Source organism: Mollisia scopiformis (assembly GCF_001500285.1).
Source record: "Mollisia scopiformis unplaced genomic scaffold LY89scaffold_18, whole genome shotgun sequence".
Lineage (NCBI taxonomy): Eukaryota > Fungi > Ascomycota > Leotiomycetes > Helotiales > Mollisiaceae > Mollisia > Mollisia scopiformis.
Window position 1 is genome coordinate 1 of NW_017263598.1, and position 127349 is coordinate 127349.

The 127349-nt window shown below is 47.6% G+C and overlaps 52 protein-coding genes across 52 annotated transcripts in view; 27 read left to right on the forward strand and 25 right to left on the reverse strand.

The window, feature by feature from the left end:
- On the reverse strand, positions 1 to 355 carry LY89DRAFT_144126 (uncharacterized protein; the record flags this gene model as incomplete). The annotated part of the gene is made up of 1 exon (XM_018205336.1): positions 1 to 355. A coding segment is annotated over exon 1 (158 nt), but the record flags the coding sequence as incomplete, so codon positions are not given.
- Positions 356 to 4512: 4157 nt separating this feature from the next.
- On the forward strand, positions 4513 to 9254 carry LY89DRAFT_720882 (uncharacterized protein; the record flags this gene model as incomplete). Its single annotated transcript, XM_018218598.1, has 5 exons — positions 4513 to 4577; positions 4739 to 5168; positions 5233 to 6192; positions 6225 to 7537; positions 7757 to 9254. 5 exons carry the CDS (start codon positions 4513 to 4515, stop codon positions 9201 to 9203), a joined length of 4215 nt encoding a protein of 1404 aa, XP_018067990.1. The 3' UTR covers positions 9204 to 9254.
- Positions 9255 to 9677: 423 nt separating this feature from the next.
- On the forward strand, positions 9678 to 10333 carry LY89DRAFT_720883 (uncharacterized protein; the record flags this gene model as incomplete). Its single annotated transcript, XM_018218599.1, has 3 exons — positions 9678 to 9990; positions 10117 to 10230; positions 10285 to 10333. Coding segments are annotated over 3 exons (474 nt in total), but the record flags the coding sequence as incomplete, so codon positions are not given.
- A 677-nt stretch (positions 10334 to 11010) lies between these two features.
- On the reverse strand, positions 11011 to 11873 carry LY89DRAFT_144301 (uncharacterized protein). Its single transcript, XM_018205339.1, has one exon. The coding sequence runs from the start codon at positions 11596 to 11598 to the stop codon at positions 11116 to 11118; it is 483 nt and encodes a 160-aa protein (XP_018067992.1). The 5' UTR covers positions 11599 to 11873; the 3' UTR covers positions 11011 to 11115.
- Position 11874: 1 nt separating this feature from the next.
- LY89DRAFT_621190 (alkanesulfonate monooxygenase) lies at positions 11875 to 13194 on the reverse strand (the record flags this gene model as incomplete). Its single annotated transcript, XM_018210940.2, has 1 exon — positions 11875 to 13194. Exon 1 carries the CDS (start codon positions 13159 to 13161, stop codon positions 11875 to 11877), a length of 1287 nt encoding a protein of 428 aa, XP_018067993.1. The 5' UTR covers positions 13162 to 13194.
- A 369-nt stretch (positions 13195 to 13563) lies between these two features.
- On the reverse strand, positions 13564 to 14911 carry LY89DRAFT_590826 (uncharacterized protein; the record flags this gene model as incomplete). Its single annotated transcript, XM_018209618.1, has 4 exons — positions 13564 to 14009; positions 14053 to 14183; positions 14226 to 14640; positions 14701 to 14911. The coding sequence occupies 4 exons, from the start codon at positions 14909 to 14911 to the stop codon at positions 13564 to 13566; spliced, it is 1203 nt and encodes a 400-aa protein (XP_018067994.1).
- Positions 14912 to 15038: 127 nt separating this feature from the next.
- LY89DRAFT_144360 (short chain dehydrogenase/reductase-like protein) lies at positions 15039 to 16542 on the reverse strand. Its single transcript, XM_018205340.1, has 5 exons — positions 15786 to 16542; positions 15693 to 15738; positions 15382 to 15642; positions 15183 to 15331; positions 15039 to 15135 (listed from the first exon to the last, which is right to left on the reverse strand). The coding sequence occupies exons 1-4, from the start codon at positions 16443 to 16445 to the stop codon at positions 15213 to 15215; spliced, it is 1086 nt and encodes a 361-aa protein (XP_018067995.1). The 5' UTR covers positions 16446 to 16542; the 3' UTR covers positions 15039 to 15135; positions 15183 to 15212.
- Positions 16543 to 16570: 28 nt separating this feature from the next.
- On the reverse strand, positions 16571 to 17080 carry LY89DRAFT_687049 (uncharacterized protein). The gene has a single exon (XM_018215413.1). The coding sequence runs from the start codon at positions 16899 to 16901 to the stop codon at positions 16641 to 16643; it is 261 nt and encodes an 86-aa protein (XP_018067996.1). The 5' UTR covers positions 16902 to 17080; the 3' UTR covers positions 16571 to 16640.
- Positions 17081 to 17911: 831 nt separating this feature from the next.
- On the forward strand, positions 17912 to 19174 carry LY89DRAFT_590713 (peroxisomal putative 3-ketoacyl-CoA thiolase 1; the record flags this gene model as incomplete). The annotated part of the gene is made up of 2 exons (XM_018209608.1): positions 17912 to 18731; positions 18768 to 19174. 2 exons carry the CDS (start codon positions 17912 to 17914, stop codon positions 19172 to 19174), a joined length of 1227 nt encoding a protein of 408 aa, XP_018067997.1.
- A 119-nt stretch (positions 19175 to 19293) lies between these two features.
- On the reverse strand, positions 19294 to 20428 carry LY89DRAFT_144148 (C-8 sterol isomerase). Its single transcript, XM_018205337.1, has 3 exons — positions 19925 to 20428; positions 19802 to 19828; positions 19294 to 19751 (listed from the first exon to the last, which is right to left on the reverse strand). The coding sequence occupies exons 1-3, from the start codon at positions 20256 to 20258 to the stop codon at positions 19414 to 19416; spliced, it is 699 nt and encodes a 232-aa protein (XP_018067998.1). The 5' UTR covers positions 20259 to 20428; the 3' UTR covers positions 19294 to 19413.
- Positions 20429 to 20463: 35 nt separating this feature from the next.
- LY89DRAFT_687051 (putative 37S ribosomal protein MRP2, mitochondrial) lies at positions 20464 to 21542 on the forward strand. The gene is made up of 4 exons (XM_018215414.1): positions 20464 to 20525; positions 20592 to 20793; positions 20909 to 21080; positions 21138 to 21542. The coding sequence occupies exons 2-4, from the start codon at positions 20687 to 20689 to the stop codon at positions 21198 to 21200; spliced, it is 342 nt and encodes a 113-aa protein (XP_018067999.1). The 5' UTR covers positions 20464 to 20525; positions 20592 to 20686; the 3' UTR covers positions 21201 to 21542.
- Positions 21543 to 21560: 18 nt separating this feature from the next.
- LY89DRAFT_144664 (uncharacterized protein) lies at positions 21561 to 23581 on the forward strand. Its single transcript, XM_018205343.1, has 4 exons — positions 21561 to 22074; positions 22119 to 22234; positions 22283 to 22956; positions 23008 to 23581. The coding sequence occupies exons 1-4, from the start codon at positions 22007 to 22009 to the stop codon at positions 23338 to 23340; spliced, it is 1191 nt and encodes a 396-aa protein (XP_018068000.1). The 5' UTR covers positions 21561 to 22006; the 3' UTR covers positions 23341 to 23581.
- Positions 23582 to 23630: 49 nt separating this feature from the next.
- On the reverse strand, positions 23631 to 26100 carry LY89DRAFT_687053 (uncharacterized protein). The gene has a single exon (XM_018215415.1). The coding sequence runs from the start codon at positions 25696 to 25698 to the stop codon at positions 24055 to 24057; it is 1644 nt and encodes a 547-aa protein (XP_018068001.1). The 5' UTR covers positions 25699 to 26100; the 3' UTR covers positions 23631 to 24054.
- Positions 26101 to 27002: 902 nt separating this feature from the next.
- Positions 27003 to 27506, forward strand: LY89DRAFT_590951 (uncharacterized protein; the record flags this gene model as incomplete). The annotated part of the gene is made up of 1 exon (XM_018209628.1): positions 27003 to 27506. One exon carries the CDS (start codon positions 27003 to 27005, stop codon positions 27504 to 27506), a length of 504 nt encoding a protein of 167 aa, XP_018068002.1.
- A 3497-nt stretch (positions 27507 to 31003) lies between these two features.
- LY89DRAFT_144489 (uncharacterized protein) lies at positions 31004 to 32413 on the reverse strand. Its single transcript, XM_018205342.1, has 3 exons — positions 31895 to 32413; positions 31761 to 31846; positions 31004 to 31712 (listed from the first exon to the last, which is right to left on the reverse strand). The coding sequence occupies exons 1-3, from the start codon at positions 32257 to 32259 to the stop codon at positions 31153 to 31155; spliced, it is 1011 nt and encodes a 336-aa protein (XP_018068003.1). The 5' UTR covers positions 32260 to 32413; the 3' UTR covers positions 31004 to 31152.
- Positions 32414 to 33630: 1217 nt separating this feature from the next.
- LY89DRAFT_144487 (uncharacterized protein) lies at positions 33631 to 34747 on the reverse strand. The gene is made up of 2 exons (XM_018205341.1): positions 34225 to 34747; positions 33631 to 34171 (listed from the first exon to the last, which is right to left on the reverse strand). Exons 1-2 carry the CDS (start codon positions 34618 to 34620, stop codon positions 33857 to 33859), a joined length of 711 nt encoding a protein of 236 aa, XP_018068004.1. The 5' UTR covers positions 34621 to 34747; the 3' UTR covers positions 33631 to 33856.
- Positions 34748 to 35217: 470 nt separating this feature from the next.
- Positions 35218 to 35835, forward strand: LY89DRAFT_144256 (uncharacterized protein). Its single transcript, XM_018205338.1, has 2 exons — positions 35218 to 35580; positions 35809 to 35835. The coding sequence occupies exon 1, from the start codon at positions 35279 to 35281 to the stop codon at positions 35519 to 35521; it is 243 nt and encodes an 80-aa protein (XP_018068005.1). The 5' UTR covers positions 35218 to 35278; the 3' UTR covers positions 35522 to 35580; positions 35809 to 35835.
- A 2250-nt stretch (positions 35836 to 38085) lies between these two features.
- On the forward strand, positions 38086 to 39188 carry LY89DRAFT_784538 (uncharacterized protein; the record flags this gene model as incomplete). The annotated part of the gene is made up of 2 exons (XM_018222796.1): positions 38086 to 38526; positions 38589 to 39188. The coding sequence occupies 2 exons, from the start codon at positions 38086 to 38088 to the stop codon at positions 39186 to 39188; spliced, it is 1041 nt and encodes a 346-aa protein (XP_018068006.1).
- Positions 39189 to 40017: 829 nt separating this feature from the next.
- LY89DRAFT_621222 (uncharacterized protein) lies at positions 40018 to 42867 on the forward strand. The gene is made up of 5 exons (XM_018210941.1): positions 40018 to 40240; positions 40290 to 40603; positions 40655 to 40878; positions 40928 to 41259; positions 41306 to 42867. Exons 2-5 carry the CDS (start codon positions 40300 to 40302, stop codon positions 42708 to 42710), a joined length of 2265 nt encoding a protein of 754 aa, XP_018068007.1. The 5' UTR covers positions 40018 to 40240; positions 40290 to 40299; the 3' UTR covers positions 42711 to 42867.
- Positions 42558 to 43417, reverse strand: LY89DRAFT_687061 (uncharacterized protein). Its single transcript, XM_018215416.1, has one exon. The coding sequence runs from the start codon at positions 43345 to 43347 to the stop codon at positions 42718 to 42720; it is 630 nt and encodes a 209-aa protein (XP_018068008.1). The 5' UTR covers positions 43348 to 43417; the 3' UTR covers positions 42558 to 42717.
- Positions 43418 to 44146: 729 nt separating this feature from the next.
- LY89DRAFT_590324 (S-adenosyl-L-methionine-dependent methyltransferase) lies at positions 44147 to 45376 on the forward strand (the record flags this gene model as incomplete). The annotated part of the gene is made up of 7 exons (XM_018209584.1): positions 44147 to 44187; positions 44240 to 44322; positions 44369 to 44409; positions 44496 to 44577; positions 44629 to 44689; positions 44739 to 45293; positions 45343 to 45376. Coding segments are annotated over 7 exons (897 nt in total), but the record flags the coding sequence as incomplete, so codon positions are not given.
- A 609-nt stretch (positions 45377 to 45985) lies between these two features.
- Positions 45986 to 46842, reverse strand: LY89DRAFT_784541 (uncharacterized protein). Its single transcript, XM_018222797.1, has one exon. It carries the CDS (start codon positions 46811 to 46813, stop codon positions 46100 to 46102), a length of 714 nt encoding a protein of 237 aa, XP_018068010.1. The 5' UTR covers positions 46814 to 46842; the 3' UTR covers positions 45986 to 46099.
- Positions 46843 to 47045: 203 nt separating this feature from the next.
- On the reverse strand, positions 47046 to 48347 carry LY89DRAFT_687062 (uncharacterized protein). The gene is made up of 2 exons (XM_018215417.1): positions 47800 to 48347; positions 47046 to 47747 (listed from the first exon to the last, which is right to left on the reverse strand). Exons 1-2 carry the CDS (start codon positions 48165 to 48167, stop codon positions 47369 to 47371), a joined length of 747 nt encoding a protein of 248 aa, XP_018068011.1. The 5' UTR covers positions 48168 to 48347; the 3' UTR covers positions 47046 to 47368.
- Positions 48348 to 48868: 521 nt separating this feature from the next.
- Positions 48869 to 51113, reverse strand: LY89DRAFT_671955 (uncharacterized protein; the record flags this gene model as incomplete). Its single annotated transcript, XM_018213248.1, has 3 exons — positions 48869 to 50113; positions 50158 to 50430; positions 50481 to 51113. 3 exons carry the CDS (start codon positions 51111 to 51113, stop codon positions 48869 to 48871), a joined length of 2151 nt encoding a protein of 716 aa, XP_018068012.1.
- A 1284-nt stretch (positions 51114 to 52397) lies between these two features.
- LY89DRAFT_144851 (WD repeat protein-like protein) lies at positions 52398 to 54029 on the forward strand. The gene is made up of 2 exons (XM_018205344.1): positions 52398 to 52889; positions 52943 to 54029. Exons 1-2 carry the CDS (start codon positions 52551 to 52553, stop codon positions 53933 to 53935), a joined length of 1332 nt encoding a protein of 443 aa, XP_018068013.1. The 5' UTR covers positions 52398 to 52550; the 3' UTR covers positions 53936 to 54029.
- Positions 54030 to 55158: 1129 nt separating this feature from the next.
- On the forward strand, positions 55159 to 57334 carry LY89DRAFT_698854 (Pro-kumamolisin; the record flags this gene model as incomplete). The annotated part of the gene is made up of 2 exons (XM_018217011.1): positions 55159 to 56477; positions 57316 to 57334. 2 exons carry the CDS (start codon positions 55159 to 55161, stop codon positions 57332 to 57334), a joined length of 1338 nt encoding a protein of 445 aa, XP_018068014.1.
- Positions 57335 to 57346: 12 nt separating this feature from the next.
- LY89DRAFT_558874 (thioesterase superfamily protein) lies at positions 57347 to 57904 on the reverse strand (the record flags this gene model as incomplete). The annotated part of the gene is made up of 1 exon (XM_018208429.1): positions 57347 to 57904. A coding segment is annotated over one exon (558 nt), but the record flags the coding sequence as incomplete, so codon positions are not given.
- A 284-nt stretch (positions 57905 to 58188) lies between these two features.
- Positions 58189 to 62542, forward strand: LY89DRAFT_671959 (uncharacterized protein; the record flags this gene model as incomplete). Its single annotated transcript, XM_018213249.1, has 2 exons — positions 58189 to 61449; positions 61502 to 62542. 2 exons carry the CDS (start codon positions 58189 to 58191, stop codon positions 62540 to 62542), a joined length of 4302 nt encoding a protein of 1433 aa, XP_018068016.1.
- A 103-nt stretch (positions 62543 to 62645) lies between these two features.
- Positions 62646 to 64112, reverse strand: LY89DRAFT_687066 (zinc-binding dehydrogenase). The gene is made up of 3 exons (XM_018215418.1): positions 63921 to 64112; positions 62873 to 63862; positions 62646 to 62783 (listed from the first exon to the last, which is right to left on the reverse strand). The coding sequence occupies exons 1-3, from the start codon at positions 63957 to 63959 to the stop codon at positions 62733 to 62735; spliced, it is 1080 nt and encodes a 359-aa protein (XP_018068017.1). The 5' UTR covers positions 63960 to 64112; the 3' UTR covers positions 62646 to 62732.
- Positions 64113 to 64583: 471 nt separating this feature from the next.
- LY89DRAFT_720905 (aldehyde dehydrogenase) lies at positions 64584 to 66204 on the forward strand (the record flags this gene model as incomplete). Its single annotated transcript, XM_018218600.1, has 4 exons — positions 64584 to 64901; positions 64950 to 65004; positions 65053 to 65847; positions 65896 to 66204. 4 exons carry the CDS (start codon positions 64584 to 64586, stop codon positions 66195 to 66197), a joined length of 1470 nt encoding a protein of 489 aa, XP_018068018.1. The 3' UTR covers positions 66198 to 66204.
- A 98-nt stretch (positions 66205 to 66302) lies between these two features.
- Positions 66303 to 67753, reverse strand: LY89DRAFT_720906 (uncharacterized protein; the record flags this gene model as incomplete). Its single annotated transcript, XM_018218601.1, has 1 exon — positions 66303 to 67753. The coding sequence occupies one exon, from the start codon at positions 67751 to 67753 to the stop codon at positions 66509 to 66511; it is 1245 nt and encodes a 414-aa protein (XP_018068019.1). The 3' UTR covers positions 66303 to 66508.
- A 36-nt stretch (positions 67754 to 67789) lies between these two features.
- LY89DRAFT_650588 (acetolactate synthase I/II/III large subunit) lies at positions 67790 to 69874 on the reverse strand (the record flags this gene model as incomplete). The annotated part of the gene is made up of 3 exons (XM_018212113.1): positions 67790 to 69285; positions 69332 to 69564; positions 69615 to 69874. 3 exons carry the CDS (start codon positions 69872 to 69874, stop codon positions 67997 to 67999), a joined length of 1782 nt encoding a protein of 593 aa, XP_018068020.1. The 3' UTR covers positions 67790 to 67996.
- Positions 69875 to 71683: 1809 nt separating this feature from the next.
- LY89DRAFT_650591 (family 7 putative glycoside hydrolase) lies at positions 71684 to 73456 on the reverse strand. Its single transcript, XM_018212114.1, has 2 exons — positions 72665 to 73456; positions 71684 to 72616 (listed from the first exon to the last, which is right to left on the reverse strand). The coding sequence occupies exons 1-2, from the start codon at positions 73283 to 73285 to the stop codon at positions 71876 to 71878; spliced, it is 1362 nt and encodes a 453-aa protein (XP_018068021.1). The 5' UTR covers positions 73286 to 73456; the 3' UTR covers positions 71684 to 71875.
- A 4034-nt stretch (positions 73457 to 77490) lies between these two features.
- Positions 77491 to 79304, reverse strand: LY89DRAFT_736671 (putative ribosome-associated complex subunit SSZ1; the record flags this gene model as incomplete). Its single annotated transcript, XM_018220158.1, has 3 exons — positions 77491 to 78934; positions 78983 to 79109; positions 79166 to 79304. The coding sequence occupies 3 exons, from the start codon at positions 79302 to 79304 to the stop codon at positions 77491 to 77493; spliced, it is 1710 nt and encodes a 569-aa protein (XP_018068022.1).
- A 225-nt stretch (positions 79305 to 79529) lies between these two features.
- Positions 79530 to 80314, forward strand: LY89DRAFT_698861 (uncharacterized protein; the record flags this gene model as incomplete). The annotated part of the gene is made up of 2 exons (XM_018217012.1): positions 79530 to 79724; positions 79769 to 80314. The coding sequence occupies 2 exons, from the start codon at positions 79530 to 79532 to the stop codon at positions 80312 to 80314; spliced, it is 741 nt and encodes a 246-aa protein (XP_018068023.1).
- A 312-nt stretch (positions 80315 to 80626) lies between these two features.
- On the reverse strand, positions 80627 to 81234 carry LY89DRAFT_590988 (uncharacterized protein; the record flags this gene model as incomplete). The annotated part of the gene is made up of 2 exons (XM_018209631.1): positions 80627 to 80912; positions 80978 to 81234. 2 exons carry the CDS (start codon positions 81232 to 81234, stop codon positions 80627 to 80629), a joined length of 543 nt encoding a protein of 180 aa, XP_018068024.1.
- A 3783-nt stretch (positions 81235 to 85017) lies between these two features.
- LY89DRAFT_687073 (mitochondrial F1F0 ATP synthase-like protein subunit Atp18) lies at positions 85018 to 85869 on the reverse strand. Its single transcript, XM_018215419.1, has 4 exons — positions 85797 to 85869; positions 85706 to 85735; positions 85561 to 85611; positions 85018 to 85505 (listed from the first exon to the last, which is right to left on the reverse strand). The coding sequence occupies exons 1-4, from the start codon at positions 85831 to 85833 to the stop codon at positions 85438 to 85440; spliced, it is 186 nt and encodes a 61-aa protein (XP_018068025.1). The 5' UTR covers positions 85834 to 85869; the 3' UTR covers positions 85018 to 85437.
- A 1123-nt stretch (positions 85870 to 86992) lies between these two features.
- On the forward strand, positions 86993 to 88501 carry LY89DRAFT_590793 (mmge/prpd family protein-like protein; the record flags this gene model as incomplete). Its single annotated transcript, XM_018209615.1, has 3 exons — positions 86993 to 87139; positions 87187 to 87494; positions 87559 to 88501. 3 exons carry the CDS (start codon positions 86993 to 86995, stop codon positions 88499 to 88501), a joined length of 1398 nt encoding a protein of 465 aa, XP_018068026.1.
- A 2069-nt stretch (positions 88502 to 90570) lies between these two features.
- Positions 90571 to 91722, forward strand: LY89DRAFT_590404 (terpenoid synthase; the record flags this gene model as incomplete). The annotated part of the gene is made up of 5 exons (XM_018209594.1): positions 90571 to 90696; positions 90774 to 90933; positions 90985 to 91086; positions 91169 to 91350; positions 91399 to 91722. Coding segments are annotated over 5 exons (894 nt in total), but the record flags the coding sequence as incomplete, so codon positions are not given.
- A 1128-nt stretch (positions 91723 to 92850) lies between these two features.
- LY89DRAFT_736677 (uncharacterized protein) lies at positions 92851 to 93984 on the forward strand (the record flags this gene model as incomplete). The annotated part of the gene is made up of 1 exon (XM_018220159.1): positions 92851 to 93984. One exon carries the CDS (start codon positions 92851 to 92853, stop codon positions 93982 to 93984), a length of 1134 nt encoding a protein of 377 aa, XP_018068028.1.
- Positions 93985 to 94110: 126 nt separating this feature from the next.
- Positions 94111 to 95562, forward strand: LY89DRAFT_736678 (uncharacterized protein; the record flags this gene model as incomplete). The annotated part of the gene is made up of 1 exon (XM_018220160.1): positions 94111 to 95562. The coding sequence occupies one exon, from the start codon at positions 94111 to 94113 to the stop codon at positions 95560 to 95562; it is 1452 nt and encodes a 483-aa protein (XP_018068029.1).
- A 627-nt stretch (positions 95563 to 96189) lies between these two features.
- On the forward strand, positions 96190 to 97437 carry LY89DRAFT_752783 (uncharacterized protein; the record flags this gene model as incomplete). Its single annotated transcript, XM_018221257.1, has 5 exons — positions 96190 to 96507; positions 96682 to 96763; positions 96803 to 96931; positions 96985 to 97298; positions 97330 to 97437. 5 exons carry the CDS (start codon positions 96190 to 96192, stop codon positions 97435 to 97437), a joined length of 951 nt encoding a protein of 316 aa, XP_018068030.1.
- A 1463-nt stretch (positions 97438 to 98900) lies between these two features.
- On the forward strand, positions 98901 to 100513 carry LY89DRAFT_145329 (uncharacterized protein). The gene is made up of 2 exons (XM_018205346.1): positions 98901 to 99300; positions 99350 to 100513. Exons 1-2 carry the CDS (start codon positions 99024 to 99026, stop codon positions 100225 to 100227), a joined length of 1155 nt encoding a protein of 384 aa, XP_018068031.1. The 5' UTR covers positions 98901 to 99023; the 3' UTR covers positions 100228 to 100513.
- A 459-nt stretch (positions 100514 to 100972) lies between these two features.
- Positions 100973 to 101813, reverse strand: LY89DRAFT_145134 (uncharacterized protein). The gene is made up of 2 exons (XM_018205345.1): positions 101602 to 101813; positions 100973 to 101548 (listed from the first exon to the last, which is right to left on the reverse strand). Exons 1-2 carry the CDS (start codon positions 101666 to 101668, stop codon positions 101079 to 101081), a joined length of 537 nt encoding a protein of 178 aa, XP_018068032.1. The 5' UTR covers positions 101669 to 101813; the 3' UTR covers positions 100973 to 101078.
- A 22-nt stretch (positions 101814 to 101835) lies between these two features.
- On the forward strand, positions 101836 to 102970 carry LY89DRAFT_736683 (uncharacterized protein; the record flags this gene model as incomplete). The annotated part of the gene is made up of 3 exons (XM_018220161.1): positions 101836 to 101901; positions 101973 to 102158; positions 102248 to 102970. 3 exons carry the CDS (start codon positions 101836 to 101838, stop codon positions 102968 to 102970), a joined length of 975 nt encoding a protein of 324 aa, XP_018068033.1.
- Positions 102971 to 103040: 70 nt separating this feature from the next.
- LY89DRAFT_752796 (NIPSNAP-domain-containing protein) lies at positions 103041 to 104580 on the reverse strand (the record flags this gene model as incomplete). Its single annotated transcript, XM_018221258.1, has 3 exons — positions 103041 to 103903; positions 103947 to 104293; positions 104372 to 104580. 3 exons carry the CDS (start codon positions 104578 to 104580, stop codon positions 103419 to 103421), a joined length of 1041 nt encoding a protein of 346 aa, XP_018068034.1. The 3' UTR covers positions 103041 to 103418.
- Positions 104581 to 105163: 583 nt separating this feature from the next.
- LY89DRAFT_736685 (uncharacterized protein) lies at positions 105164 to 106581 on the reverse strand (the record flags this gene model as incomplete). Its single annotated transcript, XM_018220162.1, has 2 exons — positions 105164 to 106316; positions 106373 to 106581. 2 exons carry the CDS (start codon positions 106579 to 106581, stop codon positions 105164 to 105166), a joined length of 1362 nt encoding a protein of 453 aa, XP_018068035.1.
- Positions 106582 to 107589: 1008 nt separating this feature from the next.
- On the forward strand, positions 107590 to 108134 carry LY89DRAFT_687078 (uncharacterized protein). The gene has a single exon (XM_018215420.1). The coding sequence runs from the start codon at positions 107870 to 107872 to the stop codon at positions 108089 to 108091; it is 222 nt and encodes a 73-aa protein (XP_018068036.1). The 5' UTR covers positions 107590 to 107869; the 3' UTR covers positions 108092 to 108134.
- A 227-nt stretch (positions 108135 to 108361) lies between these two features.
- LY89DRAFT_621274 (retrograde regulation protein 2) lies at positions 108362 to 110321 on the forward strand. The gene is made up of 3 exons (XM_018210942.1): positions 108362 to 108983; positions 109032 to 109379; positions 109429 to 110321. The coding sequence occupies exons 1-3, from the start codon at positions 108635 to 108637 to the stop codon at positions 110256 to 110258; spliced, it is 1527 nt and encodes a 508-aa protein (XP_018068037.1). The 5' UTR covers positions 108362 to 108634; the 3' UTR covers positions 110259 to 110321.
- A 59-nt stretch (positions 110322 to 110380) lies between these two features.
- On the forward strand, positions 110381 to 112463 carry LY89DRAFT_784564 (alpha/beta-hydrolase). Its single transcript, XM_018222798.1, has 3 exons — positions 110381 to 110963; positions 111019 to 112181; positions 112230 to 112463. The coding sequence occupies exons 1-3, from the start codon at positions 110762 to 110764 to the stop codon at positions 112386 to 112388; spliced, it is 1524 nt and encodes a 507-aa protein (XP_018068038.1). The 5' UTR covers positions 110381 to 110761; the 3' UTR covers positions 112389 to 112463.
- Positions 112464 to 113150: 687 nt separating this feature from the next.
- On the forward strand, positions 113151 to 114328 carry LY89DRAFT_145362 (uncharacterized protein). Its single transcript, XM_018205347.1, has 4 exons — positions 113151 to 113475; positions 113549 to 113793; positions 113886 to 113934; positions 113995 to 114328. Exons 2-4 carry the CDS (start codon positions 113600 to 113602, stop codon positions 114262 to 114264), a joined length of 513 nt encoding a protein of 170 aa, XP_018068039.1. The 5' UTR covers positions 113151 to 113475; positions 113549 to 113599; the 3' UTR covers positions 114265 to 114328.
- An 11302-nt stretch (positions 114329 to 125630) lies between these two features.
- LY89DRAFT_736690 (uncharacterized protein) overlaps positions 125631 to 127349 on the forward strand; it is a gene marked incomplete at both ends in the record, with an annotated part of 2786 nt that continues 1067 nt past the window's right edge. Inside the window, 2 exons of the mRNA XM_018220163.1 lie at positions 125631 to 127203; positions 127251 to 127349. The exon at positions 127251 to 127349 is cut by the window's right edge and continues 1067 nt beyond it. Coding sequence (XP_018068040.1) covers positions 125631 to 127203; positions 127251 to 127349 — 1672 coding nt within the window. The remainder of the gene's footprint in view (positions 127204 to 127250) is intronic.

Consider the following 127349-nt stretch of genomic DNA (forward strand, 5'->3'; position numbering starts at 1 on the left):
GTGAACTGGTCTGTGCCCTCCCCCTGATCCAGGGTCATTTCGCCTACGGATTCTGGATTTACGCCGCAAATCCGCCCATTTCTAGAGGTAGGATGAGAGAGCCACAAGCCACCAAAATCTTCCAGATCTAGATCGTCCTTTAGCCTCCACGATTCCATAGGAGTCAGGTCCTTTGCTTGGAACAATAGCTTATTATATAGTAAGGCATAGGCTTATTAATATTCAGAAACCACTAAGTCGGAGATCTGCGACATTTGTAATTCCACCCCGCGATATTCCACTGTTTGCCCGTCTAAGAACTACCGAGCTTAGTGTTTTGCAATTATAGCCTTTCTAACCTTAAACAAGTATAGTCTCTACTATAGAATATGCCCAAATAGCGTCTTAGCCAACTACTAGAAGAACTTCTTATAGATTTTGGTGAAAAAGACGGGGATTTGATCTTCGTCGTCTTGCTCCTAGAAACAAGCATAGTCAAAGAGCACAAGCTAAGCAGTCCAAGTCAGAGCTAATAAGTGGCTATTGAAATTCCCCGGCTCCTCCCACAATCCTCGGCCCTTCCCACGGACCTTCCTACTAAGCATAGCGCAGAAACTTAAGACTAGTGACTTGAATAGCACGCTGCTAATAGTCTGGCAGATCAGGGCTAAGTACAATCGCCGAATAGCATGCTTAAGAGCTAGCATAGCCTCTTCCTCATCCTCGAGAGCTAAGGCCTCTATGATCTCGCCTATAGCTTGGATTTGTGAAGCAATTGAAACTTTGTGTTTTTAAGTAGTCTAGCGAATTATATATTATAAATTATATACATTTCTAACAACCCTACAAGTCTATACTCAAGAACGGCGGCGTTTAAACACAAGACCTTTTTTGGAGTCTAATATAACGTCTAGTTCGTCTCTAAAACGTACTAGTTTCTGAGAGTACTAGCGTAAAGACTCCCTTTTTTGCATGTCTTGTAAATAGATATTAAATTTATTGCTTTTAGTTATTTGACTTTGAATTGGCAATTCACCGAGGACTTTGCGTTTGAGTAGCGCCTGATGATTAACCAAGGATTTAGTGGGCTATCTAAGGTCGGATGTCTGTGAAACCGTGGGTTGTATCTGAGCTAGCCTCTAAAAGCCAGAAAACCCTAGGTATGTATGCTACTCTCTGCTAATCTGCCGGTACTCTGCACGTGCAGAGGCAACGTGACTAGGTGCTTCTTCAATCCTTCTAGCATAGATTATACTAGCTATATTAGCCGCATATGCAGCCTGTGTGTTATTCTAGGTTCCGGGAGCGTCTGCTCTATAGTCCTTCCGAAACTTAGCTTGCTATAGATGCCGGCGAGAGATAGCAATCGTTGCGTGCCGCCAAAGAAGGATATTTGCATCGGTATTAAGATGTTGCTTGAACTACTATGCGAGGACGTTCGTTAGGCGACTACTTAGCCACAGCTCGCTATGAGTTCCCTTCTTAATCGCCTAGAGGAAAGTTAGTGTGCTAGGGCTTTCGTTTAGAGCAAGCATGCATAGCTACTCGCAGAATGGCTAGACGATCCAGGCGTAGTAGACTAAGAGCTTACTTATTGCCTCGGGCAGATACTAGTGGATGATTTTAGTTGACCCCGAGACGCTATAGCCCTTGTGGTAGAAGGTAACAAAGCCAACAAGGCCATTCTCTATAAAGATATTCCGCTGTGGCCTATGGACAGTATTATGTAGCTACAGGCTAAGAAGCTTAGTTCCCTGTGCAAGTTAGCCCCCCAGGATGTGGATAAGGAGGAGTAATAGCTTAAGGAAAGTGCTGGCTTGCTTTAGGTATTGCTTAGTAGCCTTACGCCGCCACACGGCCTTTGTACCCTTGATCAGGAACTCTTGCTGTAGCCAACTCTCGTCTAGCACACGATTAAACAGCCATCGATCATATCCTTAGAGGTGGTCATTCCGCGGGTCGTCCAGGAAGCACCAGCCGGGCTTGCTATTAGCCGGATCGTCCTTAAGTCGGAAAAGATTAACTAGTAGAACAACCTCGTCTCGCTCTTCGTCTGGATGTACACGTAGCAGCTCCTCTAGGAGCGACTGTGCAACGGCTGTCTAGGTCGCCAGGAACTTCTTTAAGTCGGTCATCCCTAGCTCCAGGCCCTTATAGCTAAAGTGCTCGCCGTCGTCGCTCCAGGAGATATATCCTAGAGAGGTAGTGATCTCATTAATCTGTTTTCCAAAGCTACGTAGCTTTTGTGCCTAGTTCACAGGGGAATGCGTGCTATATACCATAAAGCGCTCTTGCATAACATTTAATATATTAGCTACATGTGGAACCTCACTTCGATCTACTACAAGCACTACCCTTTGAATAACAAGGAGCTAGGCTATCTTGATAAAGGCAGAGAGGTATGGGGTATAATGTAGAGAATCACTAAATGTGATACTCTAATTGACTAATAATCTAGGATCTCTGATGCCGAGAACCGCCATAAAGACGACGACGATACTGTCGTAAATTGTGTCGAACAAAGCATAGTCTAGCAATGAGATACATAGTTGGATTGTAGTATAATCGAGACTTTGCTAAAGCTATACTACCGCTAGACTAGTGCTTCGCTGTTCCTAGGCAAGCTCGGCCGTAGCTTGCATTACTCGGTCGAGGGCTATTACCTGACCATCGGTTAGACGATATGAGAGCTCAGGGCCTTGGTTCCGCCAAACGCGCCGATAAACGAAGCTCAGCAGTTGCTTCCACACCTTTTTGTACGTAGTATAGGTGCCCTCTTAAAGCTTGTGTACTAATGAGAAGTTAGTAGTCCGGCGGGTAAGGAAGCTACTAACACGTTACTAATCAAAGATGTTAATCCGGTCGGTTTGGAGTAATTCACGGGCTTGTTCAATAAGACGGTCAAAGGATTCAAGTACGAGGACGAGGTGATCATCTGGCTAATCGGGGTCGAATAGGGGGTGAGGCGATGGTAGATTAAGGAGGCGTGCGATGCAACTCAAGTTATAACCCTAGAAGTACCGCTCCTATTACGTTAGGTCGAGCTATGGAGAGACCTTAGTCTTGTGGCGCAAGGTGATATCAGGCTTAGGTGCTTGGAGCTTCTGAGCAAGGGTCTGCTCCACTTGTTCTCGGAGGCTAAGGGGTGGTTTCTCGAGAGCTTCGACAAGCTATGCTGGTGCTGGATTAGAGCCAGGCTTGCTATTATTAACGAGAAAGTAGCGAGTATAGCTTGTTATGTAGAAAGTCTAGCAGACAACGGGGAAATAAGCAGCTATACTAAGTGGGAAGCGTGATTTGGATGGCCGGTCTGCAAAACCTTTACTTAGACTCTATTAATGGGCCTCTTTCAAGTAGTTGATCAGAATCTGCTCGCCCCGGATTACATACGGCTAATTAGTAGGGCAGAACTTACAGCAATAAGCGTCGTTATAGATCTGTAAATGTGGGATAGGCGGGGTGTTAGTCGGGATATGGAGCCGCTTTACTTCCCGAGCAGGGAGGAGAGAGTCCGGGGTAAAGAGACGGGCGTATTCCTGGACCTTGCCGAGAGGGATAGTAGCCTTGTGATAGTCGTACAAGTGGCCTGGAACGGCTCTAGACTAGATTGCATATTTGTAGCTCGTACAAATCAAGACGTTATAGGTTGGATTAAAAGAGAGAAGATCCATTATTATAAATTAAAAATTCTATGCAAATTAGACGAGAGGCGCCGTCAGGTCTAGCACGACTTATTATTAAAGGATCGATACAAAAGCAAGCAGGCAAGGAGGAGTAAGACGCGTCGACGTCCCTGTGCGCGTACACGGTGGTCCGTGTAGCCAGTTCTACCCCCCCTGCATCCCCAATTAGGTGAGGATGAAGTCGGCAGAAAGTCGTCGCGACCGCCTTCCATGTCGGGCCTAGCCCCCTTTTGGGTCGAAGTGAGATGTGGTATATACCCTCGGATATAGAAAAGGAGATCGCCAAGGTCAAGGCCGACGGCAAAGTATCCAGAAAGTCGGTTGCCTCCACAAATACCTTTCATGTCCGTACTGACGGTTCTCTAGCATTCTCAATCGTAGCTCCGTCACCCACACAAGCCTTCATCCCGTTCAAACCCATGCAGAGAGAGTCAATCACATCCTCGGATTGGACAAGGCACCAGGTCGAGCAGGCGGGGAACAAAACAATGCCAGCATGGCAAAGCGTATTCTGGGTGAGGTGTCTGCGAACACCACCATCAGAGACTGCTCTGAAACTCTGGAACATACGCTGGGCTTCCGCTGATATGTTCAGTGGGTATCTACCAGAATATCGCTGATGGTAACATGGTCATATTGCTCTTTTTGGAAGCCGTAGGTGTAACCATGACGGTGCATTTTCATCGATGCTAGCTATGTGACGGACAAACTGGGTGGCGGTGGGTGCAGAGCAGATTGCAATCAATAGCTATATTGAGGTACATAATAACACATCCCCGTCAAGACAATAACGATGTGTTCTAGTACATACGTGAACACCTGCTATTTATGAACTGGCCCCCCGCCATTCATGAATGGCGAAGTGTTTATACAGCACTCCAGTATCTCAGCACCTCAATACACCAACAAGGCATAGTACGTATGATGAGGTGGTGGAGTGCAGTAGTGCTGGAGTGCTGAAGTGCAGAGGCGGTGTAATCAAGGCCTTATTCTCGTCCTGTTTATCAGTGGCGCTGTACTACTGAATTTGCCTTATTGTGGATAATCTACAGCTGAATGCCCAACATTCACTGAAGTGGTAGGATTCCGTTTTGGGAAGCTGCGCTGGCAGAGGCGCGACTTCCTCGTCAGGTCACTCTCGCAACATATATTTCTCTGAGCTATCTCGACTTCCAACTATTTACAACAAACTTTTCCAAGATCGCACCGAGGTTTGCAGACGCACCGAAGATCTCAGACACATCGAAGTCTGAACATTCCGACAAGATGGGGAAAGATGTGGATGCTTTGATCCGCGAGCGCATGAAGCAATGCAAGGTAGTGTATCGAGGGCCCAAGGGCGACACCTCTGCCCCAACATCGCCTTCCCTTAAGGACATCGAAGTCCTCATCGCTAAAGTCGTCGATAAAACATGCGATAAGATCACAGAAACCTGCGGTGGACTTCCCAGCCAGGTGAAGGAGTTGGAAGTGCAAGTGGCCGAAGCAAACAGGAACATTACTGCGGTGCGTACATGTAACGCGGAAAGCGGCTTAGTGATGTCCAGTACTGACTCTCCCGCCCAAATAGCTTACCGCACGCATCAATCAACTGGAATTAATCGCGATCAACGAGCGGAAGCTTGCGGATGCACTCAAAACAGAACGAGACGCTCTGTGGAAAGATACCAAGGCAATCGTGTCTTCCAAGAAGGATTTCCAGGACCTGGACCAATTTCTGAAGGCCTGGAAGAAGGACATCCCATCCAGGAAAGATATAGACGATATCAAAAGATTGCTAGAGGAATTGAAGGATGCGAACTTGAGTCAAGACGTTGAAGACGTCAAGCAGTCATTCCAACTCTGGGAGATGCAGATGCCATCGAAGGATGACATGCAGGAGCTCAAGGACCTTCTTGAGCAACTCAGAGACAATCAGTTGTCGAAAGCGGATCTCGCAGATATCATCACAATCGTCCAAGAAGATTTGGTCACATTCAAGAAAGACATGGAGCAGACCACGTCAAGCAAGGATGAGTCAATACCCTTGCTAGATCAAATGAAGAGTTGTTTTGCATCGAAGGAGGATGTGGCTGCATCACTTCAGAGTGTGAAAGAATCGATGTTGGTCAAAAGCGATATCTCAGGTTTGGTTGAAGCTGCTCTGAGCACAACACTCTCCAAGAACGAGGCCGCAGGTATGTTTGCGACCTCCAAGTTAAACCTGGACACAGCAGCTACGAATATCATCTCCTCTATGCTCTCTAAAGCGGACATCGAGACGGTGGTCAAAGACTCCACCAACTCCATGGTATCAAAGGTAGACAAGCTTTCCACGCTATCAAAAGCAGACATCGTCACTGCCATTCAAGGGTCCAAGTTCTCGACAGTGACGAGAGCAGACATCGACACTGCCATCCAGCAAGCCAAGCTTTCAACGCTGTCAAAATCAGATGTTGAGACTGTGGTCAAGGAGTCTGCTAGCATTATGCTCTCCAAGACAGATGTTGAGACTGTAGTCAGGGACTCTGCTCGCGCGATGCTCTCGAAGGTGGATGTGGATACCGCAATTGAAGAGGCCAGTCTCTCAACGCTATCAAGGGCGATGTTGAGACTGTGGTCAAGAGCTCTGTCACAACCATGCCCTCGAAGGCAGACATTGATACGGCGATTCAGAACGCCAATCTTTCAAAGCTGTCTAAGACAGATCTCAATGCGGTAATCCAGGAAGCAAAGGTCTTCACGCTATCGAAGACCGATATCGTAAGCGCTTTTGAGCATGCGAGGCTATCCACCTTGACCGAAACCGATGTCGCAGCGGTATTGTTAGCCTCCAACATCTCAACGGTATCAAGGGCAGACATCAGCGCAGTGGTGGAGGAGAACAACCAGCGTCTCCTGTCGAAGGTAGATATGCAGTCTGTACTCGACAATGGAAATACCTCTTTAGTATCTCGTATCGGAAGTGCTCTCGAAAAATACATTGGCAATTTCGCAACCAAGGCCGATAGTTCCATGCTCCAAGACGAGGTCAAAGCCGCTGTAGGGAGGATCAACATGTTATCTCACGCAGTGACAAGTGCCAGTGATGAGACCTTGGCAGTAGGTTGGAACGTTAGACTTGTTCTCAGCAATGTCTCCAGGATCTTGCCTCGGACCAGAAACATCGAAAAGGATATCACACTCCAACGGAATATCTGCAACGCCATTTCTGTATCCCTTGGTAAGCATGAAACAAGTCTCTTGGCCTTGAGGCGTCACGCAAATGCACATTCCAAACAGCTCAATGGTTCACTCTGCCTCTCCATGATGGCTTCTGCTGTATACACGTCCCTGACCAAGAGTTTGGAAGACTTGAAGCAGCAGATCGGTGATGTCTGTGAGTCGGAATTGGCTTGGAGACAGCATTGCGAGATCGAGAACACCACTGGTGCTGAAGAATCTCTCGGTGTACAGCTCTGGAAGAAGCCGTCACTCGCACATCATTTGTGTGGGATGACCATGCGCCTATCCAACATGACCCTCTCCACCCCCACTCCAATGGGTTTGAGGATCGATATGATGGGAGAGACCTTGACACGGATGCATGAATCTATTGGGCAATTGGTAACATCATCACAAAACATCCATGGGAAGCTTGATGTTGTGTCGAAGCAGAATGAGGATGGGTTCAATGACCTCATACCAAGTGTGGGCCGTGTCAGTGGTGACCTGATTGTGGTTCGGGAAAGAGTCCGCCAGGTAGTTGAGAAGAGTGAGGAGACGAAGTCTTCAGTAGCGGGAATCAAATCCTCCTGTAACAGCATTGGCACATCACTACACGATGTCGAGGCCAAAGTTACCAGCACACATTCCCACCTCAAAGACCTCGATGTTGCCGGGTTCAACGAGACATTGTATGAACATCGTCATAATCCTGATCAGGATCCGCTTGGCACGTTGAAAACAGCCCTCATCTCCGAAATTGCGAGTATGTTGGATTCCAAGCTAAAGTTCGGTAATGATAAGCTCAAGAATCTACATCAGAGTTTCTCCGAGCTGCCTACCAAGGCGTGCCTTCGGGAGACAGTATAAGATGGAGTCGACGTGATCAGTGGAACTATTGATCAACATAGTACTCGAGACGCTGTCGAGGAAATGTGTAAGGCGATGACGCATACCGTCGAGCAGAGACAAGGCTTCTTGGCATCTAGGAGTGGCCAGGTCAACTCGACGAGTCGACCTGCATCTCCTTCTAAGGATGCTGGAAGGGAACGTCGATCTCCAAGTATTGCCAAATCGTCTCAACCAGGCTCGACCATTGGGGAGCCAGCCAGTGCCATGGATATCATCATGAGCTTTGTGGAGAGTCGTGGAGACCCTGCCATCACCATGGAAGAATTTACCAGAGCATTAAAGGTTTGCGTTGGTGAAGATGTGCCCACGTCGACCCTTCAGAGGCTCCAATCTGAACTCCACATTACACATGAGCACCTTGAGCGATATCAAAAATTCCCATCGGCAGATTTGATCATCAAGGCAGCCAAAGTGCTTGGGGATGCGGTCAAGGCACATGGAGAGAGACTCCTGCAAGATAGACCTGCTCTTAATTCACCTGTAATTCTCGATGAAAACTCCGACATCTCGCCTGTGGGAGGAGTGCTCAAATCCGGCATTCTCCCTTCCAGACAGAGTGTCACCACCGCATGTGACGAGTCAGTCGGCAGCAGTATGCCTCCTCGTCCCCAGGTCATCGATGAGAATCAGAGCACCGATTCGCAGGGCAATGTGATGAAAGGAGCTGAGAGTCGTCAAAGTCATGTCACACCGACTCGTACTCGACGCACGCCTGGCCCTCTACCTACCCATACCAAAACACAGCTTCGAGGGAATGAGCAATCTGCAACAACTCTCGATCTCGAGTCTACAAAGAGACCCCTATCCAGTGGCAACGATTCTTCAGTCCGGAAGAAAGCCAAGATATATGGTTCCAATCCATCAACGGGAGACTACAGCGAGCGTACGTCACATAGTGATGGCTCTGACAGTGAGCAGGACATACTGGCATCCCAAGGTGACTTGGATACCAGCGGAACGTCCTATTCTACTGCCTTCCCGACGCCTTCTACGCAACATACATCCTCTCCTTCACAACATAGAGATGAAGGTTCTACTTATGCGAAGGGTGGCCAAAAATGGGTGGAGATTGACATTGGAGCTCCCGCTAGGCTCGGCAAGGGTATGGATGCCAAGTTGAAGAACGCCAGCCTATCGGAGCCCCTGAAGCAGATGATACATGGCACGGATAAGAAGAAGAAGGGTTGGAGAGAAAAACTCTCGGTCGGTAATCAAGACATAGTGAGACTTTGCGTCTTGTCCAGCATCGACCCCGATAAAGAGTGGTTGGAATCAGTGGGACTAGAACCTGCAACGGGTATGACAGGCTTGCATACGTGGTTCGAAAAGAATTGGACGAATCAGGACGAGCCATGTCCACAATGCCTACACAGAATTGACGCCGGTGGAGTCAGGATTGTCTGTATGTACTTCATAGACAAGGAGCGTATCATGGCCTGTATCTAGTGTTTTATTCGGGCGTATATTTTCAGCTTTAGGTGCAGGATTTTGGCCGCTGTCGGAAGGAGAAATTTGTAGCATAGCAACAATCAAGGCTCTGGTAGATTCACTGATTAAAGTGGCTTTCAACTTCCCAAATCGGTCTAGCGTCTCCTTGTCGTCTATAAAATATCCCAGAGGTTACGGCTCTGAGGAACTTTTCGTTCTTCCTTTCCATACTCCCCTACCGAGGTTTCTCACCATCCTCCAACCGAACTTTGCAACCTACTGCACCCTGTCATTTCCTTCAACTTCATCACCATACTGAAGCACAATCTGTCATTGAGACAATGGTAACGTTGATCCCCTTTCTGAAGGCGAATAATGCTGACTTGTGTAGGCGGGTGTGTTTGGTATTGACAGGGCAAAAGCCGTCGCCAAGCGTGTGGTCAAGCGCAAATGGGATTTCGGTGCAGATACCTAGGTAGGAGTTGACAAGAGATGAGTAACTTCATTCATCATGTGGTTTCCAGCCACTCGGGTGTATCCACCAACCAATCACCACCGGTCAATTGGGCCCATGACGACCTGACCTCGAGATTCAATCTCGTTATCGGAGAAGTGGAGAAGATTTATGGTGATGACTTCCCAAGACAACGCAGAGATGACATGCTGTTTTGGAATGTACTGGGAGCCATTGAAATCGAGGAGCGCAAAGCTCGTGTCGATGCAAATCTCCGCGGAACAGCCTCTACGGGCATCAAGGTCGAGTCTACGGGCATCAAGACCGAAGCCGAAGAAGTCTCAACATCAGGTCGGTAGAAAGCTGCTGCAGCAGTTGGAGGCGTCAGAGGGACCATTGGCAATTCAGCCGGAAGAAGTGTCGCAGGTGAGTACATGCTACCCAACAATTAAAGATTGGATACTGACTTTGCTAAAGGGCCATCGAACACTCGAAGAGTCAAGATCGATGAAGAAGAGCGCAAATACCAGCCAGTCAGCATTTCACCTCCCGCTCAAAATTCCACACGCAGAGAGCATGCAAGTGGTCGAGGTGAGCTTTCACCCTTGTGGGGTCTTTGTGTGATCTGTATTAATTCGAAGACAGGTATGCCTGCCGCTGCCCACTCTGCAGGTAGAGGTCGTTTGTCACAAGCTGGCATCGGAGCTTCTGCTGCCCATATGCGCAGTCGATCTTCGATCTTTTAAATAGCTGCTACAGGCCTTAAATTCGCTGGTCCCTAGCCAACTAAGCCTTCTTCAGTCTTTTTGCCCCTTTTTTTCGTTCTCTTTAGTCCTTCTCCAAATCCCTTACAGCTCATCTAATAAATCATACTCCTTCGTCGGCTTCTCATGTTTAGATTTGCTATTACGCAAGCAGCTTGGGCCTCCGACAATGCTAGTGGGTTAGAGCGATTGCTTCGTGAACCGAGAACTTTGTTGATTCGCTATCAAACCGTTTCGCCGACGTAAACATAAAGAGGTGGGATTTGATAATTCTGCCTTCGAAATCGTCGGCACGATGCACCAAAATTAAAACTTTGATCAAAGGCTAGGTACGAGATTGTTCCAAAAAAAAAAAAAAATTTCATTTATTAAAGCTGTCTCGACTGTACAAGGGGAACTATGCCATACTCTGGAAACGAGGGCGTCAACTTGACGCTGAGAGGGCGACTCATGGCGGCGATACCCAGATATAAGATCGGCTTTCAACATTTTAGGGTCTGAGCATTGCAAGTGGTGTTGATGTTTCGGACAGTTACTCTCTTTATAATTGTCCTTCGATCGAGTGTCCATGCCACTATTCAGGCACACCATACAGGTCCACCTAAGTCCGGGATCTCTTGCCACAGCCTTATTTTTTGGTTTGGGTGATACGTTGTGAAGGGCAAGGCTCCAAGAAAGCACCGAATTGGCTGCCAGACTTTTAAAGGCTGCTTCAATGTACTACTACCTTGCTAGACAGTGTCACCACCGGCTTATCAACTGACCAATGCGATTCCTGCGCTTCCATTAGAGCCAAGATCCCTTCCCTATTTCTCTTCTTCTCCTCGAGTCGTTCAAGTTCAGTCCGATTCTCTTGCAACCTCCGTAACAACTTGCTTTTACTACGCCTGTGGTCTTCTAAAGCGGACAATACCTTCGCCCGCCCTTTGATATGATCACAAATCTCCTTCCTTGATCTATCGTAGCCATCGTCCGAACCCACCTCAATTTGCTCGCCTCTCTCCTTCCGCTGTTCTATTGTTTCCTGCGCAATATCTAGCTGGGGCCCTACTGTCTTCAATTGTTGGCATGCCGCTTCAAGCTCTGTAATTTGCGCCTTCATACGACCATCCTCACACCGATTATGAGCTGGCTTTTGCTCCGAGGGCTCTAGCTCCTCTGCATGCTTGGTGGCTTCGATAATTCTCAATTGCATCTCTCGGTTGAAACGATACTATAGACATTCAATCGCTGCCTTTCCTCTATAACTATTTCTTACGGTGTAATCATCCAGAGGAATGGAACAAAGAATATTAAGAACGTGTAGAATTTCTTTTTCACGAATCGATATTTTTGCTTTTATCAAAGCTAGTTCTATGACTTGTATCACATTCGCAAAAGAGACTTACTTCATCCAACAACCCCATTTTGACAAGCATGATTGATTTCCGGTCTATAATGTACCCCGATCCCAAGGTCACATTTGCCCCTATCAGAAGAATTGGTTCTTCGGCCTTGGAAGCCCCAAATGTTCCCTCAACGTACTCCCCTCATACTCCTCTCGAAAGATTCCCCGCTTCTGCAGCTCTGGCACCAACCTCTCCGTCACATCGTCCAATCCCTGAGGAAGGAACGGCAGAGCGATCGTAAAACCATCACACGCCTCTTCACTCAACCACTTCTCCATATCATCAGCAATACTTTCCGGAGTCCCCACGAATGCCAGGCCAGCATAGCCACCGTAGCGCTGAGCAAGCTGTCTGACCGTCAGTCCTTCCTCTGTCAGCCTTAAAACTGCCGCACGACTAGTCTTGCTTGCATTCGTTTCCGGTAGGTCTTTTGGTAATGGCCCATCTGGCTCAAATCCAGATGCATCAGTACCGAGCGCTATAGACAACGACGAGATGGCACTATCATAGTGCACCAAACTGTCAAGCTGAAGGCGTTTATTCACCGCTTCTTCAATCGAGTCACCTATGACAATGAACGCTGCTGGTAGAATCTTCAGATGATTCCGATCTCTACCAGCAGTCTCTGCACGCCCTTTGATATCTGCATACAGTGCTTTTGCTGATTCCAAATCTTTTGGTGAGCAGAATACAGCCTCTGCTGTTTCCGCTGCCAGCTGTCTCCCAGGATCTGACTGACCAGCTTGAACGATAACCGGCCAACCCTGAACTGGTCGAGCAATATTCAGCGGCCCCTTCACCTGCAACTCATCGCCCTTGTGGTTCAGGACATGCATCTTCACTGGATCCAAGAAAGTGCCACTCTTCTGGTCTCGAACAAAAGCATCATCAGCGAAGCTATCCCACAACCCAGTTACCACATCGTAAAACTCGCGAGCACGCTTGTAACGGTCACCATGCTGCATATGCTCATCCTGACCGAAATTCTTGGCCGATTCTGGGTTTCCTGTAGTGACAATATTCCAAGCTGCTCTGCCATTACTCAGGTGGTCCAGAGAGGCAAAACGGCGTGCAATATGGTATGGCTCATCATAAGTGGTTGATGCTGTCGCTGCAAGTCCGATCTTCTCTGTGACTTGTGAAAGAGCCGAGAGCAACGTGAATGGCTCGAAAGAAGTTACAGTATGACTGCGCTTCAGTGCTTCAACAGGCATGTTGAGCACAGCGAGGTGATCGGCCATAAAGAATGCATCGAATTTGGCTGCTTCAAGCTTCTTGATAAAGGACTTGAGGTGAGCAAGATTGAAATTCGCATCAGGATAAGAGCCGGGATACCGCCAAGCACCGGTGTGTAGAGAGACTGGTCTCATGAATGCCGTGAGATGTAATTTCTTGGATGGGAAATCAGTCGTAGTTCCGTCCGTCCTGCTCTTTTTCGCTCCGTTCGTTCCATTCGTAGCATTGCTGCTGTCGCCATCATGCTGTCGCTTGGTCATTTTCGATGAGTTGAATGATAAGATATCGAAAGCTGAAGACGAGAGGCATTGAAAAGTATGAGAAATGTCGATCACTAATATAATGGTTGTGATGACAAATACGTCAATCACGACATCGATGGCGCGCGGCTAATAGCATGTGAACGAAGGCTTACAGACTTGTCCATTGTTCGGGGTGGAAACACAATATTGTCTGAGTATAATGCTGATGGGGTTGAAATTTACTGTCGTATCTCAATTCTACCTCTTTGCTCGAGGTTACATCTCTGCCCCCATCTACTCAATCAGGTTCAACCAATTCAAGACCATCATTGCCTTGACCAGATTTCCCCTCATATCCAGATGGACACCATCATACTTATTACTCTGAATACTCATGTTCCAAGTCCCCAAATGCTCGATCCCTCTCTTTGCCGCTTCGATTCCTACGGCCTCCTCAAACAACATCAGCGCCTTGTTCCCCTGTGTCACAATCCACTCATCTGGCTTCTCCTTCCCAGAAGCATTGGGAGTGATGAATAATCCATGCCACTCTCTCCCGATCGTCCCGGATACGACACGCAACACAGCGTCCAACCAATTTACAGTTTTCTGTAAGTCGAGATTGCTCCACAAGCCATGACCAAACAGGAACACAATTTCCTTTTCTCCTTGATCACCGATGCTGTCCTCCAACTGTTTAATCTCATGCTCTGGTACCGGGAATCTCACGATCTCTTCCACTGCATTCGATTAGCTCGGCTCCACCAATGGCGAATGACTTACTGATGACATTAATTGGGTCATTACATGCCAGGCTCTCTGGATCATGAGTCAACACGTCTGCCGTCTTGTAGATTCCTTGAACGGAACATGCTTTGACATTGAATTGTTCATTGCAGAAACACTCCTTCCTACTCATGATTAGAGAATGAAAGCAAGTAAGCTCGATGCCATACCTTTCTTGCAAGGAGAAGTTCCAATCTGTGACAGCACCATAACCAAGGTCTTTCCGGATCAAGATGTTGAGGCTCCCAATTATGTGTCTCAGCATGGAATCACCCACCAACACAACCTTATCAAACCTTCCCAGTATCTCGCAAATCTCGTCGGTGGTGAACCATCGCATATCACATTCCCGAGGCATATATGGAGCATCGTGGCCAATCCTCCCACCGGAAGACATTGCAGCCAGCATGGAGCTTCGGTCCTTGCAAAGCGGACTGAACGGAGCATGAAGATCCAGAGACGAAACATTGCATGTATTCCGGAATTTGTATGATTGGAAGGTATCGATTAGATCAGGGGCGCGATATCTTCCCGCTTCAGGTGGCTGGAAAGCAGCTTGAGGAACAACGGTTACATTGGAGATGTCTTGATCGACGTGAATGGGCTGTCTGTGTCAGTACTGAGCCCAATGGGTGCCTTCTGAACTCACTAATCCTCCAGACCTTGGAATCCAGTCACGCACGAGAATGAAGCTTCCAAAAACCACAAGCGCTATGCCGATCCTGAAAGGTGAGAATCGCAGACCAGAGAACCGAGCTGGACGAGAGACTCTAGCCCATTTGAAGTTCGTACTTGGCGGGGTTTCTGGACTCGGAGTTGTAAAAGGATCGTCAAGCAATCGAGGTCTTTCCCACATTGTGACAGGAAGGCAAGTGCTCGAACGGGAAAGAAATCGATGGCAACCGGAGGGTAGGCACTTATAAACGAGTGGTAGACGTTCGGAATAGGTGGCAGAAAAAAGGAGAATTCTGGAGAGAGAAGCAGTTGAAGATTTGGTGACGATGCAAAGACCAGAAACGGGAAGTGGTCTCAAACGAGAAGGAGCGACCGACAGCGTGTCTTCAACAAGAATACGATTTCCTCCTAGATTAAGAACACTGCTGAAAATCTATCGGCACTCTACTTACACCAAACTCCATGATACGCGATAGACCAATTCACTTCAGCAGGCCCAGTGGATATAAAGCCGCCTTCGCAACATCGATCGCCCATCCAATCCAGCCCCTGGTTCGCTCAACAGAATTCAGCATACCCACAAATCGCCGGGTGAATGCATCTGTTGTTTGAGTCAGAGAAGAAACTTGATGCGGACGGGACATCACTCACCAACTTCGACAAAGTCATCAGCATACGCTTCCCACACCGCAACCTCCTTTCCGCCCTTCGTGTTCTGTGGGACCAGCTGCCATTCATCATCAATCATGACTTTTGGTCCAATGGCCAATGCACGGCCAGCAATTCGAGAATCAGCCATCAATCGAGTCCCTGCATCAACAACATCTTCAGGCTTGCCCATTGCCCCACCTGCCAACAATAGTCGTCCAGCAGCTGGGATAATTGGAGTATCGATGAAATATGGGCACAACACTAGATCAATGTTAACATTGATACATGCCAGAGTAGCAGGGAATACATACAGTTGACTCGAACACCATGAATGAAAGAGGAACTTCGAAGTGATCTCTGGAAATCAGTCAGCGTAAGTAAAACGACAATGTGAGTCCACATACAAACAATCCAAGCACAGCATGTTTGCTCGTCCCATACTGTATTTGGTGAGGAATAGGACAAAGAGATGCAATCGATCCAATCAACAGAATATGTCTGTCCCGAGTATATGGCCCAGGTGGGAGCTTGGAAGGGCTTGGCTTTGTCGATTTATCGTTTCGAGGAAGCCAGAACATAGCCAGATGGGTAGTGTATAGGACGCCAATGATATTCACATCAATCGTTTTGAAGACTGGCTCCGGTGGTTCCTTTACATCCAGCCCTTTCGGATCATCGACAGTTGATCCAACATCTGTTATGCCGGCATTGGCCACCACAGCATCAATCCCACCATGAGGACTGAGCTTGATGGCAGTACGGAAGAGATCCACCTGCGATTGCCAATTCGTCACATCACAGTAGACGAAGTGATGGTGTTCGCTGCCGGACTCCTTTCGCATCTCCTCCACCAATTCCTTCCCCTTTTCTCTGTTCACATCAGCAACAAACACATTTGCTCCATTGAGTGCCCATTTCTTGGCGAATCCAGCTCCAAAGCCCGAGGCTCCTCCTGTAATTATGATTGTCTTTCCTGCAACCCATGCCGGATCGTACGGCTCGGTGGTGTCAACTGGAGGAGATTGTCTAACCATCTCCACGACATTGTTGTGGTCCTTAGCCATTTCGGTTGATGGAGGATTGGTGGAAGGTTGGGAGAAGGCAGAATCTGCGAGAGAAATTAGTGATCACTGACAGAAAACGTTGTAGATTTTGATTACTATGTCTGCAGAAGATTTCAGGATTAGTCGCAAAGAGTCCAAGCTGAAGCACAGACAGCCTCGTCAGTGTGAATCACGGAAAAGATCAAAAGCTGTAGATTAGAGTTGGAGGGCGATGGGAGCCATATTTACTCTGTTCGACAAACTAGCCCACCGGTAGTTGGAATTGCCAATGGGAAGTTGTGGTTGGGAGCTCTGTCGGTGGGAGTGGAAGCTGTTGAGGGTTCGCCGAGGCTGAAAATATCGGGCCCTGAAAATACGGGGATGCGCTAGTCTAAGTGGGGAGAGCGAAAGTGGGGCCGAGGATGAAAAGGGGAAAAGAAGCAAGCGAGAACAAGAGCTTGTGACAAGGTTCGACATTCAGAATTGATGCTGTAAAACGATAACAAGTCATATCATCCTTGGTAATAGTTCCACGTCGTCAGTCTGGAAGGACTGGGAAAATGCAGAGAGCTATGCTTTTATCATGAGAATCAACATACTTGGGTGGTGATTTCATGGTGGAGTGATAACTGGCACTTGCTCTCGCTCTCGGTATCCACACTCTCCATTGCCTGTCCCATTCAGCAGCATCTTCCCCAAAAGCTAATATCGAGGTCCCCTGATGTGCTGCCGAGGTTCAAGTAAGCAGCCAGTCTTGAGACGTTGAAGCTCGTTCGAGGATGTGGAATGACCATGGCGTGATGCTAGCGGCTGGGACAACAGCTTGCTTTCTCATATTAAAACTAGCATACTCCTTCTGATCTCAAGGATTTCGGCTTCGTTCATACACTCAGAAGATTATACATCATTCTGAGCCATAAGCGCTAAAACTCTGTCAACATGCAAAGCAAACACAAGCACAGCATATTTCGCAGATCTTGGTGGACCCAGATTCCCTCAGAGGAGATACTACCTCTATGTACCTGAGCCAAGATGTTTGCACCAGAGCGTATACATCCACCTTGACCAATCATTCTGCTACAGGCAATGAAAGTACCTTTGCTTGACACATGGGCAATTAGCCACTTGTCAGATGATCTCTCTTCACTTCTCCGGATGTTAGATTGCTCCTACAATCCTGGGCCTCAGAGACACCAAAGACTCACAAAGACTCAGAGTGTCAGCAAAAGTTGGACACCTGTGTTGCACGTGCTTCCGGGAAAGAGTTTATCCCCAGTTGCCGATTTTGCCCCACCGAAGCTCTCTGCCGATCGTCTGAACTACAAAGTTCCACCAGATCTTAAATGTTGCAAGGACAATTGCTACAATCTGCGGTATCCCTTTTCTCTCTTCCACTGTTTCCCTCGTTTCTCTGTATATTCTCTCGTCACAGAAGCCTTCCTTTAAGCTGCTCCTCTACCTAATCTCCCAGATTTCCACCAGCAGCAATGTCAGGACCAATTCGCAAAGGACTCACGAACATCCTCAAGAAAGAACCTACCGATATCGTCATCCTCTCCTCTCTCCGAACGCCAATCACACGATCCTACAAAGGTCATCTCAAAGATGCCTACCCTGAAGAGCTTCTCGCGACTGTTCTGAAAGCCACCCTCGCAGCGAACCCCAACCTCGATCCCGCGTTAATACAAGATGTAGGCGTTGGAGTTGTTCTCTCTGAACTTGGCGGATCGAAAGCGGGTCGAATGGCAATGAATCATATAGGCATACCTACAACGACATCTTTCTACACCGTCAATCGAGCCTGCAGTTCCGGCTTGAGTGCCATCACGAACGTCTCGCACCAAATCGCAACAGGCATGATCGACATAGGCATTGGAGGAGGTATGGAGAGCATGACACGGAATTACGGATCGAGGGCAATCCCAACAGTCCTGTGGCCAGAATTGAAAGAAAGTGAAGTCCGTGATGCGAGGGATTGCATTATGCCCATGGGATTGACCAGCGAAAATGTCGCGGAAAGGTACGGTGTCAGTAGAGCTGACCAGGACGCATTCGCAGTAATGTCGCATCAACGAGCTGCCAAAGCTCAAGCGGAAGGACTCTTCGACATGGAAATTGTACCTGTGCATACGAGATACCAAGAAGTTGACAAGAAGGGAGAGAAGGTAGGAGGAGAGAAGGAGGTCACAGTCACAAAAGATGATGGTATCAGAACGAATGCCAGTTTGGAAGGAATGCAGAAACTAAAGCCGGCTTTCAAGGAGAATGGAACGTCAACAGCAGGAAACTCGTCTCAAATTTCTGATGGTGCCGCTGCTACCCTTCTGATGCGACGAAGCACAGCAACGGAACTCGGATTGACGTCCTCAATTATTGGGAAATGGGCAGGGACCCAAGTTGCTGGCTGTAGGCCAGATGAGATGGGAATTGGCCCCGCTATTGCTATCCCGAAACTTTTGGAGTATACTGGCTTGAAGACGGAAGATGTTGGATTATGGGAGATCAATGAAGCATTTGCAAGTCAAGCCATCTATTGTTTGAGACAGCTGGGTCTTGAGAAGCAGCTCGAGGAGGCAAGAGTCAATCCCAAAGGTGGTGCCATTGCATTGGGTCACCCATTGGGAGCAACTGGTGCGAGGATGTTGGCTGGTCTTTTGCCCGAGATGGAAAGGCAAGGTTTGCAGACCGGAGTTGTGTCAATGTGCATTGGTACTGGAATGGGCATGGCTGGTTTGTTTGTACGAGAATAAAAGCAATTGAGACTTCTGTATTTCACAATTTAGAGATTGAAGACGTGAGAAGTGCTTGTGCGCAATTTATGCTCCGTACTGCGTTGATGTTCAGCCCGTGAGCATCTCGGCCCCCGACCCCATTTCTGAATACACCACTTGCAAAGGCACCATCCCATACAATTACATCCTCGGATCTATTACATTACAGCCCCGTCGTCACAGGACTTTCTCGTCCAACCACTTCAGGCCATGCTCATCTAGAGCTTTCCTCTCAACAAATTCGAGATCATTTCTCTCCCAGTAACCCAAGTCGTCCTCCACAAGGTAGGAATATCCAGGGTACTGGTAAGACCGTCTGCAAATCCGAAGAACAACATGGGTGGGATCCATCCTCTAGCATACTCAAGGGCAAAGCAGGCTTCGTCCATTTTATACTGTTTGACGGTACCGCGACGAAGATGGTGGACACTTCCTTGGGGATAGATTTCTGGCTCGAAGTCTCCTGGCGTGTAAGCGAGCTGAGTGCCACGGATGATGTGGAAGTAATCATCTGCAGTGTGGCGACCGCTGTGTCCTTCCGTGCCAACGGTGGTTCCTATCAACATGTCAGAAAAATACCATGTAGATGGAAAGGATTGTACGAACCAAAGATTATCAAGTACTCGGTAATGCCTGAGGTCAGGTTAGTGAGAAGATTCGGGGAAGGGAGAGGGGGTAATCATGTGACATGAATTTCACTTGGAGATGCACCGGCGGGAGTGAACTTACTTGCATGAATGATATACATGGCACCCATGGCTCCTCCAGCATTGTTGAAGATCCATTCCTGGTCCAAATTGATGTACCCTCCAGGAAACTTGCCATGAAGTTCATCTGCGATGTAGGTGACTACTGAACGAGTATCGTTTCCATGAGCTGCGATAGCACGCAAGGACAGATCGTGTAATTCAGGAGGTGAGAGGATGTAAAACCAGTCAAGATGTGAGTCTAGATAATAGTAGACAACTGAAAGCAGCGCAACGACAACGGCAAGGATTGAAAGGCTCTGTGACCAGGTACGACCGTCTGTGGGAGGGGCTTTAGAAGCCTTGCCAGGCGCCATTGTAAATCGGGATCAAAAGAAAAGAAAATCGAGGTCGTTCAAGGAGTGTGGTTTGAGGCGCTGGAACAATAGGGGGGACTTTGAGCTTAAAAACATTTTGGTTGTATCGGCAACTCAGAGCTGTGCTTCCGGCGCTAGCCTTCTCGTACGATTATTGCACGTGATACTCGCTGCATTGAGCCCGTACTTCCAAAGTTTAATTGTGAATTGCTTGGAGAGAGATGATAGATAGCTGTCCGTTTCTCTATCGGCCAGATGCTTGTGTAGGGGAATCAGTTTTATATACTCAACCGTTGTTCTGGGACAGGGCTGACAAGGCTGATAAACCCAGGTCACCGTAGCTAGCGTATAGAAGTTCGAGATCTTCGACCAACGACAACTTTTCCAATACTTCTTCTCATTCCACGATTCAGACCACAGTCGCCAATATGTCCATGTTCCGGGCGAAAAAGCTGGACCTTGGCTGTTTTGTCAACATCAAGGTCATCAGAGACCATACGAAGAGAAAAGTTTTCGCAGAGCACGAGACAGAAAGGTGTGTCTTCTAACAAGTCCAGCTCCCGAGCATCTGCGAATGGACATGGCAGTCCAATTGTGCTGCTTAAGGCAGATCTGGATCCATTTGAATCGTACTGACTGCTTGGAAATAGACAGGCTCTGCGATACATAATTCGAAATCTCAGTCTCCCCGCTCGAACACGCGCCCAGGCTGCGTTGCAGTTGACGTCGATGCATTGCTATACTCGACCAACACAGATTCGAAATCGTTGCATTGAGGGTGGGAAAGGCCGAGGTGTGCTGAGGGATTTTAAGATGACAAGGGTAGGTTGGATTGCAGACAATAGAAATTGGGCTCTAGCTAATGAGGCTTTCTCACAGTACAACTTCCGAATGAACGCCCTTGCGGGCTCCCTACCTGGTGTCAAGAAAGCCAGTTGGTAATGGGAGATACTTTGTTTGGGATAATGGTGGATTGTGTACGATAAGATGTCCAGGCCTGAGGGTGGTTTCTTAGGGTTTCGCCCCCGATGACCATCAGGCAGAGCTTCATGAGCTCCTGCGGAGCACACAAGATGAAGGAACGTGTAGAATACAAGGTCGAAAAAATGGCGTTACGAGGTATTATGAACACAGGTCGTCGGAGCTCGGTGACGCATAATTTGAGCCCCACTTCCTGAAGCAGCCAAAGTATCAATGATTATAGCAAGTTTGTACACTTTCTAGCGTGATTCTGGAACTCCAAGTCTTGATCCGAATCTGTTTGTCTGTTTAATTCTACTTGTCATTGAAGCCATGCAACTATCCGAGTGCAAATACCTCAGCTTCTCGTCCTCTCCGCTTGCTTTCGCTGATGAGATTGGAATCTGCTGTCGTTCCTCTTTACTTGTGAAGCCTCATTTTCGTTCTTTTCTGCCAAGAAACGTCGTTCAATGATTGATGCTCCCGTTCTTCATCGAGTTCAGAATTGCCCAAATGATACCCGTTTGCACGCACAGTCTCTAAGCTCAAGCAATTAGTCACTTCAATTGTATCCTCGCAAGCTTCCTACACTTCTGTCCCCATATCGGGAAAGAACCGCTCCATTCACCTCCAATCAAGTCGCTTGCCGAGGATAAATAAGCCATCTCGAGCTCGTCAAATTTCTCCCAGCTGCAACCACAAAAGATCTGCTTCGTCACAAAACGCAAACAGAACGTTCAGTACGACAACACTTCCTTAATTCCCACCTACTCTCACACATCGTCACCATGTTCCGCCGTCTCTCTTCAGGCCTCCCCAAAAATCCGATCTTCCCTCATGATCTCAAGGGCCTGGGGTAAGCTCACCTTCATCTTGAGCGAATCATATTAACTCTCCTAGATACTTCGTCAACAAGAACGACGAGATTCGAAGCATTGAAGATCCAAAGGCCTACTTCAAGTTCTTCATTACCAGAAATGATCGCCACAACTGCGTCCAGCGCGAGGCAATGAATGGTGAGCACAATCTAGAACTTCTCGGACACGCTGATACTAGAATAGAAGCTATTCGAAACCTCATTGCTGATCGTCTTCAAAAGCTCGGCCTCGAAAAGATCCGACTTCCTCTTGGTGCCGAAGCCAATGAGCCAAACCTCCCAATCTTCATATCTTCCAACATCCAAGACAAGAAGCGAGTTATCATCGTCTTCAATGAGAGTTCCCAGGACCTCGGCGTCTTTGCTCATCGTATCATTGGTGGCAAAGGAGGTGTTTCTGAAGGCTCGGCACTCAATCTTGTCAAGTACATCCAGTCCCAAGCTACCTCGCCAGACAACAATGACCCTCCGGGAATCATCCTTGCGAATATGGGTCAATTGAGATGGTGGCGTCGTGGAAAGAAGGCTGTCACCCTGACTTCCTGGAATGCGTTACCTCAGGACAGTGCAGTTGAGCAGGCTTTCCGCTTCGATGAGGTCAAGAACACTATTCCCTTTAACCGAACAACCTACGAGCATGTTGAATATGTGTTCAACGAGGTTGTCGAGAAGCTTGTTGCTGCCGATGCTCAACTGAATGTCATTGGAGTGTCCGAAGGAGCCGTCCAGGTTGAGACTTTCTTGGAAAAGCCAAAAAACTTCAACAAGTGGGGAAAGAGAGTTTCTGCACTCGCTGTCATCGCTACCTACTTCCTCGGCCATGAGATCCAAAACCAAGAATTTGCGAAGTGGTTTATCAACGTAAGCTCCACATATACTGTCCATAGAGATGATGCTGATCTGAAACTTTAGCATGGACGTGGCTACCTTGTCTCCAACGAACCAGGTGGTGTCTTCCTTGCAGACTACAATGGTCGAAAGCGTATTCCAGCTTACGGATGTCCGGTCTTCAGTCTCGGTGAGCCTTACTATGCAGAGACTCTGCTTCCCAAAGGCTACAAGACCGTCGTAGATTGGTTCCAAGAAGTGGCTTCTGATCGTGACTACGCCAATCCCAAGTTCGACCGTTACGATTTTGGTGGAAGTGACAATGAAGAGGAAGCTGGGGAGGACGATGCTGCATGGAATACGCAGGAAAAGCTCGGTACTATCAAGGATGAAGAGAGGATCGTTGAGGTCGAGTAGGGTGGTAGCAAGGAGACTGCGAAGTAGATCTGAGCACATGATGCGAAAGACTTAAGTTGCTACCGAGACCGACACAGGATTAGAAGATGATAACAGCAATGGTATCATAAGCTTATGGCTCCATGCACGTCCTCTCGTTTTCTCTCCAGCATAGTCCCCAGTCTGTTTACAAGTACATTGCGCTATTTCACTACTACCAATGTCCTTAGTGAATGAATATGTTTTTAATTGAGACGAACATTTACCAAGCACCGTCTCTGAAATCTTGCCTAAATCACCAAAAGGCACTCTTTCTCTCCACGCCTAAGTTGCTTCAACTTTCAATCAGAGTTTTACCAATTTTACCATAGAAAAGGCTGGAATAGACTGGGACAGTTGCAAGGTCTGAAATACTCAAGTTCTTGGGGATGAATTAATGCGAAGTCTTGTTATGATCTAAAAGCTTATAGATTCACAGGCGTCTATCGTTCCTGTATTATGGATCGCGAATATTGCTTTGATGAGAGATAGAGAGCTGCAGCGCCTGCATGAAAGGTGGGTTTTACCGTCCGCAGAGTCATGAGCGCTGGTGTGAGGTCGAACAAGGGAATGCAATGAAGTACAGGGAGAGAGCTTTGATCATCATGCATTCTGATCAAGATGAATCTAGACGAGAGTTTTGGCATGAGTTGTGACTTATATTGCACCAGTTAACAGCGCCCGATAACAGCCAAATCATACAGTCAAGAAATTGCTGCTTCCAGCAGACTTCCCAGGAGTAGCAAGAATCTCTGCAGACCTCCGCATTCGCTCCTTGATAACTTGTTCCTCGCTCTCCCACCTTCCAATGCCATCCTTCTGTTCAATTCCAAATGCAAGCCAGCTTCCCGCATTCGCTGCTTGCTTTTCCTTTTCTTCCTTAGCCATCTTTGTAACCATTGTCATCCAATTACCCAATCCCACTGCGAGACATTGCTTGCAAGTAATCTTTGCATCCTTTCCAATTCCTTTCCGTCGCAATTCTTCTTCCGCAATATCTACAGCTTCTCGTGTCCACGCCAGTCCATCTTCTCTGCTTGTACGGCTTTGCTTCGAAGCATACAAAATCTCCCCAATGTAGGTCATGATCCCAGCTTCCTCGCAGCGTTCTTTGGGTCCCCGCAGAGGTGCTGCGGTTCCATCATCAGGAGGCGGAGGATATGCAGGTGCCACGATTGCTGAGCGAACGAGCGAAGTTGCGGCCTTCCATATCCCATCATTCTCCTCATCGGGTATCAAAGTCGATCGCATGGTTGCTGGTACGTCTTGTAGAGTTCTTCGAGCTCGAAGGACGGAGATAAATATCGGGAGTGCCTCCGATAGACGCTTATTCAGAGCATGGTGAACAGCTAGGGCCGTGGTAGCTGAGAGTATGTTGGCACTCGGATTTCGAATTTCGGGGTGTAGAATGGCGGTGGAATCGACGACATCGGCACTGCTTGAAGTTGCAATGTCCAATGCCCATTGGTATATCTGCGAAGCGGCTTCGGGCGTTTGCTTGTAATCCAGCCATGATCCACATGCCAATGCTGCATCTACCCTCTGCTTCTCAGTGAAGCCATGTGTTGTCAAGATTTTCATATAATAGGTATCTGGTGATTCAAATGCGGGTTCGCAATCTTCTTCTCTGGGTGGTGATTTTGCACCTGGAGGAACAGGTCTGGGATTCGGATTCGAGGGCCCAATAACAACACTCGCTGGGAAGGCGACATTCCGAGTCCTGTCCCTAACCCAACCATCCAAATGCTCAGCTGCTCGTGCAGCTCCCATCATAATTTCGTAGTATCCCCGTCTCCATGATTCGGGCTTCATCGAGATATCATAGCCAGTCTTTCCTACACCAGCGACCAAAATACCGCCCTCAACCACATCATCCAATCCAGCTCCGTCAATGTTTGGATCTTCCAACCTCTTCAGCAACCGCCGGTATGCTTCTCCAGTTCGAGCCCAATCGACCAGATTATTGCCATCATCATCATGGTCTTCGTTCCATCTCGCACTTCTGTAATCTTTCCTTGTCACCCATGACCATTCGTGTGGTGACGGGAATTTCCTTTCCAACCACTCTTGCTGCACCCCGAAAGCAATCACCAGAAGGAGAAATGACCCTGTCCATATCACCGCTGTATATTTGCCCGCTTTCCGTACTTCATCTTTGATCCATTGTTTTCGTTCCGTGGTCAGGAACCGGGCGATGGGGCGTCGGTTTGGAGAGGAAAGGAATGGGAGCTGTGGTCGAGATTTAGATATGAGGGTATTCTGTGTGAAGGGGCGCAATGAGTTTGGAGGTCGAAAAGGTCGTAAGAATAGTATCCTCCGGATGGGGAGTCTAGGGCGCATTTTAGACAATGATTGGGAGATCTGGTGGATGTTGACTCGAGAGCTCACTCTGTCGAAAGGTTCAAGCTCGTTGATGTCTGAGGCAGCCACATGTATTCAGGCATCAATCTCTGAAATCACGCCGCAACATGGATTGCTTCCTGCAATGTTCAAGATATTTCTTCAATTTTGCAAGATATGTTTACTTTGGATTGGCGATATCGAGGTGCGAGTAGCAACAAGCGGGAACACTCACATAGTCACTTAGCTCAATGAGCCGCAAACGCCGCCTGGCTCTACCTAAGTGCCGCGAACATTAATGCCAGCACAGTAAGAGAGAGTTCAAACTGGGCGCCACGGAATATGTAATCTCCAATGTGCTTCATTGGATATCTATCAATTTTCACTGGCAATGTGCCCAAAGTTGTCATTAGCAAAATGAACAATAAGAGAGAGAGAGAGAGAGCAAAGTAGTCCCAAAAAGTGCGTGGGTCCAGATGAGCTGGGTCAGCTACTGTTGCACATCATGGAAGACGGAAGAGTTCTCCCTCAGGTCCAACATAGAGGTCGACTATGTCAAAGCCCATGCTACTAACAAACATCAGTCACGAGCTCCGTGGGAGATGCGACACAGTACACAGTTACTCTACGTATTCTATAGATGGAGTAGGACAAGCTCCCATAGTACTGTACATGTCTTCTCAGTAGCAGCAGTGAGCAGTGGAGGTGTGGAGAATCCACGGCTTCGACCGACCTGTCTTTCGAAGCCATTAAGCTATATCCCGGTTCATTCAAGGAAGGCGGTCTAGTGCTTGGTCGAGTAAGAGAGACACGCTCGAGTAAGAGAAGCTGGCATGCGTTGATTCGTGATAATAAGTTGGTAACTTCGCATCTGGGGAGACGTGCTTCCAACGCGAAGTCAGTGACAGCGATTTTAGTGATGTTAGTGGTGCTATCTTAGGGGTCTAAGCGGCTTCTTCGGCTGAAGCTCGGGCTAAGCTAATCTGACCCAATGTCTGTCAGCGACTTCTTCTCTTTGGCGTCAGAGATCAGAGCCTGATACCGCATAATACAAGCTACTTGCAAACGCCATCCAGAGAGTCCCTGTGATGTCCCGTCAGTATCGGATTGGGCCCGGCTGAGCATTCCGGTGATCGTCGGGCGCTTGAGCAACCTTGTAACAGCATTCGACCTCGATGCAACTTGTTCTCCTTACACGAACACTTTCTTGTCGTACGAAGGCAAACCTCTTCGCTTCGATACATTGTCCTCAGAATATAGCACCCAAAGCTACCACCCAGAAGCATCTGCGAATCTCTTACGCCATGTCTGAGCCGCACTCAAAGTTCAAGCTGATCCGCGCGCCTCAGCCTTACCCCACCACGCAACCGATTGTCTTCCTCTCAGGGACAATACATTACAGCTCTGCCACTGACTGGCGAGGCCATGTCTCTTCCTCTCTATCGCACCTCCCGATTACGGTCCTGAACCCTCACCGGGCAGATTGGGACTCAAGCTGGAAGGAGGATATCAAGTTCCAGCCTTTCAAAGATCAAGTCAACTGGGAATTGGCGGGCATGGAAGCCGCAGATATGTTGGCGGTATATTTCGGGACGAATACCGAAGCTCCCATCACGCTGATGGAGCTGGGCCTCGCTGCAAGAGAGAAAGGAAAGAAGTGTGTGGTTGCATGTGTTGATGGCTACAAGAAGAAGGGGAACGTCCAAGTGGTTTGCGAGAGATATGCCATTGAAGTGGTTAGCAACGAAGAGGAGTTGGGTAAAGCAGTCCTGGTGAAACTCAAGGAGCTAGGTGTCGAAGGAGCTTGAGTGTGGGAAACCCCTTCCAAAGTCAGTCTCCTCGCTCAGCAAAGTCTATTCAAGTCGTTATAGTTCGCTCAATCATCAATTTCGTCACCAACAAACGGCTCGGCAGAATCTCTGGTTCCCAGTGGCTCTTATGCAGGTCCCATCAAGGTCAAGCCATCGAGATTAGAATATTATCTTATGTTCGGATTTTTCTAGTACGTCCTGCTATCTGCTCAACTTCGGACCGCCACTCCAACGGCCTTTCTTCATCTTGCAATAAAAGACTTGAATAGGAAGCGTTGATATTTCCTTCGCCACAGGTATTGTTTCTTTGGGCTTCTGAAGGAGCTACCTTTCAAGCGATTCAGAAACGATCTCGAGAGCCTGCTTCGGCCGACATATCTACTAGCGAAACAACCTATCGCAGATTTTCACATGTGTTTGACTGGCGTGTTGAGAAGAAACACCGGAACGTTTGAGTGTAATTCGTCCTCAAATCTGTACACGTATTGAATGCTTCTTTGCCTCCTTCGTGTCCCTTGCCATAGCCGAAGCTTTCCGGCTGGCATCCGACTTTTCTTTTGTCTCTAGAAGCTCTTCGATGTATGGCCAACATGGATCTTTGTTTGCCAAAATTGAACCGGCAAGAAAGCAGGATTTTCAGTCGTACGTGCCAGCATCTTGAAAGCAACGAGTGAAACTTTTCACTTCGAGCAAAAAGAGAACTGGAATCTCAAAGCCATTAGAGCGAGGCTTTGCAACAAACAAAATATCTCCATGCTTATTGCTTCTTGATCCAGCAATTGTTCAAAGCCTGCTTTCTTCTTCCCATCAGAAGTAAATTCTAGCCTTGGATTTCGAGCAATTCAGATTTGAGAATTCACAATGCTGAGAAAATCAGAAACAAAGATCGAGCACCATCGATCTAGGCGTCCGAGTGGAAGCCACATCCTAGCTCCGTGCATTCCCTCCTGCAAGCCACACTCCATTCACATGCATTGTGCCAAAATATGACTTGTCGAGAACGACAAGTCGAACTCCCTATATTGGCATATGCTTAAGCTTACTCTTTTCTCGAGAAGCAATTATTTATTACCCCTCGGCACTGCAACATCATCAGCGAATTCCCATCATTTACAGCAGGAATAGAAACTCAATATTCCTCTATTCCTTTAATGCGATGGCAAGATTTCTAATGCTAGCAAACCAGGCTTATGCAGTGAAATCCGAACCAGTGAAGCTCCTGCGGGGCGGGTATTGCGGGGTATCCTTACTTTCTTTTTGTTGGTGCAAGGAAGAATTGTTTGTCGTTGCCCGCCATGGCGTTTTTGTGAACGCGGTAATCTGGTGAGTGAGCCGAGAAATGGACGGCGATGAATCTGACCTATCGACTCTCGTTTCACAAAGAATTGTCTCTATTCCTCACATCCAGAACAATCAACCTCATTCGGTTTGGTTCAGCAGGGCTTCGAAACCCTGGAGTTTGTTTTCCAGAACTTTTCACATTCCTTTCTTTCGAGTTCTCCTTGACTTCTTCAAATTCTACTTCATCAATCGAAGACCCGCGATCGTGGTACTGATATGGCAAGCGTAGCTCACTCATTGGGGCACCTACGCCCGTCCTCGAGTGGGTGGAATGCCATCAATCACATTTCGGCTCCCTCGAATAGTGTGAGTTTATCCCCCGATCGAGTTGGCCTGGGCACCCAATCATCAGAGAGTCCTTTCTGGGAGACTCCCCAAGCTACAACACCAATTTCTCCGGCTTCAGAAGGCATCAAGCGAGCGGGGACATGGCTCGAAAGCATGGCAAAGCGGCGAGAAGCTGCTCAAGCAACGGTGAAGAGATCCAGCAAGAGCGTGGAGCCCCGTTCGGCGAGGAAATCGCCTTCAAGAGGTTTTGCAATTAACACAATCACACAGCAGCCATGAGCAAATCCCACAGACGATACTGGAAACAAGAATTATCCCCAACACTCCTTCTTCCAAAAGAACACTCACCACTACGTCTCGGACGATAGTGACTCCTCGGAGTAATGCCCGAGCAGTGATCTCGAACAACCGCAGGCGCGACTCGTCAAGTCCATCTCCTACTGGGCTGAGTGCAAGAGGCGTCTCAAACCCCTTTCAGATATTGTCCCCGGCATCGACAGTCGAGTCACCACCAAGCTCTGAAGAGATCGAAATCGAAGACAGCTGTGCTTCAAGCACGGAAGATCTTTCGCCCGACGAGGGCGAAGTGTACGAAGTCGCACGCATATTAGAGGAGAGAACACGTCGCGGTATGCAGGAGTTCCTGGTGGAATGGGTGAATTACGAGGAGTTCAATTGGATCCCTCAGCAGGATTGCTTTTGCGAAGATCTTATTGAAAATTTCAGGGCAACTCAACGGATAAGAATGGCAGAAAGATCGCACAGCTCACGATATTCGGAGCCCGATTCGAGTCAGCAGAGACAGTTGAGAGCCCAGCGTAGGGCAGAGAAGATCCCCCAAGTCGAGACGAAGGAAGCTTTCATCCGACGGGTCTATGCTGGAAGAGATCCCAGAACTGGACAATTCCGGAAGAAACAAGCTGCAAATCGTATGTCGTCTGAGAGATCTGAAATGGACCAAGGGAGGCCATTGGCAGCACAATTGAACAGCACTATACCTTCTGCGTCAGGAAACACTGCACGCTTCTCGACGAGGCCTACTACACCAACGCCAGCTGCAGTGGTGGTATCTACTCAACGTGATGCGACAACTGGAGAGATTGTTTGGCTGCGATCCACAGCGGAAGATGATCCTTCGCCGGTGTCGATGATCTCCAATCGAAGTTCTACAAGGAGACTTGCGGATATACCTTGCAGCAAAAAGAGGATCATGGAAGGAGGAAGAAGACTTCAAGTGGCAGGAGGCAGAGGGCAAGAGGGAAGAATGCAGAAGAGGAAGAAGGTCTCTGGCGGCTCACAACAGAGAGACCGGCAGCCAGGTTGCTGCTCGATGGAGCCATTCAAGTCTGCATTGGCAGATGAGAGGATGAGGGGTGCAGTGTCAGAAGCTCCGAAGCAGAATCGTAGACCGATTCACATTCGTTTTGACGACGACGCCTTGCCGATTCTTCCACTACCACCACCTCCTTCTCAGTCATCCCAGCCCAGTCACGATTACACACCGAATATTTCTTGCGGCGAGGCTCTGAGAAGAGCAAGGACCGAAGAGAAGAAAGCAGTTGTGCCGAGCTTGTTGAGGCACGAATTTAGTGGCAGTATGAGCTACAAACACGCCGAGGCGCTGATCAACCAGACTCGGCGGTCACCTGAACGTGCTTTTGGATTCTCTCTGCCTTCCAACAGCGTTCTTCTTTCCATCGAAAGAGACGATGACTGATTCGGGACCGGGCTCATTACTTGGCTGACCTTGACGGTATGATCGGCTCATCCCGAAACACTCGCCAAGTTCTCGGCATCGTCACTTTGGATGCAGACACTCACAACTTCACAAGTGGTCGTAACCTTGGAAATTCGGTTGGATTGAATTACAATGGAATGTTCAATAGCAAGTGTCATTATTCTAAGAATTTACAGCAGTCACCGAAACCGTTGTCTGCCACCACCCCATAACAACACCGGATCTTTCGCCGAGAGACGGGAATGAGCTCAACCCATCGATGCCTACACTTAAGATCTATTCGATGAATCTTCGGCTCTTGGCCTTGCCACCAGTCTTAGCATTTCCTCCGTTGTTCGCATTGGCGGCATTGCCGTTGGTGTTTCCTCCCGCAGCAGCTCCCACGGTGAACTTCTGACAATCATCTTGAGCACCCCGCTGAGCCACAGGCATAAGAACAGGTTGATGATTGCTTGAGCTGGTCATGCTACACACTCTGTAGTTACCAGCAGGAAGTCCTCCCGTAACCGTCGCGCTTAGAAGTCCCTTGTTGTTCCCAGCGTCGTTGACGCCCTTGAAGAAGACGAATGCTGTTGGGTCAGGTGCTGTTGTAGGCTGAAGACTGTTGCCCAGATCCTGGACCGTCAAATGTGTGTGGCCGATAACCTGACCGTTGGAAGCCAAGTCTTGAGGCGCGCTATAGTATGTAGCTGCGGCGTTGGTGAAGGAACCGGCTGTGAGACCTTTGGTTTGGATGGAGATTGTGAAGTCCTTGTTGGCGGCAATGTTCTCTCCGGGCTTTGGGGAGGTGATTATGCCTGATATCATATTTGCTGTGGAAGGAATCTTGCCCATAACTGTGTATCTGTTAGATAAAGCTCAAGTAGGAGGGAAAAGTCACATACCAATGCCATTACACGATCCTTGCTTCACTTGCAACCCATTAGTCAGTGTCTGACCGCTACAGAAGTTGATGAAGTTGGCAGTGTCTCTGATGATTGTGAGCAAATTATCATATATATCGAGGTCCAATACTCACGTCGCTGAAGCGGCTTGACCATCTGCTGGAGTCTGATTTCCGTCCGAGGCACTTCCAGTCTGGACCGCTTTCGCGTTCAAGCAAGTTGCTGCAGCAGCTGCATTGTTGTTTCCGCCATTTCCACCTCCGTTGTTTGCTTTCGAAGCAGCAGCACTCGCACTGGCTTTGGCAGCAGCCGCCGAGGCAGCAGCAGCAGCTCCATTGTTTCCGCCATTCCCTCCCTTGTTCCCTCCATTATTAGCCGCGTTGTTGTTCCCACCAAATCCGTTCTGACGGGCTACCAGACCATATCCAACCTCTGGGATAATGGACGACTCGCATGCAAGCGCTAGCGTTAGGGCGATAATAGTCTTTTGAAGTAACATGGTGAAAGAATGGAAACTCGTTGATCTACAATCGAGAATGTAAAAGATTCCAAGCCTAGAATTGAAGGAGTGGAATACACTACAGATCCAGTGCAGCTGAAGATTAAAGAAAGTAAGGTTACGTTCACGTTATGAAGAAAATAAGACGATAACGGAACAAAGAGAAACTCTTGCCAAGGGCAGCACCCGGGTCTATATACCGTCTCCATCATCTGGTGCACCGTCCGAACACGATACCATCTTGGCGTGGCAGGTTGTCCAGCCGAGTCTTGACTCGACTCTTGCACAGCTTGTCCAGATTTGTTTGGACCATACAAAAAAAGTTCTGCCTTGTTCCTGCATGGAAACTAGATGGGATGGCAGGGCATGCCGAGAGCCAAGGTGCAAGAGCGATGCTTCATATGATGTCGCTTAGGGTCGTTTCGTCTTGTGGCTTGACATTTGACTTCATCTCATTGATGGGATTGAACAGTTATGGTGGGGATAAGATGGAGCAGGGAAGGACAGCCGAGTAATTGAATGATAGATAACCTTAACGAGACCTCTTGGTTGTCTCATTAGTATGGAGCCCATCAGCAAATTGGAAAGATGGAATCAACAGATTCAAACTGATCCGCCTGGCCTAGAGAGGAGAAGGGGTCGACAGTAACGATCAAATACTTTTGGGATATCTATCCCCTTGCGACTGTGCAAAAATTCGCGCCGAGGATAAGATACACCGATTTTCCGGTATGCTGGTAAATTGCTGGTAGGCAGATGGTAAACACCACCTTTTTTCCTGACTTGGCTTGGTATGAAGGATGTAGGACCCATTTGGGTTCATTGACATCTCGGCAGTCTGGGATACTGGTGCAAGACTTGGCGGTCACACAAACGCACTGCAGCTGTGACCAGCAACTTTTTGTTTCCAAACGCCATGTGAGAGTTTTTCTGATTCGTGAAGATTTCATGAACAAGTCTTCCTCGATGTCATCGAAAGTGATTCCAAATTTTGAGCACTCACTCACTTGCCGTGCCAGGAGAGTGTGATCTCTAACATTGACTTCGAGGTCAGCCTTGCACTTGTCAAGGAGAATTTCGTCCGAGAAGACCCACTCGGGACAGAGATTCTGAAATCCTTGGCTCACATCCTTAAGTTTAATCATCCAGGATGTTCACGTCGGGAATGCCATCTGAATGCTAGCCGCCAAGCGCGCTATGAGGACCGCGCTCCACACTCAAAACGTTTCAACCTTCGGACGTGTCGCCCGAAAGATCAATCAAAGGAATTTAAACCGCCAAGCCGAAAATGGAAACGGCACACGTAACACTTGGCTGCTTCCTCAAGGCAAACACATTGATGCAATTGAAAGCTTCTGTTTATTAAAACTCTTCCGGAGTGCTAGTAGGTCCTCGAAGTCCTCGCCAAACGAAATTGTAAGATCTTACATTCAGGCGTCGTTTTGTGGGGGTGAATTCCATTTCAGTCAACCGAATGCATATGTGATTATGCCGAACGTTCTCCCAGATGAGCGCAAGTTGAACGCAAGTGAAATAACTTCGGTGACCTTGTAAAACTGCAGTGCTCCCGCATGCAAACTCATCACCTCACTCCCCATCACATCGAACGCCGCAACTTCTTGGCATAAATCATTCTCTCTTGACGGAAATTGATGTTGATCGTCTCGTCCAAGATCAGAGTTCCCCGGTGGACCTTCTCAAGTTTCTTCCAAGCCCGTAATGCTTTTGTCTTCCAGGCAGTGAATTGTTTCTTGCGATGCTCAAAAAATGCCTTCGTTAGCGATCGTGACGTATGGCGACCAATGACTTTCTGGAGCTGCCATCTTGCTTTCCCGGCTTTCAGATACCGCTTCCATGTTCGACGATGGATGATCTCTACGAGGTTTCGGTATCTGGTGATGAGGTTGAGTTCCTGGTGCAAGCTTCAGCTCTGCAACATAACTGGAGTGTGAGGTAGATACACACCTTGAAGGAAAGTGCACCACCATGTCTCTCAACTCTATAGATTTTCTTGATGTTCTTTGGAAACCAGCTGGGTAGCTCTTTCACGGATGGAAACCCGTTTTGTCTCTTGGACGTGACTTTCTCACTTTCAACTGCCACAACTTCTTCTTCTGTCTCGTCATCAGGAACAGAATCGTTCAGATATCTGATGGATCGTTCAACTGAACGAGCGCCGGCAGTTACAATGATTCCTTCAACATCGCCTTCATTTCCCTCAACGTCAGCGGACATATATCTCGCAACTTCGACTTCGCTCTCGTCCTCGGCAGTGACAAGTTGCATGGTGTTTGGGGTTGGTGATGAATCTCGATTCTTTGTACCGCAGCTCACTGATTGTGAGGAAGGGTCTGGAATCATATCGCGGATCTGATATGATAGATTCGAGGCAGTTACAGATCCTTGACGGTGGTGATTTTTGAACGGTGAGGGTGTGCGAAACTTGTATTCGAAAAATGAAGGTGACCGGGAAGCGCTTCAAAGTCGTTAAAGATTCAGAAGGATTATTGAGCAGTCAGAAAGATGTTTCTGACATCGTCAAAGCCAACGGAGAAAATTTGGAAAGCTGAATAGCTGAATATGAGAAAAGGCAATGTGGCTGGTAGGAAGTTGACTCTAGCGTTCGTCGTTCCTTGGGGTTTCAAGCCTGTGAATTGCTGAAGTGTGCCAATGCACGTGATGCAGGCAAGTAGGTACTTGGATCTGTGCTTCAGTTCCTTCTTGAGGATCTGAGAAGGAAATCAAGTGTTCCTGTTTGCTTGAATCCAAGGGAAAATGACAGGTCAGGATGTGACGATGCAATATGCTGAGCAGCCGCCCCGAACAAAGGCTGAGAGCAGGGTAGAGCTGCATTCCCAAGCCTCGAGCTCGAGGACAAGCATCATGGTATACACTGGGCTGTTGGAAGGATGCGTGTCTCTCTTTTTGCTTTTTTTGTGAAAAGCCGTCTAAATAAGAACCTGGAAGCGATTTACTTCACGGATCTTCTCCTGTTCGTGAACAGCGCCAGGCATTAACAATGATGCCTCATTTTGGACTACTCTTTGATCTCCTTGTCGCTCCAATTACTCCTCTATCAATTGACTCGATTAACATCCAGGAAGATCGACAGAGTCTTGCTCCATGGAGTGATCGTCCATCCTTACTCTTTGTTCTCCCTTTTGAACTCGTTTTAACGATGTACTTGTGTGGGTTTCCTCAAGTGCTTAGAAATCGGAAAGCTTCACCCCCTCTCACGACCTGCCCTCTGCCATGTAGGTAGCGGTGACGCAGAGGGATCTAATGACTTTAGAACCAATACCTCAAGGCCTTATATTCTATGTGAGCTGTAATTATTGTCTTCCTCAATTTCTACGGAATACTGACCACTTTGAACTAGATTCGAATCATGTCCATCCTTCATCTCCTTCTGCGAGACCCAGTTATCGATCGCCACACATACTGCACGAACAAGATGGCATTTGTCATGGATGTCAATTGTTTCACAGTTGGATCTGTGAGGGCTCGGCTCTCTGGGCGAAAAACGACTGCTGAATGAACAATCATTAGGCCCAATTCCGTGTGAGCAAAAGCCTGCGCGATCCTCCTCGGTGCCGGTACTGAAGCTCTCAACGACACGATGTGCAGCAGCATATATCTAAAAAGCTCTACATGGAATTCTTATGGTACACACACAGTGTGTTTCGGGAGTAGGACATCAGCAAGTTGAATTTCGTCCCATACTCTTTGCGCCGGCATTCTCTCAAATTGGGCTCGGCTTGCCATGGAAGTTGACTGCTGATCTTCCCGGCCGGCCGGCCTTTCGTGCAGCGAATCAGTTTCCGACGTTGTGGAAGCCGGGTTCTTTTCTCTGAAGTTGCTCTGGATGTCCTGCTGCTGGTTGATTTGGTATGGGGTACCAGCTCGTACGATCTACGTAGTATAGATTGGCTCTTGACAGCTGCAGTCAGTCATCTTGGAAGTTTTTCTCCATGACTCGCTATTGGGTAAGTTACAGGTTTCTCAAGTGCAATCTGAACATGGTCAGTAAATATACCTCCCAATACTTTTGTTCCGTCCTACCGAAATGCATTTCCATTTTTCCAACTCGATGTTTGTGACGAATGCGGTTTGCTCCCTCGAATCTTGTCGTCCCTGAAATGATAACATACAACGCCATTGGCACGGTATCTTTGTAAGCAGAAACATTCTCGCCTAGAAGCTGGTTTTCTCCTGGAGCTCATTCGTATAACCTCTTCGATATGGAGTTATTCCGACGCTCTGGATACGTCACCTTCATGCTCCGAAGAGATGACCAAAGAGCCCTTTGTGTGTCCTTTGTCACGATGCCCCAATGCTCCGTGTTACCGGGTGCCGAGCCTCTTTGCCAAACCCAGGTATTACTTGATATAGTCTCAATACATCAAGAGATCTGAAAAGCACTGACGTATCTTGTCTTGGGAGGAGATCAAATGACCCGACTGTCGGAAGATGGAGGAAAGCAGAGCCGAAGATGACAATCCAACTTCGAGAAGTCGATGATTCGGAACCACAAGTCTTGCTCATTGTCAACATTCACGATGTTAAGCTCTTCGAAGATGTTGCAGCCTTCAAGCCTTACCAAATTATACTGTGCTTCACATAGAGTATGACTGGCTTTCTCCTCACATTCACGCCGCAAGCTTCCACTCACATCTACAAACAATACCCCAACCAGGCGTGGAAACTCACAGCAAGAATTTTATTCTCAGGCTGTTCCAGAAACTGGAATCTCTTGCTGTGAGTATGCAATCTTTCTCTGCCCTTAGTCTCAACTAAACTAATCTCTTCAACACAGACATCAACCTCTCCGTCAATATCCCCCATCTGCATCAACACCAACAACATTCACCTCGACGATTCCTTCGGTCTTCTGCACAATGACGGATCCCACAGCCGTAGACTGGGCGAATTGGCGCAACTGGCCATGGCGTCCATGTTTCATGGTTGTCACTGCAATCTGGGTGACAACTGCCGTTCTTTCCATCGTCCCCGTCGTGTTGCTACTTCTCCTTCCTTCTCCAGCCATTGGAATCCCACCCACATGCTCCGGAATCAATCAGGTCTGCGGTGATTCTTCAATCTCTTTACAGCCTACACCAATTCTCGACAACATGCTTGTCTCGACTGGACGATAATAGACCCGCAATCTCTCAAACTCTGCCGACCTTGGATCATGACAAGTTTGGCATCCACACATTCCAGTCGAAACCCGTATAAAAATGCTAACCTACATCTAGGTTTCTGAATTCTCTACTTATTAAGGAGGAGTTTCTTCCTGCCTCGGCATTGAATGGCTACTGACGCGGAAGGAATTGTGAGACTCCGGCGCTCGGCTGCTTGTGATATACCTTCTACATTGCTTGCATTAGAAGCTCTCTACAAATGGTCGTTCATCGTTAGGGTTGATTCGATGCTAGGTGAACCAAACCAGCTGTATTCGTCAATTCAACTTGATCAAGACCAGAATGTTTCGTCATGTTGGTTGCGTTCAGAGATTCCTCCCACTGTCCGTGTCGACTGCTCAAGTCTGGCTAAGCGGTTGAAACACATCGAACTCCAAAGAAACGAACCCCAAATCTGCTTTTACAATGAATGCACCGGGTATCATGAGCCACTTTGTTCTTCTTATCTGTCACTTGAACTTAGTAAGCTTGCTTTTCGGAGATCTTGCCACACATGGACTAGAATATATTCAATTAACCGCAACCTTGTCACATCCGCCGTTTGCCTGAGACCTTTTCTTCCAAGTGGATTCTCGATGATTCATCACTTTTTTTTTGCATCTGTTAGTCTTCGTTCGCCATTATGCTCCTTCCACTTGTCCTCTACGCTGCGGCGGTCAGTTCCACAGACATCTTCAACTATGGCGCTTTTACCCAAACTGCAACGTACTCGATTGCCAACCAGCTTGGTTTCTTCGCTGCCTATGACTTGGATGTTGTCTATCACCAGGTTCCTAATTCCACTGCTGCGTACGCCTCTGTTCTCAGCGGAGAGTATGACCTACTCACTGGTACCATTGACAACGCCGTGAACTTGCGATTTAATTCTGGGAAGAACCTCACAGTGTTGGGACAGTTCGACCAGGGCCCTGATCTTGTTCTTGCGTCTATCCCAACCATCAGCAACATCTCGCAGCTTGTAGGAAAGCCGCTCATTGTGGATTCTCCTGTCAGCGGTTATGCTTATCTTCTGCGCAAGATTTTGAGCTCCTCTGGGCTCGCAAGCAGCGAATACTTCTTCCAGGTACGCTTCTTGGTTTTACACTTGCAGGAGAATTGTACGTTTTCAGGACTCATAAAAATTAGACTGTAGGTGGGACCAATCTCAGATATGCGGATTTGATCAGCGAGGGTTTGCCCAATGGATCTGCCGTCTATGCAACCATCGTCACGTATCCTTTCACAGCCTATGGAGAAGTCTTGCCAGTCCATCAGCAACCAAATATCCTCGCTCGCGTCTCCTCATTTGAGAATCCTGTATCTTCCTCCGCTTTTACTATCGCACAGTCTGCGCTTGACGATTATGGACAGTCTGATCTTCTGGTGCGCTTTATTAGCGCCATGTACGCTGCGAATTTGTACTTGAACCATCCCCGAAACCGAGAGTGCTCTACCAAGGCGATCCAGATTCAGCTCAATATCACAACTCCCACTGCTGCCCTCGAGTACCTCGCAGCCACCAACCTCACTTCTGGAGAGGTCAGTCCAGACAAGAAGTTTACGGTTAGTCAGGTGGGCTTGAAAAACATCATTGCCGTGAGAGAAGAATTCGGTGGATTCAGCGTGCCTTCGGATTTTGACTTTGTTGCCGCTACGGCTCCTGGCCCTGGCAAGCTAATTGACTATTCAGTTCGAGACAAGGCCGTTTCGGGGTTGAAAAGAGAGCTTTTGTCTGCTGGGTGCTGAGCATATGTCGGTTGTCCACTTCCTAGTCTGTCATTTTGTCCCTTCAAAGTCTTCCTGGTGTTGTAACATCTTTATGTATGCTGCCCCTTGGGCCGTAGATTGAGCAGGTACGGTCGACCTTTAGTACAAATGGGTAAAAAGAACGCAAATGCAGAAACGAGACGACTCCTGAGATGAAATCATGGTGGATGTGATGAGAGGATCGACAATGGCATTGAAATGTAAAGTCTGCAGTTGAAAGGCTACCATGAATTTACACAAACAAATCGCCAAGATGCATCTGCTAAGCATAGGCTTCATGGAGAGCATTCTTCGTCGTGTACAATAGACTAGACTTGCGCTGATAGTACGACTTCTTGGCAAATGATACATCATGATCCCACCTCTTACTCGAAGAAGCGTTGCTGTAGAGTATGACGCAATAGAGACTGGGGACATCATTTCATTTGTGCCCACAAACCAGCTCAATTTACGAAAAGACCACGACAATGAATCCGAGCGGGACGCGATCCGGTCTCAAGAATCATCACTTGATTGTGATGGCTACAAATGAGATTTGGGCAAGGATGTCGATCTAATTATCGGCTGGCGATGCGACATTTAGCGTTTGCAGAGGAATAAAACGCTGAATTGGGCTTGCAAGTCAAAGCTCACTGCGAGCAATGCCGAGATGTTGTACTGGATTCTCAAAGCTCACCTCATGACTTGATGATCGGAACGTAAACCATCACAAGGCAGAAGGAAGAGGTTAGTTGCAGGAACATAAAGGCGCGGGAAGGGGAGTTCGAGAATGGTGTGGCGGATGTCTAGGCACTTGCAGAATGGTAACCTCCGTACGGAGGTTACCCCGCGAAAATATACTTTCCCTTCACACTGCATCGCTCTAGTTGGAACGGTAATTGGAAGGGGAGTATCTCATGGTGGTACTTACAGATTGCTCGAACTCCTACGAGCCATCATGTCTTCATTGTCCTGCTCGAAACCCCACTATCGAGCCCCTTAGCCATAACTCCGGTGAAGATTAAGGTTAACTGGATCTGGCAGAACCCCAAGTAAGATACGCCATATGTCAGACATTTCTCCACCCTAATCGTTCTGCAGCTCTACCATCATGTCCGCAGACTCGACCTATGCATATATACCGCCCCTCGACGATCCAGCTCAAGATCCCGTTCCTGCCACAGTGCCGCGACTCCCGAATTCTGCTTACGAAGGTTTAGGGAGCTGCATCCATTGCCGCCGACGGAAGGTGAAATGCGATAAGAAGACACCATGTGCCAACTGCGTACGACTGGGCTTCCAGTGTGAACTCGCACCACGCAAACGAGCTCCGAGGCGACCTAGGAAAGAGGGAAATGGAGAGATTCAAAGTGCGAGAGAGGCCGAGCTCCTACAACGTTTAAATGCGCTGGAAGGTAGATACATCTACACCAAACCTATCAGGTTTTTGGCTGACATCTGGATAGGGGTAGTGAAGTCGTTGGGCGGACGAGCCAAAACCGAGAGCTCCAGATCTCAAGCAGATGCTGGCATCTCTGACATTACAAGAAGTGCAAGTTTGAAGCATGGATCCGATACTGGCAAGCATCAGGAGGACAAGCTCGAAAAGGATTTTGGTATATTGATGCTTTCAGACGAAGGGCAGAGTCGATATGTCAGCCGTAATTTCTTTGCCCGTCTTACAGAAGAGGTTGGTGCTCTTGTCCATAATCCAGTGGGTCGGGTGCTAATGCATCCAGGTGGACGATATCCGTCAGTTGGTGTATGAAGGCTCCCCGGAGGACGAGGAAACGGAATCACCTGGGACTGCCTCTTCTGTGGTCGAGGACGAACACCAAGGCTATGTGTTCGGATATAGCTCGTCAGCCATCAATTTGAGAGACCTTCATCCTCTTCCGTCACAACTTCCCTTGTACCTGAAGTTGTATGCTCAAAAGATCGATCCTGTCGTTAAGATGTTTCACATTCCGTCTCTGGAGAAACTTGTGGAGGAAGCTGTGGGTAGTTTGGACAACATTAGTCGCAGCAAAGAAGCTTTACTGTTCGGCTTGTACTTTTCAGTTATTATAAGGTAACCAGATTCCTACCTCACCTACACTTGTGCTGACTGCTTGTAGTATGTCTCCATTAGAAGTCAAGACAACTTTCGGTCTTGACAGAGCTGTAGCGATGAATCGCTTTTGCTTCGGTACTGAACAAGCTCTTGCTCGGGCTGGGTTTCTCGATACATCTGATCCCATGACACTTCAAGCTTTCGTGCTGTATCTGACCGTACTCCGAATCAAAGAAGATACTCGTAAAGGTTGGACATTGACTCGAGCAGCAATCGGCATTGGGCAGTCACTCGGTCTCCACCGTGATGGTACAGCATTTGATTTGCCTCCATTTGAGGTCGAAATGCGACGTCGCTTATGGTGGCAGCTTTTTATCCTCGACTTCAGGCTGTCAGAAAAACATGGAACAGAGCCAAGTATATCGGAAGGGTCATTCGATACCAAGCGGCCCTTGAATATAAACGACGCCGACATCTCTCCTGGCGATACAGATTTCCCCGAACCTAGAGTTGGTCTCACTGAAATGACTATAACACTCATTGGATATGAGATAGCTTTCGCTGCTCCTAATCTTCTCAAGTCACCAAAAGAAAGCGGTATTAGCGTTGCGGAAAAAGAGGAACGTATCAAACAGTACCGACAGCTTCTCGAAGAACGGTATATCAAGCACTGCACCGAGTTGACCCCAATTGCATGGATAGCTTCTATCTTGCCCAGACTGGTCATTGCCAAGGTGGAGACTATCTTTCTCCTTCCATACACTCGATCTATGAGCATGGATACTGGATCAAAAGAACTGAGCGACAAGATGTTTGTCACAAGCATTGAGGTTGTGGAGCTTCGACGAATGCTCGAGGCTGAGACAACCAAACACTGGCATTGGTACCTGGGCACCATCATCCAGTGGCATTCCATTGCATATCTGCTGAGTGAACTATGCGTTCGTGAGCCAGATGATAATGTAGCTCGTGCCTGGAACGTTTTGGACCTGATCTTCAAGGATTGGAGAAGTTTACAACAGCATGGAGCACCTGCTATTCTCCAGACGCCGATGAAGAAGCTGATAGCAAGGGCAAGGCATAAGCGAGCACTCGATCTTGAAGCTGCGAGAGCCGCTGAGGCCACGAGACTGAAAACCCCGTTACCAGAAGCTGGAGGCCGATCTCAATACTTTGATAATGTCGACCAGCAGTTCTTGGCTCCAACCACACTGGTCGAGCCGATGACCAATATTAGTACCACGTATCCAGAGGTTACAGCTCCGCAATCCTATCCAGATGAATGGGTGCAGCAACAGGTCGCCAACAATATTCCGACACCTTGGCTGCTTGAAGATACAGCGCTACAAGATCTGGGATTCAATCAGGCAGAGATCGGTCCCGATATGGACTGGGAACTGAATAACTGGATAGAGGATTTCACACCGCCTTACAGCGTATACGCATATCAATCTCTCGGTGGGTGGTAACGTAATTCTAGAACGACTTTTCCATATCCCTTGCATGCTTGATTTCTGTCCCTTCATAAGTATCCCTCATCGGTGCAAAATCTGGGTGTTCCTCTCTCATCGTCTTTGTAAATGCGTCGTGACTACCCTCCTCCACCCACCCAGTAACAAAAACATGTTCAAATTTCCCCTCCTCACAATCAATCCTCCACTCTTTCACCACCTTGAACGGCTTCGTCCCTTCATCAACCACGCTTGCTGACCTATGCACCACCTCCTGATACGTCTCCCTCGCGTCCCCTTTGATGAATAGCCTTGTAATTCCCAAAATCGGTGCCTCCAACGGCAACTCCTTCATACCTCCTTCTCCAATCTCAATGTGAATGATCCATTGGAATTCAAAAAGCTCGTTTTGTTCATCCAAGATCTCGGCTTTCTGAGGAGAAGCCAGGAATTCTTTGTGTCGAGCTAAAGAAGGCCAAACTCCAAGGATGTAGATCAGAGAAGGGTCTTCGATGCACCGGTAGAAGCGGGAGTTTGTATTCACTACTTTTTGGGCGAGGAGGGTTCGGGCCTTCTGGAGCGCTGAGAGAAAGACGGGGGATGTGTGAGGAAGGTTGGGGGAGGTTTTCAGGAGACAAATTTCGAGGATAGGCATTTTGGGTGGGCTTTGTGAAAGTGTATATACTGAGTTCGGACACTTTGATGGGTGTGTCTGACACTGAAGCCAGGAACAAACACGTAAGTGAGAGAGATTTTGATGAGGTCGGTTTCTAGTAGCGCTTATTCAGCTAACGATTAATCTTCACTAATCAAATTCCCCTCGCTCTTCCCATCCATTCATCATAGTCATCCACAGATCTTAGTCATAAGAAGTTAAATTTTGCCTTGAAATATATCTTCACTTTCAGAACAATCTTCAAGAGAGCATCTGGAAAGGTGGGGTACATCTAACACGTGTCGTACGACCCCACCTGCCACATCAGGATGCCGCCGGCCAGGCTAATCAGAAAAAGGCCGACGATTTTATTTCATGCTTCACTTCAACCATATTCATCCGATTCGATACCACAGCCACGCGTCGGATTGCCCTTCTCCCGAGATACAAGATTAAAATAAATAGATCATCTTGAGGGAAGTGGGTGTGGATGTGGCATGCGTGCGCGTGGCGCCGCTTTCCCGGTCGCTAGATATGGAAGCATTGAGGAGTCGATATCTTTCCCTTCATATATCATGAGATAATGTCTTTTACTCTAGCGGATTGCTACTACCAGCCTGCAATCTTATCATACTACTGCTGAGGTGCTCATTGATAATGCCTGCTGTCAATGAATCGAAGGCTTCATCGAAGGAGCGGATGTCCGAAGATACGATCACGGGAAGGACACCAGAAGTGGATGAAGTGAGTATCATGCTCAAGCTTGATTTGGAGCAAAATCTCACATTACTTTTAGCATGAATTTGACAGAGATTCTGCTCTTGGCGGCATAAGTTTGCAGTAGGGAGATTCCACTAGCCATCTTGAACCGAATCACCTGACTCTTTTCAAGAAGCTCAACACAGTCCGTGAACTCGAGCTTATATGAGCATGTTCAGGAGCATGGTCGCACTTATCATCGATATAAGCAGGGTCGTGAGTGAATATGACTGTTTCCTCGGACCTAAGGCTAACCTTACAGAATATCCTCTCCCAAATGATGATGTCGAGAAAGATAGATTAGTATGCATTCCCATTCTTAACTATTCTTAACTAACTTGTGATGGAATTTTCAACACGTCATGTTTAGACTCTTTCACAACAACAAGTTATTCCTTGCGCCTCTTCCAGAGAACACTCGGAAGGTCCTTGACCTCGCCACAGGGACAGGTATCTGGGCTACAGAATTCGGTGTGTCCTAATCCTGGCCCTACAATGAGTAACCTAAGCTGAGCTCTCCAGCGGATGAGCACCCTACATGTACGGTCGTTGGTACGGACTTGAGCCCAATACAACCTGACTAGTAAGCTCCCGGTAATGTCCCAGAGCATTTCAATTACTCACACCCTTAGCGTCCCTGAAAATTGCTCGTTCATTATCGACGACGCGGAAGATAACTGGGTGTTTCACCAACAATTTGACTACATCCATGCACGAGCTGTGGTCAGCTGCTTCAAGAATCCAAAAGCAGTCTTTCAAAGAGCTTTCGATGCTCTGGTCCCTGGAGGAATCCTCGAGCTCTACGACCCCGTATTTCCATTCCAATTCCTTGACCCTCCACCGCCAAACTCACCTCTTGCCGAATGGAACAAGCTCATTATCGAAGCTGCTGCGAAAGCCGGTCGGCCGTGGACGAATGGTGCAAAGTACAAGTCATGGCTACAAGAAATTGGCTTTGAAGGCGTAGTTGAGAATAGAGAACATTGTCCTCTAAGTCCGTGGGCGAAAGGTAAGAAGAGCAAATACATGTCATTGTGGTTGTCACATGATATGTTGATTGGAATTGAGGCATGGTCTCTTGCTTTATTCACACGGGTGCTGGGCTGGGAAAAGAGCAGATTGGATATCCTTCTGGAAGGAGTCAGAGAGGATATCAAGAACATAAAGATACATGCTTACCTCGTCACGTAAGTTGGCAATCTCCTCAAAGTGGGAACTCCTGCTGACATTTAACAGAGTCTCAGTTTATGGTAGGAAGCCTATGATTTGAATGCAAAGTTAATTGAATGTACGAATGCGAGCCAAGATTCTGCCTTTCTGTGAGTTTGGAGTCCCAGTGAACCACAACCAGACTTTCTTTAGCGAAAGGTAATTAGGTTATTCCATTCTCTATTCACGATTATGTTAGGGGTCAGCCTGTTATATTGTAGTCTCGGGCCTGCAGTGGAGCATCGTAGGGTCAAGAGAACACTGCGTGTACGACGGCTCGTCATCTCATACCACATGTCACGTAAGGATTCAAAGAATGAAAGGAATAAAGTGATTCAAACGATTGCTTGGATATGTTGGGTCTTTGTTGCATGAGATGTGCCATGCATTTCTTCTTGTCTGGGAATGCAAAAAGGGTGGCTGTAAAGACCACGACGGGGTATCAGGGCATGAAGCGCCTTTCCAAGATGCAACGGTAGCCATAGGGAGAGCGCCCAGGGGTATTTTGGATTAGATTTGGATCTCCGCGGGTGGATAGGCTACGCTTATGAGTTGGGTCACACCGGAGGCAAGCCTTCCACTACTGGATGTGCGAAGTGGGGTTTTGACAAGGCAAAGCGGATGGCACATGTCGCGGCCTCTGGGGATGCGAAGACATGAGAATCTTATTCTTTAGTTTAATGTGCGAATGTCCCATTTACTCAAAGTTCTTAACCAACATCGCTTCGTCAAGTCTCCATAGTCGATCAATTTGTTGCATTCATGACTCGAGACCCACGAATTATCAAACAGCCTCGTTACTCGCAACCGATTTGAGCTTCTGCTCCATGATCGATGCTCTCATAGCATCCATAGCTTCACGCTCCGCCTCCTTATGCTGCTCCTCGCACTTTCCCACCAGCTCACTCCCCTTCTCATTCAACATCATGGCCTCCTCCACTTTCCCCTGTCCCACCAACGCCTCCATCAAATGCCTCATACACCCCAACACTCTTGGATTACTCTCATGAAATCTCTCTTTCATCTCCGGCAACAAATCCGTCAACACGGGTTCTGCCTCTTCAAATTTCCCCTGCTTATTCAACGTGTAGCCTAGATTACTCTTCGCTCCCAGATTAGGTAAAACCTTTTTGTCAGAATCCAAAACAGTGTTCAATATCTCTTTCCATGATTTCTCAGACTCAGCAAAGGCGTCTCGCTTGAGTTGTGCGTAAGCGATGTTGTACTTTGTGGCGAGGATGTCGGCGTTTGGTTTCCCATTCGAAGCCGATACTTTTGCTTTGTAGCAATTAAAAAGTAGCTCTTCCGCGAGGGAGAACTCATTTTGTTGCAGGAGGGTTGTTCCTAAAGTCGAGACTGCGGAGAGCGAGGATGGGGAGTTGGGATCCTCGATTATAGCACCGAGAGCATCTGGAGAAAAGTGGTTCCTGAGGCAAGTGCGGAGGGTGGGGGTAAAAGTCGTCCAGAAGACTGGGGGAGAAATGATTTGTGCTGCCATGTTTTGATTTATATTGTGACGTTTGAGATTTGAAAAGGTCAGAATGGTGGGGCAACTCTCCTTTAAATGCATGCGGGGTTGGCGTTGCTCGCTTAGGGTCAAATACTGCTGCCTTGGTTGGTTTGGGTCGCATAAAGAAGACCACTTAGATTGGGATTTATTCATCTGCCTTGTCAAATAAGCTCACGGTAGGTAGATAAGGTCTTCTAAATGTATAGGATAATGCATGCAACTCCTCAAATGCTATCGCTGAAGCCAATTCCCAACTCCCGCTAATGCTGTGATAGAGAAAGAATATTTACAGGCAGAGAAATTGAATCCTCCGCTCCCTAAACTTCGCGCCTGTACATGGGCTGCCAAAAAAGATACTCTATGTAGATCAACGCGGTGCTCATTCCAAAGGGGTTCTCGATCTTGTGGTCGAGTTTTCCATATGGTTCCCTCATATTCATCACCCCTTCACACCCCTGTTATCTCCAATGTCTGTCTTCTGATCAGTCCTTAGCTAATCCGTCTTTGCTTTGCCCCTCCACAGAATTCCTGCAGTCCTTAAGATCATGACGGAAGAGCACTCTTCAAATATCCACTAACCACACTTAACCCGCCACTGGCAACAACCTCCTCTCCCGTCCCATTCTTCAGCCAACACCCCATGTTTCGACTCGGCATCTGCGGATCGAACATATACCAACTCGCGCCCACGCATCCAGTTGCAACCGCACAAGCATTCAGACAAGAATCAAAGGAGCTTTGTATCGAGTTCGAGAAATCGATGATTTGCCCCGAATCCGAGGACAGGATGGACGTTGAGCACACGGTGAGGAAAGTGGAGCCCGTTTGAGAGGTGTAAGTTGAGTTATTAATTAGAGGGCAGCCGGATGCGTCGATTATGGTTGTTGCTTGGGCGGGTGAGGAGGACGAAGTTGATGTTGATCTGGAGAATCAGCAATTTGACATTGTTCAGCACGAAATTCGGACAAACTCACTTGGATTTCTGGCCTGAGAGAACAGCACTCGCAACTCCGCCGCCAATACCTCCTCCTAGACAGAACGTAATAGCGACTAGGATGATTGTCGTCACGAGACCGAAAACTCTTCTCGAATGGACTTTTGGTTGATATGGCGCTGCATCATCTTGTATAATTTGCGGGACGAGAGTACTACTGCTATCTGGCTGTTTACTTTTTCGATCGCTGATTGAGCTCAGCCAACTGTGAGCGCGACTGTGTCCCGATAAATGCGTACTGGCCTGGTAGGTAGATGGTGAAAGGTTTGATAGAGATTCGGAATTGGTGGTGAGGAATTGTCCTGGAACAACTTCAGGAGCTTCGCTGGACACACGCGATGGCTGCATCGTGACACGACAATTTCAACCTCAATTGGAACATTGGCGCAGATTCAGAGAGTGGAGTTCCCTCCCAACAACTTCATGAGCTGAGCAGCCATAGTCGTGAGGATGGACTGCTCTAAATGAAGATGATAGAAGAAACAGTTTTTCATCCCATCTTTTCCCAGGAGGCGGAGTCGATCATCCAATATTTCTTGTGTAGTATTTATGCACCCAAAACAGACTTTATGCGGCAAATTGGCACGGATTCGGAGTTTCTAATTGGTGTTTTCGTGTTCAGAAAGAGAGTGCTGACGCTGTGCCGCACGAGGGTCAGGTACATTAAGGTACAAGCGCGATCAAGATTCTTGGCAGTCAGCTGGGTGGGGAAAAAGTCTTCGTCGGCAGACTGCGCCTGGGAAATGGATCGCCGTAGGGCTGTGTGGATGTGCGAGCCCCAAGCTGGTATCCAATGACAGTCGGCGTGTCGTACATTCAAACGTTTGAATTGAGAATCAAAAAATAGTTCTCGATCACAGAGACGTGGATCAGGATATCAATGCTTTCAAACCGACCATACATTAAGGTGATGAGATCGAGCTGAAAAACAAGAAACACGAACAGGGCTGACAAGAAAAACCTCCTGGTATCTCGCAAAGTATAGGTACGCTAGCAATCGAGAACGTTACTTTTGTAGACATGAAAGACATCAACATAACAATAAATCTTCAGACCGTGCCTCCAATACCATTATTTCTCTCCTCGCAACTCTTTACGACCTCTTCCAAGGCCCTGATAAATAACTTTCCATTGCTGAAGCCTGGCCCACTATCATCTAGCTCGGTTATGTCTACAATTCCGAGATTCGAGTCCATAACGCCGGTGAGGCAGTATATGCATTTTCGTAGTATTTGTTGTAAAGCTTGTATGCGGATTTTGAATTGAAGCTGTCGTTCTGCGCTATCGCCTGTTGGATCGGAATCTTGGAACTCTATGCCCAGCACGTTTGCTGCCTTCGCTGACAGAGGAGAAGAAGTCCAGTGAGGCGTGTCTCGTCGACGACCGGAAAACCGGTTGGTTCGTGCCTTCTGTGTGGGAGGGGAGAGGGAAGTGATGAATATATGTGCGATTATGTGTGCGTACAGGGCTGAACACATGAAATCCGACGTTGTGGGGAATATTCTGTGTAATGGTGAGAGATCTGGTGGGTATAGGCAGGATGGTGATGTGGAGATAGGCAAGCTTGAAGATCGTTTGCTTGGAGACGACCGATAAGGCGGCAGGCTGCCCGCTGTAGAGGAAGAGAAGTCCCTGCGATGAGATGAGGTGTTCTGACTTCTCGGTTGACCAGTTGGCTGGTATGATGGTGGGCGAGGGAAGTCTTGTCCGAAGGGAGACTTTAAGAGAGAGGTGCGCACTGTAATCATGGGAGGAGAAGTGGATTGTATGTTCCTTGTTCGAATTGCGGTGATGCAAGGACTATCGGGTAGGATTATTGCAGAGGGGAAGCTAGAAGTCAATGCTTCGAGGGAGCCGATGATGTCTGTTAGCAAAGGTTGAGACATGTTGGGATCAGATAATGGCCATTGGTCTCCGAGGTTATGAGTAGAGAAGTGCGTATTTTCACGCATCTTTGCTGGCTCTGTCGTGTCTGCTGATCGCATTGCAGGTGATCTATGTGGTGATTGAGGTGGGCTTGGCAATGAGAGGTCCAGGCGACGTTTTGATAGCACTAGAGTGTTCGTATTTGTCTCATGAACATCTGACGCCATCTGAGCATGGTGGTTCCAAGGCCCAGAAGGTGTAATGGGTGGGGTCCCCAATGTGGCCCAGAAGTTGTTTTCGGGCATTGATGTCCCCATTAGTGAGGATGATCTCGTCGGGATACGCAGTGAGAGATCAGATGGATGGTTGGGATTGACAGAAAGGTCAATTACTTGTGCTTTAGAGGGAGATAGGGCCGTGGCGCAAGCCTGAACTGTCAGCAGTGACTTTGTCCGAAATGCGTAACACTTACAAGTATTTCATCTTCATGATCAAAGCTGCTGCTAGTATCGCTAAGCCAACTCTCCACTGTACGTTCAGCAAACTGATTATCTTTGATATCGTCGGCCAGTGCCTCATCTACTGAACTATTCTTGCTCATCGGACTCCTAAGCCACACCGACTCATTTTCATACAAGGCTTCGCCGGAGCATTGGAAAGATAACTCGGACCACCGAGGTGTTGGATTCGTACTCGGTGCTTCCGAGACACACTTGACTGTGCAAGGAGTACCTTCAGTGTCATCCTAAGAATTATCAATAACCGCTTTGTGAAGGCAGGTATCTGTGGACTCACCTCTTCATCCTCGTTGTCTTCTATCTTGTCCCCCTTCAAGGCGACAAAGTCTTGAATAAGTTCATCTGCATCGCATATCGACCCTGGCTGTGAACAATTAAAGCACACATCATTCTCAGAAAAATAGGCACGACTAGGAACGGGAGATCCGGGTTCACTGTAGATTGGCGTATCCCGGTATTGTTGTGATCGTTTGCGTGACTTTAAAGAGTCTCTTGCACGGTCCCCAATGCTAGAGTATTCGATATCTTGAGAGATTATCCTTCTTCCAAACGTTGACCTCTTCGTAGGCTCAGGCGACGGCCAAGTATCGAATTCTGGTAATGTTGGTGACAATAGTTTGAGTGGCAACAGCGCCTTCATACCCGGTACTGATCTTTTGATAGCGCCAAGAGATAGTCGACTTGCAGAACTAGAACTTCGTTCCATTGACATCGTGGTGTTATCTTTTGAGTACATCTTAGCCCGATCGTGCAAAAGCTGAAGAGATATGCGTCGTGACGTTGAGCATGCACCCTCTAGAATGTTGGACAAAGGTGAATCATATGTATTGCGAAGCCCATGCGGCTGTGGAAACCCTGAAGAGTGGGAGTATTGGACATCCTGGCAACCAAGAGAAGGATCTAACGCCATGATGACCCTTGTCTCAAGAGATCGAGCCACTGAAGCCCGGTGTTTGTAGAATGACGAACGAAATACTCGCTTTGACAAGTGATAAGTGATATGGAAGGAAAAGAAGAGAGAGCGGAAGCAACGCGGCGCAACAGATTCTTGTATATTCAAATTACGGTGAGACGTCTTGATACCACTTTGATCATGAATAGTTCAGAGAATCGCTTTTGTGTCTGAAGGGAGAGGAAGAGCTGAATCTCTCTGGCACCCACAACACAAGTCACCTGCAGGCGTCGTGGTCCCAGTGTTTTGGTGTGGGTCAGATGTCAGCTCGTCAAGGACAGAAAAGCAAGGAGAGGCTTAACGTGGCTGCGAACTACGAACCACCAACAACATCCGATGACAGGAGATCGGTTGCGGGGGAGATCTGGCTGCAGGTTGCTGGATAGGTTTGTGACAGGATATTAAAGGCTTCCTTTTTGACCGCAGAGCACCTGTAAGGGGGTGGGAGCGCATCGGATGCACCCCTTGGCCACGACCGAAGAAGGCGTCGACGATAATTCCGTACGTCTGTCAGGTCTTAGGGAAGTCGTACAAATATTGTTCTCTGCGTGTTCTTTCTGAGGTATGATGGTTGCCCGGGGGAAGGCTGTTATGGTGCACTCAGAGAACGATATATCTTCAGAGATGACACACTAATGCGCACCCTCGTGAGAATTTTGATTAAGAAAGACACTTAGGCTCAGGGGCAGGGGCTTCAGGAGAGGATACGAAGGAGAATTGTTTTTTTTATCTCGGTCTCGGTGATGTTTGGGGACTGCCCCTGGTAAGTCGACGACTCGTGCCGCCGCTGCTGCAACAACTGTCCGTCGTAGGTAGGGCAGGATCAGGATCAAGATGAAAGAGAGTGTGTGAGCTGGATTCGAGTGTGAGAGCATGGGTAAAGGAGTATTGTTGAGGACGGATGAAAATAAATAAAATATGATTAGGGACAGAGTTGGAGCTTGCTCACCGTGAGGCCCAGATTGTCCGTCGATGATTGGGTCAACCCAGGAAAATTGTTTTGCCGAAAAAGCAACCAAAAAAAATCCGAAAATAAAAATGTTCCTAGCCATCATCGCATCCACCAACATCCCTCCACTCACCTCCATTACGACAATACCTCTTGAGATTCAATTCCAGCAACCTGGAAATACCACTCTCCACTCTCCGGCCCCTGCGAATCCCGACAAAAGAACATCGAGCGTCTCTCCCTACAGGAAATCCTCTCCCCAAGGCTCGACTTTGAGACAGGACCCTGCCTGTGCAAATCTACACAAATTCAATTTTGATCAAGGGATCGTATATGATATTTGACGGCTCATCTTTATCCTAGTGCGGCTTCTCCGAGACACTCCTGTGCCCCGGCTCTTCCTCCGAACCGTCGCATTCCATCACGTCCCGCTCTACAATACAATCATGTTGTCCGAAGCCTTCATCACGGCCATTCGAGCCCAACCGAAGACTGCGAACACGGCAATTGCGAAAGACATTGGCATCTACCTCCACGAACTACATCCTACACCCACAATCAGATCGTCTTTCAAGAAGAGTTCTGCGCCAGTGAATGCATTAGCAGTCAGCTCAACCCATATCTTTGCGGCCCAGGCGGACAAGGCAGTCGTTCATGTCTACTCGAGAGAGCGTGGAAACCAGGAAGCTCTCATCTCCTTTCCAGAGCGAATACATAGCTTGACTTTGATAGGAGACACCGTCCTGGCTCTTGGAACGGCAGAGGGACGGGTCATATTGTGGGAGGTATGTTAAATAACTGGCTGTGAGTCTCGGAATGGCATTGCTGACATCTTCAGGTCTGCACAGGTAGACAAGTCTCGACTCCTGCCGCGCATTTCCAATCGGTCTCGACTCTTGCTGCAACACAATCCCATCTGCTGAGCGGCTCCGAAGACTCCAACATCCATGTCTGGTCCCTGCCGCAGCTCTTATCCTTATCGTCCAAAGAAACGTCCGAGCCCCTTCGCAGCCTATCCAACCACCGTGCGGCCATAACGAATCTGGCTCTGGGCCACAGCGCAAGTACGACAAACATCTGTGTTTCAGCAAGTCGGGACAACACGGTTGTTGTTTGGAATTACCTCTCGGGAGATCTGCTTCGGACATTTCTCCTCCCTTCAACGCCTCTTTGCTTGGCTGTAGATCCGTGCGATCGGGCGGTGTATGTTGGCTTCGAAGATGGATCTGTACAATTGATCGAGTTCCTTCAATCCAATTCCGCGAATCACCCTCTCTACGATCCAAAGCTCCAGAATACACCAATGCAAAGCACTTTGGTTCCTTGGACGGCTCCAAGCGACGTTGGCTCAACACTCTGTATCGGGCTCAGCTACGATGGGACATGCTTGATATCTGGACATGCTTCCGGCAAGATTGCTTTTTGGGACACTGGCCGAAGATTGTTTTCTGCGGAGATTGCTGATCTAAACGCTCCTGTCACTAATCTCCTGATGCAGTCTCTCCTTCCCAAGAAATTGTCAACAAAGGCTGCAACAGTGGTCAAGCCGAGACTTGGTGAAGGTAATTATATCTTCACCGCCCAATTGACCGGTTCATTGGGTGTGAGTAAATTTGATCATGCCGTGAGTACTCCTGGATTTCCAGCAGAGATGCTTGAAGATGCGATATTAAGGTTCTCCCAATTCTCCCAACCCGCGGCTGCATCTTCAAGCGGACATGAACAGCTTCGCAAGGAGAACGAGGATCTATGGAAGATTATAAACGACCAGCGAGAGCTTCAGAAGAAGACTTGGGAAAAGTATACCAAGCTTAAAGCCAAGGAAGCTTAATTGCAGGTTCGTGTTTCAGGTTGCGCTTCATCCAGACTCGTTGGTGTTCCAAATGCATTTCCAGCCGCATTCAACCTCCACGCTCTAGAGTATGATGCCTTGATCTATTTTGGCTCAAAATGTCAGTGTACTGTAATCTTGGCAACGATAAGGTCGTTATCATTGCGCACCCACGCGGCACGCTCTAGATGCGATTGCTTTGCATCTCCAAGTGTCGCATAAGATCGACCCAACCGTGCGAAGCGAAAGCTTGCCTCATGATCCTGAAACCAGTACTTTGCTTGAAGGTGAGTTTTCGCCTAGGATCTTGTCCATGGCATAGCTTGACCATGACCTTCACAAACTCAAATGGTTTGAGAGCCGCCGGCGTTGTGGATGCTCAACCACTGAGGCCACGACTGCCGATTGATTGACGGTACGATCTGGTGGGAAGGACGAGCTCCGGCCGTCTCGCGCTTCATTTACCTTCCAGTATGTGGTTTCAGTTCAGACTTGTGGGGGCAGCACAGCCGTCGGAATCAATCTCATCCTCCATGGCCCTCATTACATATCAATGAGAGCTGCCATAATCTTGACAAGTCAGATGCTCTAGCCTAGCACCGGGAGGGAAAGTCAACATGCGGATCGATGCCGTTTTTCAGATTCTTGCTGCCCTGGTGGTAGCGACATCTGCATCTCCAATTACAACGACCTCGAAGCATGTGGTTCACGAACGAAGAACTGTACCTCCCGCAAATTGGAAGAGGCACACGCGGCTTCACCCCGAGTCTGTCTTTCCAATGCGAATTGGACTCGCCCAGCAGAATTTGCACCGTGCTGAGGAGTTCATAAACCAGGTTGCACATCCTGAATCTGCCGACTATGGCAAGCACTGGTCTGCTCACAAGGTAGCAGAGACTTTCGCACCTAGTCGCGACACTATTTCTGCTGTGAAAGAATGGCTCCACGAATCCGGCATCGCTATGGAGAGAGTCCGATTGACCCAGTCCAAGAATTGGTTGACGTTCAATGCAACAACGGACGAGGCGGAACGACTTCTGCAAACCGAGTATCATCTCTACAAATCGAACACTGGCCACATTCATGTTGCCTGCGACCAGTACAGCGTTCCCCAGCACCTCTCGGAACACATCGATATCATCACGCCGACCGTGCACTTCGATCGAAAGATTGATGGACCTCGTCGAACCTTGCACAAACACGAAGATTTGCTGCCACCTCCAATGCGTGAGCTGAACAAGCGTGCCCTAGAAAGAAGGGGTGGAATACTTGGTTCCGCTAATGATCAGTCAAACCCCAAACAAGGTCCTCAGGTTCTCAATGCCCTCATGACATTGGAGAACTGCGATACTATGATCACTCCACCATGTCTACAGGCTCTCTACAACGCTCCGCCAGGGAGCATGTCAATGAAGAACAATACCCTAGGAGTTGTCGAGTACACCCCCCAGGCATTCTTGCAAAGCGACTTGGACATGTATTTCAAGCAATTCGAGCCTCGCCTTGACGGAGTCTCTCCCAACACGAACCTCATCGACGGTGCTAGCATTCAAACGAAGAATCAGAGTTTCAGTTTCAACGGCGAGTCAGCTCTTGATCTGGAGTTCGCTATGACCCTGATCTTTCCACAACAAGTCACACTCTACCAAGTTGGAGATCTGGTAAATGGTGGTAGTTTCAATAACTTCCTTGATGCTATCGATGGAAGCTATTGCACATTCGAGGGTGGTGACTCCAAAGATCCTAGCGTCGACGGCCAGTATCCCGACTCCCTTCCCGGAGGCTTCACAGGTGCTCAGAATTGTGGAGGTTTCGCATCGACCAATGTCATCTCCACAAGTTATGGATCAAATGAAGCCGACTTGACCGCCAAATATGAGCAGCGACAATGTCTCGAGTACATGAAACTTGGCCTGCAAGGTGTTTCTATTCTATATTCGTCTGGGGACTTCGGTGTTGCTGGCAATGGTGGACAGTGTATCGACCCAGTCACTGGTGCTTACAACAATGGCACGAATGGTCTTTTCAACCCTTCGTTCCCAGGTACATGCCCGTACGTTACTTCAGTTGGCGCCACACAAATCGTGAATGGCTCAACAGTTCGCACACCAGAAAGTGCTTCTGAGCGAGTTATCTTTTCCGGTGGTGGCTTCTCAAACGTTTTCGCCATGCCCTCATACCAGCAGAAGGCTCAAGCAACCTACTTCGCCGAGCATGCTCCCGCTTTCGGCGCAGATCGATTCAACAACTCTCAGAAAGTCCGTGGATATCCTGACGTGTCAGCGAATGGTGTCAACTACGTTACAGCCGTCGACGGGAAGTTCTCCCTTGCATTCGGCACTAGCGCCAGTACTCCCACCTTTGCCAGCTTACTCAACATGATTAATGAGCAAAGACTTAATGCGAAGAAAGCATCAATCGGATTTGTTAACCCAGTCCTGTATGCCAATCCACAAGTTTTGAACGATGTAACGAATGGTGGGAATCAAGGGTGTGGAACAGCAGGATTCAATAGTACTGTTGGATGGGATCCGGTGACTGGGTTAGGCACCCCTAATTATCCTGCTATGTTGGATTTATTCATGGGCTTGCCTTAGACAGGTTTATGAGCTTTGCATGATGGAGTTTGGAGCTGGCTTTCCTCTTTTTGAGCGTAGAGGGTTGGTAGATTAATACAGCTATTCTTCTTGTACTACAAGAGTGATTGTTACGGATCACCTGGATCACTTGGTTGACACGTGATCACTTGGGTATGTGTTTTTAGCGCCAATACCCCCAGGCTTCCACGTGATCCCCCTTAGGGACGAATCAGGCTTAGAGCTTAAGCATGTTTCACTCTGGCGTATATAAGCTCTGACTCTCCCACTCCCTTCTTCTTTCCTTACCTTTAAATTCTAAGAGATAGCCAAATCGATTCTTCGTCTACGTACTGAGCTTCCCACCGTGCTGTCACAGTGATGTTCTGGCTTGGAGCTCAGACAGTGATGTGTCTTGTTGTGTGCTGCATCCCTTGCATTCCACGTCCTGCCTCGAATATCCTCATCCAATACCTCTAACATGATATCTCCACCTGCATCATGAGGTCGACCCTTCTATCTCGGGCGCTCAGCTCCTTAGATACCTGGGTAGGTACTCCAGCCAAGTGTTGACCTGGGGTTTCAAAGACAAACTGTCACGTGGTAAATACAAGGCCATCCAATTAGCGCTCGGTTGCGGTTCTTGTTGCATGTCGCATCAAATTCGAATTTCCTAATGTGGCGCTGTGAAAATGCAACGCCTCAAATCACAGCACCGCGGCACATTCAAAAGTGCCAAGAGGCTCTGCTCAAATCCTCTCAATTAGACACCCAGAACTATCGTCATCATATTCGTCCGATCAGATTCTGTATCTCATCATAACTTCGCCTCCTCTTTCTTCACCATCCTTATCCACAAAGAATCGGCCTTAGCCAGTACAGTCCCCTCCCCATCTCTAATCTCAGCATCCATCAAAAACTTCTTCCTCTTTGCATCTAGCGTGCCCCTACTCTTTGCAATCACCAACACCGTCTGCGGGGTGGCGATCGGCCTCAGATACTTGACGTTCATGTACGCCGTCACTGTATTAACACTCAACGGATCACCTGTGCTGTGGTTTTTGTTCACAGTGAGCAAGGTTCCGATCACATCGTCCATGAGTGTAGCGATTACGCCGCCGTGCAACATCGCTGGGCCACCGTTCATGCCGAGACCGAGGGTCATGAGGCTGCGGACTTCGGGGATCCATTGTGAGTCTGGGAGAGGGTGAGAGTGCAGGGACAGGCAGTGAGATATGGTGGAAGGGGTTTGGAATGTGGTTGCGAAGAGGGAATCTTCTGTGTTCGCTTTGAATTGGCGGGAGAAGGTTGGTGTGATGATGAATGCCGGCCCGGAGAGGATGGACATGCACCATGGGATGGAGCGGAAGTGAGGGAGATCTCGTTCTTCCATGGCTTGATTGTGCTTTATGATCTGAAGAATGGTTGCTCGGAACATTCACCAGTTGGGATGGATATCGAGGACTTGAAGCTTGAGATGAAAACGAAATGGCGGGCCTCGGCTCAGGACGAAAGAGGTGGGGGCCAAAACTGGTTAGCTTTGGGAACTCGCTAACCCTGACTCGCTTGGAAGGAGCGACGGGGGACAGCTTGCCTTGTCTTGTGAGGAAATCAGATGGGGAGCACTCGACGTTGCTATGAAAGAATCATCGAGTATTTTCATTATCACCCGCCACCATGGCCACCCATTCTCCCGAAGACAGCTCTGACGACGAAAAGCTCACCGCAGAGCTGGAGCAGTCGACGAGCATCCATTCCAATGACTTTCCAGAAGTCTTCGTCACCGTCCGCGAGCTTTCTTCCGACGAATGCAGCGACATCATTGTTACGCCGAATCCCGCGGGTTCAACATCCTTGATCATATCAATCGAACCACCTCCCGACGGCGGCGAGGAGGAATCCAAACCTCCAGAAGCGAACGGCTGGGTTTCGCTGCCCTTTCTCGTACGAGGTATCGAAGACCCAAAGGAACGAGTAGATCTGTTCGAGGTGTGGCGGTATATGATCACATCAGATGTTACCTCGGAGGTGAAGTCAAGACAAGATCAGATATGGAGGATGGAGATGGAGGAGAAATTGGAGTGGATGGCCATCGAAGATAGGTCCCTGTCAGACATGCTGGATTTGGTGCTGGCAATGGAGAGCAATGTATCTGCAAGAGATGCACTGATCTTAGTCTTCGAGGCTATTGCGCGTGTCGACAAAGACGAGTTGGATTGGATGAATCGACAACAGGTCGAAGCTGAAATAGAAGAAGACAACTCTAGGGAGATCCACGAGACTTCAGGTGTGGATAGTGCTGGCGAGGAAGCTTTTCCTGTACAAGAGACAGACGATGACGTATTCCAAGCAAGCTTGGAAAAGGAGATCCACGAGGCAGTTCTGTCCTTAGAAAGAGTAGCTTCAATTGCATCCGACATCGTGGAGGAAGAGAAGCTGGAAGTGAAAAATCTATCTAGCTCAGATGAACGACGGGAAGGAAGCGATAATTTGCGGATTCAATTGATGGTCAAGATATACCAGCAGGAAACCGGCAAGCTTGCAGACGTTGAAGAACAAGACGATGCCGCTGAGACGAAAGTGGGGAATCCTGTTGAAGCAACGCCACAACAGAACCTCCATGAGTCTCATGCTGTGGAATCCCCGAATGATCTCACTGATACAAGTCTTCGCGAAGTCGACAAAGCTAGGATCAACGATGATGCTCCAGAATCCGTCCAAGACGCTGTCACAAGATCGTTGAACGAAGTCCTCGAACTGGGAAACTCCGACGATAAGAGCATACATATCATTCACAAAGACGGCGGACATGCCAAAGAAACCCGACCTCATATCCAAAACGATTCAAACGAGAATATCAAGGGAGATTCCCCTGATAATGAAAAGGCCGAATTTGACATCTGTGACACGATTGACGAAGGTGGCTCAGAGAAACCTTTCGACCCAGACGAGACTTTGGAAGAGCTTGACAGTGATGAAGGAGAGAACACGACACATGTAGATACCAAATACACTCTCAGTGAGCACATCGAAGTTATACCTCCGGACGAGAAGGCCATGTCCACAGCCATTGAACAAGAGACAGATGGTCCTAGTCATCCAATTGGAGAAGAAGATGTTGAATCAGCCATGAAACCAGAGGAATTAGACGAATTGTTAGACGAATTGTTAGTTGAAGACAAGGAAGCATGTAGGGGTGAGATTGGCGAGAGTGTCGCGACCGTCCATGTTCAGTGCGATGAGACCTGCCAGGCTTTCATGTCCTTGCTCTCGACAATGGAGGAATTAGATCTCCCTCCAGATAAATTTTGCGGTCTTCTTGCACAAGTCTTTCCCACTGTCGCCGAAAGTAGAGCCCACGAGAGTACCGAGGTTCTCTCAAAATTGGGCAAGTCACCAGCGAAAGGGTGTCTACTGAAAGAGGAAACCAAAGAGTCAACGAAAATTCTCATCCAAAACTTCACTCAAAGCCTCGAAGACCTGTACGAACAAGTCAAGGCAGGCCTTGAGGAAAGGCACAGTAAAAGGTCACCGAGCGCAGACTACGAAGAAACGACTGGTTCATTCTTCACAGGCCTTTCAAGCTTGCTAAAGTTCGGGAAGCTTATCTTGCAAAAAGAAGGAAGTGGAGAGACTGGTGTTGAAACAATACGGTCCGACTTGAACTCAAATCAAGAAGTCGACAACCAGAACGACAAACCTTCAACCAAGAAGAAGAAACCAAATAACAGGAAGAGGAAGAAAAAGGCAAGGAATCAATCAGAGACATCAAGGCTACCTGCCGGTTTGGAGACGCTTCTCAAGACTCCAGATCAAACATCAACCATTCCAGAATCCCAGACAGTTCACAAAAAGCTCATTCCACTCGGCCGACCGATCCATTCAGATGAGTCATTTGGCTACAAGCTTTTCAGAGGCACGTTAAACAAATTGGTGCATCGACAATTGCCTGTCATTATTGGCCACGAAGCAAAAGTTACACGGGCAACATACCAGAGAGCGGCAACGCGGGCGCAAAGCGTACTTACGGAACTTGACCACGAGCTTGGGGTCGAGAGCGATGAAAAGAAACGACACCATGGAAAGTTTTGGGAGCTCTTAGACCATCACGTCTACTCCAAGGTGTATGAAGAACTTCTGGCAGGAAGTGTTTTCGTAAACATGGATAACGAAAATTGGCCAAACACCGACGCAGGCATCAAGAAGGAACCCAAGGACATTTTCCTGGAAGAGAAGAAGTCACTTCTTACAATCGGTGGACTTCTCGAAACTTCCCTCGAGCTTTTGTGTCTCAGTGAGCCATTGGGAGAATATGGAGGGACGAAAAGTCACTTGAATGACTGGATCGATCAGTACATTACGCCGCTACGGAAAGAAATCGAGGACGTACTTTGCAGGCTGACAATGAAGATGTGGCTGTATGGCGACGAGTATTGGGCATTTGTACTCAACAAGGATGGTGGAAACGAGTTCCTTGCAGATATAGCACGCCTTCCAGAGATATTCAAGAAAGCACAGAACATGACTATAAGCGCGCTCAAGGAAGCATGGCGTCAGCACGCTGCCACGAACAATTTCGACATAGCTACGAATACTTTCAAATTTCCAATTTCTACTCTAGTGCAGATTCGAACTATTGCCATAGTTCGAGGACTTCAATCCAAGGTAACCGATGAGCTTGAGAAGAAACTCAGTGACCACGATGCACTGGAGGAGGAGGAGGAGTTGACGGTTTTCGATATCGCGTCGTACCTCAAGATAGCCTTCCCCGGAGAAAAATGGACCTATGCCATGGTTCGACCTTGTGGTTTGAGCGATATGTTTCGAGCAACACGGGTATCAAGCGGACAGGATCAGTATAATTCATGCATTATCAAATGGGCGCCACCTTGTGTCCCGGGTCTCGGCACTGCTGGACCAGCACCCCACATCAGACAAGTAAAACTCTATCTTGATCTTTTGCGATGGAATAGCTAATTACCATTCTTAGGATATTGAAACTTTTGCATTAGAGACCTTTGGGAGTTTCCCTCTCAAGGAATCCGAAACCGATGAGCCTTGGGTCGCCGTACCTCGTCTCATTAAACGGAGCCGCAAGAACTCGGTGTTGATCATGCACGATGTAGGAGAGTTCACTACTTTATGGGAAGTTTTCACAACAATGGATACTCAACATTTTCAGAATCTCCAATTTGTAATAGTTGGAGCTCGCCTCGGAATGTGGTTCGCTAGTCTCCACGCAACACCTTTATCCCGAGCCAAGTTTTACAAAGTCGGTGCGAATACGAAGCATTCCGAGCTTACAGATCTGGTCCGTAAACATAAAGTGGTGCCAATCGAAGGCTACCTTCAAGCGCTTGGAATTTCGGATAGCCAAGAGCTCGGCAAAAGGATCGTCGATGATTTCGACAGAGAGCTCGGAGGCGACTTTATGGTCTTTGCCGTAGGTGATGCATCCCTCGAGACCGTGCTCGCCGGGAAATTGTTTGGTGCTTTTCCCCGCCTTGCGATCCTGGACTGGGATTTTTCTGGTCCAGGCCGAGGTATAAATGGGGACATGGCTCAATTACTTGCAGGAGTGCAGTCATTTTGGCTTTCCCAAATCCGGATGATCGAGGATGTGATCTTGGCAAGGGCAATGAAAGAATTCACTGTAGGCCTTTTAGAATATGTTGATAGTATGCGGAAGAAAGGGTCCACGCTCGTCATGGTGAAGAGCGCCCAACCTGAAGACTATGGTCCGAAGAAGAGGCGTCTACCCCCAAAGGTTGCAACAGTTCTGAGGTCAGCTTTCATCGCACACGGTAAGGAGCTGATTTGTTTAGCTTGGGGCTATGGTTACAGATGTATATGCTGCGGGGTGGATAAAAGAGAGTCATGTGAAGTGCGAAAACGCATAGTAGAGCACGCGGCTTGGTTCTTACGAATGGCGGGACGGAATGAAAATGAGTTTCAGGGTCAGAATTGGAAGCAGATCTGCTCTAACCCCCAAGCTAAACTCCTTCTCAATTTGGTGTTTAGCACCGTTTGACCGACTTGGAGAGAAGAAGAAATGCGAAATTGAAGGAAGAGGTTCGCGAAAAGCTCATTATGGGTTTGAGTGCAGCGGAGGTCTTGAGGTATGGCCTTGACTCAAGTCACTGAATGTATACTTATACACATGGAGTATCAGGATAGATTATGTAATTCCAACAATGCATTCGCTCGTGGATCAATGGCATTCAAAGCAAAGGTGACCCGGAGTCAAATCGAACCACGAATTTTCCGATAGCCTGCAAAACAATTAGCCTCATCTGAATATTCAGTTCTCAAGAATGAGAATTACACAACGGGACTGCTGCGAATTTATTCGGCGACTCACCTTCCCAGAAGAAATCTGCTCTGCAATCTCAGACAGTTCTTCCAACTTCGCCATATGCACCTTCGGCATGACCAATCCTCTCTGTACAAAGGTTAAAGCTTCCCGAATATCAAGTCTCGTTCCCACAGCCGATCCGATGATCCTGATTCCGAGATCGATGAAAGTGATAGGATGGAAAGTGACTGTTTGCGCTGGGGGAGGAATGCCTATGCACACCAAAGTTCCGAAAGGACCTAACATTGAGATCGCATCTTGATAGGCTTTTCCTGACCCCGCAGTCACCAGAACAGCTGCTGCTCCATGCCCACCGCTCTTCTCGCGAACAGTGGCAATTGTGTCTTTTCCACTTGTGACGTCGACGTAGACCTCAGCGCCCAGCTGCCTACAGTACTCCTCTTTCTCTTTTCCAGCATCAATAGCAATGACTCTATACCCCATCGCCTTTGCATACTGGATGCCCAAAGATCCAACACCGCCACCAGCTCCAGCAATAACAACCCACTGTCCAGGCGTCGCGCCACAGATCTTCAACCCCTTATAAATGGTCACACCACCACACAAAACCGGTGCAATAAGCTGATCCTCAACTTCCTCTGTGACAGGAGTGAGATACCGATACGGCACAACCGTGTACTCAGCAAACGTTCCATCCACCTTCCTACCTGTCATCTGCTCTAGACAGCGATTTTCCCCGTCAGGCAACAAACACATTTCGCACGTGCCGCACACATCTCGTTGCCACGCGACCCCAACCCGGGTCCCGATCTTGACTTGCGAGTCTGAGATGCCGGATCCGAGGGAGACAACTCGACCTACGCCTTCGTGGCCGAGGATGCTGGTACAGGGACCAAGTTCGCCGGCTGCGAGAGCGATGTCTGAACGGCAGACGCCTGTGCAGGAGATTTTGACGAGGACTTCTTGCGGGCCGGGGACGGGCAGAGGCGCGGTTGTGGTTTGGAAGTGGAATTTATGGGGTGAGGTGTCGTCTCGCTTGGGAATATTAGTGATTGATGCATGGTAAAGGGGTGAGAGGACAGGGAGGACTTACTACCCAGACAGCTACTTGGTGGTGAGTTGGGAGCGTCATGTTGCTTGATTGTTTGGATTTGTGTGGTACCGAGGATGCAGAGGAGGGAAAGGGAATACCAACTTGACCTTAAATTTCACGCCAAGAAATCCGCCAGCTGAAGGTCTAGTAGAAACCGAACAAACAGCATGTGAAGGGACAAATACTCCCGTTTCGTATCTCTTAGCTGGTTCTCAGCTCAGCTCCAAAATCGGGCTCGGTCCGACACTACTGCCGCTCCAGCTGTCAAGTCCAAGTCCTAGATATCCCGCTCCCCACCTACCCCGCCAACACTGTCGGGAAATCCCCCAAGCAAGGAGATTCGAAACCGCGGCATGAAAGATCGGGCCTTGAAACAGCCTGAGACCCCAACATGATAGGCCCCACATGGGATTAGTCCCGCAACCAATTGCTCCCCAGTTGGAGGCGAGGTTAAACTCAGATAAAGTTCAGTAGGGATGATAGGCATGATAGGGTCGTGGTGGGGGAATGCCGCTACGGGGATTTTATTTAGGGGGAAGAATGCTCGCTGGGGAGATGATACCTTGACTTCTTGTTGGTTTTGGAACTTGAAAGTGTATTTGCATCTTTGATTCATTTCCATTTTTTGACATATCAGTTGAAAGTTTCCAGAAAACAGTCAAGATGGGATCGATTGAAACAAAAGCGCCAGCAGCAGAACTGAGCTTCGAAAAGTTCCACAATGTCGTCGCGAAGGGCCTGAGAAGTAGTGAAAAGATGCACCATGGCGTCAATCCGTCCGATAAATCCGAATTATGGGATGTTCCTATCGCGACTGAGCGGGATCTCGATGAAGCTGTTGAGGTTGCGAGAGAAGCCTTCAAGAGTTGGTCAAAGACGACTTGGGCTGAGAGACAGCAAGTTTTGGCAAAAATGAGAGCCGAATTGCAAAAGCATGTTCCAGAAATGGCGAAACTGCTGTCGTTGGAAGGTGGGAAACCAGTAAGTTTGATTGTGATAGCATGCGAGTTGTGCTGAACGACGTGACAGATACAATTCGCAACCGGAGAGGTCATGGCGTCGATTGGTACTTTGGATTATCATGGTACGTTGTTGTTCTCATAATTGAGCTTTGGAAGTTAATGAAGAACAGCCAAGGCTCCATCACCAGGAGAGGAGATTCTCCAAGATGATGCCGACCTCAAACTCACGCTTCGTTACGTCCCTCTTGGTGTCGCAGCCGCAATTTGCCCATGGAACTTTCCCCTGGTCCTTGCAATGGGAAAGCTCTGCGCAGCTATTCTGACCGGAAACACGATCATCATCAAGCCTTCTCCGTTCACGCCCTACAGCGTCCTTAAATTTGCTGAGATGATCCAGCAATATGTACCTCCTGGAGTTGTGCAGGCATTAAACGGTGACGATCGAATGGGCCCAATGATGACTGAACATCCTGGAATCGACAAGATTAGTTTCACGGGCAGCATTACTACCGGAAAGAGAGTCATGATGGCTTCTGCGAAGACTTTGAAGCGCGTGACTCTTGAACTCGGAGGAAACAGCGCTTGCATCATTTGTCCCGATGTTGATATTGCAAAGGTTGCTCCTTTGGTTGCCCTTGGCGCCTTCTTCAATTCTGGACAGTTGTGTGTGGCAAGTAAGAGATTGTTTGTACATGAGAGCATCTACCAGGAAATGCTGCAGGAGTTGACCAAGGTGGTTAAGGGCTGGAAGGTTGGTGGAACTGCCGAAGAGGGTATCATGCTCGGTCCCGTGCAAAACGAGATGCAGTACAACATCGTGAAGGGGTTCTTCGAGGATTGCGCTGTCAATGGTTATGAATTTGCTCTTGGTGGTAAGGTTGGTGGTGAGGATGGGTTTGTCATCCAACCGGCGATCATCGACAATCCACCAAGCCATTCGAGAATTGTGACAGAAGAGCCATTTGGTGAGTGGAGGTCTTTGAAGAGCTTTAAATGCTTGCTAACAAGAGTAGGACCAATCGTACCCATGATGCCGTGGAGCACAGAGGAAGAACTAATACCCCGCGTCAACGACACAAGAACTGGTCTAGGAGGCTCGATATACTGTGCAGACATTGAAAGAGCAAACAAAATTGCCAGTCAAATCGAAGCTGGAACTGTCTGGATCAACAGTTTTGAACGACCACTCCCTCAAGCATTCTTTTCGGGACACAAGGAAAGTGGCCTTGGTGGAGAGCTTGGAAGACACGGTCTCCTTTCGTATATGAATCCTCAAGTCATTCATTTGTATAAGACGGATGTAGCAAAGTTGTGAAAAGGGTGTATATAGACCGAATTCAAAGAGCAAGGTGTGGTTGAGTTCTCAACGTAGGTTAGTGTCGCGCGATCACAACGCTTACAACTCGCGGTCTTCTAGAATGTTTGGATGCAATTCTTCAATACAGACTTACTACACAGTACACAGGTCCGTGCCGAGGGTATAGTCCCAACCACGAACGCCATTTATCCCATCCCTAACCTCAAAATTGGCCATGGTAAACTTTTGCCCAACCTGAACGCCATCTTGTAATGTACCCCGCAATCCGCCTGAATGATGGTTGCCAACCCGACTCTCAGTGTGCAGTCCTACTCCACCTTGATCCTCACAGCAGCCCTTCCGTCAGATCGGCGTCGTCTCTTCGAAGTCTTGTTTATTCGGATTGGAGGGCCGGGAAGTCGGGGTGCTTGGCGTACAAGAGAGGCAGCTTGTCTTCGTCGCAGTTCTAATTTTCGTATTGCCATGGCAAGTTCTTCAGCTCGACTCCGCTCGATCATTTCAGATCCGACGGGGAATTGACGATACAGAGCATTGGCGTCTCCCATAGGCAGGAAAGGGCACAACTTGAGAAGACCATAATAAAATCCTTCATGGACATAACGCTTCCGCTCCTCAGATGTCATACAACAACTTGTGTGCAGCATCAAAGGCAGAAGCAGACTCCTCCAGAAGGACTCCTCGCAGCTTAGCAGTTCGTTGACCAACGTGTCTGCAATGCGTTGGTATGTGAGCATGGTATTTCGACGTGTTTCCCAACAAGGAACGCTCTGCATGATCAGAGGGAGCTTGGAGAGAGAAGAAGCGATCTCGGATGCAGCACCATAAGACAGATGTGCGCCAGGAAGAGGACTTTGTGCCAAACCACCTCGATTTCTGCGATTGCCCCGCCATTCTTGACTCAGCTCTCGAACCATTGCTCGACACAGGTCGTGATGGTATTGGATATCAGCGAGAGCTACGTGCATCTGTCTTGATCGACGCTTGGATTCTGCTGATACGCGAGAAGCAACATTGCGAAAGGTGAGGACGGCGTCGACCAGCAATCTTTCCACCATTAGGATGTCGAGGGTGTCGACTGCATGGTTTATGTCTCCAGCGAATTTGTGTGTCTCGTCCCTGCACTTCCACAGTCTGCCACTTGTCTTCGAGAATGTCTCACAATGGACGGATACCAGCTTTCCAATATGGCGTTCATGATCGATGACCGCGCGAAGAAGTAATGCTCTGACTGAAACAACATCGATGCTTCCGACAATCGCCTCGACGTGTTTGCGAATTTCGGGAGGGACATCGTCTGGGAGGAGCGGAATGGGCTCGAAGTTGAAGTTTGCTGATCTCGTACTCGCATATCGTCTTTCGATGAAATGGTCGAAGTCGAAGCCGACAGATCCGAAGTCCATCATTTTGTGGAATGTAGATAGGTGGAAAGGTGGGAAGTTGAGACAAAAGTGTGAGACAGTCTCGCAGCAAACGCGAGGCTGTCGCACGTTCACGAGCCATTGGAGGGGTGCCAAGGCGCTAAGACGACCGCTAGCCCCTAACTGTATCTGCATTGCTTCAATGCTTCTCGATTCTCCTCGCCGGTGGACTCTTTGAAGTTCATGTCGCCCTTCAATCCACAAACTTCACTTCTTCATTCATCACAGCTCTCCGGCAACTCATTCAGGATTTCTCGCGCTCCGTATACGTTCTCGTTCCTCCACACCGTCATCAGCTTGAAATCCATCCGCCGTTATGAAAAATCACGGCTGCATGTGGACATATCAACAGTGGAAGAGACTTCGACAAGCCAGCTTCTACTTGTAATATGGCCTGGGAATATTATCATAATACGGCACCACAATCATGTTTGGATCATCCGTCGGGCTCACCATTGCCACAGTCCCTGAATGTGTTGGCTTGTCAGAAACGATGAGGTTGATGCAGGCAGGACCTTTGACTTCACTGAACCTCTTCACTGTGGCCTCGATATCCTCCAACTTGTCAATCATTGCACTCTCATTCCCAAAACCTCCTGCAATAACGTCGTACCTCGTCGTGGCACTCAAAGTGCTGACAGGGCGAGCTGGGTTCTTGTCCCCATACACCAATTCTTGACCATGAATCGACATTCCCCACACGTAATTGTTGACTACCACGGTCAAGATGTTGAGCTTATGTCGCGCATAAGTATCCAACTCTGAGAAGTGGAAGCCAGCGCTTCCATCACCTTGAATATTGATGATCTGTCTCGTAGGATCTGCTACAGCCGCTCCAAGGGAGTAACCGAATCCATTTCCTAGCATGCCAAGATAACCAGCTGAGAAGAATGACGAGGATGGTTGAGCAACTTCGAGGAGATCTGTGGTCCAGCTTCCCGCTTCTCCGCCGTCGATGGAGAGGATGCAGCCAGGTTCTAGGGCAGAAAGGACGGCTTTGAGAGCATGATATGGATGCATCTTGCTGTTGATGAGCTTCTGGTCTTTATCTGATGCAGAAGGAGTGTGCTTCAGGCTGGTTGCCAGTTCAACCCATTCCTCTGGTGTTTGAAAAGGATCAGACTTCACAGCAGCGTTGAACGATTGCAAGGCTTCAGTCATGTCGGATACGATACCAACGTCTACATGACATGACCTGCCAATCTCTGAGCCATCGATGTCGATTTGGATGAGTTTACACTCACGTTCTGGGATGATGATCCCAGAGCGACCTCCCATGAACATCCCAGTCCGCGCGCCAAGCATGAAGATTAGATCTGGTCGCGGTTTGCCCACATATGGTAGCTTGGCTAGATTTCCTGCAAGTCCAGCGTGGAGTGGATGATCCAACAGCAATGGACCAAATCCTTTCATGCTCTGAAAAATTGGCGTTTGTGTGGCCTCGGCCAGTTCCAGGAGCGATTTACTGGCTTCAGCCCCGCGACATCCCGTGCTGATAACAATGGCAGGTCTTTTGGCTGCTTTCCACAAAGCAAGTGCTTCGGTGACGGCTCGAGGACTTGGGGATGGCGGATATGCTTGCGGTGAACTGATTGAGCCCCATGAGATACTCTCTTGTCTGACAGGACTGAACAAGATCTCGATCGGAAAGTCAATCATCACAGGACCTGACTTTGCTTAGCCATAAAGTCTAACAGGATTAGGGCGACTGACCTGGCGTGCCAGAATTGGCAGTCCTGTATGCATGAGAAACGAGTCTTGGAATCTCTTCTGGGTGTGTGACACGGTGCGAGAACTTGGTTAGAGGCTTTGAAACGACGACTTGATCAAGGAAACCTTGAAGACAATTCGTCTCCGCATCTCGAAGTGGTGGTGAGCTTGTAATTACGAAAATTGGGCTTCGGTCTGCGATTGCTGTTGCTAAGCCTGGGAGAGAATTCGAAAACCTACGTGCATTAACTTGAGTTGAAGAGATATTTGCTTTCAAATGCCATACCCGCTGTTCGCCGTGACGAAGCACACTCCCACCTTGCCTTTGACTTTGGCGTAGCCCTCCGCTGCTTGAACAGCTACTGTTTCGTGTCGAGTATCAACGAGTCTAATTCCGCTGTGATCGCAGCCCATGAGGAAAGCGTCAAGATGTCCTCCATGGATGCCGAATGCAGTGTCGACACCTAACTGCTTCAGGCATTGTGCTAGGAGGTCTCCACCAGAGAGTTCACGATGCTGGGGCTGCTTCAATTGAAATCCTGGCATCCTTACAAATTTGCTCACTTGCGTATATTGTTTGTTAAACAATCGAAGCAGACGTTTGGGTGAAGGACTTGAGATTTCTGTCAGCATGTTAGGTAGATGATAAGAGCTGACATTCCCAACTGCGGGGTATTTACCGTGGCAAATTGAGGGGCAACTCGCTTAGCGAGAGCCCCTGAGTCAACACCAGAGGACTCAAGTCAAGTCATAATGCTCTGTTGGTCAAGGATTTAGACGCCAGTTGATATTTACGTTAGAGATAGCTCGGATGCGAATTTTTTGTGCGATCATAGTTGGTTGAGATGCCTATGCTGTGAGATTGCCCCGCACCTCACTTCCAGGAGCGTTAGCGAGTTCTCTCAAGACTTTGCGTGTATTGATACTATAACATGAAGACTTGGCGACTTGCCGTTCTGGTACAGTGAAAGATAAGTATCAATAGAGTCCGCACAGAGCTTTCAACTTCCACTCAACTCCCACCTCGACCCAAGGCAGGTCTCCCATTTCTTGCTTGATATGACCCCACGTCTCGACTTTTGGTTTCATGCATACACTCCTGAGGGATTTCCTGAACCACATGTACTATTTTTCTTCGGCGTATAAGCCGCCAAAGAAGAGAACCCATAGCAGCACACGAGTGGAATATTTGTGTTCTCCTGAAACATCCATCAGTCTCTCCATCGAGACTTTCAAATCGTGGATGAGCTCATTGTCCCATTCTGAAAAGCAATTTATCTCATTTGTCGTAGCCTCGATTGTGTGTAGATAGATCAATGAAGCCAGTAACCATGACTTGTGCAGATCTCGTTCCACCTCCTTGCTCTGCTGGTCAATATCTAATATCTTCAAGAAACGCTCAATCTTGACACTTGTTTCGTATCCAATGCGTTTCCTGTCTCGCGCAGTAGCACTTGAAGGCAGCGCTATAACAGAGTTGAAGTTATCTCGTAGTCTATGAAAGATATCATGCATCGAATCTTTAGAGATGTTAATTTCAGCAGGCACCAAGGCGACTATGCCATCATTTTGGTCACCAGTAGCCTGAAGTTCTGGCTTCTTTTCGATGAGCTCGTGTAGTTCTTGACTAGAATACCCGTGAGCAGTTTTCAGGGGCTGTGCCCAATGGCATGAATCATACAGAGGTAAGAGCATCCGGAGGAACCAGCTAGAGGGGAGAGCTTCGCCTCCCGTTTGCCCAAAATTGAAATGCGAGTAAAATAAGCACAATTTTATAATTTTCCAGAAACAATCTTTCCGTTGCGAAGCCGAATATCACTCCGTTAAACTCTTAAGACAAGGGTTGCGCGTGGGACTTCTTGTCGTTGAGTTCTGGTTGCGATGTAATTTTGGCCTTGGGGTGGAATGATATTTTCATTTGTCTAAAAGAGAAAGGAACCCGCTCGGATAGTTTTCCAAATATGGCCTTTCCATCCTAGTTCTCGACTCTTGCCGCTCTGGCGAGTCTTATTCACTTTGGCCTTGTTCCTTTTCCATTCGTGGGTATGGTCTTGACCAATCCTAAGGAATGAGTAGATATAAAAGTGGACAACTAGCTTAGTCACAATGGCTTGCTTACTACAGCTTGCGCATACCAATGATAAGAAAACGAACAGCACGGTAGCCTAACAAATATCAATTCCGCTTTTACGAAGAAGCCATTTTCTTTCACCGCGGCCGCTTGACTCGATTCTCACCTCACGTACAGGACTTGAAACACAATGCCTTTCACATAGAACTTGATAGTCAAAACTTGGAAGTTGTAAAGACGGAAAGAAAAATTGCTCATCACATTTCAAGTGTGTCTAGCGAAATGCACCTTTTCTGCTTTTTCATATTTACATTCATTCAACAGCAAGCCACTGACCTCCTACCCCGCCACCAAAACGAATGCCATAAACCAGGATACTCAAAGAAAGTATGAAGAGAACAACAACCTTTGGCCACACGGCTTCTGTCCCACTAGGCTCCATATATACAATCGTTGCGTGCAGCATGGAATAGCGTTTATGAGGCAGTGAAGGTAGAGTTGATTGGTCCAAACTTGATATTCGAATAGGTCACTGACGCACCGGGAGACTTGGATTCAACATCTGCGGGGACACCCGAAGTAACAGCGCAAGTACCACGAGCTGCACCTGGGTTGGTTGCCGTAGTTGGGTAGGTAGAGTCGAGCCAAAGCATATTGGCGTAATGATCATCCCACACGGACATGACAAGAGTCATTCCAGCAGACAAAGCCTTGCCCATATTTTCGAGACCTCCCTTAGTCTTAAAGCCGTAGTTGTCTCCGAAGGCGGCCTTTTGCTGATCGCAGAAGTCCGTGGTGATGGAATTTCCGGAAACATTGGCGATTTGAGACTGGGAGTTGGGGATCAGTTTGTTGTTTTGCACGTAGAATCGCTTGATCTCGGTAAGTGGGTCGCCGATAAATTGTGTCACGACCGTGAACTTCTTGGAAGTATCGACTGTCATGCCAGGTCCATAGAAGGTAGCATCTCCCATGCGGTAAGAGTTGAAATCACATCCGTCGGGATCGCAGCTACCAGCATATCTGGTTGCAGAGTATGTACCTCCGCAAGCATCGCCAGAGCACATCGTCTGCGTCAAGGCCTCGCAAGTGTGAGGTGTGACCGCTGCAGAGACTGAGTTGGCTTCCCAGATATCCATCTCTGGACAGCAAGAACCGTGGCCTCCGACACCAGCATTGGGGTCGTTGCTCGACGGCGTCCATCCTTCGACGTTGCCCTGATCCCATATTAGCTCTGCCATGTGCATCGGGTTTCAATAACTTACCATTCCGTTGATGAACTTCAGATCACGAGGACATTGCGAATCGCAGTATCCAACACCATACTTGGCACCCGCCTTGTTTGTAGAAAATCTCTTCATTCCACCATCCGCATCCATTGACACAAAGTACAGAGCACCATTGAGCCCGCAGGGGAGATTGGACACATCGACATCGAAGGTGAACTCCTTGTTCAACAATTGAAATTGTTGGTATGTCGTGTCGGTATCAAGAAGGTACATTCGGGATCCAATATTTGTAGCATATGTTCCCTTGGTGACGAACGTAAGCTTCAAAGAATTTCCGCTAACAGTGGCACCATAAGTGGCCTTGTAGTCGGCGCCCTCGAGTGCACAATTGGCTGCGCATTTAACGTTATCAGGGCACAAAGTCTTGTTCCAGTTGTTGTCCGTGTAGCAATTGGTGTAGCTGTTGGCGGTTTTGTCATGAACCCATCTCCAATTGGAGTCAATAACAACCTTCCCGTTCTTGGTTGTACAGCTTCCAGCCGCAGTACATGTCTGCCATGTCATTGTCGGATGGGTTTCTGTCTGCTGAGTGCCGGCTTGCTGGCCCCGCACAACTGCGGCAACCAGTGATGTAGCAAGAGCCAGACTGCGATACATTTTGGCGTCTTTTGTTGGCGTGTCGAAAAAAGTAGTTAAGGTTGAAGAGACAATGGTCTGAAGCTGACAAGATCGGCTCGAAAGCTTATATATGTCTTGGAAATGCTAGACTCGATTGCCTTTGCCTCACGAGATCGAATTGAGCGCTGGAGATCACGGAACGACGGCTATACCGTCCATACAGCCGTCAAAGTCCTTTTAAAGGTAGGAAGTAGAGTGCATTGGGGTCAAGCAGAGTGGTCCCAAATGAGATGAATCCAAGCAGACTTTACCATCTCGGCGAAACTAGTGCCGCGAGACACGAGCAAAGTGCCGTAAGCATTCTGTCTGTATGTAGCTGCGCATATTGCCTGTATGGGAGTGAAAGGAACGGTTCTCCGTTGGAGCAGATTTACGGCAAGGTCATTGATTTGTTTAATCGGATGACTTCGAAGAGGCGCCGATAGGACTGACCCCAAAGGAGAGTACCCGGGAAGAATGTAATTCCACCGAATAAGAGGAGAAGCGTGGAGGTAGCGATGCTCAAACAGATTGACACATGCCTACACGGCAATCATTCAGATGAAAGACAAGGATACAGTAGTAGATCGGAGATATAGGGTTTGCCAGCGATTGTAAATTGTGACCTGTTCCCCGCAATCACTATCCCCGGATCCATATGAAAGTTTTGATATCCTTGTATTGGATCTTGGCATTCCGCATTCTACAAGCGCTCGCTCGATATTTGTTCCTAGGTCCTTGAGATTGTTCGATCGATCATTAATATGGTAGGGTTATCATGTGGCGAGGCAGTGTTTGAAAAGGCTACGTTACTTTATAGCCGCCTGAAATATCGGAACAATTTGGAGTGATACGAGATTGTTTTCATTGAACTCGGGGATAATCGGTCCTTGCCGTCACATCCATTGCTGCACGTATAGAAAACTCAATGATGGGACTTTAAAATACTTGTCAAAGCTTTAGATCAAGAAAAAACATGGCCATTGTCAACGGGCTCCCAGGAAGGAATAAAATAGGGTTGAAGTCCTCCCTCTAAAGAATTCTACGATTTCCATAACCGTGGGCACTCCAAGAGAGGTGTCAGAGGACATCCAAGGACATCTTCAGGCTGAGATGACGTTGTGTACAAGGCCAGAAGTACCAGTACATCGTGTTTGAACCATTTTGGGATGCTGTCAGGCGCAACTTTGACCGAGTTGATGAGCAGTTGTGATAAATGTCCAGAGTCAGCTGAAGAATGGAGCAGGCATACTCTGACCACTTACCACTATAACATAGATTGCATAATCTATCTTAACAGATAGGGATACTGGCTATGCGCTCGGCACGGCTGTCCGTGCCTGTCCCGGGCTGCTTTTGTTGGCAGGGTTCGGAATGGCTTGCTTAAATGTTCCGAATCATTCTACGGAAGTGGTAACAGTTGAAAGAAGTGGGCAGTAACTCTCAGACTTTGAAGATTAAGTTTCGTCTAGTGTTAAGAAGCTTGAAGCTGAGTCTTGCTTCAAAGTTCAAAGAATAGCTATGTTGAATATTATAAATCCACCGTCAAGGCACCGCTCTGAATCTCATTGAAATGAGTTGCAGAAGCGATGCCATCACCTAAGCTTTGTTTGGTATAAAACCTGTCCCACGATATTGATGCGCTTTAAAAAGTCACACATCTTGTCATGAGATAGGTGAGATGTCGTTGAAGCAAACAAGGCGGGGTCGTGGATGGCTTGCTGGGTATTTGGAAGCGCGGCATATTTAGCGCAGTGTGGGGGACATTATTCCAGATTATGCAATAACCAAATCTTGCGCTGGGTACCGGGGTGCCAGAAGCAGGTCCAGGAATGCGGGGTGATGCGATGAAACTCCTCTTTCGTTTTCGTCTCACGGGAAACAGGCTCCTTTAGGTCGAGCTGTCTGTAGTCTTTCTCCATGTTCTTTTATGTGGCTATTCATCCCCACGCGAGAGACTGTTCGACGCAGCTGGCTATCGTCATATGATCAGTTGGATCGCTGACAATACAATAATCGTGTGTATCGTAAGGGTGATCGAATGTTCATCCCTCATGGCTACAGAACTCAAGTTGCATTCAAGTCCACAAATTAAATCCAATAAGATGCGAATGCCAAGTCGCCAGCGAACATTCCCGAGGCCCTACTGAGACGGAAAAACTGCAAAATTTTGCATAAATATCACAAGATTGAGAGGACCGTAAAGCGTATACATGTCCAGCTACGAAATAATCGTCCACTTGAAAGACCGTAAAGGTGATATACTTTCGTTCATTAGCGATGAACCGCGACTCATGAAGTATCTCCTGATAACGAATTCCCGAAGGTAACACCAGCCAATCTATTTCATACAAGCGGCTAAAACACACACTCATGCCTGTACGGCTGGGCCTCAAACTCGGGAGATGGTGGAGTGTGCGCTTTCTGGGCATCCGCAGGGAAACATGTGGTGGAGTGGGTCACCTGCAGAGAATGTTCCGGATTGTTTGAGACAGCTCTTTATAATAGGCCCGGAGCTTACCTCTGATTGGGTCGTGGAATCAATATCCTCAATTCAGCTCAAGTAAATCGTGGCATTGTTTTCATCGGAGGGACACCTTCCGCAATTCAAGGGCAGTGCACAACAGTCACTAAAACAGATTCTAGCAATGGATTCACAACTATGAAGAAATCACATAGAAGAATCGACGTGGGGATTTTGCGTAGACTACTGGTGTGGGAACAGAAGCCTTTCGAGGAACTTCCGCGCACGAGCAACCGGCGATACTTCCAGTAGGAAAGGAAACTCCCAATTATGATGGAATGCAGTGCTGTTCGTAGAGAACGAGATTATGAAGACATCCGACGAGTTCCGGGCTATCAGCATTCCCCTGCGATCATATCGACTCGCACAGGGCTCGCACGATTTCCAAGGAAGCATCGCTCTCACCCATATATAAATTCTCGCTACCCCGCTTGCAATTACTCTGCCTTCTGCCGCATATTAAGACTCCACGACTACCGAGAACAAGTCCTTGGAAAATGATCATCAACGCGGGAGAGAGATCGGTACGAGCTGGTACTCCGTCATACACCTTATTCAACGTGGGAAACATGTCGATGGTCCGTCCTCACCTGGAGGGGATCCACCGAGCCAAATTTGACGACAACCAAAGATGAAAACGTGATCGTGATATCAAAAGCAGATTCAAAAGCAGAGAATCACAAAGGCCATTGGGACTCCCCAATTCACTTCAAAGCAGATGCTGAGTTCCAACAGAAAGTCAACTTGACGACTTCGAGCAGCAGACAGTCTTCACGTGACATAACTACGGAGACATCAACCTTGGAAATTCGAAATTGCTCTACAGAAGGTGATTGAAGAAAGTTAGGTGACATTACTGCAAAGTATTACAACATTAAACCAAAATGGCAAGGATAACATTCTGAAGGAACATGTCCCTAAGGAGCTGCAGCTATTCAACTTGAGCTATCTTGAAGCCAGAGCGTACTGATACAACATCTCGTGTATCTTTTCAGCGTCCTAGCAAGCAAAGCAAGCTGACTGTGAAGATAAGTGCCGACATGGTCTCAATATTGCAGTGCATGCCGGCCTCCTGCCGGATTTCTTGCCAATCTGAGCATTCAAGCCGCGAGGGTTCAGCCATGATATCCAAAAGTCCAACTTCCCTCCCAGATGATTAACTTAATGCAGGAACACTTCTTCCAAAGCCACGGATCAAGGCCGTTGCACCGTAGATCTCCCGAAGTTGAGATATCCGGTATGGTTTTTTTTTGTCACTGGGAGAATCCCGATGTGCGGCGACGTGCAACAAGAATGAAAGGGGCGAATGCAATCTCATCTGCCACTTGGCGTGTCCTAATAGCAGTCCTTGAAAGAATACATGACAATCCCGCACCGAGGATCAGAGGAACAAATGCACCTGCAAACTCTCTGAACTGAGTCCACCACTAAATCTAACAGGCGACAAAAAAAATTCACGCCCAGCTAGCCACTGGCCAATGTCGAAGACATCATTTTTTTTTCTCGTTCTGCTCTATGCCCATGCAAGCAAACGGCAAGCCCAGCTTTCCAACCGAGATACCACCATGCCAACAAACATATTTCAGGCCAGCTAGGGAAACGATCTATAAATGCAAGAACGCACGCTAGCAAGTCTGTCTATATTTTTCTCCTCCCATCACAGCTTTACTCTTGCAGCAGATCAAGGCGCACTCAGATTACCCCGTACACCTCCCTTTCCACCAACTTCTCTACAAGTGACAGTGACGGCAAGATCTCCAGCAACGTTGATCATGACCTCTACCTTGCCACCCTTCTTCACGCCCTTCACGGCTGCCTCCGCAAGCACATTTCCTACTTTCCAGACTTTTTCTCTAACATCTTCTGGGTCATCATCGCTGTCATCCTCGTCTTCATCTTCTTCGCCGTCGTTCTTCTCGCCATTCGTCTTAGGTTTCGGCTCCGGCTTTGTGACTTTGATATGCGAACCACCTTCTACGATCTTAACCAAAACGTCACCACCGTCTTTGGGCGAATTGATGTGGATTGTACGTCTCGCGGGAACAGCGGTCTCTGCTGAAATGATAGGCGTGAAAACACCCCTCGACTCATCTCCAGTGATAGAGAGAACACCAATCGCGTTGCTGAGATGCTTAACCGTGGTCACAGCAGGATGAGTAGATTGCTCGATATCCTCCTTCTCGTATTCCTGGATCAAGCTTGCTTGTAGAGCAGCGCCTCTTGCTTGGAGCTCGGAGGGATTGATAGCTGTGGGTGTGGTAGAGGGGGCAAGGATGGTGGTGGATTCGGCGAAGATAGATCGCATGTTTGATGCAATCTTGGGAGTATGCGAGGTTCCTCCAGACAGAATGACTTCGTCAATCTCAAGGACATCGAGACCAGCCTTCTTCACAACACCTTCAATCAAGCGGTTGAAGCCATCGAAGATCTTGCGGGCAATGGTTTCGTAACGCAGTCTGTTTATTGTAGACGCGAAGTCGGCACCTTCTGCTAAACTTTCAACGCTGAAATTGGCATTAGTCCCAATGCTCAACGCCTTCTTAGTAGCCTCAGCCTCGAGCTTCAATTTTGCCAGACTGCGGTCATTTTCCCGAGGATCGGTTGTGTTCCACTTGATGAACTCTTTTGCAAAGTGATCCATGAGAACTTTATCCATTTGTACACCAGCGAATTCGTAATCGTGTGCAGTAGCTAGAATGGTGTACATTCCTCCTCGAGAAGCGATCACAGCAACGTCAGATCGAGTTCCTCCCAAGTCAGCAACAACGACAGTCTTGTCCGAAACCTTGCTCTCTGGTCGGGCATCGTATGCGAGAAGTGCGGCAATAGGTTCATGGATGAGTTGGAGGACTTCGAGACCAGCATCATTGGCTGCTTTCGTCAGGGCTTCTTTCTGCTTCTCGCTGAAGTCGGTTGGGACTGTGATGACAGCGGAATTGACTTGCTTGCCAGTGAAATCAGTCGCAGACTGGGCTAATCGCTTCAGGTTCCGAGTTGTTATCTCTGAGACAGTGACCGTTGATCGCTCGTCGCCCTCCTTGTCTTGAATCTCGAATGCGACTGTGGACTCGAACTCTTTGGGGTGGGCAGAGGCATGGCAGTGGCTTGGGTCTATCGACTTGAAGCTATCATAGGCATTAGTAAAATCTTCTAGGGCAGGGACAATGTCTTACTCTTTCCCCAGAAAGTCTCTGAAGTACGCGACAGTGTTTTTGCTATTTCTGATAAGCTGTTGCTTGGCTTGTTGACCATTGTATTCTTCGCCGTCAACGTAGGATAGAATGGAGGGAATCTGACGATCTGCAAATTATATTAGCATATTCTCACCCAAGCTACTCCGTTGGAAGGGTACAAACCTCCATCTTCGTTGGCAATAACTTCAGCCTTGTCCTCTGTAGTCGTATATGCGATGGAACTGTTCGAGTTGCCAAAGCTGATACCGATCGCATGTCGCTCTCCTGGTGCTGTACCAGTCGTTTGCCCTTCTGCAGCCATCTTGACAGACTTCAATCGGTCGTTAAGAGATTCAAGTGTGTTGAGCGGGTATGAACTCTCTTAAGTGTTCGTTGCTCAGAACTTTTTTTTCGCATTTCGAGGAAATTTCGTTAAGGTTAGCGCCAATTGGTGCCATTTTATTTTGGCCCCACTTTATTTCCACAAGGCTGATATTTTCTTCCAAGCTCAACATCAGCCTTCTCTTTCTCCAGTCATCAAACAGCAATGGCAACGGAAACTTTTGTCCTCCCAGGCGATACGATAGATGCTGGAGTACTCCCTTCTCACCCTACTCAACCACTCAAACTTGGTCCAGGCCTGCGACATATCCCCCCAAATACAATCACGTCGACGGTGGCTGGACAGCTCTGCACAGACAAGAGGAAAAATGCTGTATGGGTAGAATACAACGGCAGTCGGGTGGGTCTCCATACTGCTTGCCAATCCATTACTAATAGTTCTAGTATATTCCTACTGTTGGCGATCTCGTTATAGCTACAGTACAGAAATCGGGTCTCGACTACTTCTACGTTTCCCTCAGCGACTATACTTCCAATGCTGCACTGCCTCAGCTATCCTTCGAGGGTGCGACCAAGAAGACTAGGCCACAACTCAGTACTGGGGCCTTAGTCTATGCAAGAGTGACGTTGGCAAATAAGCACATGGATCCAGAGCTCGAATGTGTCTCTTCGCCAACAGGAAAGTCTGAAGGGCTGGGGCCACTGAACGGAGGGATGCTATTCTCAATTTCACTAGGGATGGCACGGAGGTTAATGCTTGCGAAGCCATCCGAACAAGGCGATCTGGTGCTCTTAGATGTGATAGGCGAAGGTGGGGTACCATTCGAGATCGCCGCAGGAAGGAATGGAAAAGTGTGGGTAGACAGCAAACACATCAAAACTACCTTGGCGATCGGTCATGCCATACAGGATACTGATACCAAGTCATTGTCCACGGAGGCTCAAAAGAAATTGGGAAAGAAGATAGCGAAAGACGTCAAGGACTTATGAACACTGGAGCCTGCATTGCATGGCGTTGCAAGGCGTTGGAAGGGCATAGGCGGCGTAGAATGGAGGGAGTATAATAAGGAATCCAAAAGTTTTCCAGATGGCACAATTTGAAAACCGCATCTAAGCTCCTAATTTCTGCCTGCGCCATCACTGATTCGGCATACATCTAGGCACTCGGAGCTCGCTCTTGACACCCCTCTTCAAATGCAGATCGTCGATTGCAAAGCAAGATAGTAATAGGATACTTACTTTCCGACATTTTGATGTTGAGAGCGGTCTCAATTCTCAACAATCTCTAAGGTGGCTTCCCACTCAGAGATCAGCTCTCTCAACAGTGCCGAGTGCACCTGAAAATGACCCAGAGTGTGATGTATGATGGCACGCTCCTCTACCAAGAATCTTATGCTGTGGGACTACCCCTCCTTCGAATGGCACTTGCAAAGCGACGGTCTCCTTATCAGATGGATAAGTGGTGTAATGCCCAATTCCTTTTATGTCATTGGCAACCAGAAGCCCGTTAACACCCTCCATAACCCAAGCCTCTTCGTCATTGTACGGAAACGTGATATGTGCAAGTCCTGAGAGCAGCATAAAGAACCTTGTTGACAGTCTCAGCATAAATGTATGGCGTGGCTGCTCGCCAGTTTCTGGGAAAGAACTTACATGGGAGCTGGAGGCTTGTGGATACCTTCCTCAGACCGAGGTGGAAGAACTACATATGTGATATTGGTTGTATGTCCGAGGAAGAGTGATTGTCCCACTGTCGGGTATGTCTTGAAAGGAGTAGAGAACTGCCAGCACTCTAGATATGCGTGGTCATTGTGGTCTGTTACAACAGCTGTAGTAGTAAGATACTGTGTTGCCTCATGGGCACGGATGGTGGATAGCAGGAGGAATGTGCAGAGCGTGTGCAGATACATATTGAGAAGCAAATGAGCTTTGTTCATTGATTGTCTTGAAGGAGAGGGATGAAGAAGATTCCTCGGTGAAAATGGTGTCCCCTTGAGCCAGAACTTGAACAAATAGGGCAATTACTAGAAGTCTAAAATGGCTTAGAACGAGTTTGTAGCCTTTTCCCCACTTCTGCAAGTCAGCTCTTTCTTCAGAGCGTACCTTGGTATTCGCATAGAAGCGTAATTTAAGTCATCGCAAGCATCAATCCCAGACCAATAAGGATCTTATATGATTCTATCTTTCGATACATAATAAGACAGGCTATAGAGTGGCTACGTGTAGAGTCTCAGGATTAGTAGTGCAGCACGAAATAATTCCGCAAGCAACAAGAACCTCCGCATTTGCCCCTTTTTAAGCGAACAGTTTGGCGTACTGTACGATCATGTCTGATCAAAGATTCTGTCTACTATTTTGTACAAAGGGGCAGTGGTGGCCGTATTGAAGATGGCAAACCACTTTAAATTCAGGCCGCGGAGTGTGTATATTCCTAAGCTTGTATGAAGGACGCTCCGGAGTGAGTATAGAATTGCAAAGTCAACAATCAATATGAACAGCTTGGAGAATTCTGAAGTGACTATTCACGGGTTCCAAATTCTTTCCGATCACTAATCTACAACAATTAGACAGTTTTGTGTCGCATTCAATGTTGGGACATTTACATAGGCTTCGTTCACGTGAAGTGTTGACGTCGATTTTGCTTCGTGTAAATACAAACAGGCCAAGCTGCAAACGAAAACTTTTCCCGCAGCCACAACTTTTCGAACATACAAGGCTTTCGAAGCGAATAGCTCTTTCCACCTCATATCAAACATTACCATTGTTTCTCTTCGTCTCGTCTCTCAGCAATCTCCGACTAGTGGAGCGCAGAGTCGCGCAGCCAGCTTTGTTTACTTTCGACCCGAAGGAGATATCAGCAATGAAAACGAATCTGTTTGAAGGCATGCCGACCTCAATTATTCCTGACTCCCAACAAGCCTCCCAATGAAATCCGTCGGTTACCCCTCTTCGGGCTGTCGCAGGGCATGGGCTGGAATGTTGTGGGCAACACGGTGCCACAGCCACCCACCTTCAGCCAACGTTATGAAAGGGGCTTTCAAAAGGTTCGTTACCTGACTCAATACAGCACCATATACCTACATCCCTACTTCTATGATGAATTGAAATACTGTATCAGATATAGCTGCTTGTCGGCCATGTTATCAACAAATCTCTTTCTGAAACAAGTCCTTCACTTCTGTTCGCATCTGCAAGACTTTCGATTGCTGACCACTTTTGTACTTTTAGGTTCGCAGCCTTACTACGACTGTTGTTTTATAATACAAGTTCCACGAAGCTTCGATGAAGGAAGATTCTTCCATATATGGACACTACAAATACTGCAGCATAACCACTTCGAAGGTTCAAGAGGTTAGATTCAGAAACTCCTACACACATCAAGATTATTGGTCTTCCCAAATTCGAATTATGCACTCGCCATACGGGACGCCATTCCTCTCGGTGCTCCCCATCGTGATTATATATATCCAATTGCGCGATATTCATGTCCCGCCAGAACCTTCAAACTCTGGTCCAGGAAATAAGCTGAATAGCTAAATGCTATATTCCATGCCTCGGGGGCTCTGCTTACTCTCGATGTATCAGAGAATTGAACAGTTCACGATTTTGTCCAATGCTCTTCCTGTTAAGGAGAGAAGAGCAGAAAGGTCTGTGGAATTCTTTCACCATTGGTTGACTCTCTCTGACGGTATGTACGCATTTCCCTCCACTGCTACCTACAGCAAAATGATGACTATTTGGTTTTTTAATCAATAATAGTTGCCCCCGCAACTTTGCTGAAACATTGACGCTCTGAATGCTTCCTTCTCCCATTTCTCACCTGCTTACCCAGTGGCATAATACGCTAACCATTCAACAGTCACAGGTGATGGCACTTTCCATCTAGATGGATCTTCAAGTACGAAATCTCTTCTCTTTCTTTATTGACATCGGGACAACATGATGATTCAATGGTGTTCGTTTTGACGCTGTGTGATTAGCACAGAATGAGATGCACAACTTCGAAGCATGGCCCAGGGCATTCGCTTTGTGGAGCATTCATCTTAGACTATAGTCTAAGATCAGAGGAGGCAGCTAACATATGAAGGTACGAGATCTCTTTTTATGCTTTGCTCAAGTTCATCATGATGACGAAAATCTGGATTCGTTCGAACACCAAAATGTGAACAAAGTATATGCTAGAAGTTCTGAGCATGGGCAACGCGTCCTTTTCAGTCTACCGAGTTGCTTCTGCGAAGCCTGCTGACTTCATGATCTTGTAGACCATTATCCAGACCGTCGTGCTTTGCAGCAGACTTCAATCCCACTCCTAATTGCCGACTTCCAGGCTGCTCTTCGGTAAGCTTCGATTTTCCATTCCGTGGGATTCTACAAGCCAGTATGATGAACAAAACGAATCCACAAGGCAGAAACTACAGTGTTGGTTACACGAGACCTGTTCTGATCACGGCAATTTTCTACACATCGCTTGAGCCGCTCCATTGACTCTTTGCTAATTTTGAGGATCTTTAGACTTTAAGCTAGGATCTCGAAATAATTAACGAGGCTCTAATGAGCCCTCATTTGGTGAGGTACTCCTATTTTCCTCATTTTCGTACTTCGTCATGATGACCAAATATTATTTCGGTTTAGTCTGAAAATACAGTGTAGAGCAATGTAGTGAGAGTCTGAGAATCAAACTTATCTTTTCGCCATTTTATCTCTAGGTACGGAGGACCACTAACAAGTAAAAGCAGATGGTAGCAGCTTGAGATCGGCAGAAGGAACGATAAGAGGACGCAATTTGTCGAACCCCAGTAACAACGGTGTTGACACCTGCCATATACATGTAAGCATCGTTGGTTCCCTTATTCTCTTCAAGCCCCCTATGATGAATGCATACTTCCAGAAACTATGCTGTTGGAATTACATTTCGCCATTATTACTCTGATTATGGGCTGAAGAAATCGCTACACAAAGTTCTGACTACTAGGAGAGCCCGGCTGACGCCCTAGAACCCCAGGAATGAGATGATTTGGCATCAACCTGCCTAGTGTGCCAACGCTCTCCACTAGTTTTATTACATTCGTACAAGGGGACAGGAATGAGTACGTGGACAACAGAATTTCTTGTCCTGGAGCTTACTATGATGAACATGTATTTTCTTAACCTACGATGGTGAACGATAATTGTCACTCTGAGGGCCTTTTCTCCTTCCTAGAGCATGTTGATATTGCCTGCACATCTGCTAACATGCTGAGCTCCTAGGGCAGCGAAACAAAGCCATGGCGAGCAGAAGAGATATCCTTTCACGGTTGTAGGACAGAAATCAATCTTCAACGTCGAGGTGAGTACTTTCACAACCTCGAGGATGGCCCAAAAGAGCAGAGGCAAAATCTACAAGTTAAGCATAGAGACAAGCGATGAAGGCAGCGTTAATGACTGAAAACGAACAACGTTGCAAGACCTGCTAAGCAATATCATTCACGAACTTGCAGCTCCTTTGCTCTATCAACTTAGACTGGGCCAGACTTCATGCTTACTCAAGCATGGGCTGGAGATCCTTTGGCCGAGACAAAGCCGGTGGGGACCGATGATATCCAGAAGGCATCTTCGAAATAACGGGTCATCGAAAGTCAGGTGCATGTGCATGTCCGAGGTCGGGATCGTGGCCAGGTACTTGCCTGCATGTGATGATGAATCTGGGGCTGAAGGGCTGAGCGAATATCTTGGTCAGGTGAGACATTTTGATAGCTAGGAATGAAGGTTCCTTGAAAAGTTGGTCGGGAAGTGAGACAATGAGGTGGTATTCGAGTGAGATAGGTCTTTCGTCCTTGAGGCGCTTGTACTCGGTTGTCGGAGGGTATTATCTGGAAGATAGAATCCGGTGAAGCAAAATACTGCTCTTCTTGGACTCCGGCATTTCCTATGGAATTCGCTCGTTACTCGTAGCCATCCAAACATATCAAGCTTCAATCACTGAAAACATCACGGACATCGGATTCGGAAGCAGCGGGCGGGAGGGGTTCTTCGTATGATACAATATGCCTTTCAACCAGCGTTCCCATCCCAACCACCCGTCTCCAAGTCTATGTGCCACGTATCATTCCTTCTCGCCGAACCTCGTCCCTCCTCTAGTGCTTGTCTGCTGGCTTGGCGGTCTTCGCGTTGGGGTTTCGGGGATCGTTCTTGAATTCATCGGCTGCAGTTGTATCAGTATCTGTACATAAGTATCAATTGGAGTGTGATCATCTTACAGGCCATCATAGCAGTAGCGGCTGAGTTGACACCGTAGAGAATGACAAGACCTGTTCCCATATTAGCACTGGCTCCGACTCTTCACCAGTCTTCCCAATCTGTCTGTAACTTCTTTCTGATTCGCTCGAGGGATGTTATGCGTACCAGCAATGTAGAATGGAGCCATTGGCTTAGCTGTTGAAATCTTCATTAGCATTTCTACTCCCCGAAAGCGTCCCATTCCCAATTGACCTACCGACAGGCGCCGGAAACTTCTTCCCTAAGAGAGACATCTTTGTATGTATGTGCGAAGACGAGACGATGTGGCTTCGTGATGGATTGAGGTGTTGTGGACGTCGTCGTTGAAGCTTGAATGAGATTGACCGAGCTGTTTTCTTTGAGCCTCATTCCCGGGGCTGTTGCCTGAGGTTGAAAGCAGAAGCCACTACTTTCTTCTTAGCCTAGCTGGGCTTCTTCCTTTGCCTGAGGCATCATGTAGAGACCCTTTTAGATTATTATAAAACGAAAACAATTCTTTATAGAACTTATAATCTTCGTAAACTAATCTATCCGCAGATCCGTCTCCAACCATCCTTGACTGATTATGGAGGTTCGAATGCCTTATTCCGTCTATGAGTCTGCGTCGTATCATTTCCCGTGCTTGTCATCCTGAAATGGTAGTAGCAGTCGGAGGTCCAAAGTTCTCGTCTGAATATGTCGTTTCATCTCATTCGTCTGGTGCGTGTCTGATAGGGAGGAGTTGAAGACTAGAAGAAGACGAAACACAGAGCGCCCAAGAGCGGTATATAGGGTTTTGCCGACCAAATTCGGACTTGCGCAACTTTACGTTCTTCCTTCACCTTAAGAGTTGAGTCACTCCAGTCTTGATCTCTAGCAACTTGGTGATGGAGCTACGTCGAGGTAGGCAACTCTTTCTCTGAAGAATCGTCTCGCGTTACAAGGGGAAAGTAATCAAGAGCTCCTGGAATCTCCAGCCGGTGTGGTTTGAATCTTCGTGTCCCCCACGATACTAGGAGACCTGTGAGCTCGCAACTTTGTTCTGTAGACAGAGGTACGTTCATCGACACGTCAACATCTCCTGGGCTGAGCGAAACCAGACATGCTCACTGGTGTCTGTCGAGTCGAACCATGCGAAGCACCTTACATACCAAGTTCATCTCATGCGGATCCTTCCGTTTGGCTCGTCGGGCTTCTTCCGTACATAGGAAGCGTGCTTCCTTGACCCCACGTTCCGAGGGCCGGCATACTACCCCGCCAAAGCTAGCTTCGCTGCAACATTGGTCTCGACCTTTTCAAACTCTTTCCATTCTCTGCAATTGTTGGTCATTTCCTTCAGTATTGTATCGTATCATATCTTCATGGAAAATAACAACCAGTTGATTTTGAAAGCACGGCCGGCTCTTACATCATCGACAGCTTCGCAAGGACACAATGGCCACGCATCATCTCGCAAGCTGGGCTTGCAGTCTTAAGTACTCAGACATGCCGCAGAATGTGATTCAAGCTGCAGTAAGAAGCTTCTACAACTGGGCAGGATGTGCCATCGGAGGAAGCAAACATCCTGCAACTACCATTGCAGTAAGTGTATGCTTTCGAACTGAACACAGTGACTAAAGATCACACAGCATAATTCTTTGTCGCCATTCTTTGGCCCTCCCACTGCTTCCTTACTCGGTCATCAGGGCAAGACAAAGATTGATGCTCAGCATGCAGCTCTATTGAACGGCATTGCATCTCACGTACACGACTATGACGATACCCATCTCGATACCATTATTCATCCCACTGGCCCAGTAGCAAGTGCATTATTGGCCGTAGCTGAATGGAAAGGGGGCTTCTCTGGCAAAGACTTCTTGTTGGCTTTGATAGTTGGCATTGAAGCAGAATGTAAAGTAGGATTAGCTGTTTGGCCAGAACACTATGATGTCGGATGGTAAGTGAGGAACAAAATGACAAGTAATATCGTCACTACATGCGATGTACTGACTCCATGTCAGGCATATCACCTCAACCACCGGATCAATCGGTGCTGCAGTTGCAGTTTCGAAACTTCTTGGACTTTCAATCTCTCAAACAACCAATGCAATAGGAGTGGCAGCAACGCAAGTCGTCGGGCTGCGAGAAATGTTCGGCTCTCATACCAAGTCATTTCATCCTGGCCGTGCAGCCCAAAGTGGTTTAATGGCAGCTGTTCTTGCTGAAGGGGGGTATACGAGTAGTGAGCAGGCCTTGGAAGCAAAGAGAGGGTGGGCGAATGTCGTTGGCGTGACGAAGCCTGGAATCGCAGCAGACCTCGACAAATGGCTCGGAATGAATGCGGAAGCGAGCGAACACGGCGTAGGTCTCTTCAGCGCAGGGGTTGGGAGATGGGAGATTTTGAGGAACAGCTTCAAGCCATTTCCCTGTGGTATCGTCATACACCCCATTATTGATGCCAGCACGCAAATACATGGCGATATGAAGACTCAAGGCTTAGATGCACAGAACATCAAGTCTGTCCATGCGAAAGTCCACCCTTTAGTACTCGAGCTTACGGGCAAACGAAAACCGAAGGACGGACTTGAAGGAAAGTTCAGTGTTTTCCATGGGGCTGCAATCGGTCTGATATACGGCAAGGGCACACCTTCGGAGTATGAAGATCATGTCGTTCAAGATGCAAAAGTTATTGCCATCCGGGACAAGGTCAATGCGGAATCTGACAAGAGTCTTGGCGCAGACGAGACGATCGTGGTGGCTACGATGAGTGATGGCAAGATTCTAGAGAGACATGTGAAACACGCAGTGGGAAGTCTGGAGGTTCCAATGGATGATGGGATGTTGCAAAGGAAGTTCGTGGACCAGTGTGCTGCTGTGCTGGGAGATAGGGTACAAGCTGCGAGCGAGATTTGTTGGGATATTGAATACGCCAAGGATGTGGCAGATGTTGCAAAATTACTCTGATCGTGACAAGGGCTGGCCTTGTAGTATAGCCCAAGCAAGAGATGCCCCACACATCAGTTTGAGAGCACGTACATTACTTGCGTGATTTCCTTTTTCTTCTCCTTGGGGCAAATCATTGTCTATCAGAGCCAATACTCCCTTTCATCCATGTTTCAGACGAGTATCATAGGAAGAAAACTTTCTTTAAAACTTTCTTATTATTGTTGATCTATTTTGGTGTCTTCGGCGATGGTACTCCGTATGTTGGAAATGATGCCCGAAACCCCTAAAATCTCCCGAACAAGGCTGCTGCGTGGGCTCTTGGGGTTCCCGGCGCTAGCTTTGTCCAGGGCCTCGAACGCTTGACTTCTGAAGCTGCCTCTCAACAAACTTCTCTTCCAATCAACGCGATAATTGAGATTCCGATTAAATTCTCGCAGTATGTCGACTATTATCGGTTCTCTCTCTCTCTATACATATATATATTGTATCTTCTCGAATCGAATATTGAAGCTGCTCAATGCTTCGCCTAGAGTTCATCCACGTCAGTAGCATATACCTATCGAATGAATTAGTATAGGGCGTATCAAAACCTAATTGTTACAATTCACGCTCACCTTATGCTATTATAAGCAGAAGGGACGAGGCACGCGTCTTTCATATCGTTCTCGATCTCCAATTCCAATCACTGTGTATTCCCTATCTTTGATCGTGGTTGCCGACAAAATAGAAGCAGTGGGCTCAACCCTAATCATTCGGTCTCTCTATTCCTCCATGCCCGAGAGATACCCTTCTATGATGACAACACATTCATAATGTCTCCAATGGCTTACCTGTCGTGCAAGCTTAAGAGGAGTGTTGCTTTCATCATCTTGCAGTAACATCCTCACGCCAGTTCAAGTCCAGTTGCATCATTGCGGAAAGTATTCTGCCTTTGTGCACAAGCTCTGGGACCAATGAACAAACGCTGATATCATCCGTTTCCCGATCTTTCTGGTTGTCAGCTAAAATTTCTTATGCGAAAGAGGCGCAGATCTCAGTCGGTGGTCATCGAGCATCGGCAGGGGACGGTGGGGTTGATGACGCCTTGTCACATTTCATTTTTTAATCACGGAACCCTTGGCTACCAACCGCTATTGTTGCTTTTGCGGATCTGGGCCATTTGGCGGGGAAAATGATCTCCACATTGGACCAAGAAGCACAAGTTAAGTTGTCGGTTCTATCTTTTTGCTTTTTGGTACTTGTCTCAGAATGGTGAATAATTTATCGCTATCAACAATTTTGGAAGTAAAGCGCTATTCAGTGTCAAGAAATAGCCCAGCTAGTTTACAAGGAATAGTAGTCATCTATCAGACATTGTAAATAATTTTCAAGGAGAATTCCCGTGACAGTCACAAATACTAATGTGTTTCCTTGCTACTTGCGTCTCGTTGCAAATATTGGAGTAATGGCAGGTCGGCAAGACCGCAATCTCAGATACAACTTGAAAGGAACGGCGTACCAACCCACTTCCCGAAAATTGTGTCTGCTATCCTCAGTGCGTTGATTGCTTATAATTGAACGCTTTCCCAGCATCGAATTGGACAACATTCGTGGCGCCTCCGGCGACCCGAATCTGGTTGGAAGTGTTGGATTTCGAGTTTAATAAACGTTAATATTAATTAAAAAAACGCAAAACTACGGTCATTAAATAATGCGTTATTTAAAAAAAATTGTTAAATTAATTAAAAAAAAAATTATAAAATTTTGTTTTTATAAGAAATTAGATTAATTTCAAATTTTATAATATACTATAATTTCATTTAAAAAAGTTCACCTTTTTATTAATATTATAAGACTTAAATATATATTCAATTTATAAGCAAACTATGCTTAGCTGCGAATGCTTAAAGTGAAAGAAATAAACTCGAATTCTATGGAAAAAGCCCGATGATCTCTAAAAATTCCATAGACCGGGTAAAATTCCATGGAATTGGATTCCGATGAACGGGGTGCAACAGGGCCCCAACTCAACGGCAATCTGCAGCACCCAAATGTCGACCATCAGGTACGTACATTCTGCTTTGAGCATTCCGTTTTAACTTTTCTAGATTATTATGGAACCTTACGATTACGTCTCGGCACTGCCCTCAAAAGGTCTAAGAAAGGGCTTGCTCGACGCCTTGAACAGCTGGTACTGCTTACCAGAGAAGCCACTCGCTGCTATTGAAAAAATAGTGGATACTCTTCACACCATTTCCTTGATGTAAGTTCAAGCCTTTAATAACGATTTTACGAGTACTAATACTCGAAGGTTGATATCGAGGATGGCAGCTCAGAGAGACGTGGAAAGCCTGCCTCTCATATCATTTTTGGTGCCAGCAAGACTATTAACTCTGCCGATTTCATGATGATAACTTGCCTCGAGAAAGTATCCCTTTTGGAAAACAAAGCCTGCTTGGCTGCTTATATTGGTTTGCCCTGCTCTCTTCAGACTTCTAGTAGATGCTGATACTGTCGGATAGAGGAGATGAAGGAGATATACGTTGGCCAGGGACTTGATCTTCACTGGACACATCACTCAACTCCGCCCACCAAGGATCAATACTTTCTAAGTATTAAGCAAAGTATGTATTCATTCCCGACTTATTAGATTGGAGATCTTCCCAAGGCAAGATTGCAACGTGACGGGAGCTGACGCTAATACAGAAACTGGAGGACTTCTTCGACTAATGGCTAGACTCATGCATGCCTGCTCCATTGACACTAGATCATCGAGCGCAATTGCAACCGATGCTTCCGATAGCTTAGCAAAGATCAATCAATTGATGATCATGATTGGTCGCTATTTCCAAATTCGTGATGACTACAAGGATGTTGTCTCCGCAAAAGTAAGCCCACCTCAGCATAATCCTTAAATTCATTCTGACAAACAACAGGATGATATAGTCTCTGGAATTCAAGCTGATCTCGACCAAGGCAATTTTATTCTTCCTCTCTTGCATCTCTTGTCCCAACAGAAAACTATCCACAGTACACAGCTACTCAGCCTCATTCAAGCTCGCGAAGAAGTCAAAGGAATGTCTCTTGCCATGAAGGGTCATATTTTGGATATGCTGGAGAATGCGGGAAGCTTGGAGTATACGAGAAAAGCATTGGAGAAGTTGTATGAGGAAATATTGGGGAAGTTGAAAGATATTGAGTCGGACTTTAGAGGTGAAAATGCGGAACTGAGGCACATCTTGGCTAAGATCAAGCTGTGACGGTAAAATGGGAATGCGCTCTGGTGGGAGTAGTCTTCCTAGAAGAACCATATGATATAGGTAGCTAGCGTGAGACTTTTAGAACAAATGTGGTTGATTATTCTTAAAGCCATTATGCCTAGAAGACCAGATCCTCACGAGGCAATGCCAATGAGTGAAATATAAGCCTGTGATAAGAAAAAGCCCGTCCTGATTATGCTGATAGTTCGATGCTCGAAATCGTGTTGGGTAGGTAATGCGGGCCGCTCGATTAGCCGAATTCGCTACCGTAAGCGAGCCTCCTCCTATTTTCTGGCCTTGAGCATGGTCTACCCAGGTGGCTTCGGAGATTGCACAACAAACATACCAAACCGGATCTGATTATTGATAGGATCAAGCGTTTGAACATGGTCTGTTTTAACTACCGCCAAGATTAAGATTTCACCACACCGACAGACAATCGATAAGCGCAAGTCGCAAAGTCAATCTTGACCTACAACGAAATCGAGTATATATGGGTTTGAAAATTGTATCTGTTTAGACTGGATTATCCGATACAGAAATTCTTTTAAATGCATAAAGAGGGGAGTTGGGCATCACTTTCGCCTATGATATTTGAAAGTCAACAACCAACCAGAAATCCGTGAAGTTAAGCATATATTTGTGTAGCCACTTTTGATAAGTTGTGTGTCTTGCTGGCATAATGACGTAAGTGAGAGAGTGGAGGCCACCCCGGTCTTACAAGAGCAGACATATTTAGATTGTTGATTCTGATTGAGTTATCATTAGCATTAAAGACGAGATACACGTCATAGCCGGGAGTTCCAAGTTAGGACATTAAACATTAGTGAATAGGTTGAATTAGCGTACAGTTCAGCCTAGTGGCTTCCGTAGGAGTTTTAGCGTGCCCATACAGCTGTATATAAACCTTTGATTTTCCACAGCTTCTAAAATTCCTTCCACCCTCAACCCAAACTTTCTTCGACCACTTTACAAAACTACCTTCCTCCACAACAGTTTCGATCCTCAACAACCTTCTTACATACAATCCTTAATAACAACCCTCAACTCACACGTAAGTTCCGCTCTCTCTTCTCTTTGCGCATCTTGAACAATCACCTAATATTACCCAAGCGCAACACCTACAACATGGCAGAACCTCTCCCGAACCTCAACCCTGCTGTCGAGGATGGCTTCGATAGCGATAATACCTCTTCTACCGTGACTACTCCCAGAGGCTCGACCCCAACCTCCCCTGTGCTCAAGCTTGCCGACGCTGCGGATCACTCCACTATTTCCCTCCCTGAATCAGTCAACAACCATGCCGAGCAAGGCGCAATGGAGGCCAACTCCATGCATAGCGCTATGACCCAAGGCACTTCAACCGAACACATTGCCTCGAAGGATGAACCTCGTACCATGAATAACAGTCTTGAGCGAGGTCTTTATATGCCTGGCTGGGGTACCGAGGAGGATTCAACCGCTGCTTCTCACAATGTGGAGGCGGAGTTACTAGCTGCGGCGGCCCAAGAGCAAGCATTTGCTATAAGCAGGTCTCTGATGGCTCACGAGCAAGCTATGCAACCTCATCCAATGGATCCTATTCAGCATCATCCGGCTCCAAACTGGGGTAGCATTCAAGTCAATTCTTATGAATCTGATGCGCCTACTGATGCTTCTTTCAGTGCACGCCAGCACGCTTCGTTGAACGAATTGGCCGTTGCATCTTCTGCTGATAAGGGAAATAATCGAGTTGAGGATCACTCTACCAAGAGTCTTTATGATGCTCTCAACACCGTCAGCATTGCTTGCTTTGGCTCACGTTCCAGCACAGATGCGGGCAGCGGGGATGCTCCTGTTTGCACCCGACCTACCTTCCACAACGACGAAGTCATTGTTTCAGCTCAGACCAAGCTCGCAAAGATCGTCAACACTCCATCTTCAAGTCGTCACTCATCTATGATGAACCAAGACGGTGCGTGCAGTAATGTAGAGAGCCGTGAAGGTCGGCAGACTGCGGAAAAGGGAGTTCAAGCTACCGGTATCGCCGCTGCCTCAAGTCAAGCTAATGTGGATGGAGTTCCTCGTGTCAACACGGTCAGATATCCCCGTAGCTCTATCTACTCTGGAAACGCCAATGCCTCGAGCTCCGTTCATGCTGCTGGTGTTGAGTGCCTCCCTACATCTCCAAACATGTCCCACGCAGTCCCAAAGAAGACTATGAAGCACCTCATGACCAGTGCTACATCAGATCCTCGTCTTAGATACGATGTTCAGAAGTAGAACACACAAGGGGCTTGGTTGATGAAGGATTTTGGTTTCTTCAGCAATGCCGTTGGAAAGGGCAAGGCTACACAGAAGGTGGATGGCAATTCCGGTTCGGGGAGCCAATTCAAGCCAAAGGTCACCATGGATCAGGATAATATCAAGCCACGTACCGCACGTACCATTCCAGTGTCTGCTGCTGTGCCGTTTTTCCGGTCTAAGAACGGACCAGATCCTGTAGCATCCGTCAAGGAGCCTTCTAACTGTGTTCAATCTACTGGTGAAGCTCCGCTTTCGATTTATGGTAGTGTTCTTCCTGATGCTGGTCAGTCTTCATTGCCCTATTCTGTTGTGTATCCGCGTGCTGGACTTTCTGGTAGTGCCAATCAACACCCAGTAATATCCCCTACTCAAAACAAGCGCGGGTTAGTTCTCGAGGGAGCTGACAGTCGATTCCACATCTCACCAACTGCCGCCTCTTTCCCCTTGACCATCCCATTCTACGGAAACCTGTATCCTGGCAACGACCCGGTTTTCCAGACTCTTGAAGACCTCGTCAACTGCTTGGCTAAGGTGGTTAATGCTGCCGAATCTCTCGAGTCAACTGTTGAATCTCTCCAAGCCGAGAATGAGCAGCTGCGCAAGTTTCACATGGATACTTTGGTCATGATTGGAAAGATGATCACTAACTACAATGTACTTGGTGCTGGCACTCCTGGTGTAAATCCACACCGCCTTCCGGGTGTCGCAAAGCAACTTGAGATCTCTCAACTCCCCACACAAGTGGTTCCATTTGCACGCATCAATGGTGATGGAGTCATTCCTTACCATGGTGGACGAGGATTTCCTGCTTCTATGCTTTCTAATGGCCAAGATACTGCTCTACCTGGCTCAGTCTCTGCTCATCCGCGTTCTGTTACGGTCATGAAGAACCCCGCTCGCCAAGTTCATGGAGACAGAAACGACCTTAACATGCCATTTAAGATGGGCTCTCAAGTTCCTGCTCACCGTAATGGAGTTCCGCACTATGAACACTTCGTCGCTGAGCCTAATCCCCTCCCTGCTAACGCTAAATTCACTATGCATGGTCCATTGCCGTCTATGGCCTCCACCGGTCCTCGTGCCTCCAACGCCCACCATATGCAGCCAGGTGCCGTTTGTCCCAGTGGTGGCTTCAACTGTCAAGGTTCTCAAGTCAGTGGCCCCAACACCGTCCAAGTCACAGACTTGCGATCTCGTCCCGCTTTTCGTAGTGGTGTCTTCAATCACGATGTCTCTCCAAGCCGCGGTCTAAGAAACGTGTCGGTCGATTCTTTGAACATGCATTCCAGCATCTTACAGCATTGCGTCAATCCCATCATGGCCTCTAAACCTGCTGTGTTCTACCCGCCCAATGGAGTCAATACTTTCTATTCTGGAGGAGGCGCCGGCTTGGGTTCTGTTGGCAACGTCGACACCACTACTGACCTCTTCGAGTTTCATATGGACGCTGTTAATTATGAGGATTCCTTTGATGCAGACCTCTCAACTGGCTGTGACATGGGTAACCATGGCTACGACATGGACCTGGGTCTGCCTACATACTTCGGTCTCTAAATGCAAAGTTCTTTCAATGGATCGTCTACGAGTTGGTAGGATCTTAAGGGGCTTAGGGAGTGCGGTGATAATGGGGTGGCATTCTGATTGTTCATTACAGCGGATTTCATTTTGGCTGTGATGGGAAATGGACGTGGTCGATGAATTGGCATGCGATGGTTATTGAAGCGCACAAGGTCTTTTTCTATGATGGTAACTAGATGGTCTAGGGCTAGCAAGAACCTGCCGTCCTTAAGATAGCAGACAAATAACAACAATGAAAAGACGTTGATCATGAATTACTTCAGAAGTTTGATAACAACACCGACCATGAGAGATCTAGAGCGCTGTGTGACATGCTCTCCTACTGCTCTGCGAGTTCTTCCATAAATCCGAGTATTGGATAATGCACATTGAAACGTACCTAGGTAGGATTTTCCTTTTTGTGAAAGATGCAAACTTCAGTTTGGATAATGGTATGACACTATGGAGATGAAGATTTCTAAAAATAGGCTAACAACAAATGAGATATTCTGACGTAGCTCTGCTTCGCAAGGCTGAAGAGCCCAATACAAAATTTCGCGAATTCTTCTTCAACTCCACACAACACGACAAAGAAGGCAAGAGAAAGTTTCGATCACCGCCGCCATGCGTACTCACGAGAGGCACGTAAAGCACGGCCATCGCGATATCCTTCTGCAAGCTCCGAGAAAGAAGAAAAGCAAAAAGAAGAGCAGAAAGTCGAAGAGCAAAAAGAACAGCAGAAAATTCAAGACCAATGTCGAAGCCATCAAGTCAAAGATCGCTGTCGCCAACAACGCAATCCACCCTCCTCAAGTCCTCAATAATCCAGCACAAGAGCCAAGCAGGAAGAACAAATCACGACCTCTTGACCTCGCCAAGAAGATCGCCAAGTATCTCTTTCCGCAATGGTACACTTGCCATTGGCTGATCAAGCAACTCGATGTACGTCCTGCTACCTTACCTTCAGCGCCTAGAGAAGCAATGCAAGCCCTACCTTGCAGTAGGTCCCCAACAACCTCCTGATCTTCACCATGCTGACTTTTAAAGAATCCGAAGCTCGCTAAATCGAAGAAAGCTCGCAAGGCAGGAATGGACAAGATCATGTCCGAGTTCTAGCTAGCCCAGAAAGAGATGAGATATCTGTTTGGACGGGTTGGCAAATTCGAGACAGAACAACAAACCAGAGTTCACGGGATCCGTGAGTGCTTGAGTGTCACCAATAGCTTGACCATTGAAGGTCTTGATCGTCAATATCGTGTCGTCAATGGCATCATTCCGGCGCCCCTATCATTGGAGCTAGATTGGGAGCATGATGAAGAGGTCATGGACGTGGAGGAAGGTCGAGCTGTCTGTGAAGGCGGATACGGTTTTTATCCCTTATTCGGCTGATTCTGGGAGATTTGCTAACTTGTTGTCTAGAAGCAACCGAACTCACCTCCGAAATCCGATTCCTGAAGAAGCAATTAGTTGTCGAGGCGGCTTTGAGTGGGGCAGTTATGTTGAGATTGGAGAGGTTCGGAGGACATATGGGTTTGGAGGGAGGAGACTTGAGTTGTCGTATTGGGGATACAACAACTAGCAAGTATCTTGCAGAAGTTGAACCTGACTCGAAGCTTGCCGCTGTTGCAGCGAGGAGCTTCTTGGCTGATATTGTGACGGGCGAATTCTTAGCGCTTGATAAAGATCTATCTCCAGAGCCGAAAGACGCTGAGGCTTATTGGCAAACGTCCAATGTAACAAAAGCTATACCAAATCAGTGCACAGCCTGTTCCTACGTTGATTGTAGAGGTTCTGTTTGCGGGGTTGCCAAGACCAAGCAACGACCTCGATACCTTACGAGGTGCAATCAATGTGGGTTCAGTGGCCACATAGATAGTGAATGCAAGAAAGGAATATCCGTCAACATGAACAATCGAAACCATGTAAAGTCGTGTTCTCGTTGCCATAGGACCAGTCATGAGTACTTGCAGTGTTGGGTTGCATTCCCTTCCATGAGACCTATGCGGATGAAGGCTATGGATATCTATCCTAGGCTTTTGACCGCTAAGTTTCGCGAGTCTCTGATGAATCCTTCGTGATACTTCAAGCTGATGCTACTGTTGTGTGTTGGTGAAAGGCATTAGGGAGATAAAGTTCGGCATTGCCCAGTACTCTGAAAACTCCAAGCATGTCTCGTAGATAGATTTGGTGGAGACGCCTGCAACACTGACGTCAAAGCGTAACACATTCCATTAAATGCTGATCTTTAATGGCGAGTTGTGGTATGTGAACATGGAAATGTGGAAGGTCCCGCCCACAATGATAACCTAGATCCAAACCAAACAATGTCGATCGCGATTCGTGCGCATCTCACCGCGGACTATTCAGAAGACCGAGACTGATTTGGTCCAGAGCACGTTTGCTATGACCATATCAGAAGCAGTGAGACTGATAAGGGGCCAGTCCATTTCCAACTTTCGATAATCTATACTCAGGCTTTACCCTAGTCCTCGAGGGGAAATGAAGCTTCGAATATCAGAGTAAGTATTATCTCTACGACTAAATGGGAGGTGAATCATCTCGTAAAATACCTTGCCTTCTATTTTCCAACCAATTTCATACCAGAAGGCACGCTCGATTCGGATCAGAGAACCATGTCTTCCAGCTACGATGACCGGCATAAAGAGGACCAAAGGGCCGGATTCTTGCTTCAGATCATGCTTCATTGAACTTCCTGTCTGAAGAAGAGCGTGAACCTGATACTTGGAATATCAAGAGAGTCTCAGTGAATACGATAGGCAATGAGTAGAGTGGAGTGCAAAGCATGGACAACTAATGACCTTTTATCTCACTATCCCAAGGTGACAGGTGCTTTCTTCCTTCCTTCCGAGAACGGTGTGAACTCGACAAATCTCTGTTCACGTGAATGAATTGTAGCCTGATTTGAACTTTTCCTTTCTCAAAATCCTTAGCGCGCTTGGATTCGTGCCTACAAAACAAACAACACCTCAACTTTTTCCAATCTTTTTTCCTTTCTCTCCACCAACCTTGGCTCTCCCAACCTCCTTCCATCTCCCCGGTACATACACAGATTGCGTGGACCTGCGCGTTGAATTGTGTAACAACATGTAAGTGACAATGTTGTTACAGTCCCCCCAAGGCCGAAAGTTTTGCTGATCTTGGCAACAAAACAGAACCGATAACAACTCTTCAAGCTTGACAACAGGGCCATGGATTCCGATCAAGAGATTCACCCCAGCGGCCGCGCTGAGACACAAACAGTGACCCCGGAAATGGTTGAGCTGTCGGTACAACTCTTCCCAGAGCTGCTCGACTTCATTCGCCTCCGGGATCAGCTGAGTTTCATCCAGTACAGACGTATGGAGCTCCTCGCTACGGAGGTGAGATCCCCATCAAATTCGTCAAATGTCCAAAGCTAATATCATCAGCCTGCAAGCATTGAAGAAGCCAGTAAATCCATGCAAAACGAAATCAAGCAGAGTGCTGAGATTTGTGACGAGATCGCCACTTTCCAACTCCAACGCATCATGTCTGCCAAAGGACTCCGAGAGGAGATTAGTCACGCACATATCGCAATCGAAGACATCGAAGAAGGACAAAAGCAGGCCACTGCCGTGAACGAAGCACAGATCATTCGTGAAGGTGGAATGCTGCCAGCGAAGTCCCATGCAGAGCATTGGGAGGCAGAAACACATGCTGACGACAATGTTCCAAACAATGTTGATCTTGATTGTGGTAAGTGGCGGAACTCTCAGCACAGCAGAGTATACTGACAACGCCACAGCGGTCGAAGAGCTGCGAAACCAAATTGACGGTTTGCGGGCTCGCTTCAACTTTGAGTGCACCTTACATGGCATGATGCAGAAGTTGAAACTCGAGTTCGCAATCAATGCCAATCTTGATGGCGCTGAACTTGACAAATTTGTCTCGAGCACTGACGACGATCAAGAGATGCGGCTTGGCCGATCTTCTCTGCCTAACGCGATGCCTATGATGAACGACTTTGTCAAGGGCGCTCTCAACCCCAAGTTGAAGGACCTTGGTATGGCAATCCTCTCCACCCATTTGAAGGAGGACAAACCCTACACGCTTGAGTATCTAGCCCGATGTGGGTCACCTAAGGCCTGGAACAGCGAGGAACTTAATGACATTTTCAACACCCCCGAAACCGAATCTGCTCCGCCTACTCCAGTAAATGAAGACTGGGCTGAGCCACCTATTCCATGCTTTACATGTGGCCAGACGGGACACGCAGCAAAGGACTGCCGTGTTGTTGATTTCCCTGCTGAGACTGAGGCCCAATACTTGGAAGCCCCAGAGTCGAAGGCTAACAACGAAATGCCAAGCACAAAGTTGTGGGTGGAGAAAGATGTGTATTGCGATAATTGCGGCATGTACGGTCATTCGGAAGACTACTGTAACCATATTTTTCCGGAAGAAGAAAAGCCGAACTATTGCAACCAATGCAAGAAGCACGGTCATATGGAGGACACATGCTGGAGACTGCACCCTTGGCTGAAGGAGCAGTTCTTGAAGGAGCAGTTCTTGAAGGAGCAGTTCTTGAAGGAGAAGGAAGAGAAGGAGAAGAAGACGAGATGCTTGGATTGCGGAAGAGTCGGCCACGAACGCAGATTCTGCTACAAAGTCCACCAATACAAATGAGAATGAAACAAAGATCTGGTATCTCCGCAAGGCCGAATAGATGGGGATATTTGGCTGGGGAGTAGTATGGGAGAGTTTCATATGTCAAAGAAGTACCATGGCGTGCCTGGGAGTTGATTTGACGTATGTATGGAGATGTCCAACCAGTGATAGTGTATTAATTCAGGTAATGTAGAGTAGCATTTGTTAAAATGAGTCTTCTAGCCTTTGCAGCAGGGGACGCTTTTTGAGAATGAGACCGAATGTGTAATTAGAGATCAATCAAAGCAAGCTGTACAAAAGGAGTATGCATTGGGAGTGAATAGTGTTTATGACTGATTATGTATGACATGCTAATTCTGCTCGTGAGCCGACAAATCAAGAGCGAGGCAATTTCGATGTACAAAGCATAACATAAAACGGTCATATCAGGACCTGAAAGAATGGCCGGCTGAGCAAGCCAGAAGAAGGTATAACTTGCCATCGTCTTAAACATTTTGCGGCATCTCTAGTCAATGACTCTAGTGGCCAGCAATGCTAGGCTAGGAACAGACTTGAAGCACAAGAAAAGACCTCGTTTAAGTGAAGCAATTTACTGACTTGACTGGGTCCGTTTGGAATGGTCTACAGAGACCATTTCAAGCCAGACCCCACTTCTAGGCTTATCTCCTAGACCTTTGATTCTCCCTTCAGAGTTGGTGGATTTTTCGGTCCACGAATCCGACCATAGGGTGTTAACTCCTGATTTCCTCCTTCCCCTGTTCCGAAGTCTGGATCTTGCCCATGGCCTTTGTCTTCGGCTTCCGCTGTGTGGGGTATCTATGACCAAACACAGTGTATTCTTCATTAGTCCAACATTCGAACCATGGTCCTCAACCTAAGCTCACACCAACCTCCAAACAACTCGTCCTCCTAACTCTGCTCTCTTCCACAAGTTCTTGTCCCTCTCCATCCGTCCCCTTGTCAACAACATCATCAACAGCCCCCACACTACCAGTCCGAATCCTAACCACAATTCCATTTTGCTCCTGCCACCAGATCGCCAGTCGTAATAGCTTCTCGATTGCCTTGCCAGTAGCTTTCATGACAACTTCCTCGTATCTAGTATTGCTCTTGTTCCTGACACCTGCTTCTATACCACGGAGCAGTTTCTTGTCTCCGCCAGAGATTGAGAGAGGTCCGGCCGCACGGTTTTCGACGTCGGAGAGAAACTTCCGGACTCGCTTTACGATCGCAATGAATGAGGAACGAGCAGATATGTACACGACTTTCTGAGAGGACGCTCCTCGGCGGGGTGCAGTGATCGGGGCATGCAAGAGGGGGCGCTTTTGTATCTTCTGGTCTATAGAGGCATAATTAGCTAGCTGTGGGCTGGATATCAGAGCAAATCCCTACTCGACGGAAGCTTTGGGAGCTTCTTATGTCCTTGCTCTTTGGACTTCCCAGGCACTTCCTTCGCCATATTATCTTAAGGATAGAGGTGACTTGAACTGTTGGAGTTGTAGAATTACCCCACGAATCGATGTGATGATGTTAAGCACAGAACATCGCCAACCGAAGTTCTACCGGTCGACATCATGAGCTTCCCAACACGACAACTTTACTCCATTGTATTCCCCAAATACACCCATGGCGACCTCAGTATGGCCTCCGCTACCTGTAAACGAATTGAAAGCTGCCGAGGATGAATCTACTGTACGCATTCTCCCTTATCTCGTCCGATTGCAAACTCCAAAGCTGGGAGAGCTAACGGACATGCGACTCAGGAGAGAGAGCTTTCCTGGCTGCTTGACAGTCTGCAGGAAACGCTCGCGAGTTTAAAGACTGGACTAGAAGAGTGCTATGCATTATTAGCACCGATAGAGCCGGGTAGCACATTAGTGTTGAGTAGCCCGAGGAGTGAAAGTATCAAAGGACATATCACTAGGATTGGAAGTCGGATTGTGAAAGGCGTACGTCTCTCATCTCCCGTGCCTCTCTACTTCTATTTCGTAGATCTAATATACAACCTCAAGAAATAAGCTAATGCGAGCCGCCACAGACTGTCCACCTAAAACTCAAAACCCATCCTCCCCTCGTCCTCTCCCTCTCCTCCACCGACCCTTTAGTCCTCACCCCGCTCTCCTCTCTTCGTACCCTTCTCAACCAAGCTCTCGACTGCGTAGACATCACCCGCTGGACAGGCGACCGCCACTCCGCGCCCTTCATATCCTCCCAATTACTCCTCCTGCACGGTATCCTTCTCGAAGCCCTCTCTCTACTGAAGGGCAACACATTCCACACACATCCTGCCTCTACCTCTGCGAATAGCTCCAGCACAGAGTCCAGCTCAGGCGTTGACAGGAGTGGAGGCTTGGGATTAGGTGCTTCAGGAGGCAGAGACGAGTGGACCAAAGACCCTCCTTCACCTACATCTTTCACTCCAGCTCTACCCTCTACCCTAGCTCTGAATCTAGATCTCTCAGACTCCTCTCTGCTGCTCACGATTCGAGTCCTGGAACCTACGTCCCAGACACCAAATACGTTTACTCGCTTCGCCGCGTTGACGGGTATGACGAGGCGGTTGGAACATGATGAGATGGATGCAGTGTTTACGTACAGAGGAGAGGAAGTTAGGGTTCGAGAGAAGGTTAGGGTGGAGAGTAGTGCTGATCCTAGTTTGTTGAGTGTCGGGGCTAAGTTGGGGCAGATTGAGAGGGTGGTGGAGAGTTGTAGGGGCGGGCTTGGAGTGGTCATAGGGAAGCCTGAAGGAGAGGAGGATTGAGTGGTCAACCAAGTGTTGAAACATTGATATGGGACTTTAGGATATAGGTGTGGATAGTCACGGGAATTGAGAATGGGAATGAGGCTACGAGGCGTAGTGTGCAGCGTGGGGTTGCATGAGGCTTGCATTGGCTCGAATCTTTATTCATACCTCGACTGTACTTGATGATACCCTCGAAGTTGGAGTAAGGAGCCTTGGATTTTGATAGGTTCACAATGAAAACAGCAGTGACATTGACGGATTGAGGTTCCTGAATGATATAGTATTCTTTCCTCTAACGCCTTCAGAAGGCCACTGTTGATAACCCAACAACCACTAAGAAGAAAGCAACACAAGGAAAGCTTGCTATCGTTGTGGCTGATATCTCCGCCTAACATACACAAACACACTCTTCTCGCCACTGCATATCTCTAGCCGGCTCTGTATCTCGTTCCACATATGTATGCATCTAAGCCACAGGACTCCAAGGCATTGGGATCAGAATACGACTCTTCATGCTCTGGATCAGCGGCACAGTCTTGTGAACAGTGTCTCCCCATCCCTCAACATTCCAGCTCTTCTCTCGTCTGACCTTTCGCTCCTCGAGATCTGCGAATTGCCAGAGATGATGAACAGTGTTAAGCTCTCCAATCTGCACGAACCATGCTCCTACTCCCTCCATGACCTCTCGTCGTGCCTTCAAGCCTCGACGCCAATGTGTCTCCCATTCCAGCAGATTGCCTGGGTGCAGAGTATATGATCGGAGCTCGAAAACACCACCAAGTTGTCTAGGAGCAGTCGTGGGCCAGAAGGAAAATTCTTGCATGAGGGATACTCGTTTAGTGGTGATGAGAGACTTGAGCTTCTTGTCGAAAGCAGGGAATTCGGGATGGTTGGCAATCGAGTGGAGGGAGTCGTGATATCCGTGGTATCGCTGGTATTCCCAAATATGGACTTATTGGTTAGCAATGGCAGATTGAGCAGAAAGAAGGCAAACCAAATGTATCACAGTCTCCAACTTCAGTCCTCCAGCTTCCAACCAGATGGACCTTATTCTCTTCCATTCCAGCCATTCGTGGATACCAGCTGCCAACTAACTCGACATACTCATCGACCTTATCGGGCTTCACTTCGTGGAAGACGATTGAGTGAACATACTTTCCTCTCGCCAATACCTGACTGAACGAGTGTTCAATTTCCCGATCCAGCTCTCTTCCTTCCTTCGTGCCGTAAATCAAACTGCTCAACTTTCCTGTCTTCTTCTCCGATTCATCGGCAGGTTCTGCAGAAGAAGCGCCTTTTAGTTCACCTGCATCGTGTAGATTCAAATCGTCAGAAGCTGCACTCGCATTGCTCACATCTGGAGCAGTGGGAGTTGGGGGAGTGGAAGACAATGCTGGGGATTTGCTCGCGGTCTGGTACTGACTTGTCTCCGCCTTGCTCTTATTCCTCTGCTCTGCTACGTGCTCTCTGAACTCCTTCTGCTTTGCATCGAACGATTTTACACCGGCGGGAGTAATGTCTGCGAGGGCAGGTGTTCGAGATAGAGATGTTGTGCTGGCGAACGTACGGGATACGGCGAGGGAGGGACGGATCGAGCCAGGGCTCTTAAGGAATCGTCGAGCAATCATTTTTGCAGTGAAGCTTGTGTAATGTGTTTGCAGGACGAGAAATGGGCTGTCACTCGAGTTGGTGGTTTTGTGATTGCTTTGGCGAGCTTCAATTCAGCTGAGAATGACGTCGTGGAGGCCGGGGTTGTTGAAGGAATGTAACACAAACGAGTTGAATCGTCACGATAAGAGAGGCGAAGCGGAGAGAGTGAATTGCAATATCGAAGATGCAGAGCAGAGAGGAGGACAGGAGAGGACAGGACAGGCAGAGCAGCAGGTTAAAGCGCACGCGGAAGAACAGGGGATGGTGGCAGTCGAGGGATCAACAAGGTCGCCCGATTGGTGATGGACAGAGTTCGACTGAGCTTCACCCCGCACTTTCTGGTTGGTCGAGAGCCGTTATGCATCGACAGCTGTCAGGCTATGGAATTGCTACTGTACAATTTTGAAAAAGCTTAATAATTCTTGGTAGCCACAAATAATAAGCACCATGTGACTATGGAAAACTTCATCTCTACAGTAATACCTTTACACCCCATCAATCAGAGAACTGGATCAATTCGTATAAACCCAAGACTGGAAAGTTGTTATTTATGATTCGTTTCTAGTCCTCGTCTTCATCCTCATCTTCGTCGTCGTCGTCGTCTTCAAAGATGGGTGCTGCTTGATCTACCATAGCTTGCAACAACGCATCTTGTGTCTCAGCTTGCGCTTCGCTTGTTTCCTCTCCATGCTCTTCTTCAACTTCCCAATCTTGACCTATCTCTTCAATAAACGCTCTTATCATATACTCTGGTACGTATCTTCCTTTCGTCCCCCAAAACTTCTTGTTCATTTCGCCCCGAATCGCCCTACCAGCCAATTGATTGCTCTTCTCGTTCACTTCCCACCACGAGAATCTTAGAATTTGGAGGCAGTAGTGGAAATATAGGTATCTCGCGCGTGGTCTAAACTCGGTCCGAAAGGTCAGCTCCTCACCGTGAAGTTCTCGCCACTTTTTGGTATCTCCCGACAGGGTTGGTTCAATCTCTTTCCCAGCGAGTTTGTGCTCCAAATTCAAGATCCTGATCTTGTATTCTTTAGGCTCCGATTTTTCCCAAGCTTCTACTTCCTCGGGTGATGGCTCGTCGCTAATAGCCGGAACTATTGCCAAGAATCCTTCATCCCAGACATTCTCGAAGACTGTAGAAACCAGCATTCCATTTCGTGGTGAGTTGAGTTCTGGATGTTCCATGGGACCAAAAATAGCATCCATGGCTTGTTGACCATGCTTCCAGGCAAAAAGATGCGCTGCTGTGGATTCTTCTCCTCTGAGGAAAAATCTCTTCAAGATTGGGCACCAAACGTGGGAAGATGTAGAGTCGTACTGGTCTTCGCCGTGGGCTGCTCCATATGCCTTTATCAGGTCTGTTTTGAACGTTGATTGAATATCGCTCTCGGCATTTCGTTTAGATGCTGACGGAACTCTTGGTGGTTGTATGTCCAGTCCCATTCTGCTGGTCGTAAAGCTTCCAACATATGAGCGACCGATGATTCGGTCCTTTTCGCTCACGTTTGCCTTAGTCAGGCGATCAATCTGCTTCTTGGCCAGTGATGCCTCGAGTTGCCAGGCTTTTTGTTCCTCGAAGAGTTCTTTTGCAGCATTACTTTCTTCCCATGACGCTCTAGGACCTTCGAATGATTCGATTGAAATCCTCCTGTGTAGCTCGTTCTTCTCGTGAGTCAAATCTGCGACTTCTTTCTTCGCTGTCCAGAATCTAGATTAAACAAAGTTACTAACCAGATTCAAAAGTATGCTGAAATTTGTACATACTCTATCGAAAAAGACCCCTTGACCTTGAGTTTCTTTTTCGCGATCTTGATGCTCTCCTCGAGATCTTTTCTTCCCCGTTTCAACGAATCCATATCCGATATCTGCAAGGTGTCGAATCCTACGAGAGTAGCCGAAGAGGTCGAACCTCGCGATGACGCATTTGTTGCTCGTTTGCTTGACGTTCGTTCTGGGATCTTTGGTGCATCCATTGCGTTCGTTGTCTGCGGTGTCGAATGATGTGTGTTGTCTGTGGTGTCTGTGGTGTCGAATAGTTGTCTGTGGTGTCGAATGGTGTGGAAATGAAATGCGAAGAAACTTGCCTCGACATATATGTTGGTGTAGCGAGTGACTCATTCATAGATTTCTTAAAATTACTCCATTGTGCCAACTAATAGGGTAGGTACCATGGTACTGAAGACTACCTACCTAAGTAGGTACTTGTGTGTTACGAAGTTAGTGCTCGCAAAAGTGGATCATCCGGCGTCAATACAGTTAATATTACTCAAACACGATAATTTTTCAGAAATTTTAGATGATAAATAGAAATATTTGGATCTACTAAGTTTCGGATTGTATTAGCGTTTGTTCATAGGTCCAATTAGAATATTTTCCTATCTCTGGCCTCGGAGGTTCGACTAGGACGGGAAACAGAGCTCTCTATCTATGAAATTCCTAGCCGATTTTGGTACTCGAAAACACTAAAATATCTTAAACTAACTCTAATATTACACACCACTATATAGTTCATTTTTAATTAGACTTAAGTTTTAATCTATCGAAAAACCATTCTACGTTCTTATTACAAAATATTAGGTATAAACTTAGTATGTTATACGCAATACTCTACATTTTGTGAATTTGGGCCCTATCGCAAAATCGGCCACGAATTTCACCGATGGAGAGGCAGACACAAGTCCGCCAAAGCGATACCGCCCAACAAGCTTGAAAAGGCTTGGAAAGCATTTCATCGCGGGTCCTACATAGCTCTTGCAAGCAGATCCGACTAAGCTATCGACTACCCCCGACGTTTTTACATTCTGCGAAGAGCTGATTGATTCTTCCCTACAACGAGAGGCCTTTTCTCCAAGACGCATGATATGCACAGCGGATGCAAGGTCACGTTCGTGGTAATGGGACCGATTGGCAAGGGAGATGTACCCTGACGTGATATTGAGTACAAGTAACAGTTGCTGCCAACAATCTGTCGGCCGACTCTTCACGGGACTGAAATGCCGTGGACATAACCTACAGATGGGACTTTTTGGAGACCATACCTTCTACCTGGTTCCCATCCATGTCCATTCAGCGCTCGTGCCTATCATGGACGGCTAGAGCAATTGAGGTATCGTTGGTAAGATGCGTAGGTACCCCGATCATACTCGCTCGAATTCATACCGAATGTCCGGTAACGCAGACTCGACTTGGTCTCTACAGTAGTGACTTCCTTTCACTCTGCATCTCCGTTGTTGCATGTGTCCGATTACGAGCTAGCCTCAGATGCTCAAGCCACCAAAGAAGACACTTTTCTCAGCACTGTTGTTTCCTGAGGTGAGGAATGCTCAAAGAGGACTCTCCTTCTCCGTCGACACTGCTCCCGGTAGAAAAGTTCTCTCTCATATACTCGGCCTCTTTGCCTTCGAAAAGCTAGTTCGCGTCTCATCGCGCTGGAAGACATCCCAAACTTCGTGGTGCGACACAGACAAGCCTTGCATCTCATGATGTAGTGATAATGTCATCAAGGCCCATCATTCACAGAGCAACCCTGGACGCGTGTCAGCTCTGCTGCTGGTTAACCGTTTTGGTGCCCGTCGAAGGCCGAGAACATGGATTGACACACCCGGCACTACTTGTATCTCCGTGTGCTAGTGGCACTCGAAGTCATACAACTCTCGTAAGTTGGTTTAATCTCAGCGCATTTCGATAGAAGTGGTACAGATGAGCACGAAAGATGAGTACTACTTTATCATTATTGTTCTTTTCCTTCTTTTTTCCTTTCGGTATTTTTCGTCTTCTCATAGAAATCATTTCTCATCGTTATCTCAAAAGATAAGCTTCCAGTCGGGGAGGTCTTTTTTCACCCCTGTCATACCCCGCATATCATTCCAGAGAAGAAGTGCGGGGATTCGTTAGCAGATCCATCCTCACGGAAGTAGACACCCTGCACGCTGCAACCTTGATTTCTTAAAAGATAGCTTCCAGCAACCACAAACCGTCGACGGACATCGAATTTTCCTGTTGGAGTCGACCGTATTTTCCATCACAATGTCGGAATACCCATCAGCATCTGAGAAAGTTCACGAGATCCCGAGGGCAGAGGATCCGCCCTCATCTCTAGACGATGAGAAGGTCGAGCAGGAAAGAGTTGAAGATGTCGGAGAAAAGAGATTGCCAGGAGATGGCGAAGCTCGACTCCCGCGCTTCACACAGGAGGAGGAAGAAGCTGTTATCCGGAAACTCGATTGGCATTTAATGCCGCTGATCTTTGTTCTCTATTCCCTCAGCGTACTCGATCGCTCGAATCTTGGCAATGCGAAAGTCGCTGGTATGCAGGATGATATTGACATCGCCGGTAATCGATACAATTGGCTAGGCACAATTTTTTACATCTCTTGTACGTCAACATATCCCACATCCAGCACCCTTTTCTAACAAGTCCGAGATATCCTATTTCAATGGACTCAGATGGGATTCAAAATCTTTCCACCTCATCGCTGGGCTGCATGCGCTGTACTTGCATGGGGAATCATTTCAAGTGCTCAAGCTGCAACGACCACCTGGGCTGGGCTGATGGTCTGCCGGTTTCTCCTCGCCATACCTGAAGCAATGTATGGGCCTGCAGTACCTCTTTACCTATCATTTTTCTATCCTCGCGAACGACTTGGATTGCGAACTGGCATATTTCTATCTGGCTCTGCATTAGCAAATGCATATGGTGGCGCCTTGGCATATGGCATCTCACAGGCGAAGGGATCGATCGCTTCATGGAGAATTTTGTTCTTAGTGGAAGGTAAGAACCCGCTCAGAGTTCTTCAAACCAAGTTTCTAATCGAGTACAGGCCTTCCAACCATTGTTCTGGCATTTGTCGCTTGGTTCTGGCTTCCAGATAGTCCAGCCAAAGCTCGCTTCCTTAGTGAACGCGATCGTGAGGTTGCAATCGAACTCTCACAACGCCAGCCAGGAGATCGCAACAACGATAAATTCCAATGGAAACAGGCCGTTGGCGCACTTCTTGACTACCGCTCCTATATTCCTCCTCTGATCTACTTTGGCTGCAATGTCTGTTTCGCTTCACTGCCTCTTTTCGTCCCAACCATCATTTCTCAGATGGGAGCGTTCACAACGATTCAGTCGAATGGCCTCTCAGCTCCACCATACGTGCTTTGCTTTATCAGCATCGTGGCATGCGCCTTCATCTCTGACCGTGTCGGGGTCAGAGGGCCATTCGTTGCTGGTGCGGGGTTGGTAGCTGCGATTGGATACATTCTTCTTGCGACCCAGACTACTGTTGCAGTCAGATATTTCGGGCTCTTCCTTGCTACGATCATCTTTACCTCTGTCGCTCTGGTTCTATCGTGGGTGGCTAACACACACGCAACGGACTCCAAACGAGCTGCTGGCCTGGCCATCCTGGCTACTGGCGGACAGTGTGGGCCGATTCTAGGAACGAATATCTTTCCAGCTGGAGATAAACCTTACTACCGGAAAGGAATGTGGATCAGTTGTGGAGCGTGTCTCTTGGTGTTTTTCCTGGCGAGCTTGCAGAGTTTCTTGCTTTGGAGAGAGAACAAGCAGAGGGATAAGAAGTATGGAAAGGTCAGGGACACAGAGCACACGAATGTGCAAAGCGAATTTGGTGATGATGCGAATTTCAGATATATCATTTGAGATGGGTTGACTAGTAGGAAGAGCAAAGTCTTCGAGCCGTGTCTATTTATACCCAGATCCGAGAGAATGAGAACCATCTGTTTGTCACTCTTCATTGGAATCTTTGATGCCACGAATTGCTTCTCACTTCGACCACTACCAATTGTCCCAGACGTCCCTTGTTCACCCCATTTATGATTTCACTTTGCTCTGCTTCTTGGGGAAGATTATGCATTAAGACGAGAAGATCAAAGAGAGCCCATTTCGCTGAGCTTCGAAATCCTCGTTGCCGTCACGCTGGTCCGGGCTCAATCACCATACCCGTGGAATTATCAGTGTGCGTCCGCGGTCCAGATCGATTTTCTAGGCAGCTGTTTTGTGCTTGAGTCCCACACGTAGAGCTATCTATTGTGGGCCCTCCACCAGAGGTTACACCGTTAGGGGTGAGCACGGGGAGACTTTTGTCCGCTGCAACAACACTTCGTCGACTGCATTCAAAAATCAAGTAATCATCAACAAACAGAATGTTACAAGTACGGTTTCTTTTATTCTCAGTTACTCTGTTACTCACAAACATCGCCGAGGCAACGTACAGAACAATAAAGCATCCGCACAACTCAAACTATGAGATCCGAGTCAAAGAACATGCAGACGGCGTGCTCTGCAATGGAGGAGGGAAGCATTTCACGGGATGGGCTGATATAGGAGATAGACATCTATTCTATTGTCAGTTACTGCCCAATCTCCATGATATTTTGAACGTCTCACTGAAAGTAAATAGGGTATCACCCAGCTCGTCATGTGCCAGCTAAAGACGCCCCTTTGCTCGTCTGGCTCGACGGTGGACCCGGCGCATCCTCCACGATAGGAATGCTGATGCTTCACGGTCCATGTCTTCTCGATATGAAAAACCAAACAACAAGATTCAATCCAGATTCATGGACCGAATTCTTCAATGTCATATACTTGGATCAGCCAGCTGGAACTGGGTTTTCGTACGTCGAAGAGTCGGAAAACCCAGAAGCCTATCCCAGACGCAGTGAGGAATCAGCATTGGATTTCATTGTAGCTTTAGAGCTATTTCGCGTGGGTTTTGAGGGTCTTGAGCATGCTCCGCTGTATGTTGCGGGTGAGTCTTGGGCCGGTCAGTACGTGCCTACATATGGGGCTGCGATCTTGGATTACAACACACGAGTCTCAGCAAGAGAACGAATACCTTTAGTTTCTGTCATTATTGGAAATGGATGGGTTTCTCCAGCTGCGCAGTTCCCGGCCTTGTACGACATTAGCTGTTTTGAATACAACGGGATTCCTCCAGTATTGAACGAAACCGAGTGTGCGAAAATGGCTCCTATTGCAGCTCGTTGCGAATATCTGGCAAACGCATGTGCTACCTTCCCAGATGATATTGTATGTAGTGCTGTTGGTGATTATTGCGAGCCGACCCTGAAAGCCGCTGTGGGGAGATTAGAAAAGGGTCATCCCTGGGACCGTACCTTGGTCTGCAATGCGCCTACCCCAGATGCTTGCTACCCAGAGCTCAAAGGCATCACGGAACTGTTCGCTGTACCCGAGGTCCTTGATCAGTTGGAAGCCGTACAACAAACTCAAGGGAAAGCAGTTCCATTCGAAGTGGTATCAAGCATCATTGAGGAGCGATACTCGAAGTCAGGCGGCGACGCTTTAACTTCAGTTCCAGCGTTGACGAGATTGATTGACGATGCGGACATTAATGTTTTGATTTATGTTGGTACGCAAGATTGGATTGTCAACCCTGTTGGCGTGAGGAGATGCCTGGATGAGATGCGTTTTGAAGATTATCTTCACTTTCGAAATCAAGGTAGAGAGGAGTTGGCGTGGAAGACGAAAGAGGGCAGATCTGCAGGTACGGTGAAGAAGATTGATGGATTATGGCATGTTGAACTTGCGGGTGCTGGACACATGGTAAGCAAACGTTCTTCAATATATTTCCTAGTGATTAACGGAGGGTAGGCACCGTATAACCAGCCGCATTCTTCACTGAAGCTGATGGAGGCTTGGCTTGTGGAAGTTGAATCGAGGAAACTTGAAAGTGGGGCATCATTGGGAAATTCTCGCGAGAGCGAAGGGGATATGAGGACGCAACGATATCTAAGTCGTGTAGATCTATAGCTTACATTCTCAACTCATTACCTCTGGCATCAGAAGAATAATGCTATTGGTTCACGCTGTGTCGAAAAGTTTGTCTTGCATGTTGTGTACAATTTCACCTGCAGCTTGAGCAATACCTTGAAATGTAAACAGGTTAGGAAGTGATTGTTGGGACGAAGGCATTGAATCCTGGTGCTGAAACAACATCAAAGCACACCGGCACTTAAAGCAACGGGAAGTATACTCATGTGATCTCGAATGCACACTGAAGTCCAACACGATGCTGCAATATTACGAAGTGCAATTCCTGCATTCCAGCAGTCACATCACAGAACATCATGTCCGGGCACTGCCGAATTCGAACATCCGAAATACAGCGGCTAAACCCCACCTTCAATTCGTGCATTCAGGGACGTGACAAGCCCCGCACAGGCTACTGGTCACCACCGCATCGGCCTAACCATTGCGCTGGTTCAGCACATCATCATCGCGGGGTCGCATCACACAATCCTATCCAATAATGTCAGTTGAAAAGCTCTGCATCAAAGCCGCATATTCAGGGGCATCCCGATGCCATAGTACTTTATGCGCGTGATGTGATGCTGATCCTTCGCTCCGCAGGGAAACGTTGGGCCCCTTTTTGGGGGCTTCGCTTAGGGGCCAGGTCTTGGCGTTGATGAGGGAGTTGATTCGTTACATCGGAATGGAAACGCACTCGTTTCTGCTTTGAGATCCAACGACTTCTTGTCAAGTGGTTATCGTATGGTCCTTCTTCGGTTCCATGGTTTTGGTATGAAAGAAAGCATTTGGTTGCCCAGCTTTTGTATTTGAGGGCCGGTTGCACCTGTTGTGCCTCTGACTGGTAGCTTTGGTATAACGTCAGATTCGCTGGGAACGATTGCAATTGGTGTTATCCAGTTCTAAAAGTCTGGATAAGTAGATGCTATTGAGGCAAGGTACATCATGTGCTCGTCTTGATCTGGGACAAAGAACTATTGAAGTTGGATTATAAATTGATTTTGAACTTGAGAGTTTGGACCGACGGAAGCTTCGGGTTCGGGGAAGAAATCAGCTCATCCGAAAGAGTGAACCTTTGGGGATAACTACAGTAAGTCGAACCGATACTTATACACCACGCTGTTTCTCCTCAGTCTTGACCTTCTTCCTGACACAACTTACAGGACGACCATCAACAAACTCATTAAATCCTTCTCCTCAACACAATCTTCAAGATGTACGCATTTAACAAAGTCATGAAGCTCTTAATCTCCATCGCCATCGCCATGGTTCTCCTCACCCTCAACTCCGTCTCTGCACTTCCCACCTCCGAGGTCGCCGAGATCGAAACTCGAAGTGCCCTCCATCCATGCTCCGTCTTCATTCAACGATGGTGCCAAGATTGTGAAGAACGCTTCGACGTTGCCTAGTAAGTACTCTATTCCATTCGATCCTCCGCATACTTCAGCATCCAGCCCTTCTCCTCAGACCTTTCAGAAACCTAGACTGACATAATTCCAGCTACAATGTCACATGGACCACTCCTTGGAATTGGCCAATTGCTGCCTTCGTAAGTCTAGACAGACATCACTTCCTCCGGCCACCTGAAGCACCAGCTAATCCCTCTCAGTGGAACCAAGAATCCGACGAAGTCAACGTCCCAACGGTTGGCTCTGAACTTGTCGCCGTCCAAGTCGGTTCCAACATTCTCCACATCATCGATACCGCCGACCCAGCTCCAGGCGATAACAACGATCCTGGCAAGTTGAGCTTCGTGTGGGGAACTGATACGTGGGACTCGTTCAGTCCGGGTTCACCTTGTGATGTGGGTCCCGTGGGCACGAATGCACAGTATGGGGGTAGCACGAATTATGAGTGCGAGTGGTTGTGTGATAACTGAGGTGGTGATGGGCGATTTCGAACTGCTCGGTTGTGGTAGGAATGAATGCTGGGAATTGTGATTTACTGGCATTGGATTCTAGCTTGCTCTTCTACCAACGACTAGCTGGCCAGACACTGCAGATAAATTCACGGTACTGCGCACCATTTGGTGTATCGTCTCTTGATTGGTGTTTGTGTTCTTTCTTTACTGTGACATGACTCGAGATTTGCTGTAGCCGAGTTCAAGTACGATTCCGTGAATTTGAAGTACACCTGCGGAAAAAGGTGCAAAAAGCAAACAACTTCAGTCCGCTCCTTTCCAGTAAGTGAATCAGAATGAGGCTGATGAGGTATAACTGCGTGGGGTTCAAGCACACTCGGCACCCCCATTGAAGTTGCGTTAAGGGGTTCTGCAGAGCTATATATTGCTCCTACAGTTGCCATTGGCAGGCTTGATCGATATTCCAAAAAGAAGAAGAAGAAGAAGAAGAAGAAGAACAAGATGGTAGGAATTGTCAAACATCCTCAATGGTAACGTGAAGATGCGGATCACAAGATAGTTTCTGCTTCGCCTTCACATTCTGAGAGATTTAAAAGTCACATCTAAGGGGAGTAATAACTTGATGACAACAGCGAAGAATTGATAGCAGCCTATGACTATACCCCCACAAAAAGAGTTCCCGTAGGAATTGATGTCACAATTACACTCGAGAATTATTCCAAGTTGGGTTTTTCTCATACAATCTTCTTTTCCGATTGCCAACTTTAAATTTTTTGGATATTTATTGTCAGAGCCAGAACTGTTGCCATTTGTGGTTTTGTCTGATGAACAGAGTCTCCAGCAACCACGAGAGCCAAGTTTCTGACCTTAGAGACTCGACACTGTAGGGAGTCAGTTGTTTCTGCAAGAATCCCTGGTAGAGGCCATGCTACCGATTTAGAGAGCTCTCCTTCGACATTGGTTGATTAGCTTGGTTTCGTTGATGTTTTGAGAGACAGTGCAGGAGAAGTTATTAAATAGTCTGTGTTCTGCTAATTGTGGTCAGCATACTCGAACTTCATCTAAAGTCGCAAGTGAATGTGAGTTACCAGACAGGCGTAAAGGATCCTCTGAAGACAGAATTATTCAGAGGCAGAGAAGTTAATACAAGTCCAAATACTTGTAATAGAGCTCAAAATCGGTTTCTAGTGCTGATTGCAGTATATAAACAAGCCATCTCTGGCTAAGAATGAAGGTTACGGGCTCCGATATGAAGTTTTGGATCCCCTCATGATCTGTGATTCCCTGGAGCATCACGACTTTGACTCGTATTTTGTCGACATACCTGGAGCATCTCGAACACTTTCTTTCATATTGTATCAAACGATCTGGCTTTCCTCCATGTGTAGATTTACTCGCTTAATTCTTGGCAAATTGACAGCAACATGAGTTTGACAGCAGTGTTGGTGACATCAGAGGAAGAATATCATATAGAAAAGATAGAGTCAGGAGCCAAAGATACCGTACTCATGTGGCACCCGTCCATGCAGAGAACCCGAACGGCAAAAATGGGAAACCTTTGGTTCTCCAAGGAACCTTCTGAATGCTCTTCCAGTTGGAAGTGCTCGACATCGTAATATATAGTATTTTCTATTTCAGTTTGTCTCAGTAATGCCAGAAAGATTGAATTCACTTCTTCCAGGTCAGAATACTAACTAGAGATTGTGCTCAACCTAGCTGCATGATCTTACATTCACTTCCTAGTCTGCCCTCTGTTTTGTCAATCCGCTTCATCGAGCGAAGTATATAAACACCGCCGCGCTTACAACCCAACGCCAGAACAGTGATATTCTGAGCCCGAAGGCGTGCAATATCAGTAGGATCCAGATCAGTAGAAATCAGCTTATCTAAACTATTTCCCCAAATCGCACTTTGACGCTTTTTGAATATATATTGAAGTCGAAAATGACAGCAAAATAGGTATTGACAACGACAATGAGTCCATGCAATCTGAGCTGAAGAGCAAAGCAGATAAATTGTGACCGTTGAAGATCAAAAGCTAAAGAGAAAATGTCCCACGTGACAGACGTGATACCCCAGTACGTGCGTGTCGCGGGACGATGCATTCCACCAACAGCTCTTGTATGTGCTTGAAGCTCTTTTTGCCCTTAGGAGTTGGGAGTATTTAGAGTGCTGTCCATAGCATGACTCATCGCTATGCTTTGTGTTGATTTGACATGAGAAACTGAGTTTTCAAGCTGTAGCTTGATCATTATTTCGTGGTCTGAACCTATTCGGAGTGAATCGATATGGTTGTAGCCAATATATCACACAACTTGGTTAGGGCTGGGTGGAGAGATCACAACCCCATAGTAAGGCAATAGCTGTAAGAGTGAATACAGTATATTATACCCAACTGCATACGCAGCTTTGTAAGTGCTTGGGGGGGGGAGAGACGCACGCTTTTGTCGCAAGGCACATGGTTGTAGCTACATAAGAGTGAATACAGAATATTCTGGCCGACCGCCGACACAGCCTGGTCGGGGTTCCGGAGAGATAGCAAGCCGATGAGGCGCCAAGGTATAAATCATCTTGCCCGGCCCTTCCTTTTCCCTTTCCATCCAACCCTTTGACTATCTTGACCTTGCTTTCGATCTGGTTCGTTCGCTCGGCTCCTGCCAAGGTCTTTTCTACCCGTTTTACCCAAAAGAAGTCTTCTCATTACTGAGGTAAGAGTAAATTATTAAATTATGAAAGCTTACTAATGTCAGGGTTTGCTTTTCTATTTGGAAGAAAATCCGCAGTGACTAACAATTTTCGTGACAGCAAAAAGCTCAAACTGTTGACAACAGACGTAGAATGTCAACGATTGAAACTTTGACAGTAGCATGAGGACATGGTTTGAATCCAATTTAAGCAACTCACAGGACATAACTTCTGAAATACTCAGACGAAGCATGACCTAACAGACGGGACACGTTCCGTTCTCATCTCCACCCATGCAAATCGTTCACCAAGGTTCTTGTCGGTTGTGGAATCTGAGATTTGTGGGGGGGGAGAGGTCTTTATATAGATATTAATCTTTACATTAGAGCGGGCGGAAAGAAGCAAACTCCGCCCCGACGAGGCTGTTAAATGGAGTGAATGTAAACATTTAGTCTGAAAAGGGCGAGAAGAATGATCATGAAAAGTGAATGACTACCAGAACACGTGAGAAAGCCGTTAATTTCAGGGTTCAAATAATTGACCCTCCACATGCAACGCTGATCCCAAGCCATCGATATCTTAACAAACACCCACGCCGCATTAGCCACTTGACGGGCGATTTACTATCATGGTTCCATGACACTGTCCCGGCGATCTTCACAATGCACTACCTTGTCATTGGTAGTCCTAATTCAAAATCTTGTAGAGAGCACACTAGACCTTTGAAGGGGGCTCAAAGCAGAAAGTGCAGTTGAGGCTTGACACCACTGTTATATTTGACAGCAGATTTTAGATCCGATAGATAATTCTCAGCAACACAATATTCATTTCCCTTAAAGCGTTCAAGACATATCGGCACCCATGAAACCGAATCTAGAAAAGGTTGGCCCGCAGTAAATGTATTGGGGTAAATCAAAGAACTACGTCTGCCTCTCAATATTGATGGTCTTACAGGTAAACATGTGCGCTACGTAGTTCTTGATGAAGAAGGTAAACGAAACGTGAGTGTGAGATAAAGAAGAAGAAAATGAAACAGGGAGCAGGAGGCTTGGTCTATATATACTATATTACACAGTCGCTACAGAGACAGCAAATTATCATGTCTTCGTGCTCATTGAGTGAATCCAATCTTCAAGCAGGAGAAAATGCAGATTCCATGACGAGAACACGTGAATTTCAACTATAAATATCTTGATCCTGCTCCCGATTTCCTTGTGCTAATGCTCGAGTGTCCACACTGCAAGAAAGCATATTCTGGGCTTCGTCTCCAAGCATCCCGTGAACACATATCCCCAGAACCTCTTTTTTTTCAGGTCTCATTTGGAAGACAAGTCTAGTCGCAGCTGATGTCCCGGCCGGTATTCATGAAGATGATGTTTTTAAAACTGACAGCAACACTGAACTTGACAACGACAATGCCAAAAAGTCCCACTTTCGTAGCAAACTAACACGGCATTCTTTCAGAACACACGTTAACATTAAAATCAGTTATGTTTAATCATGACATACTGCTTGGCTGTTAGAAAGGTTCGAGAATTGGGTTACTAAGTTTGCACTTCTATGTTGTTTAAGGGATGGTGCATGATTGATTAATGGAGAGCAAATTAATGCCAGCAAGGATTATATATATTCTGGAACAATATCAAAGGACAATAAAGTAGATCATGATTCTTTTTGAGTTCTCAAAGCGCGAGGTGAATATAGCGTAGATTTTCAGATTCTCAACGAATTTCCGTGCTTTTCCGCACTACATACTTTTAAGTGAAAGCCGTGACTGTATTCTCCATTCACTAGTTTGGACGACATCATACTTTTCTCGCACAAAGTGGGGCAGCTCTACGTATAAAGTCCGGGACTCCTTGACTATTTTCTGTTCTTTTTGAGAATAGAGTTACAACTGAGAAAGTTCATCTTATCGCTGATTATGCATGTGTCCAAGACATGTGCTTACAGGTTCAATTCGATTGTTAGTAGAGAGAAAAATCATGAGGCTCAGATAGGATGAAAAGATTCGAGGCTAGATATCTCGTTGCCAATGATTAAGGTTTATTATTGGCAACAACAGGAAAGTTGGTAGCGGTGTTAAATTCTTTCTGCATATTTGCCAGGGAAGAAGTATCAAGCATTCCCATGACTAAATTTCCGGGGCAGGAAAAAAAATAGAAAGCAAAACCTTGATCCAGGCCGCAGACACTTCTAATAATTGCAGCCACTTCCATTCATCGCAGCCACTTCCACTCACCGCAGCCCACTTGCATCATAGTTTGTAGCACTACCTAATCTGTCTGCCTATGGAGAAGGATTAGTGGTTTATATAATTTTCGCTCAAAGCCGGAATTCGGCGAAAAACAGGAATAGAATTGGTGAATATTTCTATCTCCTTGCTTAAAGTAGGAATTTTGGCGAAAAATCGAAGTCGAAATAGTAAATTAAACTAGACTTTCGCTCAGAGCAAGAATTCGGCGAAAAACAAGAGTGGAAATAGTGAATGGACTCAACTTTCTCGCTCAAATCAAGAGTCCGGCGAAAAACAGACAGTAAATAGTGAATAGACCCAGCCTTTTCGCTCAAAACAAAACTTCGGCGAAAAACAGCACCGGAAGAAGTGAATTAACCTAGACCTTCAATACCCAGGATCTCAGAGTCTTGTTATAAAGTCTATATAAACAAAACTTGTAAGTCTTTTCCACAATCACAGTCACATTGTCAGAGAGATTCTTCAAAAGGGAGATGTGGGCCAGGAACGGATAGCTGTGCTGAACGGATGTTGAACACTTCTTGGTAAATCTCGCTGCCTGCACCATGACTTTCTTCTTTGTTCTGTCCGACAAGAGAGGAAAATCAAAAATTGACAACAATTCATAAGTTGACCAGAACAGCAGATTTCCCGGTTTATTTGATGAGCATTTTTATGTAGGACTAACTTTGAGGGAATTTGAAAGTCTGTTCTTGTGCACTACATAAATAGCATAAGTTCGCGGACAGATTTATGCTGCTTCAAAGTACTCAATTGCTGACGCACTTTAGTTCCTCATACAAACTTTGTCTTTGTACTGTATTTTCATTAAATTAAATTGAAGCAGCTCAAGACACACTACTTGAGTGAGTGAATTCAATTAACGACTCAAGAACTAGGACGTGACTCACAGGATCACCATAATTGTGACATCAAAGCAGATATAAAAAGCCTCTACCCCGCTCCTACTACGCAAACCAGGACGACAGCCATCATACCGAGCGAAACCCTCCAGGAAAAGCAAAGGCTGAAGATATACAGAAAGCGTCCACACCGGAGGCCTGGCCTCTTTAACACTCCGGGTAGGTCTGTACCTCTGCTGGCCTTCTGACGTGAAAGTTCTTTCTATTGCCGGGAAGTCGGAGAATGAGATGACAGCAAACATAAAGTTGACGGCGACAAAGAAGGATGCAACCTATCAGATATGTGTGGAATCAAACCCAAAGAAAAACATAGCCGGTAACTTTCTAGTAAACGGCGGCAATTCACATGGAGCGGGAGACTTTGCTCATGCCTTGACGGTTTCCTGTGTCGACATCGATTGCTCTTGCTCAGATCTCTGTTTGGGACTTGTGAACTTAACGTATTGCTTATTTATATATCTCGCTTGAGGCTAACGTGTAATTTTCGAATCTCCTGACTCACTTCTTTGGAACGAAAAACGCACGATAATCTCAGGTGAATACTAACCCACAATAGAAAACGTGCAAAGTGCAAGCTAACGTTCGAATCTCTTGACTCACTTCTACGTCACGAAAAGCGCACGATGTTTTCGAGTGAATCGAACAAACGTGCAAAGGCGTGAGCTAACATGCTCGAAAGCAAAAGTATAAATATACTCATCGCTACCTCCAGGAAAAAGCTTCAAGTAAATTTTGCAAACATGAGCATCAGAGAACAACATGACCTTTGGCGGTCGAGACAAATCGGAGAATACAGTTGGTCCCGGGATCGACTGCTTTGGGGATGTATGAAGTATTGATGTATCGCTAGCTGCATTTTGCTTGGGTTTCTTCTGGTTGGAAAGTATTTATATGTGATTAGAAAAGAAGATAGGATGACAGCAAGGAAAGCATTGACAACAATCAATCTAGTAAAAAACGACAGCAAGAAATCGAGCTGTGTAGTCCACCTACATCATGTTAAAGGCAGAAAGCTTGGGCGACGATAATTCCTTGGGACACACGTAGTACCGGGCAAGAACGAAGAGCCACGACAGCAGCTCCCCCTCTGGTCAATTCTCCATTTCGTTTGTTCTATTGCAGATGATTGAGGGTTGGAAGTGTAGTCTATATAGATATTTTGCTCGCGAGGAGCAAAGGAAGAGAGAGTAGTTCGCAGATTCACTTGAGGTGTGGTGTCGATCTGGCTCTGTGGGCTCTGTGGAGTGAAGATTCGTGCTTCTTTGGGAAGGGTATTGGCAGAAGAGGAGGTGAATCGTTTCGGCGAAGAATCTTGAATAAGGTCGAGCGCTTGCAGAACTTCGACGTTGATGTCTGCGGTGGGACGAGACGCTTCTTGAGCTCTGAGTACTATCCATGAGAATTGAAAGGACGATATTGAAGTGAGTGAAGTACCGTGAGCAAAAGATCACAATTCTGTGCACCTCGCGTTGGGTCTGCTTACTTGCAGAACTGCTCGTAAACACTCATCCAAACCAGCATTAGAAGCAAGCCGAAGAGAAACTTCGAGGCAGTAATCTCTCTTCTCCCCTACCAAGCCTCATCTCCGAAAGCATCGAAACGAAATGCGCTCACGTTTCAAGAAGATGATGACAAGAAATTGGCTTTGTAAAGGTCGTCCATACAATAAAAGCCAAGTACAAAACAAAAGGTAAACAAATTTCAGATTTGAAATTATCTCTTGCAAGCAATAACCTAATAAACCTCTGAAGCACCGGCCTCGAACCCATAACAATATGCTCGCTGCACCGACAACCCAAGCCAACTAAACAACACGGCATGCCGTGCCTCTTAGCATTCATTTTGACTCCTGCCCATCTGACACTTACATGCACTTCCCATGCACCGAATCTTCAACATCCCTCACTCTCACCCCTCCCTCTCCAAGATTTTCTGTCCTCCCATCCCTCCCGGAAAACCCAAAAAACCAAAATTTCCGCCTCACCCGCGCCCACCTACTGTATCCCCGGTTCGTGAAACATTCAAACGACTCCACCCGCCCCTCTCAATATCACGCCTCCCCTCACCATAAATGAGCAGCCAACAAACACCACGTGAGGAGCAGGGGAGGAAATATATTACTCTGCATGTGTATCGTCGTTTTTAATATTGGGGTAACATACAGTAATGAATGAAGTTCTTCCTTAGTACGAAGTAAGTGTACAGGAGTGCGGAAGGATTGCGCCGGTGGTTGAGTTCGCGCGATAATGATGGATGGATGGATGGCACTATTTTAGGGTGAGAGAGATCTGGGTACGCTACCGTTCGTTCCCGCGTGCGATTGCGATTTGTGGTGGTTACATCGGTCGTATCTTTGTGTAGTCAGCAGCAGCGGGCTTGCTTGATTCAAATCTGGAGACGAGAGAAGGGAGCCGAGACAAGACAAGACAAGATGAACGAACGAACGAACGAAGAAATGAAAGAAAGTTGAGACTCTAGAGTTGGGTATCAAACGAAGGGAAGGGAGGAAGGTCGGACGATGAAGGTTGATCGTCGGATCGGAGAATTATTGTATTGGGGAGTGGAGTGGAGTTTGAGGTGCGAGACGGACGGGCTGTTTTGTGGTGGGTTGTGGTTGTGGTTGTGGGTGGAGGCGGCGTGGTTCCCATGTGGTTGGGAGGCACTTGTGTTAATGCCTCTACTATAGTAATCACTACTCATATATCAATTCTCAACCCAACAGCGCAAACAAAACAAAAGAAAGAGAGGAACATTCATGTTTGTTCAAACACCTTGCTTGGAGCATTCCAACTTCGAACAGAATTTTTGGATTTGGATATTTTCACCATCCAAACCCCCCGAATCATTGGTCGGGCCCACGGTCTCGGATCCTGGTCTCGGCTGCAAGCGAACTCAAAGTGAAACACGGAATGACCTGAGAGACCCCAGACCGTGCGTGCGTGCGTGCGTGCGTGCGTGCGTGCGCCCACTGAATGAATAATCGTGTGCGGTGCGGTGCGGTGCGGTGCGGTGCTGTGCCGGACGAGAAGGATTGGAGGCATGATGACTGATTGCAACGTGGGACCTTTATCTTGGATGATGACGGTGATGATGGAGGAGGAGAGGAGGAGGAAAGGAGGAAGAGGAAGAGGATGTTATATCTATTTACACATTCCAGTCGGGGAGGGAGAAGGAAAGCCACCGACCACACTGCTGTTTCGACTCAGCTGGGAGCCATGTGGCTGGGGAGGCCTGAGTGGTGGGCGAAAAATAGGTCACAGCGGAGAAGGATCCGAGGGACAGTACTCACTACAGTCCTCACTAAAAGCAGCCGGGAGATTTGGGGGTGGGTTTTGAGGGGATATGACAGCCACTGGCGCTGCTTTAGTGAGGGACGAGAGACACTCTGGTAAAAGCTCCGATGATGGTTCAGATTTCGTCGTCGCCGGCATTTCAGCAGTGGAGGGACATCGTCTTACTGGTTGCCACCATTGAATCTTCTACTTCCACTCTTCTTCAGCACTGCGCTCACTGGCTACACACACCTCTGCAACCCCTGTGGCTGACTTTAGACCTGCCACGGACCAACTTCTCAGGTCTCTGAATCAACGACGATGGTGTGTTTCTGCTGCGTTGGTGTCCGGTCCAGCCCCACTGTGGTCATGGTGCAGGAGGCCCATGTTGCAGTTTACCACCAGGGTCAGGATCTGGTTCCAGTCCAGTTCCCGCTGCCCGACCCAAATCGAGTCCAGCTTGCGGGACCAGAAAGTGAGGCCAGTGAAGCCACTGAAGGTCTCCTTCTCCTTCTCTCCCTCATGGATGTTTGCATGTCCGTGAGAGGGTCGGGGTCCTCCCAGCAATACGAACCCTCCCCTTCCCATCCACCATCCGGGTGCAGGGCCTCAACAGGATTGATTGCCCTCCGTTGTTATTCGATGAACCGGATTTGCAGCGAACTTACTCACCGCTGCATGTCCAATCAATAGAGAGATCGGCTCATTTCCTGCTCCCTGGACTCTGCTCATCCTCTTGCTAGCAGCACTTGCACTGCCCGTGATCGATGATGATCAGATCTCGCAACGATTCTCTTTCAACGTCGACGCCGTTCTCTTCTCCCCCCGTCGCACATCCAGATCTTTTCTCTTCCCGTCACGACAACTCTTCGTCGTCTTTTCTTCGGTTTGCCCATTTGCGGACGACGTAGCAGGAGAGAAGAGACGAGAGTTCTGTTTGAAAGAGGCACCCGGATGTCCCCATTTTGATCTGATCGATCTTGCGCTTCACACTTGCTTGATCGTCCGAGAGCTCGACGCTCCCCAACTTCCTATCCCGTCCCATTAGACGGCCTTCTGAAACGACAACGACGAACGGCTTTCGTCCTCGATTCCATTCCAAGGTCGCTTGTTCACCTGGCACTTCCTCTTCCCTTTTCCCTCGGCGCAGCTTCGAGAGCTCTTTCCGTCTGCCATCCCGTACCAGACATTGCGTTCGTCCTCGCGACTCCCAGGACGCAGCGACGGACATTTAATTCCCACGTTTGACGACGTTGGACATTGGTACATCATCTGGTGTGTGGTTTGGTGGTACAGAGACAACCAGTGGTGGGGGGTTCCCGGAAACGGTGTGGTTTGCGCATGAGAGATTTCCGCAGGCTCTCGAAACACTAGATGTAACGACCCTTCTTTTTTTTCAGTCATCGCTGCAATGGGACTGTGAAGTATTCCAGGAGAACAGAGAGAAGGGGAAAGGGACACTCAATCGGATCAGCCTGCCGACCAAGCTCGCCTCAGGGTCTCCATCGAACGCAGCCCGTCCCAATTGACCATTCAGTGGGCAGTCCTGCTGTCTGGGTTTCGTACCTGGTGTACCTCGTTCGCCTCTTCTCTACGTACTCACTCACTCACGTTCTCCTGTCATGAGCGGGCCCTCAGATCTCGACCGACTTCTCTTTGTGTTCGCTGTGCTGTTCACTGCATTTGGATGAGAGGTTGTGCTTCGGTTGCTAATCGAGTTCTGGCAGGATTCAGAGTGTTGGGGGAGTACCATCACCAACTTCAGTCAACCGTCACCGCGGCCCGTTTCGATTCAGTATTGTGATCGCATCCTGCGATGCGACGTCGTCAAATCTTGATTCGATTCAACTCTTCAATATAGGCTCAATCTTTGTCTACTCTTTTCGGATCCTAGCGACCGACCACGCTCTTTAGCAGCTCCTATTCTGACATCGAAGTTCGACCACTTCCTGATCTCTCTCTCTTTTTTTTTTCTTGACAGATTCTTGTACCATTTTGGAACCAACCGGACCATCACACACAAATCCAACACCCATCTCACTTTACTGGCCGATATTTTCGTATCAGGAAGACTCAGGAGCCATTTCGTTTGAACGACTTACGGCTGTTCGCATATAGTAATCCCTTGTCAGACGGCTTCATGCATATGCAAACACGATAAAGCAAAGGATCCGAGTCATTGGTCACGAGGAGGGAACTTCTCGAAACCCCTTATCTTTCTTGGGGACTGGCGACCCCGATATTCAATTTTCAATTCACGTTGTTCCAATGAGTCAACAGCAATGGCCTGCGCCAACCAGGTCGCCTGGTGGAGGAGGTTCGGTGAGAAGAGCCAGAGAGATGGCCGAAGCCGGGCTCACACCACAGATGCCTTCACAAATACCACGCGCTCCGCCTCAGAGACCTTATGATCAATCGAGAGTGGCTCCCAATGCGCCAACACCTCGAATGCGACCTCCAATGCCCCCAGCGTTGGTCTCGACAAAAAGTGGTCAAGGCCCAATTGGGGTTGCGATATCACGACCAACCCAGGTTCCACAATGGCCGCTGGCGGCGACCATTGAAGGGGGACCAGATCCCCAGTATCAACCTCCTCCGGGTCGAGGTGTGCCACCACAACGACCGCCACGACCCAGCCACGTACCGTCTATGCTTGATGCTTCACGATTACAAGATCCTACGCCTTCCTTTCAGTACATACCACAACAAGGACAGAACAGAGGGTACGAGGAGGATGATGTTATCTCACCGATTGTTGCTTCTCCCATGACACAGTCATCCCGACCTTCGACGTTATCATCTGTTGGATCAATTCCCGATTTTCCTGTACCAATGCCGAATTCTGGTCCACCCCGAAGGAGTGCCAACCTCGGACCTCCGCCGTCATCACGACGTGGCGCATCATCATATTACTCGCAGGCTTCGTTTGTGTCACCAATCCCAGAAGAGAGTCCCCGAACGGTCCCTTCGCATCAATCTTATGCGTCGAGTGCTGCGATGCCAACGAGTTGGGGATCGGATTCGCCACGATATGATGAGGATGATTATGAGGACGAGGAGGTGTATGATGGAGACAGTCCAGACTTCAGGAGGGTGGAGAGAGGATTCGGTTCCCCAATCGAGGAGGGTCGTGAATCGAGGGAGTCGAATGGGGATGATAGTGACGATCGAGGATTAATACGAAGCGCGAGTTTTGGACGACGCGCAAAACCTTCGATGATAACGACCAGGAGTTCAGACAAAGTTGAGCCAGCGGTGCGACCGCAAGTAGTGCCTCAGCAAATGTCGAAACTAGAGAAGATGGGAGTTATCGCAGGTGTAGGAGGTCCGACAACAGGTCTTGTAGCTTCAAAGAATGGCGAGAATGGACAACGGGAGACGGTGTGGCCCATCATTGGAAATGTCAACTCACCGCTCGCCACGGGAACCGGTTTTATAGACAAGTCGTCTACGTCGTCGGAAGAGACCGTGCCAACGATTGCGAGAGCTGTAACGACAAACGAAGCTGCTCCTGCATATGTTGCTAACCGTTCGGATCCCAAGGCCGCCGAGATGCTTGGAGCTTATAATGCGGCGAGTGCACTGCAACCTGGACCATCGCCCACTCGAACACCTAGTCCTGGCTTCAGCAGATTGTCTGCGATTCGAAGACCGCCTCGTCTGGACATGGATGCTGTTCGTGATGCGGAGGCGAGAGGAAGTTTGACGAGTTTACCGGATCTGATCAGACGAGCAACGAGGTTAGCAGCAATGATGGATCGAGGGAAGAGGCCAGCGAGTCGAATGGCATTGAACGATTGGCCAAGTGACAATGACCTGGCCAAAGACAAGGAAATCGGCTGTAAGTATTGATATCCTCTCTCTTGATGTTGTCGCTAACTGTCAAAGTATCTGAGGACGAGAAGCACAAATCTGGTCTCTCGGGTATGCTGGCCGCTTTCCCACCACCCGGTGTCGCAACCCCCGTCCGAGGTGGAACTCCCGTTC

Excerpts from the sequence above, each read along its gene's own strand:
- LY89DRAFT_144301 (XM_018205339.1), bottom strand. The coding sequence starts at position 11,598 with ATGCAATTGAGAATTATCGAAGCCACCAAGCATGCAGAGGAGCTAGAG.
- LY89DRAFT_144360 (XM_018205340.1), bottom strand. The coding sequence starts at position 16,445 with ATGGCTAAGGACCACAACAATGTCGTGGAGATGGTTAGACAATCTCCT. Across the intron at positions 15,643-15,692 it reads TCATGGTGTTCGAGTCAACT|TGTTGTGCCCATATTTCATC; the intron begins GTATGTATTCCC and ends ACATTGATCTAG. Across the intron at positions 15,332-15,381 it reads TGATGACTTTGTCGAAGTTG|ATGCATTCACCCGGCGATTT; the intron begins GTGAGTGATGTC and ends CTCAAACAACAG.
- LY89DRAFT_687049 (XM_018215413.1), bottom strand. The coding sequence starts at position 16,901 with ATGTCGAACCTTGTCACAAGCTCTTGTTCTCGCTTGCTTCTTTTCCCC.
- LY89DRAFT_144148 (XM_018205337.1), bottom strand. The coding sequence starts at position 20,258 with ATGGCGCCTGGCAAGGCTTCTAAAGCCCCTCCCACAGACGGTCGTACC. Across the intron at positions 19,829-19,924 it reads CATGTATATCATTCATGCAA|GCATTACCGAGTACTTGATA; the intron begins GTAAGTTCACTC and ends ACCTGACCTCAG. Across the intron at positions 19,752-19,801 it reads CGAGTACTTGATAATCTTTG|GAACCACCGTTGGCACGGAA; the intron begins GTTCGTACAATC and ends ACATGTTGATAG.
- LY89DRAFT_687051 (XM_018215414.1), top strand. The coding sequence starts at position 20,687 with ATGTCCATGTTCCGGGCGAAAAAGCTGGACCTTGGCTGTTTTGTCAAC. Across the intron at positions 20,794-20,908 it reads GCAGAGCACGAGACAGAAAG|ACAGGCTCTGCGATACATAA; the intron begins GTGTGTCTTCTA and ends GCTTGGAAATAG. Across the intron at positions 21,081-21,137 it reads GGGATTTTAAGATGACAAGG|TACAACTTCCGAATGAACGC; the intron begins GTAGGTTGGATT and ends GCTTTCTCACAG.
- LY89DRAFT_144664 (XM_018205343.1), top strand. The coding sequence starts at position 22,007 with ATGTTCCGCCGTCTCTCTTCAGGCCTCCCCAAAAATCCGATCTTCCCT. Across the intron at positions 22,075-22,118 it reads CATGATCTCAAGGGCCTGGG|ATACTTCGTCAACAAGAACG; the intron begins GTAAGCTCACCT and ends TAACTCTCCTAG. Across the intron at positions 22,957-23,007 it reads TTGCGAAGTGGTTTATCAAC|CATGGACGTGGCTACCTTGT; the intron begins GTAAGCTCCACA and ends CTGAAACTTTAG.
- LY89DRAFT_687053 (XM_018215415.1), bottom strand. The coding sequence starts at position 25,698 with ATGCGCCCTAGACTCCCCATCCGGAGGATACTATTCTTACGACCTTTT.
- LY89DRAFT_144489 (XM_018205342.1), bottom strand. The coding sequence starts at position 32,259 with ATGTTACTTCAAAAGACTATTATCGCCCTAACGCTAGCGCTTGCATGC. Across the intron at positions 31,847-31,894 it reads GGTCAAGCCGCTTCAGCGAC|AGACACTGCCAACTTCATCA; the intron begins GTGAGTATTGGA and ends CACAATCATCAG. Across the intron at positions 31,713-31,760 it reads AGGATCGTGTAATGGCATTG|TTATGGGCAAGATTCCTTCC; the intron begins GTATGTGACTTT and ends ACAGATACACAG.
- LY89DRAFT_144487 (XM_018205341.1), bottom strand. The coding sequence starts at position 34,620 with ATGATTCCAGACCCTTCCTCACAATCAGTGAGCTGCGGTACAAAGAAT. Across the intron at positions 34,172-34,224 it reads GTGGTGCACTTTCCTTCAAG|GAACTCAACCTCATCACCAG; the intron begins GTGTGTATCTAC and ends AGCTTGCACCAG.
- LY89DRAFT_144256 (XM_018205338.1), top strand. The coding sequence starts at position 35,279 with ATGATGCCTCATTTTGGACTACTCTTTGATCTCCTTGTCGCTCCAATT.
- LY89DRAFT_621222 (XM_018210941.1), top strand. The coding sequence starts at position 40,300 with ATGTCCGCAGACTCGACCTATGCATATATACCGCCCCTCGACGATCCA. Across the intron at positions 40,604-40,654 it reads ACGTTTAAATGCGCTGGAAG|GGGTAGTGAAGTCGTTGGGC; the intron begins GTAGATACATCT and ends ACATCTGGATAG. Across the intron at positions 41,260-41,305 it reads TACTTTTCAGTTATTATAAG|TATGTCTCCATTAGAAGTCA; the intron begins GTAACCAGATTC and ends GACTGCTTGTAG.
- LY89DRAFT_687061 (XM_018215416.1), bottom strand. The coding sequence starts at position 43,347 with ATGCCTATCCTCGAAATTTGTCTCCTGAAAACCTCCCCCAACCTTCCT.
- LY89DRAFT_784541 (XM_018222797.1), bottom strand. The coding sequence starts at position 46,813 with ATGGCAGCACAAATCATTTCTCCCCCAGTCTTCTGGACGACTTTTACC.
- LY89DRAFT_687062 (XM_018215417.1), bottom strand. The coding sequence starts at position 48,167 with ATGCAGCCATCGCGTGTGTCCAGCGAAGCTCCTGAAGTTGTTCCAGGA. Across the intron at positions 47,748-47,799 it reads CTCTCAGGCCAGAAATCCAA|ATCAACATCAACTTCGTCCT; the intron begins GTGAGTTTGTCC and ends CTGATTCTCCAG.
- LY89DRAFT_144851 (XM_018205344.1), top strand. The coding sequence starts at position 52,551 with ATGTTGTCCGAAGCCTTCATCACGGCCATTCGAGCCCAACCGAAGACT. Across the intron at positions 52,890-52,942 it reads GACGGGTCATATTGTGGGAG|GTCTGCACAGGTAGACAAGT; the intron begins GTATGTTAAATA and ends TGACATCTTCAG.
- LY89DRAFT_687066 (XM_018215418.1), bottom strand. The coding sequence starts at position 63,959 with ATGACGCTCCCAACTCACCACCAAGTAGCTGTCTGGGTA. Across the intron at positions 63,863-63,920 it reads ACCAAGTAGCTGTCTGGGTA|CGAGACGACACCTCACCCCA; the intron begins GTAAGTCCTCCC and ends AATATTCCCAAG. Across the intron at positions 62,784-62,872 it reads AGCAGATTTCTTCTGGGAAG|GCTATCGGAAAATTCGTGGT; the intron begins GTGAGTCGCCGA and ends ATTGTTTTGCAG.
- LY89DRAFT_650591 (XM_018212114.1), bottom strand. The coding sequence starts at position 73,285 with ATGTATCGCAGTCTGGCTCTTGCTACATCACTGGTTGCCGCAGTTGTG. Across the intron at positions 72,617-72,664 it reads TGAAGTTCATCAACGGAATG|GGCAACGTCGAAGGATGGAC; the intron begins GTAAGTTATTGA and ends ATATGGGATCAG.
- LY89DRAFT_687073 (XM_018215419.1), bottom strand. The coding sequence starts at position 85,833 with ATGTCTCTCTTAGGGAAGAAGTTTCCGGCGCCTGTCG. Across the intron at positions 85,612-85,705 it reads GGCTCCATTCTACATTGCTG|GTCTTGTCATTCTCTACGGT; the intron begins GTACGCATAACA and ends ATATGGGAACAG. Across the intron at positions 85,506-85,560 it reads CGCTACTGCTATGATGGCCT|CCGATGAATTCAAGAACGAT; the intron begins GTAAGATGATCA and ends ATACAACTGCAG.
- LY89DRAFT_145329 (XM_018205346.1), top strand. The coding sequence starts at position 99,024 with ATGCAAAACGAAATCAAGCAGAGTGCTGAGATTTGTGACGAGATCGCC. Across the intron at positions 99,301-99,349 it reads CAATGTTGATCTTGATTGTG|CGGTCGAAGAGCTGCGAAAC; the intron begins GTAAGTGGCGGA and ends ACAACGCCACAG.
- LY89DRAFT_145134 (XM_018205345.1), bottom strand. The coding sequence starts at position 101,668 with ATGGCGAAGGAAGTGCCTGGGAAGTCCAAAGAGCAAGGACATAAGAAG. Across the intron at positions 101,549-101,601 it reads GCTCCCAAAGCTTCCGTCGA|ACCAGAAGATACAAAAGCGC; the intron begins GTAGGGATTTGC and ends ATGCCTCTATAG.
- LY89DRAFT_687078 (XM_018215420.1), top strand. The coding sequence starts at position 107,870 with ATGCTCAAGCCACCAAAGAAGACACTTTTCTCAGCACTGTTGTTTCCT.
- LY89DRAFT_621274 (XM_018210942.1), top strand. The coding sequence starts at position 108,635 with ATGTCGGAATACCCATCAGCATCTGAGAAAGTTCACGAGATCCCGAGG. Across the intron at positions 108,984-109,031 it reads CACAATTTTTTACATCTCTT|ATATCCTATTTCAATGGACT; the intron begins GTACGTCAACAT and ends AACAAGTCCGAG. Across the intron at positions 109,380-109,428 it reads AATTTTGTTCTTAGTGGAAG|GCCTTCCAACCATTGTTCTG; the intron begins GTAAGAACCCGC and ends AATCGAGTACAG.
- LY89DRAFT_784564 (XM_018222798.1), top strand. The coding sequence starts at position 110,762 with ATGTTACAAGTACGGTTTCTTTTATTCTCAGTTACTCTGTTACTCACA. Across the intron at positions 110,964-111,018 it reads AGATAGACATCTATTCTATT|GGTATCACCCAGCTCGTCAT; the intron begins GTCAGTTACTGC and ends GAAAGTAAATAG. Across the intron at positions 112,182-112,229 it reads TTGCGGGTGCTGGACACATG|GCACCGTATAACCAGCCGCA; the intron begins GTAAGCAAACGT and ends AACGGAGGGTAG.
- LY89DRAFT_145362 (XM_018205347.1), top strand. The coding sequence starts at position 113,600 with ATGTACGCATTTAACAAAGTCATGAAGCTCTTAATCTCCATCGCCATC. Across the intron at positions 113,794-113,885 it reads GAACGCTTCGACGTTGCCTA|CTACAATGTCACATGGACCA; the intron begins GTAAGTACTCTA and ends ACATAATTCCAG. Across the intron at positions 113,935-113,994 it reads ATTGGCCAATTGCTGCCTTC|TGGAACCAAGAATCCGACGA; the intron begins GTAAGTCTAGAC and ends AATCCCTCTCAG.